This window comes from Girardinichthys multiradiatus, chromosome 6, assembly GCF_021462225.1.
Source record: "Girardinichthys multiradiatus isolate DD_20200921_A chromosome 6, DD_fGirMul_XY1, whole genome shotgun sequence".
In the NCBI taxonomy this organism is placed as follows: Eukaryota; Metazoa; Chordata; class Actinopteri; order Cyprinodontiformes; family Goodeidae; genus Girardinichthys; species Girardinichthys multiradiatus.
In genome coordinates this window covers 13,206,457-13,340,567 of record NC_061799.1, presented here as the reverse complement: position 1 = coordinate 13,340,567, position 134,111 = coordinate 13,206,457, and the positions used below count along the sequence as shown (strand labels likewise).

The 134,111-nt window shown below is 40.3% G+C and overlaps 5 protein-coding genes across 8 annotated transcripts; 2 read left to right on the top strand and 3 right to left on the bottom strand.

Moving 5' to 3' along the window:
* Positions 1 to 41,393: 41,393 nt before the first annotated feature.
* pigr (polymeric immunoglobulin receptor) lies at positions 41,394 to 51,942 on the bottom strand. Its single transcript, XM_047369422.1, has 8 exons — positions 51,789 to 51,942; positions 50,850 to 51,194; positions 46,699 to 46,780; positions 46,289 to 46,515; positions 43,052 to 43,130; positions 42,816 to 42,964; positions 42,099 to 42,148; positions 41,394 to 41,989 (listed from the first exon to the last, which is right to left on the bottom strand). The coding sequence occupies exons 1-8, from the start codon at positions 51,835 to 51,837 to the stop codon at positions 41,906 to 41,908; spliced, it is 1,065 nt and encodes a 354-aa protein (XP_047225378.1). The 5' UTR covers positions 51,838 to 51,942; the 3' UTR covers positions 41,394 to 41,905.
* A 4,183-nt stretch (positions 51,943 to 56,125) lies between these two features.
* Positions 56,126 to 61,302, bottom strand: dad1 (defender against cell death 1). The gene is made up of 3 exons (XM_047367520.1): positions 60,993 to 61,302; positions 56,806 to 56,975; positions 56,126 to 56,340 (listed from the first exon to the last, which is right to left on the bottom strand). The coding sequence occupies exons 1-2, from the start codon at positions 61,201 to 61,203 to the stop codon at positions 56,845 to 56,847; spliced, it is 342 nt and encodes a 113-aa protein (XP_047223476.1). The 5' UTR covers positions 61,204 to 61,302; the 3' UTR covers positions 56,126 to 56,340; positions 56,806 to 56,844.
* Positions 61,303 to 62,609: 1,307 nt separating this feature from the next.
* Positions 62,610 to 69,775, top strand: abhd4 (abhydrolase domain containing 4, N-acyl phospholipase B). 4 transcript variants are annotated; one of them, XM_047367204.1, is made up of 10 exons: positions 62,679 to 62,780; positions 63,336 to 63,360; positions 63,462 to 63,482; positions 64,672 to 64,757; positions 64,855 to 64,959; positions 65,086 to 65,374; positions 68,017 to 68,204; positions 68,275 to 68,386; positions 68,502 to 68,688; positions 69,195 to 69,775. In XM_047367204.1, the coding sequence occupies exons 4-10, from the start codon at positions 64,718 to 64,720 to the stop codon at positions 69,282 to 69,284; spliced, it is 1,011 nt and encodes a 336-aa protein (XP_047223160.1). In that variant the 5' UTR covers positions 62,679 to 62,780; positions 63,336 to 63,360; positions 63,462 to 63,482; positions 64,672 to 64,717; the 3' UTR covers positions 69,285 to 69,775. The 4 variants fall into 4 exon arrangements, with proteins under 4 accessions (XP_047223156.1, XP_047223158.1, XP_047223159.1 ...); XM_047367200.1 differs by lacking the exon at positions 63,336 to 63,360 and having other exon boundaries at positions 62,610 to 62,780; XM_047367202.1 differs by lacking the exons at positions 63,336 to 63,360; positions 63,462 to 63,482 and having other exon boundaries at positions 62,610 to 62,780.
* Positions 69,776 to 77,728: 7,953 nt separating this feature from the next.
* On the bottom strand, positions 77,729 to 98,909 carry tgm1l1 (transglutaminase 1 like 1). The gene is made up of 14 exons (XM_047369217.1): positions 98,664 to 98,909; positions 95,587 to 95,885; positions 95,296 to 95,487; positions 90,359 to 90,610; positions 86,821 to 86,939; positions 85,391 to 85,498; positions 85,129 to 85,306; positions 84,397 to 84,535; positions 82,494 to 82,686; positions 82,047 to 82,200; positions 81,438 to 81,722; positions 79,667 to 79,827; positions 79,408 to 79,544; positions 77,729 to 79,313 (listed from the first exon to the last, which is right to left on the bottom strand). The coding sequence occupies exons 2-14, from the start codon at positions 95,882 to 95,884 to the stop codon at positions 79,169 to 79,171; spliced, it is 2,361 nt and encodes a 786-aa protein (XP_047225173.1). The 5' UTR covers position 95,885; positions 98,664 to 98,909; the 3' UTR covers positions 77,729 to 79,168.
* Positions 98,910 to 119,162: 20,253 nt separating this feature from the next.
* Positions 119,163 to 127,765, top strand: LOC124870683 (nucleolar protein 9). The gene is made up of 12 exons (XM_047369506.1): positions 119,163 to 119,261; positions 119,690 to 119,976; positions 120,888 to 121,124; positions 121,372 to 121,578; positions 123,665 to 123,772; positions 125,378 to 125,519; positions 125,611 to 125,803; positions 125,875 to 126,015; positions 126,122 to 126,241; positions 127,046 to 127,258; positions 127,341 to 127,446; positions 127,535 to 127,765. The coding sequence occupies exons 2-12, from the start codon at positions 119,742 to 119,744 to the stop codon at positions 127,687 to 127,689; spliced, it is 1,857 nt and encodes a 618-aa protein (XP_047225462.1). The 5' UTR covers positions 119,163 to 119,261; positions 119,690 to 119,741; the 3' UTR covers positions 127,690 to 127,765.
* The last annotated feature ends 6,346 nt before the right edge of the window (positions 127,766 to 134,111 follow it).

Sequence of the window (134,111 nt, the reverse complement as noted above, 5' to 3'; positions counted from 1 at the left end):
GTTGCCTGTCTGAACATGCAGGACTGAAACTGTGGTTTCTGCTCTGCAGAGACATACTATGGTTATGTCCCAATTTAGGGACTGTATCCTTCGAAGGACCCGGTCTATGTGGACTGGGTCCTTCGTCAACCGCTAAAACCACGGAGGCCGGAGGTGAGCAGCTGCAAATTGAGACAGTCTAGCCTCACCACCGGGAAGGCCGGCGAGGCAAGCCGGCAGCTACTACGGCTGAAGCGGAAAACTCTGAAGACGTCGGAGCACATTTAAAATTAAGCAATGTCTAGATAAATCAAGTAGATATTTCACGTCTACATAGTTATATTCCCGCACTAAAAACACTGTAGAAGTTCATTTGTGTCACAGAAAGTGTAATTTTTCACAATTTAGTCACAGCTCTTGCCGCTGTGATCCACCATGGCTGCCCCTGCTTGACCAATCTGCTTCGACCAGCAATGAATCATGGGAAATGATGGACCTCGAAGGATACTCACGACTCATACTTCCAATCGGCCAAAAGAAGGACACATTTGTCGGCCGCATTTGAAGGAGTCTCGGAAAGATTCATGAATTGGGGCAGCCTTTGTCGCCGCGCTGTGACATAATCGGCTTACAAATACGGCCTTCCAAGGATCCAGCCCCTGAATTGGGACATACCCTATTAGATATTGTTGGGATAATAAGACAGTACTTGGGACAATAAGACAGTACTTTGGGAGTTGGTCATCACTGTGTGTGTCTGATCAGAATCCAGGTTTGAATAGAGCTATTGGCCAATAGTTTACACCTATTGAATAGGTATTAATATACAAGAGGCTGGCGCTGCAGATCTGTACCCAGCGAATGTTATGTCTGGAAACCTCTTGATTTTAATGGACCCAAGAAGAGAAATGGGCAATAACTTGATTTGGATCATGCCACAAACATGATTTTTATTTGCAAGTGAGCACAACTCTATACACATTACAATTTACCAAAAAGTCAATGTCACAGTGCCACACCATCATCCTCTTCTGTGTGTTCTTCTGTGTTGTGTTTTTGGTGCTGGACAGAACTCTGTGGAGTTGTTCACGGCCGATAAAACGGGGATCCTGTGACTGCTGGTTCTTTTTCCTGAAGCAGGGTCTTGGACCGTGGTCATGAAAGTGTCTGATGTCAGTCAACGTGGCTTTGCAAATTCCGAACAGGGGAAACAAAGTAAATATTTCTCTCAGCTTTTAATATTTGACTGGTCAGGTCTACATGAACTTGACCACTTAGCTGAAAATGCAGTTATTGTCAATATGATGCATCATAATAGTTTGTCAAGTTGTCAAACTCACCCCATGAGAAACTGAATTCCTACAGACTTCCATGGCTCCGATCAAATACATTGGCGTGTTTTCTTCTCGTTGGTGTCTTCTTGGTGGATGTTGTCATCACTGAAGTTTCTACTGTTCGCTGATTTGCTTTAAGATGTCCGATGATTCTCATGTTCTGCCACTCGCTTTCTGCTGCTAAAGAATCCATCCGTATTTTGTACAAGAGCTCTGGAGAAAGTTTGCATCTACAGGACTGTGTCCCAAGTGAAGAATTATCCTACTCCGTGGTTATCTGGAAAAGTGGTGGGTGCCTTCCAAACAGTCATACTACTTTGCGCATGAATTTATGGGCGGACACCAGGCGGTTCAAGCGATACGAGCAGCTGTGCCCAATTCACCCAAAACTGGAATGTATAAATGCAAGGTGTGCAGTGACATGTCTACGCAGAGTTTTCTACATCTGAATTTTGTGGTGCGCTGCAAGTTTCAGAATTTCTTCCTGCCGCCAACTTTTAGTATGAAAGCTGCGCAGTCTTTTGTACATGATGCCTCAGGGATCTCATTTTGAAAACATTGCGTTTCGTGCGTGTGGAGCACTGTGCGTTCAAGCGTTTGATGTGCGTTTCGCTCGTCCAAATTGGCAAACTTCAGAGAAGCTCAGCTTTGTAACATAGTGACATATTTTATCATGGGACGGAAGGATCATTTTACAATGTACTAATCATAAATCAGCCTGAAGGCTGAAAAAAAAGGACACATCAGCTTCCTGCATTACACACAGATGGAGCACTGTATTTAATAACATCTTAAACCAGCCTATGACACGTAAAATCAGCTATTCAGATGCGCAAACATTTCCCTCAAAACACACAAAACAATACCACCAAGGCCATGAAACAGCATGTTTGGTTCTGACATTTATTGACGGTCCTTAACCGCGAACCAGCATCTGCAGGAGAAGGGAGCAGGCAGAGAGCAGCTGTCTGTAATCAGACTGTCTGCCTTGGATCAAACTAACTTTAACGCGGTCAAAGGTCCGCAGTTATGCACTTTAAAGTCCGTGTCCTTATTATTGCCATGGCTGAGACAAAACCTTCCTCATAAAATTGAAACTTCTTCAGGCAAACTCTGGAGCTTCACCAATCCAAACAGCAGCATCTCTCCTCGCTGCTTCTCCTGCCACCCCCACCTGGGTGGAGCCGCAGTGCCTAAAACGACCCAGTGGAAAAGAGGCATTATTGTTGCGGTTTGTGCCCATCCTGTCATTATTCTGCAAATAAGGTCAAGCCACTCTCTCGATTGCATCTACCATTGTACACAAGAGACCAGCAAAGGAAAATAACCAAGGGTAGCTCCATCCAATGCGTGTCTGTCCTCACTTTGCTCAGATGCGCCTCTTGAGCATTTTTGATGTGCATCTAGAGCATCTGACTTCAAAGTGCACAAGTGTCCAACTTGAGGCGTTGGACGGCTTTTTGATGCTCAAATCGCGTCCGGTATGAACGCACCGTAAAAGTGCATGTACTGACCTATACATACGTGCAGACCTATAAAACCATGCGCCCAATAGGCAAGCAATTTTCCCTTTATAAATTACAGCTGCATCTTAACGTTTGTGTACAAGGTTCCGCCTCATGTTCTGCCCTCTACACGCCTACATTCAAACATAAATGTTCAATGTCGATGCGTATTTAAATGAGCCAGCGGATCAATTTTATTTCATGGTTAACAATGGCTACCAAAGAGATAGAAGCAAAGAAACGCAATTTGACAGAGGCAGAAATCGAGGTGTCGGTAAATGAGGAGGAGAGTCGAACAAATATCTTGTCTGCACACTGTAGGGAAATCTGATGTATGGACTGGTCATATTAACAATGCCATCCAGGATGGCAGGTAATACTCCGTTTAGCGCTGGCTGTGATATCACAGACCTATGGATAATTTCACAGAATTTTGTTGTTTCTAAAAGTGACTTCGGGCAGAGAGTCAATTCATTGTTCATTATGTAAAACACATACCTATCAGCTGATTTGCGCTGGTTAGAGCCAATTGCCAGGAATGCCAGAGTGCATATCACATGTAATTGAACAAGGATGGCGTGGTCATTCTCAATAGTGGACCCAGTTCAGCACATAGATCCAAGAGGAATGTTCTAGGGAGTCTAAAAACTTTTTAACCAATTTGAATAAATAATTGATTCTGACTGCACTGTTCGATAGTTAAGATTAATTGGAATCTATGTACTTGACTTGAAATCTGTATGATTCTATTGAATTGACTTAGCCCATTTTAAAGTTCGCCACCTTTCACACAATGCAACAGGAAACAACACTTGCCAATTATTTTTACCTCTGCCTTCCTCCCTCCCTGTTGGAAGGGGGAGTCAGGTTTAGCCTCAGTTATAGTTGAGGTGCAAACACACCCTCCATTTCTGCTACCTGTGCAACCCCTTCTCTTTTCCAATGGTTATAACCAGTCTGACAGAGAGAGGAACCCCCAATCCTTGTAGTTTTTAGCATAACAATGGCCACCAGTGGGCTCTACATTCAATTCAATTCAAAGATACTTTATGGATCCCCGAGTGGAAATTAGAATTCCAGTACAACCCATCCAAACATACATCATGACCCAAGACAAGGGGGGGACGGGTCACCAAGGCTTTGCTGCCCACTCACAGGCGCTGCCCTTGCTAGATGAGAAAAGAGGCCACATTAGGTAAGTAGAGGAAAAGAAATCATATTTCACACTTTATCCTTAGCAGGATACAGTTTGAGATTGCAAAAAACCTCAGCACAAAGAATCAACAAGTTTACAAAACAACATCATGCCAGGAATGGTGAAGGTGGTGTGAGGAGTGCATATGTTTATCTTGAGCATGTGTGTGTATGCAAGTGAGTCTGTGCAAGTAAGTCCATGAAGCACTGTCACAGAGGCCATTGTCCTTGATGGTACGTTGGAATGTTCATCAACCGGCCACAAAGTTCTAAGCAGGTCCACAGATGTCCTCAGGGAAGGGAGGGGGCAGAGGGAGCAGAGCGTCATGTTTACATAACTTCCAGGAGAGGTTGAAGACAGCCAGCCATCAAGGCCGTGCAGGGGAGCCATATTCAGAAAAACAACAATTATTTGGGTTAGGCTGACTCTTAATTTTCCGTCAGCCTTGAGAGTCTCGCTGGTGCTTCTCAAAGGCGAATCCAAACAGCCAAATTCCTGGTCTTTCGCCAGATCCGAGCGAACAACTTTCTCCAAGATTTATCCCATTTCACCCCTGAGTCCAGGAACCGCAACCTGCTTGTGATCCCGTGTAAGGATCACATCCAGTCTGCAATTCAGCTCACGTAACAATTCAGCTCATGTAACAATAGACAAACATGGACAAACTTTATCAGTTTATAATTTTACTTAGTACCCCTACACATAGCCCATTCTAAAATGGCCAAACTCTATTACTCAGTAGTTTATTCTAACCACCCTAACAACCCCGCACCATTCCAAACCCTTTGTGAAGTGCCTTGAGATGGCATGTGCTGTGAATTGGCGCTATATAAATAAAACTGAATTGAATTGAATTAAATTGGCATATTAGCCAGTCATCATCATGAGACAGGAACTCTTGGTGATCCCTGAAAATGTGTTTCCTACTAATTCAACCATTTACAAGGTCTTCCCGAAGTGCCAATCCATTCATCATGCAGCATTACCCAAGTGTGTCACCACAGTTTTTAAATGTTTACAGCAATCAGTGTTATTGCTTCACACCTTGTCACAATCTGTGTATTAATCTGTGGTACACATCACGCTAGTGAAGTTGACCGGCAAAAAAAGAAAATCTTGATCAAATAAGAATTTATTTCGCAGGGTGCTAGAAATTTGCTTTTATGGACAACACTTACAAATTTTGTTTTTTCTAACACAAAAAATATACCTTGGGACATCCTGTAATCTCATTTGAAAATCAGTTTCCTTAAAATAAAACTACAGAAAAATAAAATCAATATAGGACACCTTAGGAGAAAAAAACCAAAATCCCACACAAAAAGATGTGACAATCTGAAAACCCATCACAACATCGCTTTATCACGGCTTGCATGCATCCATGTCTCTGGCACAATGGCTGTGAATGCTCCTATTCAGGTCATCCATGAAGGATATGGATTTCTTTTGTGTGCTATAATATAATTTTCATTCTGTGTTATTACTCGTCGTGACCATAGCCCAAGTTACAATGGTTATCATGGGCACAATATATTTGATACTTGTAAGCCAGCAGACTAATTCTGTTGTCACAGACTGGATTTGTCTCTGTGTCAGACTCAGAGTGGGTGGACAGAAAGACAGTGCTAACAACAAAAATGTACAACAATACTACAGTTAAAATGTTGTCGAACTTTTTTATGGTTTTCTGTTTTTCTTTTTTCCCCTCGAGCAAGTAATGATGCAGCAATTACACAACATGTAGTTTGGAAATTAACGTTTTCCACATGCTAAAGACATCTTGATTAAGTAACACAGAGTATTATTAATCTTTTCCAAAATCAAGTGGAATTTTGTCAGAAGGCTTGCATTTTGAGTGTGTGGGAGCCATATCGAAAGCACATTATAAAGCTTTTAAAACTCCATACATTTGATAAGACTGAAGATATATCTTTTTTATGGTAAAGGACAGCTTTGAACTTCAAAGTATCAGTCTTTGAATACATTTTTAAAGAGCGGGTGTAAGGACACCGAACATTTTAGCATCATGATATACTATCTGAAAGCCTTTATCACTGTAGGAGGTTTCTACCTATTCGAATTTGATTTCTCCTTTTTTTATCTAAGGCTGCCCATGATCCCATCAATTACTGTGCGCAGTGAGGATGCAACAAAGCTGGAAGAATACACAGTTCACGTACAGATGCTGCTCTCATTTTTTCCTCCTTTCTGCTTTCTTTCAAGTATCGGTTCTCATTTTTTATAAACTTGGTGCAACGTAAGAGAATGAATTTTTGTATGAGGTCAAATGTGAGATATCTCACAGTGAATTATTGATGCAGTACAGCTTGGTCTCAACAACATATTTCCTCAGAGAGGAATTTGTACACAATTTATTTTATGGTTTTATCTGTGATGACATGTTGGACTTAGTTTGAAAGTGTCTCAATTAGATTTGGCACCATGATTTTATAAAATCTAATCCTATTTACCTTTAATTAAAAACATCAACTACTGATAGGTTGTGTGTACGTTTTATATACACACAGGTTTCAATATTTGAAACAGCAGCGTTTGACTACACAGTTCTCAGATGAAAAGCCAGTTTAGTTTGAATGTCAAACGCTAAGCAAGGTTATTTTTATTCATGGCATGAATAAACTGCATCTCACCCTGGAAAATAGAAAAGGAAAAAAATCCATCACTGCTACATTTTTTAAACATCTGTCAAAATGACAACAGAAATAAAAAATAAAACTCCGAAAAAGAAGAAGAATGGCCCACCGCATCACAAATTCTATAGGACTATAATTCAGCAGAAAGAAAACATATTGATGAATTGCGCTATAGCCAAAATGTCTCACTTGATATATATATATACAAATAGCTTTCATCTCTATCACTCATGCTTTCGCTTCTAATGAACACGCAGCTGCAGGGCTTCTGTGTAAAATAGTTCTTAAGAAGAACAATAGTAAGTCTTTAGAAATAGTAGTTTCATACATTAAATTAGATAAAGCGTAACAAAAGGCCTCATATCAAAATAATTACAGGAAGGCTTTGCAGATGTTGCAGCCAGTTTTGGCCAATATTTCTAGCTAGAAGTTTACATACACTTTTCATCAGCATGCATGCTAAATTATTTAGGCTTTTTTATGATCTAAACTAACCATTTTTTCCTGGGTGGACTGAAAATACAAGATACAATTTTAATGGTTTTTTTAAACAAAAATTGGGTGTAGCTTAACACTTAAAATATATTGTGAATCGTCTCTAATCCCCACAGGTTCACAATTATACATATAGGTTCAAATACATATAAACATTCTCAATATCATTCTGTTAAATGTCCCTTACCAACCTGCACCTTGACCCCAACAAGCTTCCAGCAGATATCTGGCTGATTGTTTAACCATTGTTCTTGGCAGAATTATTAGAGTTCATTTAAATTGCTTTTACCTGCATGCTGCACAAGGGCAAAGTTCTTAGCACTGTTGTCTTGAAACAAAAAGGTTGTGTGTTCAAATCCTGACCTGGGGTTCTCTCTGTACATGCACTGATTTTCTCAGACAGTCCAAAACACAACTGAAAGTCCAAAACACAACTGAAAGGTTTACTGACCACACTGAATTACCCTTAGGCCTATGTGTGTGTGCGCGTGTGTGTATGTGTACGCATGGTTGTTCGTTCAGTGTGTTTCTGTGTTGCTCTGTGATAGACTGTGATAGACTAGCCACCTAGAGATGAGGAATGTTGAAGGTAGGGGTGATAGATAAGAGGTAGGAGTGGTTGGGTAAGGATAAAGGATAAACATTTGAGAGTGAGGGAAGATAAAGTTGAAGGAATATGACAAACAATGCTGAACAGGAGAGCTGAGCATTAACAGAGTGCTGGGTATTTAGATAGGTGGTTGAAGCATGGGTTTGCTTCCAAACCTAAGGTAAAACACTACCTTTATAGCCGTTAGTTACTCTTTGTGATGGATGTGTGGTGTCTGATCCTGAACCATAAAATTGTTTTGATGAACATGTGATGTACTTCTAAAATACAGAAGCAAACTCTTGTCAGTTTAACTGACTGTATCTTACAATATTAAATGAGTGTACAACTAAAAGACTATTTATTATAAAATGCTATATACGTGCACATGATTTATAAGTTATAAACTTATAAATCAGTGCAATTTTGTGCCTACCTGCAGAACTGTCCCCATTAGAAAGTCTGACTGTATTTGCAGACATGCAAATGAATCCTGAACCGAAGCTCACATGCTGTGGGTGATCCAGTCATAAGTGTACAAAACTGAGAGCAGGTGTGAATCATGCAGAAGCAGCGCAGTTGCCACCTGGATGTTTTCTCGCTTTCTCTTTTTAGGAAGAAAATCAGTGTGAAAATTAGGCACAGCTGCCAGCTAATTTGAAATGATGCAGCAGCAATCTGAAAGATTATTTGAAATGAACAAGTTTTGGGGCAGAAGGTTTTCCTGAACTGGACCACCAAGGCTCTTGCTAATAAAATAAAAAAAGAAAGTAAATGAGATCAATAGGAAGGAAATGAGGACCTGCTCGAGAGCCACTAGAATAGAAGAAGTTGAAAACTTTAGTTTTTCTTTGTCTCTATCAGCAGTTACACTGACAGTGAACTATGAAAGATCACACCACTTTCTTATAGAAATGTTTGTTGCCATATGTTTTGACACATTTCATTTCCACCTGGGAACCCTTAGAGCTGTCCACTTCTAATTATGTCCCGCAAGACCAATACAGGTCCTTCTCAAAATATTAGCATATTGTGATAAAGTTCATTATTTTCCATAATGTCATGATGAAAATTTAACATTCATATATTTTAGATTCATTGCACACTAACTGAAATATTTTTGCAAAAATGACTGCTTCAATGCGGCGTGGCATGGAGGCAATCAGCCTGTGGCACTGCTGAGGTCTTATGGAGGCCCAGGATGCTTCGATAGCGGCCTTTAGCTCATCCAGAGTGTTGGGTCTTGAGTCTCTCAACGTTCTCTTCACAATATCCCACAGATTCTCTCTGGGGTTCAGGTCAGGAGAGTTGGCAGTCCAATTGAGCACAGTGATACCATGGTCAGTAAACCATTTACCAGTGGTTTTGGCACTGTGAGCAGGTGCCAGGTCGTGCTGAAAAATGAAATCTTCATCTCCATAAAGCTTTTCAGCAGATGGAAGCATGAAGTGCTCCAAAATCTCCTGATAGCTAGCTGCATTGACCCTGCCCTTGATAAAACACAGTGGACCAAAACCAGCAGCTGACACGGCACCCCAGACCATAACTGACTGTGGGTACTTGACACTGGACTTCTGGCATTTTGGCATTTCCTTCTCCCCAGTCTTCCTCCAGACTCTGGCACCTTGATTTCCGAATGACATGCAGAATTTGCTTTCATCCGAGAAAAGTACTTTGGACCACTGAGCAACAGTCCAGTGCTGCTTCTCTGGTAGCCCAGGTCAGGCGCTTCTGCTGCTGTTTCTGGTTCAAAAGTGGCTTGACCTGGGGAATGCGGCACCTGTAGCCCATTTCCTGCACACGCCTGTGCACGGTGGCTCTGGATGTTTCTACTCCAGACTCAGTCCACTGCTTCTGCAGGTCCCCCAAGGTCTGGAATCCGCCCTTCTCCACAATCTTCCTCAGGGTCCGGTCACCTCTTCTCGTTGAGCAGCGTTTTCTGCCACACATTTTCCTTCCCACTGAGGTGCCTTGATACAGCACTCTGGGAACAGCCTATTCGTTCAGAAATTTATTTCTGTGTCTTACCCTCTTGCTTGAGGGTGTCAATAGTGGCCTTCTGGACAGCAGTCAGGTCGGCAGTCTTACCCATGATTGGGGTTTTGAGTGATGAACCAGGCTGGGAGTTTTAAAGGCCTCAGGAATCTTTTGCAGGTGTTTAGAGTTAACTCGTTGATTCAGATGATTAGGTTCATAGCTCGTTTAGAGACCCTTTTAATGATATGCTAATTTTGTGAGATAGGAATTTGGGGTTTTCATGAGCTGTATGCCAAAATCACCCTTATTAAGACAATAAAAGACCTGAAATATTTCAGTTAGTGTGCAATGAATCTAAAATATATGAATGTTAAATTTTCATCATGACATTATGGAAAATAATGAACTTTATCAAATATGCTAATATTTTGAGAAGGACCTGTACCTGAATCAGTCTCACAGTGAAAGTGCTTTGAGAAGCTTCGATCATGGTTGTGTGAATACATGAACAGAAAATTGTGGACCAAGTACACACAAACACAGATACATGCAAAAGTAACTATCGAGAACTTCGAGTGAGCTGCACAGAGGAATTGTTCCTGTCGTATTTTGTGTTGCAGCATGAAGGTTCTGGGTTTGAATTCCTGCCTTGGTTCTTTTTGTCTGGAGTTTCTTCTTCCCCATGTATGCGTGGGTTCTATTAGGATACCCTTGCTTTCTCCCATAACATGACTGTTGGGTTAATTGGTCTAGCTAAATTTCTTTTAGGTATTAGCATGTGTGTGCATGATTGTTTGTCATGTGTGTCTCTGTTGTCCTGTGATGGACTGGTGACCCTTCCAGTGTGTACCCCACCTCTTGCCTAACGACCGCTGGAGACAGGAACCAGCCCCCCTCAACAACTCTACAAGGAAAAGTGGGCATGTATGGATTGATGGATAGATCTTCAAGTGGTTTTGATCAGGGGTCAAGCCCTTCTCAGCAATTATAACTCTGGACATGTTCCCCCTGCCCCCTCAACCCTTCAAACATTTATCTCTCCTGCCAGTCGACTGTCTGGATCCCACCCAGTAAAACAGAGTAGATATGGTCCATGGAAATGTAGGAGCAACAGGAGACATCAAGCATGAAGCAGAGAAACTGACCAAAGGGCAATACAATGGAAGGAACTAGTGAAGAACAAAGAGAACGGGTGAATATATATGTATATACTGAGGCAGGGTTAGAGAAATGACAGGCAAACCAGATGAGCTAATCATACGAATGACTTGCAGCTGAAGCAGGGAGCAGACAGAGGTTATGAAAGACAAATGCAACCAAAAGAAGAAAAAAAAACATAATAAATATGGAACAAACTAAGACATAATGCACAAGCAATAAGGAATCAACATCTAACCAATACCACATAAGTGAACTGAATAAGGCATGACCTCACAGGAAAATGACAAAGATGAAAACACAGATCAAAACATAAACACCAGTGGATCGTGAGATTGCCATCTAGGCCCCTCCCCTTTAAGGGTGAATCCAAGACGCCTTTAATGAATCCATGAAAATCAAAACAAAAAACCACCCAAAATAGTAAGGGCTAGGGGGCTTTGGAATAAGGGCTTGAAACAAAACGGCAACAAAAAACTGGGTTCAGGAGGGTCACAGTATTCAGGTGGTCGTCCAGAAGAGGCACAGAGGTCTGGAGGACGGAAGCAACGGCGCAGGGACCTTTGAGCACAGTAACAGTGGTGCAAGAACCTTGGAGGCCGCCAGAAGCTGAAAAGAAGCCCTGGAGGCCAGCCAGGGGGCTGGAATGACTCTCGGAAAACATTGTGTGGAGGTCGACATGGGGGACCAAGAGGACCCACAGAGAACCATTTCTGGAGGCCAACTGGGAGGCGTGCATGTCCCTAGGCTGGAAGACAGGGGAAACTCAACAAGGATCCAGTCCAGTTGACTGGATCACAGGACACTGAAACCCAGGGTGGAGCTTGTGAGACTGGAACCCAGGGTGAAGTTTTGGAGACTGGATCCCTGGGTGAAGCTCTGGAGAGCTGCGTGAAAGCTGGAATAACCCATGACTGAGCTCTGGATCAGAAACACAAGGGTGTACACCTGGACACCCTCAGGATCAAGAACAGGAGACAGTTCATCTTTGGACCCCTTGGAGAACTCAGGCACAGTAACGTGAGGCTGCTTGTCCTAGAACCCCTGAAGACCAGAGAAAGTGAGGCTGGAGCAAAGTGAAGATCGATGAACAGGAGCTGCAGATGAAGAAGAAGATAACAGAGCTGGAGATGAAGATGGCGAGGATGAACAGGAAGTGCAGTTGGTGATGAAGATGATTAAAACCGAGCAGGAAATGTCTAGGTTAGAGAACGCTGAGGAGAAGCCCGGACCTTGATGCTCTGAGACGACGCGGAGTGGGCTCTTAGGCAGACTGCTGATAGGTGCTGGAGACTCTTCAGACGAAGCCGGGAATGTTGAACGCTGAGCCAACCTTTCCTGAAATGGAGTGGATATGGAGTGGATGTCCTTGTCCTGTGACACCATCTGCAACAAGAGGTTGGTGTAGTGGCAGGCAGGCAGGAGACTTTAGTCACACCCTTCAGGACATTGGAGGAGGGGTCAGCCAGACCAGGGATTGTTGGGCTGGACCACTGTGTCACAAAAGACTTTCACAGTCTCCTTTTGTGTCTCGTAAGTCTGAAAAAAGCTCTGCTGAGTCAAACTGGCTGGTTCCTTCTGCAATGTTTTGATTAATGATGACTCGAATGCAGAGCAAACTTGAAATAAGGATGAGACTTTTTTAATAGAAAGAAATTAAGAGAACTTAAAGAAACTGGAAACATGGAGATATCAAGCATGGAGCAGAGAAAGAACTGAAGGGCAGTACAATGGAAGGAACCAGTGAAGAACAAAGAGAACCGGTGAGTTAATATATACTGAGGCAGGGGTAGAGAATTGAGAGGCAAACCAGATGAGCTAATCAGAGAAATGACTTGCAGCTGAAGCAGGGAGCAGGCAGAGCAATCAGAACAAACTAAGATATAAAGCACAAGGAATAAGAAAACAAAATTTAAACAATAACACAGAAGGAAACTGAATAAAGCATGACCTAACCAGAAAATGACCAAAATGAGAACACAGATGAAAATCAAAATATAAACACCAGTGGATCGAGACAGAGATTGTATTTTCAAGTTTTTGTTCTTGTACTTGATACTTGCTATGCTCATATAACTTTCTTATGGAAATACACTCCCCGGCCACTTTATTAGGTAAACCTTGCTAGTACTGGGTTGGACCCCGTTTTGCCTTCAGACCTGCCTTAATCCTCCGTGGCATAGATTCAACAAGATACTGAAAACATTCCTCAGAGAGTTTGGTTCATATTGACATGATAGCATCACACAGATGCTGCAGATTTGTCGGCTGCACATCCATGATGCAAATCTCCCGTTCCACCACATCCCAAAGGTGCTCTAATGGATTGAGATCTGGTTACTGTGGAGGCTATTTGAGTACAGTGAAATCATTGTCATGTTCATGAAACCAGTGTGAGATGATTCGTGCTTTATGACATGGTGCTTTTGTTATGATTCTGGCCCGTCTGCCTGCTCTGCTCTCACTCATGCAATCAACTCATCTGCTTCACCTATCTGCTGCTGCGCTGCTGCGCAATCACTGTCATGCCACACACCTGTGGAGCTGCAGTTATATAAAGCCCTCTGACAGGCAGACGGTGCCAGATTTTCGGAAACATTTGTGAGTAGTTATCCAGCGTTCCTTCCTGACTGATCTCGTTCTCTGACCTTGCCTTGCCTCACGGATTTTGTCTTCCTGCCTGCCCCTTGTCTGACGGATTGGATTTCTGGATTTTGACTCTGTTTTCTGCCTCTGGTTTCATGCCTTTGCCTGCCCCTTGTCTGACGCCTCTAGCCCTGGAACTCGACTCTGTTTCTGTCCCTGGATTCACGCCCCAGCCTAACCACTGGTTTATTCAGCCTGAGCCCGCCTGGCTCTCAAGTCTGCCTGGAATTATTGTCAAGAGGACAATCGCAGCTCTCTGTGTCACAGCTTCAGCTGATTACCCTGAGGATTTGGATCAGTCGGCAATCCGACTACAGTCTGTTGGATTCTTCCTCATTAACTGTCTGGATCACATCCTCTTCTCGATTCTACGCCTCATCCCCAGACTGGGAAGGTTAGTGGCTTTATCTAACTCTTTGCAAGTCCTGAATTTTATTCAGCCACTAACTCGTCTCTCTGTCCTCAGTGATTCGTGGAAGCTGGCTGCTGCTCTCCTGTTTTCTGATCCTGAGTTACTGAATAAACCTTTTAACTTTTCACTTTGTGTTTGGCTGAATTTGGGTTCTCTGTCTCAGGCCGTGATAGCGTTATCCTGCTGGAAGTAACCATCAGAAGATGGGTACACTATGGTCATAAAGGGATGGACATGGTCAGCAACAATATTCAGGTAGGCTGTGGCATTGACAAAAAGCTCAGTTGGTACTAAGGGACACAAAGTGTGCCAAGAAAATATCCCCCACACTATTACACCACCACCACCAGCCTGAACCGTTGATACAAGGCAAGGATGGATCCATGCTTTCATGTTGTTGATGGTGTGGTCTTCTGCTGCTGTAGCCCATCCGCCTCAAAGTTCGACATGTGCGTTCAGAGATGCTTTTCTGCATGCCTTGGTTGTAACGAGTGGTTATTTGAGTTACTGTTGCCTTTCTATCAGCTCAAACCAGTCTGGCCATTCTCATCTGACCTCTGGCATCAACAAGGCATTTGCGCCCACAGAACCGCCGCTCACTGGATATTTTCTCTTTTTCGGACCATTCTCTGTAAACCCTAGAGATGGTAGTGCGTGAAAATCCCAGTAGATCAGCAGTTCCCGAAATACTCAGACCAGCCTGTCTGGCACCAACAAGCATGCCACGTTCAAATCACTTAAATCACCTTTCTTCCCCATTCTGATACTTTTGAACTGCAGCAGGTCGTCTTGACCATGTCTACATGCCTAAATGCATTGAGTTGCTGCCATGTGATTGGCTGATTAGAAATTCGCTTTAACGAGCAGTTGTACAGGTGTACCTAATAAAGTGGCCGGTGAGTGTATGTGTACAATACAAAAGTGCAGAAAAAAAAGTAAAATTTATTTTTTATATCACCACTCCAAAGAGAATGTATAGAATGTAGAGTCCCTACAAAAACAGGTTGCCTTTTCTGCCTTTTGATTTATTAAGTGTAGAACAGCATGTATTACCGTGGAGAAAGCATTGTCTAACAGTGACCTATCTCTTAAGTGTTCCAGTAAAATATCATTAGCCCCTTTTCCACTGAAAACCCTGGGATTTAAACCCCCAGGATTTATCTTACCTGGGTATAATGAATCCTGGGGATTTAGGTGCCCTCTGTTTCCATTGCTCAGAAAGGCTACAGACCATTTATTAAAATCAGCCTAATGATGTTGTGAGGGACCGGGTCCCCCTGTACTAGTTGTACTAGTCCTCAGAAGCCCAAACGAGAGACACCAGGCCATCCCCCAGTGAGCCCACCACCTGCAGGGTGAACCATGAGTAGCCAGTTCTAAAAAGGATCAGGCAGCAGTCGAAGGCAGAGACCTCAAGGACCCATTCTTTGGATGCTTAAAATTTTTTTTTATTATTCATTTATTTAATAAAAAAAAAAAATCAGTCCGGAAGTACAGGGCACTGATACATTGATTGTAGACAGTGGAGTAGACAATGGCAGGACACAAGGGTAAGAGGATCACGGAGCTTTTGAAAAACTGCATCCAAAACTGGAATTGTGCTCTGTCTTCCTGTCTGCAGTAAACTAGGAAAAATGAAAAACAATAGAGTTCACACTTCACTTAGGTATACATGAAAAACCAGACTTGGGAAATTTGTATTTTTACATACAAGGGAAAGTGAAAGAGCTCATTAAAGGGTACTCATATTATATTATAAAATATTCTTCTTACAGAAGTGTGGTGAAACAGTTTATACTTAGTTCTTAAATTAACTTAAAATGTTGAAGATTTCCAGCTAAATATATTACATTTTACATTCTGGTACTTGTAGTAATTTACCACATACCTGCTAAAACACTTTATATTCACTTTCAGCTGCCACAAACAGATAACAGGCAGTGGGAAATCCCAGAGTGCTGGACTGAGATCAGGCAGCGGTTAGTTGGGAATTCCCAGTCGAACTGCCAGGCTAGTAGTGTTGCCAGATTGGGCAGATTTTCGCCCAAATGGGCTTCTTTTAAACACGTTGGGCTGGAAAAAATAGCTTTGTGTTGGTTGCTAAAACCTGGATAGTTTTTACAACATTTGGCAGGTTTTCCAATAGTATTTATAGAGAAATGCTGGCAAAATAGTTGTCATTGTGTTAGAAAAGTAAGAACTTATACATTTCAATAAAATGTTGCATCCTTGCACTATAATTAGTTTGAAATGTAGAGAATCTTTCAAACTAGACATCCTTAATTAGTGATAATCATTAATCAAGTGTCAATGTGAAATAATATTGCTCACTGTCATTGCTCAACTAAACAGCACTGAAGTTATTTGGCCTGAAGGCCTTGCTGTTAAGCTATATTTTGGACCACTTGTTTTCTGAATATTGGACCATTTGCACGTTGCTGGACGCCACTATGCCTTTCCAACGTCATCGGCCATTTTGTACCGCAGGATAGTCTGTCCTACAAAACCCAGCGGCCACTGCGGCTGATATGACGGGGCCTTCCCAGGTCTGACATCACAGGAGGGAATATAGGAAGCTGAACGTTTGAAAGAAGCGCTTTCACGTTGGATTCCGGACCAACATCTGTAGCATCTCTCTCTGGAGAAGAAGAGGTCCCACGTGGATTCTTCATTTATTCTCCTTCGTTGGCCAACGAAAAATTCATGAAAGAGGTTTCTGGAATAAGAAGGTCAGAAATTTCACTTTGCCGATTGCAGACGTGAGTTTAACACGTCACCAAAAAACCACGGAGTTTCAAGGAGACGCAACTTTCCCTCCTTGTTTGGTTCTAGTCGACTATTGACGGTCCGTCATAATTTTTCTACCTTTCTGCCACGGAGGCCTCCAAGGAAGAAAATGGACTGCTTGGTTGAGTGTCCAAGGACGTGTGGAACTCTTCAACCCCTTTCTCTCTCTCACTCGCTGCCCCAGAAGGAAGACTTCAACAAGTAAAATCCACTTTTTATTTTTATTTCTTTATTAGGAATAGCTTGGGCAGGGTAGAGAAGATTTAGTGCGATGTAGAATCGCCACTTATTGTCTAATGTGTTCTGAATTGTATGTGCATGCCATTGTTCTTTTGAAACGTGATTACCATTGTTTTCTGAGGCCGCCGAGTCTCGCAAGATTGTGGTTTCACCGTGTGAACACCTGAGAGCAGGTGCGCTGTGAAACTGGACTGCTATAATAACCTTATGATGAAAATCAACCATTTTCTTTGTCTTCAACTTTACTGCTTACTGGCTTGTCGCCAAAAGTTTTATTATCCTTCGTCCTCGGGGTTTACAACCTTGCTGGGGGGGGAGGTTTATGACTGCCTGCATCTCACTGAGCTACACTTTCTGGCGGGCTGCGCTACCAAAGCTTCGTTCAACACCATATTCCCTTGTCATATTATCACTTTTGCTTTATTTTGTTTAGTTAGATATTTTACCCTTTTGTGTAGAACTTTGCGTGTTTGAGTAGGTGAAGATTATTGGATCAAAGAGTTGATTGTATCAGGCTGATTGGCTTAATAAATTTTCACGTAGATAAAGAGAAGGCATTTTGTGTTTATTTTGTGCAAGATCGATTTGTCAGTCAAAATAAGGTTAAAGTTCCCCACGTTTCGGCAGAAACGGTTGATTAAACAGTGACATTTAATAATTATAATTATCAAAGGCTTGAGCCATAATTACAACACCAGAAGACAACTCTGGTTTCGATTCATAAATAAGGATTTTATTTAAGAAATAAATTTTGTCAAATTATGATTTTTAATTATAATTCTTGATAAATATTGATTTATCAATAATCATAATTCCAACATATAGCTCTGTCTAAATTCAGGGACTGCATCCTTCGGACTAGACGAGGAGAGAAAGCATCATGCTGAGGGGGAAAATACAAACACAATAGACAGAAAGGAATGGAATGCTGATCAAAAGCTAAAATTGTGGATTGCTCCTGTTACAGAGGATGACTCAAAAGCTTACTGCAAGTATTGTAATACAGAAATCTGAGCGCCACTTCATGATGATCCTGCCTCTCAACTTCATGAGAGGCAGGAGGCAAGAGAAGACGCTGACGTTATCTGTTCGCCACTTCTCCTCCTCGCATATTGTTTTAGAGTGTTGAGGGCATTCTGACGGATTAGCTGGGCACTTATGACAATTTGTGCATTTGCATCCTACATTTGGTAAGAGTTTCTGCTTACTGTTTCTTTGACGAGGCGGCTCAGCAATGTATCCGATCCATTACTAACGGCGTAGGCCTCAGTGTCCATCCCCCGGCTGGCTGAACCTACGTCCATACTCTCTGCCGGGCTTTTTAACCATACGAGCAGACAGAGATTTAAAGAGGAGCGGCAAATGTAAAGGAGGTGGACAGATGGTGTAATCTAGGACATGTAACTGTGAAGTGTCATCTCTGCAGTCCAGATATTGAACTCTTGGCAGTACGTTTTCGTCCATATTATTTACCCAGAGTTCACCAGTGTTATTTTGGCAACAGTTTACGTTCCACCTTTAGCTGTTGCCGACACTGCATGTGATGCCATCAGCTCAGTTGTTGCTAAGCTACAGACACAAAACCCCAATGCTTTTGTGGCAATTTCTGGTGATTTTAACCATGCCTCACTCTGTGCTACACTTTCAACGTTTCAACAGTTTGTCAACTGCTCTACCAGAGAAAACAAAACATTGGATTTGTTTTATGCAAATGTCAAGGACTCTTACATCTCAAAGCAAGACCTCCTCTAGGCAAATCAGACCACAATCTTGTTTTTCTGTACTCGAAATATAAGCCCCTTGTTCAGAGGACACCTGTAATAAAGAGGACTGTGAGAAAATGGTCACAGGAAGCTGAAGAAGCTCTGCAAGGTTGCTTTGAGCGTACAGACTGGGACGCACTGTGCCAGCCACATGGAGAGAACATCAATGCCATGACTGAGTGTGTAACTGACTACATACACTTCTGTGTGGATAACATCATCCCCACCAGAACCGTGATATGCTTCCCCAATAACAAACCTGGGATCACCAGTGACCTGAAGGACCTGCTTAACAAGAAAAAAAGAGCCTTCAGAGAGGGAGACAGAGAATTATTGAGTATACAGAAGCAATTTAAAGTCAAGATAAGAGACAGCAAGGAGGTGTACAAGAAGAAGCTGGAGAGCAAGCTCCAGCAAAACAATATCAGAGATGTGTGGACAGGGATGAAGAAGATCACAGGCTTCAAGCAGAAGGATGATCAGACCGATGGAGGTCTGGACAGAGCCAATAAACTAAACACATTCTTCAATAGGTTCAGTTCAGAAACAAGCTTCGCATCCTCCTCTCCTGCTCACAGCCAAAGAGACATTCCACCCTCCTTTGACCCACAGGACCCACAGCTGTCCAGTAACACCTCACATTTTTTATCTTCCACCTCAGCCCTAGACCCTTCTTCTTCTACATGCTTGCCTTCAACCATATCAGAAGATGATGATGCTTCCTTTGCTTCCCGCTTCCACCTGTGTGTCTCAAGAAGTCAAGAGAAGATGCAACTGGAGAGACTAAATTGGAATAAGGCTGCAGGTCCAGATGGTGTCAGCCCTAGAGTCCTGAAGGTCTGTGCAGAGCAGCTCTGTGGGATTCTGCAGCACCTCTTCAACCTTAGCCTGGCCCAGAAGAAGGTTCCGGTGTTGTGGAAGACCTCCTGTCTTGTTCCGGTACCAAAGAAAACTCACCCATCAGTCCTCAATGACTATAGACCTGTTGCCCTGACATCCCACATCATGAAGGTCCTAGAGAGACTCCTGTTGGCCCACCTGAGTAAGCAAACAGTAAACCGTCAAGACCCCTTCAGTCTGCTTATCGCTGTGGAGTTGGAGTTGAAGATGCCATCATACACCTGCTTCAACAAACCCACTGTCATCTGGACAAAGCCAGCAGCACTGTGAGGATCATGTTCTTTGATTTATCCGTGCATTTAACACAATCCAACCTGATTTGCTTTGTCAGAAACTCCAGAAGACTCAGGTGGAGGCCTCAACAATCTCCTGGATCAAAGACTACCTGACAAACAGACCACAATTTGTGAGACTGAAGGGTTGTGAGTCTAACCAGGTAGTCAGCAGCACAGGAGCACCACAGGGGACTGTACTCTCACCATGCCTCTTTACTCTGTACACCTCAGACTTCCAGTACAAGACAGACTCCTGTCATCTGCAGAAATACTCGGATGATTCTGCAGTCGTGGGGTGGATCAGAGATGGACAAGAAGTTGAGTACAGGAAGGCGGTGGACCGCTTTGTGACATGGTGTGGAAGCAATCATCTCATCTTGAACGTGACTAAAACAAAGGAGATGGTTGTAGATTTTAAGAGAAACAGGAATAAGTCAAAAACTATTTCCATCATGGGAGAAGAGGTGGAGGTGGTGAAGGAGTATATATACCTCGGTGTTCACCTGGACAACAGACTAGAGTGGAGATGCAACTGTGAAGCCATCTACAAGAAGGGACAGAGCAGACTGTACTTCTTGAGGAAGCTTAGGTCCTTTGGTGTTTGCAGCAAGATGCAGCATATCTTCTATAAGTCTGTTGTGGAGAGTGTGATCTCTTCTGCCATCATCTGCTGGGGAAGTAGCATCAGAGCCAGGGACTTAAAAAAGATCAACAAGCTGATAAAAAAGGCTGGCTCTGTTCTGGGGACTCCTCTGGAACCTCTGGAGATCATTGTGCAGAGAAGGATTCTTCATAAAATGAAGAACATTATGGAAAACCCCGAGCATCCTCTTCATAAGACTGTCCTACAACAACAGAGTGTCTTCAGTCAGAGGCTTCTTCAGATCTGCTGTAAGACGGAGCGCTACAGGAGATCCTTCCTGCCCACAGTCATCAGCATCTACAACGGCTCTTTGAAGAAACCCTCATAATGAGCTACAACAACATTTAATTTCCCTTTGGGATTAATAAAGTATTTTTGAATTTTTGAATTTTGAATTTTGAATGTTCTTACTAACACAAACCATCTTGCTGAATGCCTAGCCATGGTTAGCTTCCCAGTTGCTGAGCCTAAATAGATATGTTCCTCCTCCATCTATTGCAACTATAAGGCAATCTGGTATATTGCGCTGGCCACGATACATCCATAGACGCCTCAAAAAGAAGATTGTTTATGCCCAGCACAGTGTATCAACAGTCCCATCCAACTGAGGAGCAATGTAACCATCTTATTAACTTTTTTAGAGTAAAAGTTAGCAAGATCCGCTCCTCCTTAACAAGTTCCTCTCCTGTGTCTCCCCTTGCCTTGGAACCTTCATCTGGGACTCTCCCATCCTCATCCCAGTGTTCACTGAGCCAACCACATTGAGAACATCCTGCAGTCAATGAAAGCTTAATCTTAGACCCCATTCCAATGGCTTTGTTGAAATTGCTGACTTCCATTGTTAGTCCAATTATCACCCCCTTTGTTAATCTATCTCTTCAATCTGCGTGAGTTCCAACTGTGCTGAAAACAGCCATCATCTGCCCAGTACTCAAAATGCCTAGTCTGGATCCAGATGATCTTGCAAACTATAGCCCTATTTCCAACCTTGCTTTTTTGCCCAAGGTCCTCAAGAAAGTTATTTCCTCCCAGCTGCAACTCCATCTAAAGAACAACAACTTATTTGAAAAGTTCCAGGCAGATTTTCGTTTCAGGACACAGCACAGAAACAGATTTGCTTAGTGTGACAAATTACTTGTTGATGGCAGCTGATGTTGGGTCACCATTTCTCCTCATTCTCCTCGATCTCTCAGCTGCTTTTGACACAGTAGACCATACTGTCCTCCTGGACCACCTCCATGACACTGCCTCTCTGATAGAACCAAATATGTTTTGTTGGAATCATGTAAGCCCATACCCCTCCCTGTTATGTGTGGTGTCCCGCAAGGATCAGTCGTGGGTCCCCTGTTTTTTGTCAACTACATGCTTCCACTCAGTTGTGTCATCATCAGACACAATCTGTCATTCCACTGCTATGCTGATGACACACAACTACACATCAGAACTGCTCCCATCCCCTCCATAGCCCTGTTATGTGCTGCTGCTTCTTTTGAGGAGATTAAGGACTGGATGAACAGCAACTTTCTTCAACTCAACAGTAGTATGACTGAGGCACTACTTGTTGGCACAACTCACCAGATTACCAACACCTCAATATCCCAGCTCTCCTTTGACAGCTGTTGGAATTATGATTATTGATTAAATAATATTTATCAAGAATTATAATTAACAATCATAATTTGACTAAATTAATTTCTTAACTAAAATCCTCATTTATGAATCGAAGACCAGGGATGTCTTCTGGTGTTGTAATTGTGGCTCAACGCCTTTGACAATCACAACCGTTAAATACTCGGTACTAATTGATAACCATTACCAGAAATGTCACTGTTTAATCAACCGTTTCTACCGAAACGTGGGAACTTTTAACCTTATTTTGTCTGACGAATCACTCTTGCACAAAATAAACACAAAACGCCTTCTCTTTTTCTATGTGAATATTTATTAAATCACAGCCTGATACAATCCGCTCTTCCGATTTAATAATCTTCACCTACTCAAACATGCAAAGTTCTACACAAAAAGGGGGTAAAATACCTAACTAAACAAAATAAAGCGAAACAGCAGTGTATGGAATCAACCAGCAGTTATGGCCAAAGTGATAATATGACAAGAAAATATGGTGCTGAACGAAGCTTTGGGGGAAGCTTTTGGGAACGCAGCCTGCCAGAAAGTGTAGCTCAGTGAAATGCATAAAACATCCCCCAGCTCTGGGTGGGGGTGAGCACACAAAAAGTTATAAAACTTTTGGCGGCAAGCTAGTAAGCAGTAAAGTTGAAGACAAAGAAAATGCTGAATTTCCCCATGAGGTTATTATAACAGTTCAGATTCACAGCACACCTGCGCGCAGGTGTTTGCACAGTAAAGACACACTTGCGAGACACGGCGGTCTCCGAAAGTACCAGCAAGTTTCAAAACAGTGGCATGCACATACAATTCAGAACACATTAGACGCTAAATGGTGACTCTAATCGCACTAAAAATCTCCTCTACTTGCCCAGACTATTTCTAAGAAAGAAATAAAAATAAAAGGGTGGATTTTACTTGTTGATGTCTCCCTTCTGGGGCGGCGAGTGAGAGAAAAAAAAAAAAAGGGGGGGGGGGGGGGGGGGGGAAATGACTGACTGACTACTTATTTTACTCTAGGGTTGTTTGGTTCTTGTTTTAATTGTAGCACTCTGAGATTCTTTGGAATGAAAAGTGCATTATAAATAAAATGTATTATTATTATTATTATTTGAAAGAACATGGCTCCACAAAAAACATAGATCTTGTTGTGCTCCAATGGGCAAGTCTTTTGCAGTCCTAATGGCATCTGGTGCTGGTCAGAAAATAATCAAGAACCAAAACGCCATAAACTGAGAATTGCAATGTATGTCGCTTGTTAATGCCAACAATAACTTGTCGATGTGAAGGTGCGACAGTGGCATAATTGGAAAAGCAATCTTTGTGTGTTGGTTATTTGTTTGATTTCCCACTTTTAGGGGAATCTACCCATGTAAACCTTTGTTCTTTGTTGTATTGCATTGGGTGCTAATGACGTGTTCTTTATTATGCTTATAATAATTTTTATTGAGGTGGCCGGGATTTATGTTGCATTTCGGTTGGAAACTCTCAGTCAGATCTTGCAACTCTGCTGGCTAGCTGAGCTTACCTTAGCAGCCAGACCAGCCTGTAAGTGGAGCTCTGCTGCTCCAAAAATTCCAAAAGAACATTTCAATGTAGGCTCATTCTTGATAACCTGACTGCACAGATTAGGTTTTAAGGTGTTTTTTCTCAATTATGAACATTCAAAACATTCAAAATCTACTTTTTGTGACAAATTAATGGAATAAAATGTAAAATGTGTATACTCACAGCCACTATTACTGCAGCTGCTGGTATATTGCTCTGCTGCACACAACCCACCACTTTAACAATCGTGGGGAAATCTGGAAAGACCTTACTCAGGCCAGGACCTTTTACCCGTGAAAGTAAGGCCCTGGGAAAGTGAGACTACCCAGGCAAACATTGTTTTGCTTGGAAAAGGGACTATTTTGTTTCAAATATCAGTGACTTTGTAAGTCTGCTATGTTAAGTAGATTGTAAACAGAACATTTTATTTCATGTTGTAAAAAAACAGAGGTAGTATTATTCGTTTACAGTTTATTGATTAGTATAGACAATCATGCATTGCTGTCAGTCTGTCTGGTCTCAATAAGTATCAATTAGGATACAGAATAAATAATGATGTACACTGATTCATTTCTAGGTGAGCAGCATTTTTCACTGTAAAGGTTTCCAGTCTCACATTTTATTTTTCATACGGAGATACAGAAAACTGCCGTTGCCTTTGTGACCCTGATGTAAATGATACTCCAGCACCAGCACGTGTCCTTCATCCCTAAGCGTCACGGTGGCTGCATCCTTCCCATCATCTTACAGCAGACGAATGTCACATAGAGAAATGTGAGCGGCTGAAGGAGATTGCAAACCTTGACTGTGCTTCAGATAACTTCTAAATATGGAGTCGCTGTAGACTGAACAGCCATAATGCTTTTTTTTTCGAGCACTCAGCTTTTTGAGTTATACTACCAGTATGGTTTACAACACGTTTTCTATCACAGTAAATTTACAAAAAGTAAGACAAGTGTTATTTTGAGTATAATTACTGCCATCAAAATATATTCATATTAGTTAGTCTATCTTTAATGTGACAAAGTATAATCATAGCCAGCAGTTTTGAGACTAAATTAAAATGAAATTGAATGCAAAGTGAAAGTAAGTTTATAAAACTTACATATTAGCCCTTAATTGACCTGTTCGCAGCATAATACGTATTAGCCTAGGGGAGAAGGATATAGTTGTTTTGAAAGAGAATGTAGCTTGAAATCATTTATCTTTTGTCAACTATGGTTACTTCTAATGAAACACATGCTCTCATCATTCCTTTAGACAAAAGGGTTTCATAGACAATGATGCTGCCTCAGATTTCGGTCAAAGTAACTATTTGTTGAAGTTTCAATGGCTTTAATCAGATAGTCAAGCTGCTGCAAATAAAGCTTTAGGTAGCACAAGAAGTGTGCCAATCTCACAAGATGGGTGGCAGAATATATGCAAAAATAAAAATGTAAAACAAAAAGAAACAAGAAACTTGCTTAAACAAAGTCCACAGTACAAAATGAGACAATGGCAGAAAGAAGAACAAACCAACCCATAGGAACTTTTCAAAAGATCCAGGAGCAATTTTTTGAAAAACATTGCAGAATAGCCTACATTTGTTACAGGGTAAAAGTGCTAACTAGGTGGCTCAGGGGTGAAAACATTTACATTTTTGTGTCCAAGGCCAAAAACTCCCTAGATAACAATCGCATCGGGAACTAGTAATCAAGAGTCAAAAACTGAGGGAACCACAAAAAAAGATTTTGACAACCTTAACCTGGAAACCATTTGGTTTGACTGTTAAAGTGGACATAATAGAAGGAGCAAAGGCAGCCAAAGCTTTTAAGAGACGCTGATGAGAATTTAATTTGGGGGCTCTTTTCAAATAAAGCCTACCAGCCACCACAGTGCAACCAACCACACTTTCTATATGTTATGTTTTTTATTTTGCACTTATCATATACACTCACTGGCCACTTTAATAGGTACACCTTGCTAGTATCAGGTTTGACCCCCTTTTGCCTTCAGAACTGCCTTAATCATTCGTGCCATAGATTCAACAAGGTACTGGAAACATTCCTCAGATAGTTTGGTCCATATTGACATCACACAGATGCTACAGATTTATCGGCTGTACATCCATGATGCGAATCTCCCGTTCCACCACATCCCAGAAGTGCTCTATTGGACTGAGATCTGGTGACTGTGGAGGCCATTTGAGTACAGTCAACTCAATGTCAAGTGGAAGAAACCAGTCTGAGATGATTCGTGCTTTATGCTGGAAGTAACCATCAGAAGATGGGTACACTGTGGTCATAAAGGGATGGACATGGTCAGCAACAATACTCAGATAGGCTTTGGCGTTGACACAATACTCAACTGGTACTAAGAGGCCCAAAGTGTGCCAAGAAAATATCCCCCACACCATTACACCACCACCAGCCTGAACCATTCACACAAGGCAGGATGGATCCATGCTTTCATGTTGTTGACGCCAAATTCTGACATTACCATCCGAATGTGGCAGCAGAAAGTGAGACTCATCAGACCAGGCAATGTTTTTCCAGTCTTCTGTTGTCTAATTTTGGTGAGCCTGTGTGAACTGTAGTCTCAGTTTCCTGTTCTTAGCTGACAGGAGTGGCACCTGGTGTGGTCTTCTGCTTCTGTAGCCCATCTGCCTCAAGGTTCGATGTGTTGTGCGTTCAGAGAGGCTCTTCTGCATGCCTTGGTTGTAACAAGTGGTTATCTGAGTTACTGTCACCTTTCTATCAGCTCGAACCAGTCTGGCCATTCTCCTCTGACCTCTGAAATCAACAAGACATTTGCGCCCACAGAACTGCAGCTCAATGGATATTTTCTCTTTTCGGACCATTCTCTGTAAACCCTAGAGATGATGGTGCGTGAAAATCCCAGTAGATCAGCAGTTTCTGAAATACTCAGACCAGCCCTTCTGGCACCAACAAGCATGCCACGTGTTGGGACCCACAGCCATGGTTACAACGTGAAAGGCCAGTACAGACTTTCCTGGAACTTTCAAAATACATTGCATTAACCTACTTCCGGCACAGCCAGGAAACGGGGTAACTGCGGACTTCCTGTGACATCACTGTCCAAATAAATGCACCGCTCTTGCTACATCCTGCTTCTTCCATCCGGACTCTGTGCGAGGCTGGCCAGTGAGACAGCACGCTAATGTCTCTTTGCTTGCAAACAGACATAAACTCTTCAAACTGGATCCAAGGGTGTCATAAGATCACGCGATCATATGAACAAGTTAAGTACTGACGAATTACTGTTGAAAGAATCCGGTATTCATTCATAAAAGGGAGATTAAGGTATAAGCATTGCTTTACTTTCTCTCTGAGGCCTGCAGAAGCAAACTGTGTACCAGAGTTCCCTGCAGAGACGCTGTCTCTATGAAGCAGAGTGGAGCGGTTTTTCCCCGGTCTGAGAGGACGACAACAGGAGCCGCATCCCGTGGTAACGTGCAGTGTGGTCAGCGGACAGAACAAGCCATCTTCCAGCCACTGCTCCAGAGGTTAGCTGGAAGCTAACCCTTGTTCACAGAGCGGCTGCACCTTCAACCCCCCCACAGCTACGGAGGTTAGCTGAAAGCTAACCGTTTGTTGACTGTGGACGTATCTTCAAACTTCATTGTCGCCCGGACAACTCCTCGACACGTTCATAAGAGGTTAGGTTTGGGCAGAATAATAGAGAAGGATTTAGATTGAAATAATCTAAATGTTTTTCATTTTATGAAGTTTTGTTTGGGTTGAGCTCAGCTATCTTGGTGCTAGCAGACCTATCTGCAGCACACGTGTTCAGTTTTGTGTTCTTTGTTTGTATGTTTTTAAAGTTAAGACAAACTTTACTTGAAGGGTGATTTTAAACAGAAGATTGATCATAACGCACCGTCTGCGCTTATGCATTTTAACCCTTTTATTGACGGTATTTTAAAAGTGTGTGTTTGATTCTGATGCTAAGCTATAAGCTTCTTTTGTTAGCTTCAACTGCTAACAGGTAAGAACACGTGCTTGCTGCCAAATAATATTTACCCAGAAAGGTTTAGTTTTCAATCCTGTAAATAATGTGTCCCTAACATCTTTTACTAAATTTGATAACTAAGTGAACACCATTCAGCCCCATTTCTCCAGAAAGATTTGGCTCTTTTCCAAAATACGTCCTTAAATGTTTTACCATTCCCTTAATATTTCTTTAAATATTATTGTAATAAATGAAGGCAGCTAATGAGACCCCGGTGAGAATTAGTCATCCAGAAGGTTGGTTTTATTCAACAGATCATTCTTAAAACATTTTATTAAAATAATATTTTATCTGATCTTGCATTGTAAATGGTTGTCTTCAGGTATGCTGATTATTGCCTAAGTTGGTTCCAAGACTAACTTAACTTCATTTCCAGATTCTTCAAGATAATCCTTGGTTCTCAAACAAACATTGTATGGTAATGTTGCATCACTCTTTTGGTCATGGTTTTCAATCTTTGATCAACTTGTTTATATTGTACATAGCCCATTAGTCTTCGTTATTCTTTAATTCTGCTTGGTAGTTTAGTTGGATTGTTTTAGCATAGTAAAGAGTTTGTTGATTGAAATATGTTTGACTTTGACTTGACTTATTTTTGTTAATAAATTCTTGTATTTTAAGAAATTGTGTGAATTTATTCCTCGTGTTTGCAGAGTTTATGCTGTTCAGTAATGTCAGAGCTCGTCTCACACCTTTCTATTTTGTCTTAATACCATCGCCTTACTAGGCTGGTATTCACAGGACAACCCTTAACAGACCAAAATATTATTTGATAAAATATTAAAATATTAATATTAAATATTCTCAGATTCATAATCACAACACACGTTCAAAGTCACTTAAATCCCCTTTCCTCCTCATTCTGATGCTCGTTTTGACCTGCAGTAGATCATCTTGACCATGTGTACATGCCTAAATGCATTGAGTTGCTGCCATGTGATTGGCTCATTAGATATTTGCGTTAACGAGCAATTGGACAGGTGTACCTAATAAAGTTGGCTGTGAGTGTACATTTTGTATTCTACATTTAGTGATCCTCTGTAACTCTGTGAGATACATCCTTTTTCTGGATAGATAGTGACTTGGTTCAACCACCTTGTCTATGGAAGAAATTTCAGGGTTTTTAGGTTTATTTACGTAACAATCCAAGCTGATGCTCAAAGTGATCAAAGTGGAAAGTCAAGGACCCCTACAGGAGGAAATGGAAACCAACACAGAAGTTAATTATAAATGTAACGCTAAATTAATGTTCTCCATAACACAACAAAATAAATAAATAAATATATATATATATATATATATATATGCAGAGTGTGTGTGTGTGTGAATTCATTCAGACTGGCCAATTAATGCAGACTCATCCTATTAATTATAAAGTACAGTAGGTAAAAACTCTGGCTAAGACTATTAGGAGAGCATGCACATAAAGCCCATTGATATTCCTTATTCTCTTTGACTGTTTTAGAATATTGAGTCCACAGACTGCTAGATGTTAGCAAAACTAACTCAAAAAGTGGGATTTAATGTAAACACCCCTTTCAATCTGCTGTGCTATAAAATCAAATACACCATCATCTAACTCCCCCAGGGTAGCTTCAAGCTAGCAGAGATTTTGATGTGTTTTAATAAATTACATCAGGCTTGCTTAGATTTGTGTCACCCAATCAACACCCCAATGCTGTCTAGTTAGACCACTGTCGGAAGTGCAGGTTATCTGAAACAACGCTGACAGTGAAAATCCTGCAATGCAATCTGTCTTCAGTTGCTAATAAACAACGCCATTAAGCTGCCATCTGCAAATTCAACAAAAATGCAATTGCTGCACGTGCCTGTAAATCCAAAGCTGTTTATCAAGTGGACTTGTCAAAAGGGGTAAAAAAAGAAAAACATGCCAGCACTAAATTTTAGATGACCAGAGATGCCTGAAAAGGAAAAGCGAGACACAAGTGCTGCAGGGAATGCCGAGTACCAGACAACATTAGGATCCTGCTGAGTCAGAGCTATGCTCATGGGAAGTCGGTACTGAAGATTCTTCGAGCTGTAACAAAAGCCTCAGTCATCATTATCAGTGTTCAAATGATTAAACTTACCTTAATGTTCCCATATGTCTCAGAGCGGGTCAGAATTAAGTCATTGCTCCAATAAACAGTGAGTGGCAACTGGTACCAGACAAGCCTAAAATAGTTATTGATTGCTTTAAGTGCTTTTGTTTTCTTCAGCATCACCTCTCTTGCAAAGAAAGGTAATTCTTATTTTGAAACTCAGTGTATGATTTGCTGCATTTTAGGACAACTACACATTTAACAAAGATCAGTAAATGTTTTTCTCATTCATTGCTGTAATTAAACGGATGATTAGAGGCATCATCAGGCATAAGAGTTCATTATAACTACAAACGTATTACGAATCAGAAAAAGGCGGAACCAAGATTCAGCCAGACAGTACTGAAAGTTTAAAAGGTTTATTCAGCCACAGGAAAACGTCACACAGGTAACACTCCTCACATCTTCCGGGAATCACTGAGACAGAAAGAGGGATTAGTGACTTGTAGTTTCTCCAGATATTGCAGGGATCAGAAAAGTCACTAACCTGCTTTTGTCTTGAGTAGAACTTGAAACCCAGAGGGGAAACCTCAGTGGGCGGCAGGCGGTGATCTCCACAGCACAGGTAAGAAGTGACTCCAGGCTGAATAATCCGAGGGCTAGGCTGGCTCAATAATCCAAGGACAGAAACAGGGCCAATGATCGGAACAAGAGGCGTCAGGCAAGGGGCAGGCAGAGGCATAAACCAGATGCAGGAAACAGGGCCAAAACCAAAATCCAAACAGTCCGACAGGGAGCAGGCAGAGAGGCAAAAATCCGAAAGGCAAGGCAAGGTCAAGAACAATGATCAGACAGGAAGGAACGCTGGATATCTACTCACACGGTGGCTTTTAAAAATCTGGCACCGTCTGCTTGTCAGAGTCAGTATATATCAGGGAAGACACAGGTGCTTGGCATTCCACAGATTGCACTACACTGCAGCAGCCACCAGGTGCATCTAACCTGCTGATTGCAGCCAGGGAGACAGGATAGAGCAGACGTGCCAGAATCATAACAAAACGTCAATGTATTTTATTAGAATTTTGTACAAAAAAATAAATTAGGAGACCTGTGCTGCATGTCTTCCCCCACTCATTATCCCATTTTCTGTCTGACTACTTTTAAATAACAAAAAACACTAGTAAAAAGGCCACTCTAGCTGAAAAAAAGTCTTCAAAAATAGTGTGGTGTTCCTTTGTATTCAGCCTCCTTCGCTCTGACACCCTTAAATGAAATGCAGTGCATCTATGTCAATACAATCCACATTTGTGATTTAATCTCATTATAAATACAAGTGTTTTGTGAAGGTCTCAGTATTTTAGAGAACATTAATGAACAAATAGCAACTTTAAAACAGGAATAAACCTAAAAACAAATGTTCCACATTATGAACTTCACATGGAACTCTTTGTGCATCACACTGAAAAAACCATTTCATTGTAGAAACATGGTGGTGGCAGCATTATGCCGTTGGGATGGCTTTCTTCACCAAGAACAGGAAAGTTGGTCAGACTTGATGGGAAGATGAAGGGAGATAAATATGGGGAAAGGCAGGAAGAGAATCTGCCAGAGACTTCTTAAGACTTGGGACCAACAGGACAACTCCAATAAATATATAGCCAGATCTACAGTGGTTTATTTTAGTGGTGTAAAAAGTCAGTCCTAAAGAGCTGGTGTCCTGCATGTTTTGGGTGTTGTTCAACTGAATTGCTCTTAATGAGTGCTTAATTAGTAGTCCTCTGCAGACCTTGATGACATACTGCGGAGGTATATCAGTCATTTGAATCAGATGTCATGGAGCATCGGATGTCATGGAGCAGGGACCAATCCAAAATATACAGGACACCAGCCCTCAAAGACTGGAGATGGACACTTCTGGTGTCCATGTTCTAACCATATTCTTGTGTTAGAATGGGTCCTGTCAAACTTCAGACCTAAATACAATTGAGAATCTGTAGCAAAACCGATGTTCAGACAGTCTACATCTAATACGAGCTTGAGCTATTTTGCGAAGAGGAATGGCCAAACATTATGTCTCTAAATGTGCGAAGCGGATAAAGACATACCTCACAGTACTTTTGGCTGTAATTCCTGTGATAGGTGGAATACAAATGCGCAGAACACCTGTCAGTATTTTATTTGTAGAAAATGCTGAAAATAATGAATTTCTTGTCTTTCAATTTACATTTATGCACCACTTTGTTTTGATTTATCACATCAAATCCCCCCAAAATTAATTGTAGTTTGTGACTGTAATGTCTCCGACACTTAAACATTCATTGTTTCTATCCTGGAGTCTCTTTTATTGGACAATGTAACTGCAAATTCATTAATAATGCGTGTGTGTGTGTGTGTGTGTGTGTGTGTGTGTGTGTGTGTGTGTGTGTGTGTGTGTGTGTGTGTGTGTGTGCCTTTAAGCACATCCAATTAAATTAAATCCAGTCTGTATTGAAAAGCTGTCCAACTGGATACAACTTCCAGACTAAATGAGTAGGTCAAATGGCACAAAAGAACCCTGTTTCCACAATCTAATTTCTGCTCCATATTTAATAAATAACGTGAAGTAAAAAATGTGAGGGTTAAACAAGTCACCTTCCATGATATGGCCAATTTAATTGCTGGCTTACTGCTGCACCACAAAACCAGGGCTGTTTAATGCTGAAACAGGCAAATGAGGGACAATTTAAAAAAAACAATTTCAAAACGTATCATCGGTGCTTTCGTCTGTGGGAGATAGGCTTTGCTGAAAAAAGAGCCAAAATGTGATTCTTTTCAGGGACCCATAGCCTTTAGGGCTGACTCTGCAGATTATATTTTATTCTACAAAAACAATTTTCCACAAACTTTTTGTGATTAAAAGTTTCAAAGCAATAACTATTCAATCATATGATTTACTGTACTTTGTCAGCATTTCATTTTCCTCTTTTTTCTCTCTGGAAGGCAGAGATAGTCAGCATCATATTCACGCAGGGCCTTCTGTCAACACGTGGGCCCATTGTTATCAATGTGCATTTTCTGCAGATGATGCGAACACAATGTTTCTTGACCCAGTTAGGGCACATTGCAAAGGACAGTGCAACACGCCAGCAATGACATTTAAAATCACAATCCTCATTTTGGAAGGATTTGAACCATGACACAGCCCCCATAAGTAAATAGTTAAAACATTATCTTCTCCTATGGCTTTTTCCCTGCTTCACAAATGAGCAGCTCCACTTCACAACCATTTTTGTGTAGATTAGAGGTCAGAGGAATGCAAAATAAATCCATGCTATTAAGCAGTCATGTGGGCATTTCTGTCACAATTCTAATAAATGTTGATGCAAAGAAAATCACCATAGTGACTCTGAATTATGATTCTAAACATCTGCATATGTGTGGGCACTGGAATATGAATAAACATAAAGGTCTCTCTGTTTGTTGTTCCCTATACCTTTTTACTTGGTGTCAGTGTGATGTGAGACAAGTTCCCTGGTTTCATTCTTGTCAACAGCCAAAGCTAATTGAAAAATTTGCTTTTGTTTTACATTATGCTTGTGAGTGAGTGAGATGGGATATTATTCTAATTTAAGAGAGACAAGAAAGTCAAGTAGCAGAACTTCACAGCCTATAACAGATATCTAATGAACCATTTTTATAAAATGGCCATTTCTATTCTCCTTTTTTTTCTATGTGGTTTTCCTCCCAAGCTCAAGCATGGGCTTTATTATGCAAGCAATACTAGATAACCAATTACATTTTGCACTTTGATAATACCTGTGCAAAACAGAAACATTTTAATAATAAGGAGGGTTCCAATTTGCATGTAACAACAGTTGATGGCATTATAATGGAAACAACTAAGTATTTTTAACGTTCCGGTCTTTCTCATTTCTACTCACTGAGGAAATCAGTTTCACAATTAATTAACGGTAAGGAGCACATGGCCAAGAGGTCTCAGGCCAAATACAAAAACTACAACACCAATACAAGTGGCATTTATATTGGTGTTGTGGCATTTGTATTTGTGTTGTGGATTTTGTATATAGTATGTGGCTTTGTATTGGTGCAGTGGCATTTGTATTCTGTTGTGGCTTTTGTATTGGTGTTGTGGCTTTGGTATTAGTGTAGTGGCGTTTGTATTGGTGTTGTGGCTTTTGCATTGGCATTGTGATTTTTGTATTAGTGTTGTGGCTTTGTATTGGTGTGACTTGTATACAGTATGTGTCGTGGCTTTGGATTGCTGTAGTGGCGCTTGTATTCTGTTGTGGCTTTTGTACTGCCGTGTTCTGACTTTGTATTGGTGTTGTGACTTTTGTATTTGTGTTGTTGTTTTTGTATTGGTGTTGTGACTTTTGTATTGGTGTTGTGACTTTTGTATTGGTGTTGTGACTTTGTATTTGTGTTGTGGCTTTTGTATTAGTGTAGTGACTTTTGTATTGGTGTTGTGGCTTTTGTATTTGTGTTGTGGCTTTTTTATTATTGTAGTGGCATTTGTAGTGGAGTTCAGATTTGCAGCACTACAGCAGGATAAGCCTTTGCATTTCAGTTTCAGCCTTGGTTGAATTTTGTTTTTAGTGCAAAAATACCATTGACAAATGGTGACATTTGATCTTTTCGCCTCTTGCTACTTAAAAAAGACAGCATTCCAGATTTGTGCAATATTCAGGTTAAACTGCATGAAACAAGAGAGATCTAGGTGTGTTATTTGTGCAAATGATCATCAAATAATAATCCACACAATTTTATTTAGTTTCTTTTGGAGTTTTTTAGAATCTTTAACAGCAGAGATTTTTAAGAAACATTGAGAAGCTGTGTGGGAGCCAAAGTCTTATACAAGGCTTTGCCAAAGTATTGACACCCTTTAACTATCCAACATTTTTTAAGTTACATCCACAAACTTCATTGTGTTTTTTGAAAATTTTGTGTGACAGCCCAATGTGAAGTAAAACATAAGTGTGAAATAAAAAAGTATGCATGTTTTGTTTTGTTGTTTTGTGAATAATAAATAAATGCTTTTTTTGTTTGTTTTTTATTTAAAAAATAAAAATAATAAATAAATCTAAAAAGTATGTTGTGCATTTGTATTAGCCACGCCTTTACTCTAATACCCCTATATAAAATCCTGAGCAACCATTTTTGTATTTGGGAAAAAAACATTCTGCCTGTGTGTAGTACATCATCATTCAAAAAAAAGCAGCCGAGAGGCTATCGGTAGCTCTAAAGAAGCTGCACAGGTCCACAGTTTAGATGGGAGAATCTGTTGACATGACAACTGTTAGTTGTGCACTCCACAAATCTGGCCTTAAATAGAAAAGTAGGAGGAAAAAGCCATGAGGGGACAACAGCAACATGTGGAAGAATGTGTTTCAATCAGATAAAACCAAAATGAATCTGTGGTGGAAAACTAAAACTGCACATCAGTCTGAACACACCATGCCCACTGTGAAATGTGGTGTTGGACTGGCATGCACAAAAATAGCAGAGGGTTGATTGTTGAGTATGTATGCTAGTCCAATGTTGGCCGTCATTCTAATAATAACAAAGCAGGAAACAGTATTTATCCTTCAGCTTGGACTTTCGAATTTCAAAATGATGCCCCTTTTTTCATTGGACCATTATAGAAAACAAGTAGAAATGTATTGATTGTTGCTGTCTGCAAACAACAAGTTTCAAGAAAATGCCTTCCGGAATGAAATGTATAATGTATGTAGGCATAAGCCCAACGTGGAATAGTTTCAGAAAGAGAATGAAAACCAAACTTGAGTGTTTGAATATTAAGCTGTTAGAATGCTGTAGTTTGCTTCACAGAGCCCTGTGGGGAGAAGCAACAGCCTACTGCTTTTCTGCGCTTTATGTGCCGTTTGAATAGGAAAACAAAGCAACGCTCCTTTGTGCATGAATAGACACACAACGTCAACAATGCATAATGGAAAGAACGCATTTCATGCAGCGTTGACCTCCATCTAGTGGCAGAACTGCTTCAGCTTGAAAGGCATCAAGATTAATGATGGAGCCTCTATAACGCTGAGGAGGGGAGACTACAATAGAGAGAGAAAGAGAGGATAGTAGAATCCAAATTATAATAGACATATATACGCTCAGAATGTAACGGTATGATTCATTGAACATTCGAAGAAAGCAGTGAAAGCTAAATTGTGATACTGTAATGAGCAGTACAATAATTAATTGAATTTAATTGAAAATGACAAATCCTATTACAAACTACCACGCATTTAATGACTCTGGAGAGAATGTATGATTAATGTGAAATCACAAAAGGAATTATTTTCCAAGTTTGCAATGTATGATGTAATTACAATCCCAAACAGCCACTGAAAATGAAATGTTTAACTGAAATTGAGGCAAATGGACAAACTGTACAAAATAACATGGAGTTCCCATTTCAGGGGTGAGTCAGATTTAACTTTTCAGTCACATTAACCGAACCTTGTCATTCTAGTTAAAAACCGTCTGTTTTTCCAAATATTATAGCAAAATCACTCCCAAATTCAGAGTGAGAGATAGTTACCTAACTTGGCATTTATAATATTCAATGGAAAATGTTTGCAAAATTTCCTCTGAGGCTTATTTGTTGAATCTCACAGGATCCCTCAGGTGACTGCAGCAGCAAAATGCCTGGGAAAGCTTTGTTCTGAATGTTTTTACCAATGCACAGGGGCTCTGCATAAATAACTAGGTTCTGTTGTCTGTTGTTCTCATTGAACATTGCCAGCAGGAATTTCTAGTTTTGGCTAAAACAGCAAATTATTAACAAACAAAACTCTCAAAATACAAAAAAAGGCTCAGAACAAATTCCAAAGGAAATACATGGACAACAGTAGACATTGGTGTGCATATACATGACCTTGCAAGACTTCACATACCTTAAACTTGATTCATAGTTTTCCACTTTTTTTACAAATCAAAATGTAAAACCTGTGGTGTGCATTGTTCAGCCTCCTAAATAGGCCAAGGGGCACAATAGAAAGGTCAGGGAGAAAGTTAGGGAGAAAGTTGTGGAGAAAGTTAAAATCAGGATTAGGTTGTAAAACAATATCTGAATCTTCGAACATCTGAGCACAGTTCAGTCTGTAATCTGAAAATGAAAAGCAGATGGAACAACTGCAAACACAAGGAGAGCCTTAATCAGAAAGGTCTAAGAGGCCCTGGTAACTCTGGAGGACCAGCAGAGATTCACAGATCAGCTTAGGCTGGCACTCCACAAATGGAGTTTAAACACAAATTCAACATGGAAGACTGACCATCACCTCCACCTTCGTCTAATTACTCCTCCATGCGGCTCTGCTCAACCAATCAGCGTCAAGTCCGCATTTCTCCCCGGCCAATCATCCTTCAAGGCTCCGCTTTAAAAGATCTTCATCCATGGAACCCTCCGTTCTTCAGCTGAACTTTGACCCTCCTCCACCCCATCTCCACCATTTGGCTTCCAAACTCCTTCCAAATCTCCTCAGGCCTCCACTCCACCACCAGGATCAGACTTTTCTAAACTTTTCTAATTGCATTCCTGTCTTCTCTTTGTGAGTCTTTCCAGGTTGAAATGTTATTAAACAGCTATGTGTCCTGAAAGGAGGTACTCTGGTCACTCCAAAATTAAACATTTTGGTCTACATGCAATCACAATGTGTGGAGGAAAACTAACTGCACAACATTGTGAACACTTCATACCCTTGAACTATGGTAGTGTCAGCACCATGATGTGGGGATGCCTCTGTTTAGCAGGGACATGGAATTTGGTTAGAATTCATTTAAAAATGAATGGAGCTATATACAGGGTTATTCTAGAAGAAAACCTGTTAAAGGCTGCAAAAGATTTGACACTTGACCCAAAGTTCACCTTTCAGCAGGATAGTGACGTTACACACACAGGAAAGCAAGAACCGATAGTTTGTGTCATACCTTTGTCATGTGTTAGGATGGCCTAGTCAAAGTCCAGAACTAAAGATCTGTGGTAAGACTAGAAAATTGATGTTCATAGATAATTTTAATTCAATCTGACTAAGATTGAGCTATTTTTGCAAAGCCCAAGTTGGTAGAGCTGGTTCTACTAAGTACGGGCTCAGGAGGCCTGAATGCAAATATATGTAAAATGTTTTCGATTTTGTTTTTAAGAATGTTTGAAAACCATGTATCCTTTTCCTTTCACATTACATTTAGGAACTACTTAAATGTTGGTCTATCACAGAGAAGGATTAAATGTATAAATACGTTTGCAATATCCTGTTCAGGCACAATTAAGCAACATTTATTTTTTGATTTTGTTCCTATTTCAAAGGTGAGCTAAATATTGATTTAAGTTATTCAGGATTGAATGAAGCCTGAACTCAGCAGCTCTTTTGGCAACCGAATTAGCCTCTTCAACTTATTATTTCAACATGTTTGTGTTTCATGCTATGAACAAGCCACTCCAAGCATGGAAAGGATGCTGCTTTCTTGGTAACAAGAAGACAAAATGATCTTATGTAAACCCCTCTGATTTTAAATAATATTTCTTTTGGGTTTCTGTTCAGCAGCAACAGTGGACAAACTTCCTCCTGTGAAGATCCAAACTAAACGCTGCATATGACCATTGGTCATAGCCTAAGGATTTATTGATTCCTGAGCCTCAGAACTGGTGTTATTTGATCATTTAATTAAGAAGCAATAACCACAAAAAGATAAATTCCCACAACATTGAAAAGGAGTCATTGCAGTGTTTATAGGTTTATTGTTTATTTTCATTTTTGTTTCTGTCTTTTAAAATATTATTATCACCTTCCTTGATTCAATAAGTGAGTAGAACTGAATGACATAAAGAGTGTAACAACAAATATGCTCATTTTTATTTTGCAAAGTATATATCTTGTAGGTAAAAGCTCTAAAACATCAACTGCCTGCTGATCAGTGATGCTGCTTACATAATCATAGGGCTGTATGGAGTACAAAAACATATTCAAAAACATTCTGTTGATGAGGTGTCCATATATGTACTCTAAACAAACTTCACAATAATATCAAATGAGACCAACTTAGGTGGAGAGCTGCAGAGCTGTGTAGAGCTGACAGTACAACTGTGCATCCTGCATGCACATCCTCATTAAATAAAATCTTACACACTCTAGGTTGTCTCCCTAATACAAAACAATTTCTGTGTCATGGACTAGACCAACTCTTGCTACTCTGGGTATGCCCATTTTTGCTTTTAGCAGTATAATGAAGTCAGCATGGGGGCTCTGATCAATTTGTAGACAACAATATTCAGTGCAAGTTTCAAATAATTTGTTGGACAGTTGCTTCTGTGCAGGATCTCATTTGCAAAGGTTTGGCAGCACTGACCCTTGTTGTTAAGAAGGACTACAGGTCCTTCTCAAAATATTAGCATATTGTGATAAAGTTCATTATTTTCTATAATGTAATGATGAAAATTTAACATTCATATATTTTAGATTCATTGCACACTAACTGAAATATTTCAGGTCTTTTATTGTCTTAATACGGATGATTTTGGCATACAGCTCATGAAAACCCAAAATTCCTATCTCAAAACATTAGCATATTTCATCTGACCAATAAAAGAAAAGTGTTTTTAATACAAAAAACGTCAACCTTCAAATAATCATGTACAGTTATGCACTCAATACTTGGTCGGGAATAATTTTGCAGAAATGACTGCTTCAATGCGGCGTGGCATGGAGGCAATCAGCCTGTGGCACTGCTGAGGTCTTATGGAGGCCCAGGATGCTTCGATAGCGGCCTTTAGCTCATCCAGAGTGTTGGGTCTTGAGTCTCTCAACGTTCTCTTCACAATATCCCACAGATTCTCTATGGGGTTCAGGTCAGGAGAGTTGGCAGGCCAATTGAGCACAGTGATACCATGGTCAGTAAACCATTTACCAGTGGTTTTGGCACTGTGAGCAGGTGCCAGGTCGTGCTGAAAACTGAAATCTTCATCTCCATAAAGCTTTTCAGCAGATGGAAGCATGAAGTGCTCCAAAATCTCCTGATAGCTAGCTGCATTGACCCTGCCCTTGATAAAACACAGTGGACCAACACCAGCAGCTGACACGGCACCCCAGACCATCACTGACTGTGGGTACTTGACACTGGACTTCTGGCATTTTGGCATTTCCTTCTCCCCAGTCTTCCTCCAGACTCTGGCACCTTGATTTCCGAATGACATGCAAAATTTGCTTTCATCCGAAAAAAGTACTTTGGACCACTGAGCAACAGTCCAGTGCTGCTTCTCTGTAGCCCAGGTCAGGCGCTTCTGCCGCTGTTTCTGGTTCAAAACTGGCTTGACCTGGGGAATGCGGCACCTGTAGCCTGTTTCCTGCACACGCCTGTGCACGGTGGCTCTGGATGTTTCTACTCCAGACTCAATCCACTGCTTCCGCAGGTCCCCCAAGGTCTGGAATCAGCCCTTCTCCACAATCTTCCTCAGGGTCCGGTCACCTCTTCTCGTTGTGCAGCGTTTTCTGCCACACTTTTTCCTTCCCACAGACTTCCCACTGAGGTGCCTTGATACAGCACTCTGGGAACAGCCTATTCGTTCAGAAATGTCTTTCTGTGTCTTACCCTCTTGCTTGAGGGTGTCAATAGTGGCCTTCTGGACAGCAGTCAGGTCGGCAGTCTTACCCATGATTGGGGTTTTGAGTGATGAACCAGGCTGGGAGTTTTAAAGGCCTCAGGAATCTTTTGCAGGTGTTTAGAGTTAACACGTTGATTCAGATGATTAGGTTCATAGCTCGTTTAGAGACCCTTTTAATGATATGCTAATTTTGTGAGATAGGAATTTTGGGTTTACATGAGCTGTATGCCAAAATCATCCGTATTAAGACAATAAAAGACCTGAAATATTTCAGTTAGTGTGCAATGAATCTAAAATATATGAATGTTAAATTTTCATCCTGACATTATGGAAAATAATTAACTTTATCACAATATGCTAATATTTTGAGAAGGACCTGTATATTTCATAAGATAATTTATAAAAAACAACCAGTTTCTTTTTGTTGCCTACAACAAGCTCGTGGCATAATTCTAATTAAATATTTAAACACATTTCATATTGGAAATGGTAACGCTTATTTAAATTGTTTGGGCACCTGGTGTGTTGAGGGTTATGGTTCAGGCTTTGAGGAAGCCATTCTAGGAGCTAAATATAAGCCTCTTAAAGTATTGCAAACCCAGTTTCATCATTTGTTTGGGATCTTTTTTCTGCTTAAAGAGAATCTGGTCCAAACCTTTAGCTTAGATTGGACATAATCGGCAAGGAAAGATAACTGCTTAGACTTATAAGGGTGCCAATAAGCTGAACTGAAATTTGGAGCTTCGTTTAAGCCAACAATTTGTCTTACCCCTGGCAAATTTCGGTTTAAAGAAATCATTTAATTTTACAAACACGTTTTTCTTTGACTGGAAGTAATTTTAACGTTTTTGAGACAGAGTTCTGAAATGAACCCATAGCTGAATCTGAGATGGGAGCTAAAGATTAAGGTGATGGCAAGGATGCTTTCTAACCTCAAAAACTTCACCACTAAAAATAAATCCTCCAAAAAGCAGTTGACACATGCAAAACAATGCTCAGATATTATAATACTTTTTCTATATGCCTTTATGCCAAAAAACATTTTTACATTGTTTATTAGGTTTGCCATTTTAATCACAAAACTTCCCTTAAATAAGCAAAGAATGTGAATAAAATAACAGAGCAATAGTTCAAGGAAAATGAATTTCCAGAATACATACACATACATTTGAGAGATAATTGTATTTTAGTAGAGTACTTCTTTGAGTGTAAAAAAAGAATTAGACCAAAACATTACATTTTAATTCAAAAAACACAATGCATGCATACATCATCTCTCTGTTTTGAATTACAACACTGTGAGATGTGTCTCTTCTGACATTCCCCTCTGTCAGGATTGCAAATTGGAAAATATGTCTCATGAAAAGCAACATATAAAGCAAGTTGTTTGAATGTGTGTTGTGGCATGCAGTATAAAAAAAAACAAAACACTATTATCTGCTCAGAGTGCAAGCTCTGAGCAGTAGAGTGAAAAACAAATTACATTCAGTTAGTGAAAGTAAACATTGCAGACTCTGATCTCAGTAAATTTGCACATCCTGGGAATCCTTGTTAAGAAAAAGCACTGCAGCATTTTGGAATTCACTTGCATCTTTTGAGTAGCCCTGTAGGAGACATTAACCAGTAATACTGTTATTACAAAGGAATATTCCTTAATATTTATGTACAACAGTCTACCTTCAGGAGGGAGAACCTTCTGTAAAGTGGGCTTACACTGAATTTAGCTTTCATCTCCTCAACTTCTCTTGCAACTCGTTCTCTCTCTAGAAATGGAAAGTGAGAATATTTAGGCTGCAAAAAATAATTACCAATTTACGGACTTTTCTTTTTTTACTGAATTTGATCAAATTATTCCATATTACCGCACAAATATAACATTCAAGGAAATGAGTCGCCTTACTGTGTCACAGTGTGGGTTTTTGGTTTGGTATTTGTTTACGTTTAGTCAGGTATTTTGCTGTTTTAAGTATGGTTAGTTTTGAGTCATCGTTTCTGGTGTTTTTTCCAGGTTTTGTTCTGTTAACTGTGTTATTAGTTGTTTTCTTAGATTAGTTATCTTCCTGTGTTATGGTCCCTTGGGTTGGTTTACTGTTTCTCTGGTCGGGCTCCTCATGTTCTCGTTTCTCACTATGTGGTTCACCTGCCCCTCTGTCTTCCCGCACGCCTGTTCCACACCTTTGTCTGTTTTCCCTGATTACCTGCCTTATTGTTTCATGTCCACCTTCGTCTGTATTTAAGTTTGTCTTTGTCCTTTGTTCCACGCGGTGTCGTTAGTCGTCTTTTGTCTGTCTGTTCTTGCCACCTTAAGGTTTATACTGCGATCCAGAAATCAGGACTGTGTATTCATGAACTCTGTTACCTGGATTTCCTGTTAAGCCTGCATTGGCATCTGTAAGTTGGCTCTCCTCATTAAAACAGTGATTATCTCACCAACTATCTCCACTTGTCTTGCACCTCTGGTCCACTCATCAAATGGCATCCTTAACATACTGTTCAGCTTTGAGAACTTTATAGCCAATATGGCCACGATCATCAGGACAATGATGGATGAACCGACCACCACAGGTGCCAACATGGGACTAAAATACAGATACAAAGTCTGTTGAGGAAGTCCAAATGTATCTATACTGAAGGCACAGCACATACATGTGATACCTGACGTTTACCTGTGGCTGCTCCAGGACTCCCAGGTGATGGGTTTGGTTGGGGGCAGGTTATGGAAGGACTGGCTTGTAAAGGGTGCAACTGTAAGAGACAATATGGCATAAGATGCTGTATTGTATGGAAATATTAGAGGTAAGAAAAAGTAAGAACTGAAGGAGTATGGCAAGCACATGATAGTTTGTTGCACAATTAAAAACTCAATTTATGGCATCAATATTCTTGACAGGTGAGATGAAAAAATCCAAACACTCCTGAAACAGGAGCCCCTGCTGTACAACAGGAATACATATTGATCCTAAAAGCAGTTTTGTTTGTGTTTTAATAGCTACAAAATGGATCTAAGTGACAATTAGAAAAATTAGAAAAGGCTCCAGTGAAATATTTTTCTTTCATTATTATGATTTTAACAGATATCAGTGTCATTAAAAAATATCAGATGGCAAACATATATGTCGATGAAACCTCAATGTAGAAATATTTCAAATTTCAGTCTATAAACCAGTCAGTTGGTTCTTTATAGCTAAAAACTTACTTAGGACCTGTACATCATGCATACATGTTTTGCATGCATTAGGTTGTAGCACATTTAAACTGTATTATCATAATTAAATTGACCTTGAAAAAAATATATATCCACAAATGGAAAAAAAAAGAAATGTGCATTGATTGCTGTAATAATGACACAAGAAAACATCAACAAAATGTTAGGACACATTTTTTATTCAGTTGCTTTTGGAAGTCAAAGCTCGGATCTAGGAATGATGCCATAACTGAGTTGAACATGCTATGTTTGCAAGGTCAAATACTGGCGTGATATACTAAGGTTTGTTGCTCTAAAAACTGTAACGGTGTATATTTCTTAATTTCATGTGTTTAAAAGAAAAATGTTCAAAATAGAGATTGTACTTCTGATTTAGGGTTATACAAACCAGTTGAAGTCCTAATAAATTTAAAATATGTTTACACCTGCAACCTTTATACCTTCTATACCTTCTATGTGCATGGCAGTCATGTTGGATACTAAATATCAGAGATGGGACAAACTCACTACTTCCCAAGTCACAAGCAAGTCTCAAGTTTTTTTGTCAAGTCACAAGTCAAGACTAACAAGTCCCAAGTCAAGTCCAAGTCTTATGGTTTACATTTCGAGTAATTAACAAGCAATAAAAAACAATCCTTGAAACACTATGCACACAAAAAAAACTAAAAAAGTTGTAGTTTAAATGTCACAAAGCATCCAAACAAAATGTTTCTATAAATGTTTAACTTCTTTCTTCAAGCCTTTTAGCCCTGTAATGGACTGGCAACTTGTTCAGGGTTTACTCTACCTTTTGCTTGTTGGCCTCTGGGATACGTTCCCTTACCCAACTGCCTTACAAGACCCTAAGCATGATGTAGCAAAAGAAAATAAATGGATGGATGAAGGCAATCTTAAAACAACCTCTAAATGCCAATAAAAAAGCATAATTTCCATGGTAGAGTCATAATTCTAAACACCATTAATTAGCTAGAGAATCAAGAAAATTCTTTCCCAGTGTTCCTTATTAGTCTTTTACTTTTATGAAACGTATAATCAATTTATTTATAGCACTATTCTATAAAATTGCCAACACAAAAGAAAAACATACCTTAGTATTGCTAGAAAGTAAGAGAAAAGCCATACAAAGTCAACATGAACAAAAAAATAAACGAGAGATGAGAGAGAGAGAGAGAGAGAGAGAGAGAGAAGTTCTGAAATGTAGGTCTACTCTGTTTACTACTCTAATTACATTTTTTTTCTCAGGTTGGAATTCTAAATTCAAGGGCTTTTATTGTTATATTTCTGACTGTTAACTTGGAAAAAAATACTTCTGAGAACAAGAACATGCATTATCTTTGCACTAGAAAGTCTGAGTCATATGGATGGACATAAAGAAAAAACGTTTCCTGGAGTTGGATTTCCGACTGCAAAAATCAGAGGTTGCCCAGTAACCCAGAGTTCAGTATCCAGTATGGCTCCTGCATATACCTGCATATATAAAATGTAGTGTAGTCGGCATTAACTATTTATTAGCACTTCTGAGGGGATGTTTCTCTGTCAACCAGTACACACACTACTGTAAATTATGAACTTTTTCCTTCAGTGTTTGAACACATAAAATAGACAGAAATAAATGTTCAACTTGTATTTGGAATAGCAGTTATCGCCACAAAAATGAGCCAATTCTGCTGACTTTTGGACCTTTATGTAAAACCATTTCTCCTCAAGTGTAATGTTCTTAGTCTGCCTGAGTGGCTGAGAGAGACCTGCTAGCTTGGCTGGCTCATCCTTACACTCTCCACGTTCTCTTGTAAAATTGTGTCTGTAACTCTGCAGCAGATCTGCTTTTTTCTCATTTTCAGCTATTATACTAAAATACAATACTACAGAAAATGCATATTATTTAAGATTTGAAAATCTACGTATATCCCATAACAATGCTAGCTCCACTACTTCACTTTTCCGACTACCACATGATGCCAACTTTAACAACTCAATGACCTAAATGGATTCCCTGGTTGAGAAAACTGTTCAACTTTGACCAATGCAAAGTCTGAATTAAACACAACAGGAAAGAAATCGGATTTTCTTTCATTCAGCAGCAAGTATTCCCATGACAATATAAAGGCCTCAGGGTAGATTGTTATTGAGCTTTTCTTTATTCTGGTAAAGAGTGTGTTTGCTATGCTGCAAGCTGTAAACTCTTAAAATCATCAATTGGGCTTTTTGATCTTCCAGTTAAGTTCACTTTCAGTTCTGTCTTTCAAGATACTATTGCTCTTTTGTGACAGGCAGTGATCTTTCCAAGTTTGTACACTCAATATTTACTTGATGAGATTTTTCTTGGAAGAGTACTGTAACCATGACTTCTTTGTTATTAATTGCTTACTTTAATAATTTAGAGTGAGAACATATGCACTCCAAACATTTCTAGATTTTTAGTTGTAAAAAATTTTTTTCGTTTTTCTTTTTTATTTATGTCGCAGTTGTGTGGTACTTTGTGTTTGTCTGTAGCATAAAATCGCAATGAGATAGTAGAGAGAGAGTGAAGTTTACAGTTGTATTTATGGCAAAATGTGAAAAAGTTTAAGGGGTATGGAAAATTTTGTAAGGCACTCCGACAAAACGCTGTCTAGTGCACTTATAATTTATCATTTGCATTAAATGCTGAGATTTTCAAGAAAACTACACAGAAAACTACATCTCTTTGTCTACCTACTGGTTGTGGGTTGGGGTGTGACCTGCAGGAGCACAGATATCTTCTGCTGCCCTGCAGAACACCAGTACCAAGCTGTATCTTGTATCTGCAGCTTCTTAAAGGTTACAGTGAAAGCCCCAGTTCTGTCATCTCTGATGGCCACGGAGGAATCGTTGTAACTCCCATCAGAACCTGTCGACAGGCAGCTTCTCCAGTCACCACTCCGACACCATTTCTTCTCACTTTTTCTGTTGGCAGGGAGACACAGGGGAGTCACTGAAAGCTGATTTTCTACCAGTATCTTAACATGAATGAGAAATTTTTGGTTGTCAAATGTGACTGAAAATGTTATCAGCAGTGCTTTAACAGTTGCTCTATTGGTTTAATGTAACATCAGCCCAATATTATTATGAACAAAAAAAGTAAATTGCCTGTATCTCTCACTGTAGAGGCATTCAATTGTGACAGAACTTCCCTCTTCTCCACTCATCTTGTTGTTCACAACTAACATACCTGCAAAAATCATCAGGACAATGCATTGTTAATGCAAACGCATCTCAATAAGTTAGAATATCATCGAAAAGGTGGTTTATTTCAGTGATTCAATTCAAAAAAGTCAAACTCATATAGATTCATTACACGCAGAGTGTCTCCTTATATTATATTTCATGTTTATTTCTGTTAATGTTGATGATTATGGCTTACAGCTAATGAAAACCCAAAATTATGTCACCAGTATATTCGGAGTATTACATGAGACCAATAAAAACAAATTGTATAAACAGAATAAAAATGGCCTACTGAGAGGTATGTTTATTGATGTACAGTATTGCCACTCAAAACTTGGTCAGGGCCACTTTTCCATGAATTACTGCGTTAGTGTGGCATGGCATGGAGAGGTGATCAGTAGATGAGATGCCTTCATATCAAGGACTGGGGAAACTTCACTCTAAATTTCAAGCAATGTAAATTCTATGTCTCCCCACTCTTCTTCCGGACTCTGGGACCTTGATTTCCAGATGAAATGCAACATTCATTTCCACCAGATAAGAGAACTTTGGAGCACTGAGCAACAGTCCAGTCCTTTTCCTCAGGTTGGGTACGATACGTCTTATTGGTTTATGAGCTGCCTAACCCCTTGCTACCTAAATTTATTTAAAGTTATATAAATAAAATCTGTATTTTTTTAGCTTTGAAGCTGAGTCTAATTGAAATGGGCAATTTCAATATAGCACATACAATAGATATACATTTATTTATTTGTAAATGTAATTATCAAATGTAGGCATAACTGGACACGAATACAAATGCAGAATGGCAGCAAAGTGTTTCTAATTGGATTCCTGATATGTGTAGAATATGCATCAACCAGCATTCCTGAAATACACATATCCCTTTGGCTACATTAAGACGTGAAGCGTGGGCTTTGCTTCACAATCCTCTTAAGATTTACCTCTGTTAGGGTTTTAATATGCTCTCATGCAGCATATAAATGGAAAGTTTTATAGTAGCAATTGTTTTTTGTTGCTCCCCTCTTTGTGGAGGGTGTCAGTGACCGTGGACTGGACCACTGTAAAGTCAGCAATGTTCCTCATGGTTGTGTTTACCATAACATGTCTGTTTATCAACAATTACTTCATACATTTTTTTTCGGTAGCTTTATGTAATGTGCTGCACAACTGAATTTTGGCTTTTCATTAGCTGTAAGTCTTAATCATTAAAATTAAGACAAATGTCCGCTTGTTATGTATAATTATTGATGTAATTTTTATATCTATATATACAGGGGTTAGACAATGAAACTGAAACACCTGTCATTTTAGTGTGGGAGGTTTCATGGCTAAATTGGACCAGCCTGGTAGCCAGTCTTCATTGATTGCACATTGCACCAGTAAGAGCAGAGTGTGAAGGTTCAATTAGCAGGGTAAGAGCACAGTTTTGCTCAAAATATTGAAATGCACACAACATTATGGGTGACATACCAGAGTTCAAAAGAGGACAAATTGTTGGTGCACGTCTTGCTGGCGCATTTGTGACCAAGACAGCAAGTCTTTGTGATGTATCAAGAGCCACGGTATCCAGGGTAATGTCAGCATACCACCAAGAAGGACGAACCACATCCAACAGGATTAACTGTGGACGCAAGAGGAAGCTGTCTGAAAGGGATGTTCGGGTGCTAACCCGGATTGTATCCAAAAAACATAAAACCACGGCTGCCCAAATCATGGCAGAATTAAATGTGCACCTCAACTCTCCTGTTTCCACCAGAACTGTCCGTCGGGAGCTCCACAGGGTCAATATACACGGCCGGGCTGCTATTGCCAAACCTTTGGTCACTCATGCCAATGCCAAATGTCGGTTTCAATGGTGCAAGGAGGGCAAATCTTGGGCTGCGGACAATGTGAAACATGTATTGTTCTCTGATGAGTCCATCTTTACTGTTTTCCCCACATCCAGGAGAGTTACGGTGTGGAGAAGCCCCAAAGAAGCATACGACCCAGACTGTTGCATGCCCAGAGTGAAGCATGAGGGTGGATCAGTGATGATTTGGGCTGCCATATCATGGCATTCCCTTGGCCCAATACTTGTGCTAGATGGGCGCGTCACTGCCAAGGACTACCAAACCATTCTTGAGGACCATGTGCATCCAATGGTTCAAACATTGTATCCTGAAGGCTGTGCACCAATACACACAGCAAGACTGGTGAAAGATTGGTTTGATGAACATGAAAGTGAAGTTGAACATCTCCCATGGCCTGCACAGTCACCAGATCTAAATATTATTGAGCCACTTTGGGGTGTTTTGGAGGAGCAAGTCAGGAAACATTTTCCTCCACCAGTATCACGTAGTGACCTGGCCACTATCCTGCAAGAAGAATGGCTTAAAATCCCTCTGACCACTGTGCAGGACTTGTATATGTCATTCCCAAGACGAATTGACGCTGTATTGGCCGCAAAAGGAGGCCCTACACCATACTAATAAGTTATTGTGGTCTAAAACCAGGTGTTTCAGTTTCATTGTCCAACCCCATATATATATATATACAGTGGGGATAACAAGTACTCGACACACTGCCAAAGCATGTAGGAGTTTTTAATTTTTATCATAGGTACTCTTCAACTGTGAGTGACGGAATCTAAAACAAAAATCCAGAACAGTAATTAATTTGCATTTTATTGCATGACATAAGTATTTGATTACCTAACAACCAGTAAGTATCCTGGCTCTCGCAGTCCTGATAGTTCTTCTTTAAGCAGCCCTGTACTCCACTCATTACCTAAATTAACGGCACCTGTTTGAACTCGTTATTTGTATAAAAGACACCCGTCAACTCAATCAAACAAACTCCAACCTCTCCACAATGGAGTAGACCAGAGAGCTGTGTAAGGACATCAGGGAAAAAATAGTAGACCTGCACAAGGCTAGGATGGCCTACAGGAAAATAGCCAAGCAGCTTGGTGAGAAGGCAGCAAGTTTTGGCACAAAATGGAAGAAGTTTAGATGACGCTCAATCTCCCTCGGTCTGGGGCTCCATGCAAGATCTCACTTCGTGAGGCATCAATGATCATGAGGGAGGTGAGGGATCAGCCTAGAACTACACGGCAGGACCTAATCAATGACCTAAAGAGAGCTGGGACAACAGTCTCAAAGAAGAACATTAGCAACACACTACTCCTCCATGGATTAAAATCCTGCAGCGCACGCAAGGTCCCCCTGCCAGTGCATGTCCAGGCCTGTCTGAAGTTTGCCAACGACCATTTGGATGATCCAGAGGAGGAATGGGAGAAGGTCATGTGGTCTGATGAGGCAAAAATACAGCTTTTTGGTCTAAACTTCACTCGCTGTGTTTGGAGGGAGAAGAAATATGAGTACAACCCCAAGAGCACTATCTCTACCATGAAGCATGGAGGTGGAAACATAATTCGTCATGGCTGGGTCTTCCGGCCTGACAACAACCTGGAGCAAAGGGCAACTAAGGAGTGGCTCCGTAAAAGCATCTCAAGGTTCTGGAGTGTCCTACCCAGTGTCCAGACCTGAACCCAATCGAAAATCTTTGGAAAGAGCTGAAAGTCCGTATTGCCCAGCGACAGCCCCGAAACCTGAAGAATCTGAAGAAGATCTGTATGGATGAGTGGTCCAAAATCCCTCTTGCAGTGTGAGCAAACCTCGTCAAGAACTACAGGAAACATCTAATATCTGTAATTGCAAACAAAGGTTTCTGTACCAAATATTAAGTTTAGTTTTTTCTGATGTATCAAATTCATGTCCTCCAATAAAAAAATGAATTACTTAAAAATCACACAATGTAATTTTCTGGATTTTTGTTTTAGATTCAGTCAATCACAGTTGAAGAGTACCTATGATAAAAATGAAAGACTTTTACATGCTTTGCAAATGGCAAAACCTGCAAAATCAGCAGTGTATCAAATACTTGTTCTCCCCACTATATATACAGTATGAATTTCACTTTTTGAATTAAATTACTAAAGTAAATTAACAAAATTATTACATTCTAATTTACTGTATTTTAAAACACATTTCAGGATGTGATCACTGGTTGAAAATCTTTTCATTACTCACCATGAATGACTTTAATGTTTGTAAAGCTGGTGTCATCAGCGTTCCACATACCACCTATCTGCACACCACACATGTACCACCCTGATTCCCCCTCCTTCATGTCGTTCATGGTCACAGTGAACACCAGCTGGACCGGGTCATCAAAGATGTTCACTTTCTGATCAGCTGTAGTTATCAGGTGGCGGTCATCAGTCCAAGCCAGAATGGTACAGAACTCCTTTGTCCTCCCCTGGCACCAGTATTTTACATAGCTGGCATACTGGGGCTCGTAGTGACAGGGGATTGAGAGAGACCCCCCCTCCAGGACTGTAAACTCTTCCTCCGTAGTAACCTTGCAGAGGAAGACTGACAGAAAGTGGAGATGAAGAATGCTGAAACTAAGTTTAATCTTCAGAAAGGGTCCAGCTGGAACAGAACAGTTATTTCTTGAGGCCATTTTGATCTGCGCTGCAGAACAGGGAAAGTGACCTTGACCATATTTGTTAGTACGGTTTCCTTTGTGGCATGGGAGGATTTGTTCCTTTTTTTTAACTTCCCTTTACTTGTTATTCTGAAATCGGATTATGCTTCCTATAATTCAAAGGATTTTAAAGGCCTGACAAAAAAAAAACCTCAAACATACTATTGCCTGCAGACAAACAGTATGATAGCTTGCAAGACTAAAAAAACACTAAATTTCTCATTGCCTCTAGCAGAAAACAGCAGCTTCAACAACTTTCAAGTCAGTTTCCTCCAAATGATTAATGCAGAAATGGAATAAAATGATAAAGTGGAGCGAAGCACAAAGGGTATCTTATGACAAACAATTAGTATTAGCTAAGCGCACAGTAACAAAGTGGGGAGGCAACAATGGAGGCTTTAATAATCCTTTGTGTTAAACTCCATCAACAGCTACAAATGTTTGTTTTTTTGTGCAGTTTCTGACCTTAGCACTCATACCTGGAATCCATGGTAACAGAAGGAGGGTGATCGTGGACAGTCGCAACATGTTTTGACTTCACGTTAGGAGTTTATTAGGTAGATTCACCACCCAGCACAAACACTCTGGGTTCTCCAATGTCAACTTCCCCTCAGTCATGTGACCAAAAGCTGGATCCAGATGTTCCAGATGTTAACCATCTGAGTGCCAGAGGGACAAAAGGAAATGTGTAGTTGCAGTGAAAGAGAAGTAGGTGAGAAGTAGTTAGGGGAAGGCAACAACATGTTAAAGTCACATAAGTAAATTCGCTGTAGAACCTCTTCTGGTCGCTCACGTCTTGGAATTTCTGAAATGCTTTATTTTGAAATGACAGACGGAACCATGGATTACATCATAGCAGTACCTCATTCCAGCAAGTCAATTATTTCTTCTACCCGGACTTACATTTCGATTATCCTAGTGGCGATGGGTGGATAGGTGTTACAGTGGTTAACTAAAACATGTGGCCTGATATGTCCTCAAGTCTTTACCCAAAGGTGTGCAGTTTAATTAGCATGCCTTTTGGTTTCCTGCGTACAGCTGAAACCAGATATTTCCATTCACTGTATAAAAAAAAAAAATTACATTTTATTGAGATTTTTTCAGCACTAGTGGCCTTTATTTTTTGACAGTAGGCAGACAGGAAAGACAGGTAGAGAGAGGGGAAGAATTCAGTTTACTTACATTTCCTTAGAATTTGGTAGGATTCCCTTTGACTTGGCTGTAATATTTTAGGTGACCCTCCTCAGGCTTCTCATGATAGTTTGTTGGATATTTCTCCTGACAGTGAGGTTTGTAGGCCACCTTGCTCACACATACCTTTTCTGCTCTGCCCACAGATGTTCTATCGGACTGAGATAAAGTCTTTATGATGGCTACTCCAAAACATTGACTTTGTTGTCCTTATGCCACTTTGTCACTAATTTGACAATATGCTATAGGTCATTGTTAATTTTGAAGACCCATTTGTGTCCAGCTTTCAACTTCATGAACTGATGTCTTGAGATAAGGCTGTTCTTCCTCATATTCATAGTTTGTGAAGTGTACCAGTTCCCCTGGCAGCAGCAACACACCCACAGTAAATGCTGCTAGCATCCCATTAATTACCCATTCAAATGTAATGATTGTCATTATGGCCAAACACTTCCATTTTAATTTTTTCCAACCACAAGACATGGCTCCAAAAATAATTGGTCCATGCGTGCATAATCTTCATCTATTATAAAATAAGGTAAAGTAACATGCAAGGCAAAGATACAATGTAACTGTTTTTCAGTGTAAAAAATTACATAACTTTTTTATTTACAATGTTTCCGTACCTTGGAAATTCAATTTAATATCAAAGAACGATTCAGGGCCAAGTATCAGACTGGAGGGTTTCCAGCGTTATCGATTAAAATGTGTAGGAGACAGTGTTTTTATAACATGGTGCCCAACAATACATAAAAGCAATGTGAATAACTGGCTAAATTCCACTTTCTGCAGATTGAGGGCCAAATCCATAAGAGCTTACAGTGAAACTCAGGGTTATTTGAATTAGCTTGTTTTGATCAAAGTTTAGGAATTATTTACAAACTTAAAAGAATCTTTTTGCAACTTCATACTTAATTTAATGTATGATAGGTGTGATAGAACGAATACAGGTACATCTAAAAAAAATTGAGTTTTGTGAAAAAGTGTCAAGGGTTTGGGGTCACCCATTTCAGAAGGTGAAACTCGATTTATAGATTTATTGAACACAATGAAATATTTCAAGCCTTTTTTTTTCTGATAATTTTGATGATTATGGCTTACAGATGACAAATATCTAAAATAAATTTAAAAAAAGATATTTCAACAGAAATACTTCTGAGGTGTAGTAGTACTGTTCATTTCTTTACACTCAATACTTGGTTGGGCCTCCTTTTGCATTAATAACTGAATCTGTGACATGGCATGGATGCAGTCAGCCGTTGATTCTGCTGAGGTGTAATGGAAACCCTGATTTTTCATAACGGCCTTCAGGTCATCTTCCTCTGACAGTAACCCATAGATTCTCTAAAGAGTTTAGGTCAGGCCAGATGCCTGGCAGTAACACCACGGTCATTGAACCAGCTTTTGGTAACGTGGAGTGTGTCCTAGTGGAAAATTAAATCAGCCTCTCCATAAAGCTTCTTAGCAAAAGGAATCATGAAGTGCTCTAAAATGTCCTGGTGGATGGCTGTGTTGACTGTGGATTTTAGAAAACACAGTGGACCAACACCAAAAGATTAACTGTCACTCCAGTCTGGTGGCTTGACACAAGGAATGCATTATTTGTAGCCCATGTATTGGATCAAGTCAGCAGTCTTTCCCTCGATTATGTAGCGTACTGACCCGAACCGGGTCAGGCTCAGGAAACCTTTGCAGGTGAGTTAATTAACTGATTACGGTGTGTTTCTGGTTTTTAACTTTAAATTGTCTGAGATACTATTTTGGGTTTTCATAATCTGTAATCCATAAAAAGGTCAAAATGACTAGAAAGAAAAGCTTGAAATACTTCACTATGTGTTATAAATCTATTTAATATGTAAGTTTCACAATGAGGGACAAAAAAATACGGAACTTTTTCATGATTCTTTTTTTACATGTACCTTTATGTATCCACTCCAATCCAAACTTTTGTATATTTATTGAGTGGGGAGACCACAGGCAGTATGGCCCCGTTCACACTGCAGGCAAATGTGGCCCAAATCTGATTTTTTTGGGGGTCAAGTGACCAGGTCAGACTTTTTAGAACAAGTGGGAACGCTCATATCAGGCCCATATCTGACTTTTTCAAGTCACATCTGAGCCACATCTATATGTGGTCCTGTCTCTGACTCATATCTGATTTTTTGGAATGTGACTCCAGTTGGAACGACCAAGGCAGATTAGATGTGACTTTGACATCACTTTCCATCCCATTCGTCACAATTTTGCCCCGCCCCGTAGGAAAAGGTAGCAGTTAGAAAAACAGACGGGGGGCTAAAATAGTACTGCACAGTGGAGAGATAGAAAGATGTTAGAGCTCGTTAATAAATAGATAAATCTTTATTGAAGCCTAATTGAAAGGCTCATAGGAACCGTCTGGATGTGGGACGTAGCTTGTATTGTTAAATAGGCCCTTCAAACAGAGGACTTTAAAATGCTATCGAGGTTATCGAGCATGTGATGATCTGCCCCTGCTGCAGTCGAAACGTTGGTTTACATCAAGTTTTCTGCCTGTGGAGTTGAGAGGAGATGCGCTGACATATATGATTATAAGTTGCCCTCGACGTGATAAATTCTGAATAAACTGGGTCTCTGTAAAGTTAACATCCCTGCTCCACCATTGCTGGCTGTGTCTCTGCATCCATACAGTTAGTTGTGCTGAATTGTCAGTAAAATCTCCCTAAAACAGAACAAAGAGTTTCACTCTCCTTTTATTCACGTGTTTCCCACAGAGCCGCTGACAATAAATGGCTTCTGTTGTGCACTTATATGGTGTTACCGTAACACTTATTTCTCTGTGTTTACCGTTGTGCTGCGCTTGATGACGTACTTATTGTTCTTATGCGCATGCTGGTGAGTTTGGCGCCGCAACATTTTCAAAGTAATGTGAACGAACACACACAAAAAAAAAAAAAAAAAAGATTCCTGAAAAAAAATCTGATTTGAGCATTAAGACCTGCAGTGTGAACGTATCCTAATTGTTTTAAATAACCACATCAGTGGGACATGTCACCAACTGTATTCTCTGTCCTACCATCAAAAACATAGATGTATGAAGTACGCTAACCTCTACAGCATGTTTAACTGGACCGGTGTTATTTGGTCAAATGAGACCAACATTAAAGTTGTCAGCAACAATAGAACAAAGTCTGTGACCTTTCCAAGAAAGTTTTTAAGGGACTGTCAAAATTCAGAATAGCCAAATCAACACAGAACCAGTTCATTAGACACAAAAATCAACCTTCTTCCGTGGTCACCTCAGACCTAATTACTTTAGAAAACCTGTGTGGTCAGGACTCTGGGCGACCAATGGCTGAAGATCCCTCTTTCTGTATCCTCCAACTGTCCTATTGGCAAGAGTGTATGAAAGGTACCACTCACTGGGCCACAAGGCACTTCGTCAAAAACAATTATTTCTTGACGGGGTATTTTTTATGCGCTAAATAAATGTACTCAAAGACTGGAGATACCCCTCTGCATACATACACATAGAATATAATTTTAGCTACACTTCTGTCATTACCACTTTGTCACATCTAGATTGCTATTAATTTCCACTTTTTTAACTTATACTGACAAGAAGACATTTTAATTAAAGAAGCCATGCCACAATTTCTTCTGTTTTATTTCTGTCAGTGCAAAAAGGGAATGCTCTACAAATGTCAACATAACAAATTAATAATTTCATCAAGAAAATTGTACTGCATCAAATGTAAGACATTGCATCTCATTCAGTGTTGACGCTGGGAGGTTGTTGTCCAGATCAGACCCTGAAGAGCTGATGTACTATATATCGTCTGAGAAGAAATTCGATGACGTGTTCTGTGGGGAGGAAGAGGGAGAGAGACGTTGGCGCTCGAGTTAGCCGACATAGAGACAAAAACAGCGGCTTGGCTATTTTTGCTGCTGGCAAGTTTAAAATACAATATCAACTTTTTTATCCAAGTAATGCACAGTAACTGTTTCTCTGACAGTGGAGTGATAAATTGGCAATGATTGTTAAAATGACCATGCCTGAGGGACAAGGCTTGCTTCTGTTTCTCTGTTATATAGAGACTACAATGATATCCACACATCAGATTTATGAGTCACTATCATGTTGAGTAACAACATCTAATGAGATTCTGAAATCAGCTATTTATTATTATTGTCGATTGATGCCGTTGTCCGAAGTGTTTAAGGTGCTGAGACCAAACACATTTGAGGAAACTTGCAATTATAAGACAGACGTGTTGAAAACTGTGATAAATCATGCTTCAGCTTTCGAAATGTGTGTAAAATCAACACCTTCAGGAAGGGGCACTGTGAATTAGATTCTCATTCACTTCAGCCGATGAAGTTCATCACGACGAGATGCAAAACGGTGTGAGCGAACAGGAAGTCAGCGAAGGCCCGCTCTGGAGAAATGGACAGGAAGTCCCCTTTGTTCTGAGGGTTGATCTGAATACGCAGACACACTGGGGGAAAATAAAACACAAAAAACAAATTGATATCGGTTTCTTCTTCATTACACCAAATGCAGACGATTTCACCTCACAATTAATTTCTAGATAATTTTACCAGTTTACCTTTGCAGATATTAGTTTAACAATTCAACAGCTGTTGTAGATCAGTTTAAAGCATTTCACAACTTGAAAAAGTTAGTAACTGTTTCCATCAGAATAAAAAGTGATTGGGAAATCAGCAACTATTTCCAGCTGTCTTGTTCTCTTAAAGATACAGTAACTTTGACTAGCAACAGTGGTCCTGTTTCTGCTGTCCATCTCAAGCGAGCTTGGGTTTGTGACAAAACTCTTCACCACCAGCTGCAGATTCACTACAGGTTCTTTGATTCTCGGTGGATTCCCAGACAACAGAAAGCTGATTCTTGTAGCAAGTTTAATTAAACTCTAAATTAGTATCCATTCTGCAGGCCAGAACGGAGACACACATGGGAAATGTTGCTAACTTGTGTCAAGGACCACTTCAGAAGCAGCCTGGTCAGTCAGCACGTTGGGAAGCAATAGCGCATGAACCTGGACAGGTACAGGCTGTAATGACATATCTTACAATTTTAGCACAGTGCAAAGGTATAGGGTATATTTCTTTAGAATTTACTAAGTCTCCTACAGCCAGCGGTGGAAGACACTGAGCTCACCAAAACAATATAAAAATAAATAAATAAATACACCATGTGAAGGATGAACTCTCACACATGGCTTCACTGATGAAATCTGCATTGACCCAGACAGGGTCGAGCACATAAAAAAAGAGACATCACTGCACTAATGCCTGTCTGCTGAAACAAGTGCATCACAACAGCTTCATGGTCCAGCTGTGCATAAGTGCAGAGAAGAACAGGCAGCCTTCTTCTTGTTAAAAAATAAATAAATAAAAAATGTGCCAGTGCCGAATCAGAGGCTGTGAAAATAGATTCTGAGCTGAAAACCTACCTGCTGACCCCTGAAGCAGACCCAGAACACGACCCACTACAGTGGGGGAAGCACCACAAACCAAAGTTCCCAAGGTTCAGTAAACTGGCAAAGAAATACTTGTTACTTGCCACAAGACATGCCTGAAGCCAAAAGCAGTAGCCAGGCTTGTCTTCCTTGCCAAAAATGTGGGAAAGGAAAAACAAAAGGTAGCATGAATACACCAATGATTTAGCCAACTTTGCAAGGAATGTATGTTTTTCTTGAAATACATGTTAGGTCTAATATAAGTCTGCTTTGTATTATATCAGTTCAAAAAAGCAGAAATGTTTTTGGTAGTAGCATGCAATGTTGAATTTATGTTTAAGAAAATATACTGTCCAAATAACAAAAAAAATAAAAGAGAAACTTCACACTCGGCTGCGAACCGCCAGCGCATGCTGTAGGTCTTGGCTAGAGGGGGCCAGCAGGACCACATCATCTGCAAAAAGAAGAGACGAAATCCACTGGTCCCCAAACCAGAACCCCTCCGGTCCTTGGCTGCGCCTAGAAATCCTGTCAATAAAAATTATGAACAGAACCGTTGACAAAGGACAGCCCTGCTGGAGTCCTCTTCAGGTTGGAGGGGAGTTCCTGCCTCAAGTGGAGGAGTTTAAGTATCTCGGGGTCTTGTTCACGAGTGAGGGAAGAATGGAGCGGGAGATCGACAAACGGATCGGTGCGGCTGCCGCAGTAATGGGGGCGCTGTGCTGGTCCGTTGTAGTGAAGAAAGAACTGAGCTGAAAAGCGAAGCTCTCGATTTACCGGTTGGTCTACGTTCCTACCCTCACCTATGGCCATGAACTTTGGGTCATGACCGAAAGAACGAGATCCCGGATACAAGCGGCTGAAATGAGCTTCCTCCGTAGGGTGGCCGAGCACTCCCTTAGAGATAGGGTGAGGAGCTCGGAGTAGAGCCGCTGCTCCTCCACATCGAGAGGAGCCAGTTGAGGTGGCTCGGGCAACTATACCGGATGTCTCCTGGACGCCTTCCTCGGGAGGTGTTCCAGGCACGTCCCACCGGGAGGAGGCCCAGGGGACGGCCCAGGACACGCTGGAGGGACTATGTCTCTCAGCTGGCCTGGGAACGCCTTGGGCTCCTCCTGGAGGAACTGATGGACGTCTGGGTGTCTCTGCTGAGTCTGCTGCCCCCACAACCTGATCCCGGATAAGCGGAAGACGACGAGTATGAGTAAAAGATAAACTTTTTTACACTAAGAGAAGGAACTTTCCTTTATTCATTTTTTTCCTCCAAAGTTAGTTTGAAGATATGCAAGTGAAGTGAAGCCTGTTTTTGGATGTATACTGAGAAACTAGAACCATTATGTAAATACCACTAGCTGCAAATGTTAAATGTGCTATATTTTTTATTGTGTACAATGGTAGGGCTTGCCATCATGTTTCACAGCTTGTATTTAGTTGCACTTTGAATTCAGATCAACTCCCAGAAGAGATTATTGCAATAAATGTTTTTTTAAAGGTAATTTCTGCCATTTGTAATTTGTTTTTATGAAATGAAAGAAGGAATAAAATAAAAATCACAGATTTTATTTTTAAGCCATATCGTCCAGTCCTACTGTACATAGGACCACAATAACCCGTAGACTTTACTTGGTGATAAAAACAAGAATATGTGTCAAGTTTGAGATGGGTGACTCCACAAATGTATGGAGAAAGGTGCTCTGGTCAGATAAGACTAACAAATGTAACTTCCTAGCAATGAAGAATACACCATGTCTGGCGCAAACCCAACACACCCCTTCACCATAATGAAAAATGGTGGTGGTGGCAGCATCACGCTGTGGGGATATTTTTCAGCAGCAAGCACTGGAAAACTTATGTTAGTCGAGGAAAAGAAGGATGGTTCTAAATGCAGGGATAATCTTCAGCAAAACCTGTGTCAGTCTGCATGTGAACTGCGACTGGAATGGAGGTTCACCTTTCAGCAGGACCATGACCTGGAGCATGCTGCTAAAGCAACACCCGAGTGGCTTAAGGGGAAACATTCAAATGTGTTGGAATGGCCTAGTCAAAATCCAGACTTCAATCCAACTGAGTAAGACTGCAGTAAGACTTGAAGATCACTGTTCACAAGCGAAAAACATCCAACATGAAGGAGCTGGAGCAGTTTTTCCTGCTCTATGAGGAAGGGGCAAAAATCCCATTGGCAAAATGTCACAAGATTTGAGTACCGTATTGCACCGACTACGCCAAAACAAATTCCTTGTATGTCCAAAAACGTACTTGGCAATAAAGCTTTTCTGATTCTGAAGATCATAACGCCTTGTCCAAAGGGACTGATAATTGCAGCAAACATGACTCTACAAAATACTAGCTTTAGAGGGGAGTGGGTGGGTGGGTTGGGGGCTGAACAGTTATGCATGCCCAAAAAATAAAACCTTTCTTAAAGTTGTAGGCATGTTCTGTAAATAAAATAGTACAAATTTTCAAACAATCAATGTCAATTCCAGGCTGAGGCAAAAGAAAATATGAAAAATGCTAAGGAGGGGAGCAGAGGGGGGTACCTTAGGAATAATCATAATCTTTATGTCTAACGTTGATGAAGCTTAAAGTCAAATAGGTCCGCTAATTAGCTAAACAAGTAATGCAACTTTTCACAGCCCTATGAAAAATGAAATACACTGTATGTAGGACATACAACGCAAAGTATTAGCAACATTTGTCACAAAGATGAACGTTGCGATGCAAACTGACACTGGTTAGGTGTAAAGTACTACGTTGACCATTTAGATGCACTTTTTTAAACATATACATCAGACTCCAACGGTACAATGGGGTGTATCTAAATGTGAATGGTTGTAGGCGTAAATGTATCTTTATCTCTTTAAAATGCCTCAAATACAAAAAAAAAAAAAAACATGCGGCTGTTTGTTTCAGCTCTATTAGCCAGTTAGCCCGAACAGAGGCCACAGAGCTCCAACCTGACTGGAAGCGGTTAACTTAAAGTTTTCTATACTCAGTGGACAGATTACTTCACAAAAAACAAGTTGCAGAATTAACTACCTCCAAGAATAAAAGAGCCCACGCTGGAGATGAAGCCCGACAAAAAGCTGTTGAATGGAAAGGTACCAACGAGGAGACAGTAGAGAAACTGCATCGCTCCGGTTAGCAGGATATAGAGCAGATAAGCGTCCACCACTTTCAGCTTATTAGGCGTCGTGGTGGTGTACTCCTCCAGAAACCGGGAAATAACAGACACGACTGAGTTCGACATGATTCTTCGATTTAAAAAGATGCTGAAGGGGGTTAGAACGGCTTCTCTTCTTCACTTCTATCAGTGACGTGTCCTCACCAACCGGAAGCGGCCTCTGTGTTACAATAAATATATTCCGAGTAGCTCGGAATGACGGGCAAGGAGCGTTTTTACGATTGTCCAACTAGTACGTCAACGTAACCGCCGTATTGTGAGTGGCAGTTTTGTTGATGCGTAGGTGTATTTTTGTTTCAATGGCTTATAAATAATAAAATAAAATATGTCATTCAAAACTTTACACTTCACATTATCACGTGGTTTTAAATATCAGGTAAAGACCTTCATATCTTAAAGTGTTCACATTCTGAACTAGATAAAACTGTCAAAGTCTGGGTTCAGCCCTTAATCCTAGCAGAGGGGAAGCATAATCTCTCTTATTTGTTTAATAATAATAACAAGAAGAAGAAGAAGGAGACGAATTAATAATAAGTATATCTCCTAATAATGTGAATATATAAATACGTTAAACAAATTCTATAAGTAGAAGTGATTCTTGTAATTAATTTTTATTTATTTGTATAATCATCATTTATTTATTTTCTGAAAAATAATACAATGAACAGTTAAGATCTAAAATGGTTTTCAGTTTTGGCAAAAACAAAAGAGCAAACCTAAATTCAGTTTAGTTATTAAGTACGTTAAACTGAATTTAACTAAGGGTCTTGGTGGATTTTTAGAGGTAGCCTAAGGTACGTTTAAATGAATTTTAACCACATTGTGTTTCGTCGTGGATATACTTTTTATTTTGATTTACAGCCTCTGTGGTCACAACTATCAGTATAAAAATTAACACATTTTTATCATCACATGTTTCTATTTTCAGAAATCCCACTTTTCATGTGAGCTTGCATTAGTTTCTAAGGCGAACTTGCCACTCACAATTTACGCGCTGACGTATCCTCTCTACGGGGTGATGAAGCCAATTATGCGTCTTCTACGTCTTCTACGTATTTATTGTTCGACGTAGAGCGGAGAGGTGAAAATAGAAGAAAGATGTTCTGCTCCAATAAAAATTCAACAAGAATTTAGTTGATTTACTTTTTTTAACGCTTTAAATTAGCTAATATAAATACGATCTTTCCTCTGGTATATATTTTATATAAATACATATCTGACACCCACAACTGCAAATTATAATTTAAAACGTGTTATAAAATGTTTGTTTTTTTTACATTGTTTTTATTTTCTCACTTCATGTCACCATGTGCGTTATTGATAAGTAAAAACATTGAAAACTGTGTGATTTATTCCATTTCTGTTTAATCTAAGAGGTCTTCACGAATTGACACGAATAAATACGAGACAGAATATAATTATTTGCGTGTGCAGATTAATGTTCAAGAGACGATCTTTGTACCCGGTCAGATGACGTGAGAATTCACTGGTTACAAAACATATATGTAAAGGCAAACAAGCAGACAGGACTTAATGTAATTTAAGAGAAGACGTGTGATAATTCACCTGTGACTTCGTTTGATCTGAATGTAACAGCCAATGGATCCTGCTCCAGCTCCCATGCAGAACGATTGTGAGTCAGAGTGAGTAACTTCGGGTACCTTTAACAGTACCTCTCCGCTTCTTACGTCATTCTTCACATTAGGTAAACTTCTGAAAAATTGATTTGTCAAAGCGGCTGTTGATGTCACGAAGGAATCTAAATTAAAGAGAGGTGTGCCATGGTGGTAGGAAGTGTTTCACAGTGTGGATTCAAAACTTTGGCTTTCCATGGGTTATTTACTGTATGTATGTATTACATAAGCTGAAAACTTAATTTAGCTATACTGCCTGATGTTACTTAGATGTTATATAAAGGTTGCAGCAAATATAAACTGATGTCAAGGTTATGATGAGTAACCAGGACCCTACGTGGGTGGTATTCGATTATTAATTGTGGTTAAAAGGTACTGTCCAAGCAAACACGCCTTTAGATGTTGCAGCTGGGTGAATAAAGGGGAGCAGAGGTTAGTGACACTAATCTCCAGTGACTGCATTGTTTATTTGCCTTGGATTTCCTCCTGCATTATCAGATGTTATATCTAGCATTCTCTGTTTATCGCCTTTACCCTTTTTTCCCCAATTTTCTATCTTCACAGCAGAAATTATGAAAGTGAAATAAAGGTAAAGATGTATGTAGATATGCTGACCCATTTATCCACCAGGTTTATCAGGCTGATAACTGAGCTCACTTTAGTTCAATTTAATCACTCTTTTTGTTTCAGTTTGGAAAATAAAACAAGCAGGTGAGATGCTTAGTGTACTGCCTTGTTATAACATACTAATAATTAGTAACAGACTTTTGGGATATGCACAGTGCCTTTGGTAAAGCATTTAAACCCTTTAAACGTTTTCACCATGCATATATTTTTTGTGCTTTATGTGAAAGATTAACACAAAGTAATGTATAGTTATGTAGTGGAAGGAAAATATATATGATTTTCAGCAATTCTTCCAAAGAAAAATAAAACCTTGTCTAACTCCATGATCAGGTCTGCCTCTAATAGGTTTTCTTCCTACATTGCCCAGTATTTATCTCGTTGCATCTTCTGACTGGCATCCCTGTCCCGTCTGAAGAAAAACCTCCCCACTGTATGCTACCACCTTGTTTCACAATGGGAATGGCTTGTTTAGGGTGTACATGTTAGTTTTCCACCACACCTTATAGGACCTACAAGTTTTGGTCTTGTGTTTTTAGAGCACCCTCTCCCATATGTTTGCTGTGTTCCCTACAGGGCCTATGGCAAACCGCAAAGGGGACTTCTCGTAGCTTTCTTTCTTCTCATAGCTCTTATTAGCAATCTTCTGCAAGTTTCGTGGAGTGGACAATTAATAGTTGTCCTTTGGACACAGTCGTGCAACTAAGCCATGTACAGTATCTCTGCAACTCCTCCAAAGCCTTTTATTCAGCTGTCAGAGTAATGGGGCAATAAATAGAAACCCAGGCCTCATTTTTCAGATTTATATTTTGTAGAATATTTTGAAGGCAATTAATCCATTGACTTCCACCTTTAAAATTGTTAGTTTGTGTCAGTCTATCATATAAAATCTCAATAAAATACATCGGAACTGGAAACCATGAAAAAGTATGAACAAGGTCAAGGCGTATGAAGACTTTAGCAAAGCCATTCATTCATTACTTTTTCATTGCAAGGGGTGTGTGACTTAACGTGATTTACAGCATGATAGCTTTGAAATGTGACTCTTAGTTGTTAGTGTCTCTCTCTCTCTTTCTTTCTCTCTCTCTCTCTGAGTGTGTGTGTGTGTGTGTGTGCACACTATGCAAATAATGATAGCATTAGCTAAACTGGCTCTAACCCCGGACTTGTGCCAGAAGCATTGATATTACGCATTCAGCATGTGCTAAACACTTCCTGCGCTATCAACAATTTCTTCATTCTTTAGATGCCTCTCATTCCACTTTACTTTGAATAGGTCAAGTTCAGTCTGGAGCTGGTGGCCCTCCTGGTGTCCAACCTCCATGTCCCTGTTGAAGACTACAGAGTCTAAGATTCTTGCCTGTAAGACTGTGTTGACGGACAGTATGCTGGCTGATTATGTAACCACAGAGTGTTGATTAGAAAATGTAGTTTACTGCTGCATTCCTGCTCTCAACAGGTGTTAAGAATGATTTATGGGCCAGGTTTGTGACCCTCCCAAACCAGGACCGAATATGGACTCTCTCTCTGACCAACAAGAGGACTCCCAAATCTGCAGAACAAGGTATTGAGCTCTTGCATAGTTTTTGCAGGAAGGAAATAGGTGTGAAAGCGAGTTTACAGTTTAGAGTTTACATTAAAAGACAGCTATCAGGAGATTGATGTCTTCCTGTTCCTGTTTTTCCCCCAGCACCTAAGACTCCCCTGGTGATGGTTCATGGCTTTGGAGGAGGGGTTGGGCTGTGGATTAGGAACCTAGATGCACTGAGTCGCTCACGGACCGTCTACGCCTTTGACCTTTTGGGCTTTGGCAGGAGTTCGAGGCCTAACTTCCCCTCAGATGCTGCTAAGGCAGAGGAGCAGTTTGTAAACTCCATTGAACAGTGGAGGCAGGCAGTTGGTCTGGATAATATGATCCTGTTGGGGCACAGTTTGGGGGGCTATCTGGCTACCTCGTACGCAATTCAGCACCCTTCCAGGTATTTTCTTGAGATTCAGTTCACAGACAAATGTAAACTACCTTTAATTAAAGTATATTTATAGTTGGGAAAATAATCATTGTCTGGCACAATTATTGGTACCCCTTCCAGTCAATATCTTGGATGACCACGACTCACTATGGAAGAAGCGACATAGAAATTGACTGACTGACTGACAAAATATACATTATATTTACTGCTTGCAATAAACAAATCAAACAGCTTGAATAGTTCAGTACAACTGCTATTACACAAAATGTAACTTAATAACTAGTGTACCTAGTAGAGCATCCTTTATTGTTACATCCTGCTGCAAACATGACTCATAGCTAGACAGAAGAGTTTCTGAGGAATCTTAGTCCATTCTTCATGGGTAAAATTCATTAATATTCATGGGTTAGCATACTGTAAACTCGAGAATATTGGGAACACCAGATATACACTGCCTGGACAAAAAAAAAAAGTTGTCACCCGGATTTAACTAAGCAAATAGGTACGAGCCTCCCATTGGATAATTACTGCATGGGCGATTATGTTTCAGCTGGCAACAAGTTATTTAACCCCAACTGGTGCAAGAGTTGCTTCTCATTTCTTAAACCAACATGTCAAAAGACACATCCAGTGGTTGTGAAAAAGATCTGGTCTGTCTGTTTCAGAAGGGTCAAATCATTGGCATGAATCAAGCAGAGAAAACATCTAAGGAGATTGCAGAAACTACCAAAATTAGGTTAAGAATTGTCCAACGCATTATTAAAAACTGGAAGGACAGTGGGGACCCATCGTCTTTGAGGAAGAAATGTAGCCAGAAAAAAATCCTGAACGATCGTGATCAGCGATCACTTAAACATTTGGTGAAATCAAATCGAAGAAAAACAACAGTAGAACTTCGGGCTATGTTTAATAGTGAAAGTAAGAGCATTTCCACACGCACAATGCGAAAGGAACTCAAGGGATTGGGACTGAACAGCTGTGTAGCCTTAAGAAAACCACTAATCAGTGAGGCTAACTGGAAAAAAAGGCTTAAATCTGCTAGGGAGCATAAAGATCGGACTCTGGAGAAATGGAATAAGGTCATATGGTCTGATGAGTCCAGATTTACCCTGTTCCAGAGTGATGGGCGCATCAGGGTAAGAAGAGAGGCAGGTGAAGTGATGCACCCATCATGCCTAGTGCCTACTGTACAAGCCTGTGGTGGCAGTGCTATGATCTGGGGTTGCTGCAGTTGGTCCGGTCTGGGTTCAGCAACAGTATGTGTTCAAAGAATGAGGTCAGCTGACTACCTGAATATACTGTATGACCAGGGTATTCCATCAATGGATTTTTTCTTCCCTGATGGCACGGGCATATTCCAAGATGACAATACCAGGACTCATCGGGCTCGAATTGTGAAAGAGTGGTTTAGGGAGCTTCAGACATCATTCTCACACATGGATTTGCCACCACAGAGTCCAGACCTTAACCCCACTGAGAATCTTTGGGATTTGCTGGAGCAGGCTTTGCACAGCGGTCAGACTCTACCATCATCAATGCAAGATATTGGTGAAAAAGTAATGCAACACTGGGTGGAAATAAATCTTGTGGCATTGCAGAAGCTTATCGAAACAATGCCACACGAATGCGTGCCGTAATCAAAGCTAAATGGGGTCCAATGAAATATTAGAGTGTGTGACCTTTTTTTTGGTGGTGACTTTTTTTTTTGGCCAAACAGTGCATATTTTATAGAGTTTAAGTCAGGTGATTGAGGTGGCCCCCCCTAGTATCTTCCTGGACTTCTTCTGAAACCAAGCCTTGGTGGACTTTAATACATGCTTGGGAAAATGTCCTGTTTGAAGGTCCAGTTATGCTAAAGATTCTGCTTCCACACAGATGGCATGACATTTTCTCTCAGGATTTCCTGGTATGCGATTGAATCCTTCTTGCCCTCTACACCCTGCAGGTTTGATTTGCCAGAAGAAGCAAAGCAGCCCCAGAGCCATGCCTCACTGTAGACATGGTGTTTTTTTCAGCTTATGCTTTATTCTTCTCCCTCCAGACCTACCGCTGATCCATAGATCTGAAAAGTTCCAGTTTCTTTAAAGCATAGAATCCCTAAGCCTCATGTAGTTTTGAGCAAATTTGAACTGACATTTCTTGTACTTTTGGGTCATTGGTGATGTATATGTTGGAGGTCAAGTATGGAGGCCATTATGCGTTCAATATTAGCCTTACTATGGAAAGAAAAACCTCAGTGGCTCGGCCACCAAGCAACCAAGACAGCTTGAGTGCATTTTAGTAACATTATTATGTAAAAGTGGCTTTTGTTTTTAATTGTATCTTCCAGCTCTTATTTCAGGTAACCAGTGGTTTGATAGTAGTAGACGTATAAATACATTTATACTTCTACATAAAATCTCAATGTCGCTTTAAAATTGTATCGTTACTTATTTTAAGGTTGTTTTTTTTTTTTTTCACATTTTAGAAGTCCATCCATATTGGAAAATACCGAGATCTCCTTAACAAAATTATTACAGGGAAAATTGCCCTTTTAATACTTGGCACCATCTAGTGGCCATTCAAAGTAATGCATTAAGATCCACTAACCTTTTCTGCTTACAGTCTGATTATACCAGATAAATAATGTCATTATTTTAATCTCTTTGCAGAGTGTCGCACCTTATCTTGGTTGACCCCTGGGGCTTCCCTGAGCAACCCAAACCAGATACCCAGCAGAGTCAGGGTCACGGAGCTGAGGTGGTTAAGAGGCCCTCCCCTCCTCGATGGGTAAAAGCCATTGCAGCGGTTGTTTCCCTATTCAACCCGCTAGCTGTTATCAGAGCTGCAGGCCCATGGGGTAAGCATGTGGAAATGTGTTTTTGCTCCTGCTCTGTGTCCACCATCATCTCACCTTTTGTTTCATTCAGGTCCAGGCTTGGTGAACAGATTCCGCCCGGATTTCAAAAGGAAATTTGAGGATCTTTTTGATGACGACACCATGACACAGTACATTTACCACTGTAATGCACAGACGCCAAGGTCTGGTCAAACAAAATCCCTAATTCCCATTTCTGAATTTTTAAAAGATTTTTAAAAAGAAAGAAATGAATGTCTTACAATGTCACCCTTTTTTATTTCCCTCTGTTTCTTTCAGTGGAGAGGTGGGTTTCCGAGCCATGACAGAAACACTGGGCTGGGCTAAGAGGCCTATGTTGCAGCGCGTGCATTTGCTCCCCCCCTTCATGCCCGTCACCATGGTGTATGGGGCTTGTTCCTGGGTGGAATGCTCATCTGGGGACAGAGCAGCCGAGATTAGGGGCAAGGCCCACACCAGAGTCCTGGTGAGTAGATGCCTAGAGAGCCACAGGCATAGTCAATATACTGGATATTGGGCCTTCTAAAATTATTTATACCTATTGGAAGTTTGCGTGCTACAACCCAAAACGTCAATGTTGTTTTTTGGGATTTTATTTAATAAACCAACAGAGAATAGTGTATAATATCGAAAAAAGATTAGAAACAGTTTAAATAAAATAAATATCAAATAAAAATCATGCCACACTTTAATTTAAACATCATGTATGGCTTTGACTTAACAGTTATTTACGGTTTTGTGTTGGTCTATCACCTAAAATCCTTATAAAATATATTGAAGTTTGAGGTTATGACAGAATGGGAAAAGTTCAAACTGCATTAATACTTTTGCTCTGCACTTTGCTACATCATTCTAAAGCTAAAACTGTAAAATTCAGACCTAAAATTATGTCTTCTTGTACAACCTTCTTCATTTTAAGACCTTAGCGGGACTGTAACTAGCTGTGTATTTCTGTTGTATTCCCCTCTGCAGCTGATAAAGGAGGCCTCACACCATGTGTACGCTGATCAACCAGACGACTTCAACAGGGTGGTGGAAAACATATGTAAATCTGTAGACTGACGCCATGTGTGTGAACGAGCAAGTTCTGTGCTGTATCTGCACACGTCATCATGACGGATTCAGCCCTGCAGCCTGAGCATGTGAAGTTCTCTGAATTGTTCTGGTTTGAGGCATTTGTAGATAGATCATTAGTCTGAATGTAATTCTTCTATCTTTTTTTATTGCCATAAATTTTTATTTTGCACATATTTGATGGACGGTTTATTTTGTATGATTACATGTGTATTTATTACATGATTTACTTGTTAAGTTTTTCATCCAGGTGTTGTAACGATGAATTTTTGGTTAACACAAAGAGACACAGATTCATATCTTAGGATGCTCATGTTTTATTCATTTCTGGGCAGCCAGATGGCTATTGACTTACCCTTTATCATGTGCCTGACAAGGTAATCTTTCTTTGCCTTCTGTTTCTCTTATTTCTTTTTCACCTTATCACATAGGAGTGTTTTATACCCTAAAAACTAATAAAAAACATCCCTAACCAGCAATCAGTAATGTACTTCACTGCCCTACCAGTAGAGGTCAGTAATCAATGTTTATGTAAATAGTGGGATCTAATAAATCTGTTTCTTTAGCAATATGAATAAAAACTAACACCTTGTCTTAGAAGAAATATGTGCTCGCAACTTACAATATTCACCTTCCAGCAGGACGACATACAGGCAGGGCTATGATGAGGTGGCTTAGATCAAAGCATATTCATGTGTGAGAAAGGCCCAGTCAAAGTCCAGACCTACACTCACCGGCCACTTTATTAGGTACAACTGTCCAACTGCTTATTATGCAAATTCCTTATCAACCTATCACATGGCAGCAAGTAAATGCATTTAGGCATGTAGACATGGTCAAGACGATCTCCTGCTGATCAAACCAAGCATCAGAATGGGGAAGAAAGGTGATTTAAGTGACTTTGAACATGGCTTGGTTGTTGGTGCCAGGCGGGCTGGTCTGAGTATTTCAGAAATTGCTGATTTACTGGGATTTTAATGCATTACCATCTCTAGGGTTTACAGAGAATGATCTGAAAAAGAGAAAATATCCAGTGAGCGGCAGTTCGGGGCGCAAATGCCTTGTTGATGCCAGAGGTCAGAGGAGAATGGCTAGACTGGTTCGAGCTGATAGAAAGACAACAGTAACTCAAATAACCACTTGTTACAACTAAGGCATGCAGAAGAGCATCTCTGAACGCACAACACGTCGAACCTTGAGGCGGATGGGCTACAGCAGCAGAAGACCACACCGGGTGCCACTCCTGTCAGCTAAGAACAGGAAACTGAGGCTATAATTCGTGCAGGCTCTCCAAAATTGGACAATAGAAGATTTGAAAAACGTTGCCTGGTCTGATGAGTCTCAATTTCTGCTGCGACATTCGGATGGTAGGGTCAGAATTTGGCATCAACAACATAAAAGCATGGATCCATCCTGCCTTGCTTCAACAGTTCAGGCTGGTGGTGGTGGTGTAATGGTGTGGGGGATATTTTCTTGGCACACTTTGGGCCCCTTGGTACCAATTGAGCATCGTGTCAACGCCACAGCCTACCTGAGTATTGTTGCTGACCATGTCCATCCCTTTATGACCACAGTGTACCCATCTTCTGATGGTTACTTCCAGCAGGATAACACGCCATGTCATAAAGCACGAATCATCTCAGACTGGTTTCTTGAAACATGACAATGAGTTCACTGGACTCAAATGGCCTCCACAGTCACCAGATCTCAATCTAAGGCTGTATTCACACCTGTCACTTTTGCGCAGGTGTGAATACACTCGAGCGAACCCTGGTCCAGACCAAACAACCGGACCGAGACCCACTTTTTGAGGTGGTCTCGGTCCACTTTCAAACGGACTGGTGCGGTTCGCTTATGGTCTGAATACAAACCGGCCCCGATCCGAACCAACTACAAAAAGCGTACGTCTCTTTGGACATAAAAAGCCATCGTAGCCGGTATCAAAGGTGTGTTGTAAGGTAATTATACCTGATAAACTGTGTTGCTTAGCAACTACCAGCTTGTTGTGGGACAAGGCACGTAGAGAACGTCGGCGTTCAGCACGTATTCTCCAACGGGGTTCCAAAATTGTAAATGGAACGTCTCAATGTCTGTGTTGAATGAGCTGCTCTTCACCCTCACAATAATATTGCAGCTGTAATAACGGCACAAATATGTAGAACAGAGGTGCTGCACGCAGCACGTCTACAACTGTTTTCCTCAATTTATGGGTCTGTGCTCTGTCCCGCCCCCATCATTTCTGTCCAATGGGAACAATGATCGTCACCCGCGTGTTATGGCTTGCGAGATATAGGACCCCAGAATGCAGACTAGAAGGCAGCATGTCGGTAAGTAAAAAAGGTTTAATAACAAAAACTCCCTCACAGCAGGAGGCAGGAATAAAACAACAAACGGGCAGGCGAGACAGGCATGGCATGATCAAAAAACAAGACTTGGTTTGAGAAATGTTTGCAATGAATGACAGAACTGGTGTATATTTATGGAGTGTGACCAGGTGAAACAAGAAGACAGATTAATAGGTGCAGGTGATCCGAATTAACAGACCAAAACGTGGCTGGAGCAAAACAGAGACTCTTGAACACAAACTAATAGAAACTAGAAAAACATGAAGCAAAAGCATAACCAGATCCGAAAACCAAACTTGACAAAACATGAACAAGATGACAAAACTAAAGCATGACCAGGAAAATAAACAGAAACATGATTCAAAGCTTGAACTGTGAGTAAGACCAACAAAAACCCAAAACCAAAAACCAAACAACCCCAAATCATAACACCGCGTGGCTTTGTTTACAAGTAATAGTTCGCTTGCAAAAAGTACAATGTGAAAACAAACCGCACCAAATGAAAAAAATAAAGTTTGCTTTTGGTCCGGACCAAACAAGCAGACCAAAGGACTTTCCTGGTGTGAATACACCCTAATAGAGCACCTTTGGGATATGGTGGAATGGGATATTCGCATCATGGATGTGCAGCTGACAAATCTGCAGCATCTGTGTGATGCTATCATGTCAATATGGACCAAACTCTCTGAGGAATGTTTCCAGTACCTTTTTGAATCTATGCCACGAAGGATTAAGGCAGTTCTGAAGGCAAAAGGGGGTCAAACCCGGTACTTGCAAGGTGTACATAGGTGTACATTTTAAGTGGCCGGTGAGTGTATACTCAAACGAGAATCTGTGGAAGGACTTGGAATTTGATGACACCATGAATCCAATTTGACTGAGCTCTAGATGTTTCTACAAAGTATTGACTCTAGGGGGCAAAATACAAAGGCAACACTTTTAAGATTTTTTTTTTTTATCTGCCGTTTCAAAGAAAACACCGATCTCAAGTTCAAAGGAAGATAGCTCAGTGTCCTTCTGTTTTCAGCTTTGTATGGAGGTCCATCTGCAGGGCCTGATCCCAGGACCCCAGGGACCTGTCAGTAACATACTGATGCGCTAGTCAACTGATGTAGCCTGGTACCTGCCCTAGGGAGAGGTGTCTCCCTTTTGCTCCTCATTTCCCCTTTAAAATTATTTTCCTTGTCACCACTCATTGTTTTTTGTCTGACTTGTTACTCAAGTCACCAGGTGTTCCTCATTCATGGATAATCAACAGGGTGAAGTAAAATGGGAAGGACTTGCCTTTCAAATTAATTGCAAATAAAACCAGATAAAACACAAACATGCATCAGGTACACAGTTTCCCCCCTATTAAATGTACAGTGCATTTCAATAATCTAAATGTGATTGTACAAAAGCTTGACTATTTTCAGTTCAGGACATGACACATTGTAGCCTCCTTTTGCAATATTTCTGAGATGGCCAGTCCATGGCAGGGTAACACAGAGACACACATGACAAACGACCATGCACACACTACTACCTAAGGGTAATTTTGATTAACCAGTTAACCTAACATGCACAGGGATAACATGTAATCATTCAGAAAGACTCCAGGCTGCTATTTGAAACCAGAGCTATTATCTGACAGCTGCAAAGCAGTACTGTGTGATACCCAGCAAGCTCTCAGAGTTTGTTTTGATCAGCCTCTCCTCATTTGCCATAAGCAGTCACAGACAACAACCTTCCTCAGCACCCAAAGACAGCATGTTTGCTTGAGGCCTCGTTTTGTGTCCATGCTTCCTACTGCACTGTTGTGTCCAAGATGCACCAGCAGAGAAATACCTTCAGCTCAATTAGCTTTCCTGTCTGCCAGTAAGAATCTATCACTTATCTTCATTAAGTTTGGTGCAGAGGTGGAGTAAGGTTAGAGGAAGAACCATTAAAACTTGACATAAGTCAGAATCAATATCATCAAAACCGCGAGAGAGGACTTTTGACCAATTGACAACTGTCCTTTAAGGATTCTCATGATCATTTCAATTATTCCTTAAACCAACTCAAGGTATTTGAAAACTGGCCTTTAGAGCCATTTAAATGCATGATGTAAAAACAAGGAATAATTATATTATAAAACTCAAATAGTATCAAGAAAAGCATGTTAAAGTAGGTACACTGAAAAAAAGAGGAAAAAAAAACATTTAATACTTATATTTCACCACTCTGATTTCACTCAGGGTATTGATACTGTAATAACGGGCAGAAGGACGGTTATTAAGCAAGCAACATCATCAAAATAAGCTACATTTCATTTGGTCTATCTTAGTAATATGAATATATTCCATTTCACTTTGTCCAGCTCATGGCTGCAGAAAAAAATCTTTAGTTAGTCAGCCAAAGGTATACCATGTGCACATCTTCAGTCTATTACAGCACAGATATACATGACAATTCACACACACAGAGATACTGCTAATATTAATTTGGGAGCTACTTCACCTAAAATTCTTAGCAAAAGTATTTTCTTATGCTTTTATGTGACGTACCAGCTTGATGTAGTGAATAATAATGAGTAGAAAGAAAAGTGATATATTATTTTGAAACATTTTTACAGATAAAAATCTGAAGTGTAGTGTTTATTTGTAATCTGCTGCCTTTAGTCAAAACTTTGCAGAACTGTGTATCTCCATCCATCTTCCATCAACCCTGACCATCTTTTCTGTCTATAATAAAGAAAAGCATCCCCACAGCATAATGTATCAAAAAACCTCAGTTTTGGTCTCCAAACCTAAGATGTTTAAGTTTAGGATAAAATTTTATAATCTAGCCTAGCTATAACCTATCCAAATTCTCTAACCTGTCTCCTGTATTCCTTAGTCATCATGATGCTTTTTGTTAACTAATGTCCTCTAACAAACAGACGAGGCCTTCACTGATTAGGTGGATTCATACTGAGATTAGTTTACACACAAGTGGACTCTAATTACTATTTAGGTGAGGTCAAAAGAACTGGATTTTATTTAGGTGTGTCAGATTACAGTGAAGGAGATACAAATTCAAATCACATTTCAAGTTTAAATTTGTCCTTAAAAAACTTAAGGAAACACTTTAGTCTTCTAGACCTAAGTTAAATAAAGTAAACATAAAGTAAAAATGAAGTTATCACAATAGCACTGTATTATTTCTAGGATAATTGTAAGTTCTTTATAGAACAGCTTTGTCACTGATACATTGTTGGTGTGCTTATTTCTTAATAGCCTCATATGTAAAAATGGTAATGATAAAGGCTCATTGTGTTAAATGAGTGCATAGAAGTAAGGGTGAAGCATTCCTGATTACATCAGTCTTTATGAATGATGAAATACATTTAGGGTGTGCCTCCTGCCTCAACTTGCACAGAAAACATACTCACTGCTGAGTAACCCTTTCATTATGCGGTATTTGTTCAACCTGTGACAAAAAAATAAATGAACCAAAGAAATCAGAGTTGTTAATGCAGAAATGTGTCATAGGTTTTCCATGAGAAGCTTGGTTTACATCATTCCAACCTCCATAGTCTTGTCTAAAACGCAATAATGCTTTATGGGCCTGTTGGGCCCCGTGATGTTACAGTATGGGCAAAAAACGGCATGTTTCAACATGGCGGTCTCTACCACACGGCTGTCCAGGAGACCAGACAGAGAGGCACAACGCGTGAATGTTTCCTTGCTGATGAGCAGACATGTCTCTTCAACTTCCAGCCAAAAGTGACTACGTTCACACCAATCATATTCAACAAAGTTAAGTAACTATATGCTGTTCAAAAACAATCAGCATTCATTCATAAGGGAAGTAATTAGACAAGGCGTGGCTTGCCTTTCCTTTGAGGCCTGCAGAGAAGCTCCCAAGAGACTTCTTGAAGTGAAGTGGTTTTCCCTGGCCTGAAAGAGGATCACGGGACTTGAACACCACATGCCCTTCTGTGTGCACGTCCAGGTAATGAGAGCTATAGCCACTAGATTTTAGGGCATTTTACCCAATCAGTACACTGCAAGGGGAGACACAACCAGAAGATCATTTTTCAGATTTTATTGTCAAAAATACAAGTGCATTGAGTTGAATGTCAACCAAACTTTATTTGTTACACTGGGTGTGACACGAACAGGATGGCATGAGCAAGGACTTTCTGTAATTCCCTTAAGATTAGGGACCTTCTGGTTTTGTCTGCCCTTTCAGTGTACTGATTGGGTAAATTGCCCTAAAATCTAGTGACTGAGGACTAATAAGACAGCCCCTTGATGATAAAAAAAAGGCATAAAATGCCGTCACAAGTTATTTACGCCACCACGCATTTTTTACACGAGATTAACAATGTGTTTACGCATAAAAAAACGGTGCATCCATTTTTTTACGGATTAGAACAGCACGTTAATATACGGATGATTTTTTACCCTTTTGGCCTGCCATACACTAAAGTAGCCGCAATGTGCCTTCGTCGTATCGTTTGGCCAGGCGGGCTTCATAGCCGAGCCACCCCACAGCTACTGAGAGTTGCTCCAACGCTACTGACCAGACAGCTTCGCTTCCGTCAACTCGTCGCCCAGGAAACCTTTTCTTCAGCGCGGTTCACGTAAGAGGTTGGGCAAAGATAATTAGTTTAGGATGAAATAATCTGAATAATGTTTATTCCATGACATTTGCTTTTTGTTTGTGTTGAAAAACAACACATCTATCTAAGTGCTAGCAGACTACCTGCTCAGCTAATGATGTGTTCTGTGTTGTTTTTTTTTTTTTAAGACAGCCTTTATTTAAATGGTGGTTTTTAAACATACATCACCCATAACGTGTATGCAGTTTGATCTTTGTATGAATGGTATTTTAAAGGTACAAATGACCTTAAATGAGTGGTAGCAAGCTATGTTTCCTCTGTTAGCTAATGGCTAGCACCAGTCAAGTTAGGTGTAACAGGTGACTTTGTCGTCAGTAGGTGAGGGCCAGTTAAGCATTATCAAGAAAGATTGTTAGTTTCCAATCTAGGAATATAATATTTCCCTAAATATTATTTTACTAAATGTAATAGCTAATTAAACAGCAGTTAAGAATCATTTATCCAGAAAGGTTTGGTTCTATTTTAAAATATTATCCCCTAAATATCATTTTAATATTTCCATAATTATATCTCCTTAAATGTTATTGCACTGAATGACAGCTAAACATTGAGGATTAGACATCCAGAAGGTTGGTTTTATTCAGCAAATCAGTCTTTGAAAAATTATTTTATTAAAATAATGATTTATCTGATGTTGCAGTGTGATTGGTGGTTTGAAGGTAGACAATTATTGCCCAAGTTAGTTCCAGGACTAACTTAACCTCATTTCAAGATTCCTCAAGATGGTTCTCAAATGTAAATAACACTGAATGGTAATGTTGCATCACTCTATTGCTCATGGTTTTAACCATCTTTGATTCAACTGTTCATATTGTGTATATAGTCCTTGGTCTTCCTTATTCTTTCATGTTGCTTGGTAGTTTTAGGTAAATTGTTCTAGTATAGTAAAGAGTTTGTTGATTGAAATAAGTTTCACTTTCAGGTGACTTATGTATTTCTCAATACATTCTTGGATGGGCTGCATGGTGGGGCAGTTGGTAGCACTGTTGCCTTGCAGCAAGAAGGCCCTGGGGTCTTTCTGCATAAAGTTTGCATGCGTGGGTTCTCACCGGGTACTCTGGCTTCCTCCCATAGTCCAAAGACATGCCTGTCTGTGAATGAGTGTGTGCATGGTTGTTTGTGTGTTGCCCTGCGATGGACTGGTGACCTGTCCAGGGTGTACCCTGCCTCCTGCCCAAAGACTGCTGAAGATAGGCACCAGCTTCCCTGCCACCATGGAAGAAGCAGTAGAAAATGACTGAAATTCTTGCATTTTAAGAAACTGTGTGAATTTATTCCATGTATGTCCATTTGCAGTACAGTAATGCCAGAGCTTGGCTCACCCCTTTCACTATTGTCCTAATACCACTGCCTTATTGGGCTGGTTTTCATAGGACAACACTTAACAGACTGAGTTATTATTTAATAATATATTAATATTAAATAATATAATCATAATAATAATAATCACAACAGGACTGTTTTAGTTAACTTTATTATTGTCACAACAAAAATGACACAAAAACATTCCAGGTAGATAAGGTAGATAAATAATATGGGTATAGTTTTCTTCACATTGTACACTGAGTGCTGTAGTTCAAGAGGCCAGAACAGGAAAACGTTTTGAGGAATCCTGAGCAGATTTCTTTTTTCAAATCTTACACAGGATCCATTTCTTGCACTTTAAACAAAAAAACATCCTCACATAAATAGCGAAATAAAAATCAACATAGCAGAACTAATATGTCCTGACTGTAAAATGTTTCTGCACAAGATTCATTGTTTGTACAAATATTTTGTGCTCAAATTGTCCTGGGATAATGGAACTGACACTATTTGATTTTCTCATTTTTTTCAACTGTTTTTGTTTTTAAATTCCCTTTAAAACTGATTCTTGCTGTTATGTGCAACCGTACACTGACACAGGGGTGACCTGCTTATAATTTGGTATGTGTAAATTGGCAATAAGGACTGTTTGGCTGCGCCTTCCAGATATTTATTAGGTGGCCAATCAGAAGTATTTTAGCTGCACCTGACTGAACCTGACTGCGGTAAATCTGACTGTAGAGATAACGTTTCCTGCCTAATGAGAACCATATTCTCCTATGCTTCTGTTGCTGAAGTCCCTGTTTGAATAAGCAAGTTATCCGCAATGTGTGATAAAGATGTGAGCGTTATTGTAACCAGATGATGGAGAAACAAACAGTAAATACAGAATAAGTTCTTTATGGGGACTTTTTTTGGCAATTTAGCAGTCAAACAAAGGTTATCTCTGGCACTGATTTTTAACTTTTTTTTTAATGAAAAAGAGGCAGCATAAAAGAAGAATTCAACAAAAGACCTTCATTTTTCCTCATTCGATGAAGGGATTTGGATTTTTTTAATATTTTAGTGTTTTTACAGGGTTTGGGCAGACATAGCTAAAGAGAATATTAGCAGTTTTCAACAAAAAAAAACAACTAATAATTTCAATAGGTTCCTTTCTAAACCATATACAGGTCTCTCCCTTCATTTGAGCCACGGAAAGTTCATTTTGTCAATAATTTTCACATTCTAAATGAACAGTACACAAAAACATTATTTACATAACCACAACGTGGCCTAACAGTGAACCTTTACATGATTTTGTTCAGTGTTTTACATTTAACTACTGTTAGAATAGGTTTATACATTTAATACTTGTTAATTAAAGCCTCTTCGTTGCTGTGCATGTATTCAATGCCTTCTCCATGAATCACCAGAGCACACAAGAAGTGTTAAGTTTATAATAGATAAATAAAAAAATAATAATAATGATAATGCTACAGTGGTTAATCATCATTTCATAGATCAGAATATTTAGTGGCAGTAGAAAATAAATAGGACTGCTTTGGGGACAGAAATTTAGAAATTAGGTATTTTTGTAGAATTAGAAGAGCTCATTGTTCGCTAACTATGATGTCGGCCACTCCGTGCACTTGTGTTAGCTGTTTACAATCAAGTGATGCCACCAGTTTCCTGAGTCCAGGTTGGGTGGGGATGAAGTGCTCCGTTAGTGTTACTGTCGCTTTGGCACCAACATCACTGAGACAGGCGGGGAGAAATCAAACGTTAGTCTCAAAAGGAAAAAGAATGAGGAAAATTAAATGATGTAGAAAAAATATCAAAGTCCTCTTACCCTACAACCACTTCATGGCCCTTTTGAAGGCCCAGGCCCTCCACCCTGAACGCAACATTCTTCAGTACACGTGGCAGTGGGTTGGTGAAGGTAATCTTGGCTGACATCTCCTTACCCACCACAGCTTCACCCAGAGGCTGAATAAAATAAAAAAGATGTGGAACTTTATCAAGAAAAATAAACTGAATTGAAACATATACAGAATTTGTCTTGTTATGCATGATTTAAAAAGAAATTTTGATGCTAATTTAAATCCTACCATAATCTGGAGGTCAGGTGTACGAAGCCTGAAGGTTGTCTGGTTTGCCAACACTTGCTTGGTTTCACTGACTCTTCCAGAGAGTGTCAGCATCAGAGCAGCCTGGTCCACCAACTGGTTTTGGTACTGCTGGTAGGGCAAGACCCAATCTATAGTCTTCTCTGTGTACAGAGGGAAAGATGCATTTTTATTATGGAATGCTACCAAATATCAAAACCTACATTTTTGGAAAAACAGTTGGCCTCTTTTGCAGTCAGTTGCTGTAAAGATTTATAAAATTCTCTGTAAACCAGACATTAAGACACAACCAGGCAATATCTGCAGCTATAATTTAAAATCAGCACAGTGTATTAGCCTCTAGCTGTGTCTGTAAAATGAGCCAGATCAACTATGAAACAAGACCTGACTGATTCTACAGCCTATAAAATGTTATAAGCAATGAAAAGCAGTTTCTTGATTGATGCCATTTTTTTCAGCTGCAACCTTATATCTGGTATCGAGAGTTTTTTTTAGCAGCCAGGGTTAGCTACTTGAACTAACTCTAGACAGGAAATTGCGTCACAAGGTACTACAAGCTTATATTAACATTTTCTTAATCGTGCAGTAAGCTATGCAGTTGTCTGACTGATAACTAACTTGCATACATACATTCATCGCTCACACACATCATACATACCATAGACCACAAAACCGACTGACCTTCACAACCATATGACAGAACCTTTCATTTTAGTTTAATTTACCATCATAACACCCTTGACCCATTCTTTTGTCTGTTCTTGAAAGTTGACTCAGGCCTGCATAGTACTTGGATGGGAGAACATCAGGGAATAGCTCCCCATTTTTTATTATGCTACAAAGTGTTGCAAAACCCAGTTTATACCACACCATAAAATCTTGAACGAGCACCAGAATGTTATGACTCAGCTCAAAAGAAAACAACTGAGAAAAACGCTAAGAAAAATCATGTGCTTATAAAATTGCCCCTTTAACCATATCATTCCTTGATCCTTTCATACCTGACTTTTTGGGGTACAAAAGGGTACGTGGGTATAAAATCCTTTGTTTATAGATATGAAATGGAAATAGGAAGGGGCAAATCAGCAATGCTTGAGAAAGTTAACGGGTAAGAACTGGTGAACTACCCTGAGCCGATCCCCAGGTGTCCCATACTGCACTGAGAAAAGTGCAAAATGCCTAACCTAGCCACAAGAAATCCGGCAGTGGCATATAAAAAAAACATTATTCTTGATATTGTCTTAACTGTATTTTCATTTCCCTAAGCCCCCAAGGCCTATTTTATATCAACTTATCAATCCACGAGCGGCATAAAGAACACATCTTTATGCCTACTGTTTAGTTGAAGTTCTTAATAAGGAGTGGGGGAGTGACTATAACCTGTCCGGGGATAGACAGGATTACAGAACAAGTGTGACGTAGTGATAAGATACAGGAATGTGATACAATGCAGCAGCACAGTCCAGGAGAAAGACACCAGATGCTCCTCCTGTATTATCTGAGGAATACATTTATCAGCAAAGGGGTTTCATGGTTGGGTATTTATTTCGAAATGATGATGTAAAATGTGCTTAAATGATCCTCTGTTCACGAATGTCCTACCTTCCTAGGTTCATACTGACAATAAGCTTCATTTAGGCCAAAGCAGTAAGAATGAACCAATTTTAAAGCTCTATGTATATTTGAAAAAATCTGAAACATTAATTTGTGCCACTTTTTAACCAACAACATAAAAAAACTTTAAAAATCAAACCTTCATTGGGCAAAAGGTCCACAGGGATATTATCCTTCTTGATAGCATTCTTTAGCACGCCGGTATAGTACATGACGGCCACCTGGCTGTGTAGAGTTGTCTGGCGGGGCTGAGAGCTCTGGTTTTTCACCACAATGCTCAGCTTGGCGTCACTGCCCATCCTAGGCCCCTCGCCATCTATCTTCACCTCCACCTTCACATCCTCAGCTGCAGGAGCCGAGTAGATGTCTGGCTTGCTTCCATACCGACAAGCTGTCTCCACAGCAATGCGCTCCTCTTCAGAGTCTGCCCAGGAAGTAAATATAGAGGTAAGTGAACATTCTTTTGCCTGAGGATTCAAGATTTATGTAAAGCTACACCAGAAATGTCACACCCTTTTTTGTCAGATAAGACAAACAGAGATACACATTTTATTATTTTAAAACACAAATGAGAAGTTGTGTAGTTTGGTAGGAATCTGTAAAGAGTAAGACAATCTGTTGAAAATAATAGTAATGATAAATCATCCCATTTCAAAGTAGCAAAATATAAACAATTATTATGTCCGGCGATAGGGCATAAATCTAATTTAAACTTGCAGTAGTTGAAGTAAAACATGCTTCTCAGTACCTTCTGGATGTTTGTACAGGTGCGTGATGTCTGCACGCTCATCAGAGCCCACTGCCTTGGTGCTAATGCAGTGCCCAATAGCTTTCTTTTCACTGTAGACCTGACAGAAAGTACTGTCAAGTTTCCTCTGCCAGTAGATTTTATCACTGTTGACCTGAGAAGCAAATACCAAGAAGGATTATCAACTTTAAAGACTGATGATCAAGCTGAACTCACAGATAACAGTTTATTGATTAATTGTCTAATGCTTGAAGTATCTAGATATTATTATCTATGATGCAAAAACTCAATTAGATATTCCCTAAATAATCTAAAGGAGATGTTGACTCCTTACAAACCTCAACTAAATATTGGCTCTAAAACTGAAATAGCAAGATTCTCCAGGGAAAAAGATTATCTCTGAAAATCCTTCAAACCTTCAGCTTATAATGAAAAAACTACACTTACCTCAGCAAAGACGAAAGGCGTGTCGTGTTTTAGGTAGACATGACCGGAGCGGATGGCATTGACAGAGGCTGGGCCACAACGGAAGGTGCCCTGACTTGTCTCTTGGGGAGTAGAATCAACAGCCTGCCAGCCTCCATGGCCAGGGGGAAGGTCTGGTCTGGCCATCCAGCAATCATTCCATACATGGAAATTCCTACAGGTAGAAAGGTTTTTCAGTCTGAGAAAGTCCACTCATCTACATCTTTTTTATTTGAAAGAAAATATTGACTCCGATCTCGTATTTGCTCCTTCAGTATGAAATGGCAGCATTGCTATATATAAAGTCTAAAAACCTGAAGAAACAGCTGGATTGGCAAACTACTTTTTACACCTTTAGTTAGTTTGTCAGGACTTAAATGGTTGTTTTATACAGGGAATGTGGAACAGGAGGTTTATTACAGAAAAAATAATTATATTTTGATGTAGCAACTAGGCAAATCACAACTAGTACCTGTTTAATCATTCGAGATGAAGGGAAACATTTTAAAAGTATGACTTTTTTAAACCACAATTGTTTTTTAAAGCTGAAAATAATGTCAAAACAAATGTTTCTCACACATAAAGCCTTTGTAACCACACTGTATAAAACAGTACTTCAATATATGGATGCTTTATCCAGAAGTGCAGAGCATGACTGCCAATTGTTGCAAACAAAAAAATGAATAGTTCTCTTGGCAAAAGAAAATCATTTAAATGGGATTATGTTGAATCAATATCTGGTTGCTTTCTGGCAATGCAGAAAAGGACGGAGTAACCAATCTTACTTTCTCCATAGATCCTCTGTGTAGGAAATAAATGGGGATTTCTCCTTAACTTACACCAAACGTTTTTTCCCCAAGCATTTTTAAACATCTGGATTCTTAGCTTTAAGGCACCAGTTACCTAGGGGAGATGTCAAAATGGCCTGAGTGGGTTTGTTTTCTACCAGACTACCCAGAGGAGAACACAGTACAATTGGTGCAATTGTAACCTCAGACGACTAGCTGAACCAGCAACCAGATCTTCAAGGTAAGTAAAATGATATGAAAATGTGTTTACTGTGGTTTTTGGTTTTTATCAGTTGGACTCACAGATTGCGATACTAAGTTAAATCAATAACTTATTTCTCTAAATGTTTCCTCACATACTCCCCAACCAGCACATGTATAACATTAGCTTGAAGTAAGTCTTTTAGTGCCAAACTACAAAATGATATGAAAAAGCTAAATGTACAAGACAGTCTCCGAGTCCCCAACACATGTCATCTCAAGGCACTTTTTGAGTTTGAGTGACAAGTCAGATGGTGTGGAGTGATGTCTAGAAAAGCGGGACTTTTAGCCATTTCCATTCACTGCCACTATGTTGTGTACAATCTCTACATATATCATAAAAATAAAGCATTCAGATGACAGATGTGCCAGAATTATTTGTGTTTCGAATTAGAATTTTGTCAAAAGGGGTCGTTCCCCTCTGTTAAATTATATGCCCTCATAGAGAGCTTTTAAATCCCAGAGTAAAGTACCAGTCTGCTGGATCTCCAAGCTACTCCTTTGCAGACATTTCTCCTGACTTCTTCCTAATTACTGAACAATGCATACGTATTTTTTTTATAGCATCAATTTAAGATCGAGATTCTCTTTCATTACTTTGTTCTTGAGTGGCCACTGTGCTTTTCACTGTGTTTGAAGTTCTATATTTAACATACTCACTCTTCTGCAGCTATTGGACTATCTTGTTTTCTGATTATTTTATTTACAAAATTTACACAAAGCAGCTGCAAGTAGACAAAGCATGTGACTTCTCTAAGATGTGCTTTTGGAGTGGACGTAAATTTAAAAGTGTGTGAATGTATGATGCCCTCGCAATGTAAAGTTAGTTTTCTTACCAGACAGAGTCATTGTTAAGGAAGTCAATCGGCTGCATGTTCTCATCAAAGTACACATCTGTAGTGAGGGACACATCAGTGTCATGCGCAGACTGGAAGTTGGTCACACTGCGGGCAGGTATGCCAAGGCAGCGCAGCACTGAAAACAAGGAAAGACAGACAATGTTTTAAAATTACATTTCTAAGTAAACATAAAGACTGATCTAATCTTAATATACCGATTGTAATGCTGCATGTATACATTTCACAGAGTGAACTTTTTTACTCTGGCTGAAAGCAACACATGTAGCTCAGTTTGTGACAAAAGTAGCAGGTATGAGGGGAATGCCACTGCAATGAATTTAGTTTATACATGAGCTATGGCTTGCTATCAGGGGCATGTGCTAAAGTCAGCGAGCTATCATGTGAGGTTCCCTGACTACACACACTGAGATATTGTTCTGTTACAGAGTTACAGAAAGAGCTGAATGAAAAGGTCAGAAAAATGTTTGGATTCTTATTCAAGCTGACTTTTAAAATGATGGATTCCAGGGAACACTGCTAGGTAACACCTCTAGATTCTTCACATGCTAACACTCCAAATAAACATTCACCGTACACTCCTTACAGATGGTATCAAACAGCTTTAACCTCCTGCTGTGGTTCAAACCCTCCCTATAAATGCCCTCTCCTTGCTCTCACACACAAACACACCCACAAGTACAGATTCTGTGTTTAGCAGCTGTTGCTCACCTGTTGTAGTGACCCCAGAGAAGACCCAACACTGCCCATATTTCACAGGTATTGCATTGGAAGAGTGGTATTTCCTCAGGATCTCCACACTGCTGCTCCACGCTGCAGGACACACGCCATCAGAGTATTTTCCTGACCAGTTCCCGACCAGGACTCCATAGTCATCGGGAGCATTTATCTGAAAACATTATTTTATTTGCACTTTTCCCATTTATTTAACTTATTTTTTATGTGTTTGTGTATACTGTTTGCATTTGCTCACCATGGCAGATATAACTCTGACCACATTGACCGGATCCCCTCGGCCAGAAGGAGACATGCCACTCTTCTCCAAGATGAACAGGCATGCTTCCAGGATTCCCTCATGAAACTAGTAACAAGGAATATTGTTTGTACTGAAAGGCTCATCAGACAGTGAAAAAAACACTAGCTTTAGAAATAAAATGCTCTGTAAAACGTTACAAAAGTATCACTGTAGCAAGTTTAACAAGAGAAACATGCTGTGAAACAATACTTTATAGTTTTCAACCAATTTGAGCAATCAATGCTGTTCACAACGAAGTCCTTATCCCATTGGTAATACGACTTGTATTGCCTGCATGCAAAGTGATATGTTAAAACTAAAACTTCAATGTGAGGTTGTAATATATTATTATGTGTTTTATTAGGATTTAATGTGACAGACCATCACAATTTAGTGCAGAATTGTAAAGTGGAGGGAAAGGAAGCACTGTTTTTCAAAATCATTACATGCAAATATTTGAAAAGTGTGGCATGCACTTGCATTGATCCCCCTCTGATATGATGAAATAAAATTCACGCAAAGGAGGCAGCACAAAGCTGTGGGAATCCACTTGAAAATTTGTGGCAGGATTTGAAAATTGTTTTCAGTGATGCTCTCCATCCATCATTTTAGTAAAATGCGGTTTGAAAAAGTGGTGACTTCATGGAATTAACTACACACTTTTCCAAATTCTATTTGTTAAAAAAAAGAAATGTGCATGCTTTTTCCTCCACAAATCATGTACTACTTTGTGTTGATCTATTACATATAAATCCAATAAAATCTATTGAACACAAGTACGCTCAGTAGAAGGAAACAAGCGCACCCCAACTAAGCCTGTGACCTAGCAGTTGCACGCTGTCATTGTATTGGCTGATATGGTTGCTAAGAGATGATAGACTTTAATCAGAGAAAGAGCAAAAATAATTTGTGAGCAGGGAAGAAACTTGAGAGCGCAGTTTTGATCCGAACAGAGAGCCAGTTTGTGCGCTTGGAGGATGAAACAAGCAGGAGGAGAAATTATCTATGCAAGATGCATTAGATCAGAGTGCAGAAACAAGGATTTGAGAGAGAACAGAGTATATTTGAAAGAAAGCAGAAGTTTTGAGTGCAGACATTACTATGTTTGAGTACAAGCAGAATGAAATCCTGCTCTCAAATTGAAAATATGTGCTCTTGATTCTTGGCAGTAATTTTCCCCATATTATTTTCCTTTTTTTTTTTTTTTAGCTCCAATCAAATTGCAAAATAGAAATACTTTAACTGAAGTAGTTTTAATGCTATTTGCTCATACACCATCCTGTTACAGTGATACTTATCAGGTTCTGACAAATGCATAGCTTGCTCTGCTTTGAGTGGCTACAGGGCCCTGGAAAATACAGCACTTTACAGTCGTATCTAGTCCATACCTGCCCAAAGTTCCATGTGCGAGCACCGATTTGCTTCTCTGTGCCGTAGTAAATCCTGCCAGTGTCATTCAGCACATACTCCTTCCTTTGCTCTTCGTCATCCAGAAACACATTATCCTCTAGAAAAACACATGAGATATGATACTATATTTGTCAATGTTTGGACATAAGACTTCTGGAAAAGTTGCTGGCAGTCAGTTTAAACCAAAATTTGTGATTTCTGTTAATCCAGGAGATTAGATTTGAGCCTTGGCCTTATGGAAATAACCTCAAATTTCAGTTTTATCAACCAGTGACTAAACCACTTAAGAATGTGACTTTTTTTCCTCCCATGTTATTGGACCAAGTCCCTAAGATCAGGAAATTGCTTAGAAACACAATGAATTCATGAACCTTGCATTGGGGCCCTCAGTGGTTTATGGGAAACAGTCTGTTTGGAGAGAAATCAGTACTCCAGACCTGGGTGTTGGCCACTTCACATGAACATTTCTTTTTCCATCTTTTTTTTCTCTCTTGCTATCAGCAGTGTGATTAAACATGGGGAGAAAATGGAGAGTAAAAAACAAAAAGGAAAAGCAGTAAATGTATCAGGGTGTCTGAAATGGGAATCAGAAAAAGCAAGGGGAAGGAAATGGTTAAAAAGTCACGGGAGACAGCTGGGAGAAAAAGAGAAATTATGTTTGGGAGGAAGGGGTGGGGGAGGGAGAGCAAAGAATAACTCAGTGTGTATCGGGACCTTTAAAGGAGAAAGCATGCTGAGGTGAAACTGCAGCATTTGTCAGATCTGACTGTTTCCATTTTCACTTAAAGAAAATTCCCGGAATGTGGGAAGAAACATACAGGAGGATATGAAGGAGGAGGCTCAAAAACAGATTGAAGGGGTCATGGTGTGAGGTTCAGGTCAGCAGATAGCAAGGAAAAGGGAGCTGAACTGGGTTGGAGAGGTGTAGAAAAAGAAGGAAATACACATGGAGGCAGTAAAAAGCCAGAAAGGAAGCAGGTTTTCCCCAGCTGCACAAATCACTCTGAACCTAGCCCTGAGGTATTTTATACAGTAATTGTTGGTTTTGGGTTTTTTATGAGCATGAGGGACAGATTGGATTTAGGAAGAAGAGATTGAAAAGGGGGGGAAGCGGATTGGGCACATCTCCAAAAGAGACAAGAATATGTGCTCCACTGCCCATATTATTCTCTCTTTCAAATATCCTGCATGGATCATTTGCCAAACTCAGCCTAGTAAACTATAAAGCTCATTTCCTTAGGCTTTCTTATCTGAATAAAATAAGAACTGGCGATAAGAAAATAAATGGAATTCTCATTTCCATTGCGACTTATCCCAGAGAGGTTAAGAGTTTTAGAACTATACCTAAAGAGAGATTTAATACCGATAATGCAACACACATGATGCAACTAAAAGGTTTTTATAGCAAAATTTTAAAGACGGGAATCTTACATTCCCATAAGAGGAAATAAAAAAAATCTCAAAAAACTTTTAGAAATGACACTAAATAGCTGGGGCTGCACGGTGGCGCAGTTGGTAGCACTGTTGCCTTGCAGCAAGAAGGTCCTGGGTTCAATTCCCAACCAGGGGTCTTTCTGCATGGAGTTTGCATGTTCTCCCCGTGCATGCGTGGGTTCTCACCGGGTACTCTGGCTTCCTCCCACAGTCTAAAGACATGCCTGTTAGGTTAATTGGTCACTCTAAATTGCCCTTAGGTGTGTGCATGGTTGTTTGTGTGTTGCCCTGCGATGGACTGGCGACCTGTCCAGGGTGTACCCTGCCTCTCGCCCATAGACTGCTGGAGATAGGCACCAGCTCTCCCATGACCCACTATGGAATAAGCGGTAGAAAATGACTGACTGACTAAATAGCTGTGATCTGTAGGCAGCTGCATAAGATCTGTCAAATGCTTCTATAAGTCATAACTGCAAGTCAGAACTCCACATGGAATAAACCAACAGAGATTTTGCATAATGCCTTGCAAAAGTGTTTACAACTCAAACTTTCTTTTCACATTTTGTGATGTTTCAGCCACAAACCTCAATGCATTGTTTTTGAATTATATGTGATAGCCCAACACATAGCAGCAAATAATTATGAAAAAAATATACAAGTGATCTAATTTTTTTTCTAAATTTAAATCTGAAAACTGTGGTCTTGCAGTTGTATTCAGACCTCAAACTCAATACTTACCTTTCATTGTAATGACATCTTTCTGAATTAGATTTAGATCTGGACTTCTAATATGTTCTAATACGTTGACATGCTTTGATTTAATCCATTTCACCGTAGCTCCCACTGTATGTTTTGGGTTATTTTTTTTATGGAAGGTGGACCTCCATTCAAGTCTCAAGTCTTTTGCATCAAATTTGACCAGCTTCTCTCCCTGCTGAATAAAACCCTTACCAAAGCATCATCAGTGTTAGTTTTCCACCACACATAACATTTGTATGTAGGCTAAAAGGATTTGGTTCAACGTGACCAGAGCACCTTCGTCTTCATGTTTGTTCTGTCCCCCACATACCCAGTGGAATGCTGCAAATAGGACTACAAATGGCTTTTTTTTTTTATAATGGCTTTCAATAATGCACATTACCCTGAACACACCATTCCCACAGTAAAACACATTGATGGCATCATCATGCTGTGGGAAAGCAGCGGAGACTGGGAAGCTAGTCAGAGTTGATGGAAAGATCCAGCTGTGGTTCACCTTCCAGCAGTATAACAGCCAAACATACAGCCAGAGATACAATGGAACAGTTTGAAACAAAGTAAATGAGGTGCTGTTTTGTGTTGGTCACATAAAATCCATAATAAATCACATAGAAGTTTGTGGCTGTAACATGGCAAAGTGGGGAAAAAAAGTTTAAAGGGTGTGACAACTTTTGTGAAGCGCTTAAAATTATGGTCTGTACTAGATGAAAAGCATGTTTGCTAAAGTTGTTCCATTTACATATCAAATGAATTGCACTTGTTTAAAGTTATGTGCTGAAAGTGAAAGTGTAAATAATTTGGTAATTTGCCTGTTTAGATGTTTTACAGCAGTACAGTTTCAGGGCAACAGTAGAAGCATGATGGTATGTGTAAATTAGGCATTTTAAGGTCCATTTCCCCCAAAAAACAAACAGTTTTGATCTCTAATGTAGCTGAGAGCTGTGCTTGAGAGGGCCAACCAAACATTTGGAATCACAGCCAGGGGAGTTACATAACTCACATTCTTACTCACAGTCATGCTGCTGCTGCTGCTTGATGGACAGCAACACATTTTTGGATTCTCCTAACCTTTCTCACTCATGTGAAACATGATATCAGTACTCCTTTCAGAGGTTAAAGGTTTAAACAGTCATCTGTTTTCTTCAGGTATTTGCTGTCAGACTGATTAAAATGTACTTGTAGGACTGTAGCAATGCTACAGTAACAAAGTTGTTCCAAAAAATTATAGACATACATACACTACTAGTCAAAAGCTTGGACACACTGCCCAAGCTTACATTCATGTAAACCCTTTTGCTGTCTTCCTCCCCACTCCCAGCTTACCTTCACACCATGGATTGTAGAGCATGATGATATTCTCGCTGGAGTTGTAAAATGTTGGCTCCTCATCCTTCGCAGATTGCGTCGTGACAGTGAGCCCATATAGACCAATCACCGCGTCAGCCGGGGAGTTTACGGACAGCCTGATCTTGTTGCAGGTCTGCTCTGTGATCTTGGCCTCCCAGCGCTCATCTTCCAGACTGTCAACGAGTGGAATGATGACATGGGTCCCTTTAGAGACAATGGGCAAGGAACCTACGAAACACAAGACAGATTATATTTTGAAAATAGTTCCATTTGTTCTGATTGTTTACAACTCCTTAGACCTTACAGTGTTGGCCACATTTATTGACAACCATGGTGTCATGATCTTCTGATGATGATTATGTGCATATCCTTGTTATCGTATAGGTTATAGGTTGTTTTTTCCTTACTTCATTCTCTTGTGTTTTATTTTAGTGTTCTTTATACATCTAGAGTTTTTTTCCTGTTAGATTCTTAGCTGGGTTTCTTGGTTTTCTGTTCAACATTTTAATGTGGTCCTAATGAAAAGTATGTTTAATACCTGCTTAAACATTATTATTTTCAAAAGGTACTTTTAATCTGACAAATGAGCCTCATATGAACGGATATTCAAATTTATTGAAAATGACTGTGGGTAGCTTCTAATGGTTGCGTAGTGACGTAGTGATCCCAAGATGACATTCTGTTGCAGGTCTCTAACAGTGAATTTTTGAGATTTTCTTTTACCTTCCTTACCATCCCTCTAACTGTGCGTGGCAGCAAGGTAAACAAAGGTCCTTGTCCAGCCTAGTGGCCTAGTAGTTAAAAGATATAGACACCCCTGTCATGTCATATTCTTGGATTCATCTAAATTTTTGTGATTATGTCACTGGGATAAAATAATTATTTATTACAACACTTTTTACACATTTTTATAAGAGATGCCAACAAATTTATCCATGTCTGAATGTGAACAATGTTTATTAATTAAATGAAGATGTATGTAAGAAGGACCTGCTTAACAAGAAAAAAAGAGCCTTCAGAGAGGGAGACAGAAAATTATTGAGGAGTTTACAGAAGCAACTTAAAGTCAAGATAAGAGACAGCAAGGAGGAGTACAAGAAGAAGCTGGAGAGCAAGCTCCAGCAAAACAATATCAGAGATGTGTGGACAGGGATGAAGAAGATCACAGGCTTCAAGCAGAAGGATGATCAGACCGATGGAGGTCTGGACAGAGCCAATAAACTAAACACATTCTTCAATAGGTTCAGTTCAGAAACAAGCTTCGCATCCTCCTCTCCTGCTCACAGCCAAAGAGACATTCCACCCTCCTTTGACCCACAGGACCCACAGCTGTCCAGTAACACCTCACATTTTTTATCTTCCACCTCAGCCCTAGACCCTTCTGCTTCTACATGTTTGCCTTCAACCATATCAGAAGATGATGATGCTTCCTTTGCTTCCCGCTTCCACCTGTGTGTCTCAAGAAGTCAAGTGAAGATGCAACTGGAGAGACTAAATTGGAATAAGGCTGCAGGTCCAGATGGTGTCAGCCCTAGAGTCCTGAAGGTCTGTGCAGAGCAGCTCTGTGGGATTCTGCAGCACCTCTTCAACCTTAGCCTGGCCCAGAAGAAGGTTCCGGTGTTGTGGAAGACCTCCTGTCTTGTTCCGGTACCAAAGAAAACTCACCCATCAGTCCTCAATGACTATAGACCTGTTGCCCTGACATCCCACATCATGAAGGTCCTAGAGAGACTCCTGTTGGCCCACCTGAGTAAGCAAACAGTAAACCATCAGGACCCCCTTCAGTTTGCTTATCGCTGTGGAGTTGGAGTTGAAGATGCCATCATACACCTGCTTCAACAAAGCCACTGTCATCTGGACAAAGCCAGCAGCACTGTGAGGATCATGTTCTTTGATTTCTCCAGTGCATTTAACACAATCCAACCTGATTTGCTTTGTCAGAAACTCCAGAAGACTCAGGTGGAGGCCTCAACAATCTCCTGAATCAAAGACTACCTGACAAACAGACCACAGTTTGTGAGACTGAAGGGTTGTGAGTCTAACCAGGTAGTCAGCAGCACAGGAGCACCACAGGGGACTGTACTCTCACCATTCGTTTTCACTCTGTACACCTCAGACTTCCAGTACAAGACAGACTCCTGTCATCTGCAGAAATACTCGGATGATTCTGCAGTCGTGGGGTGGATCAGAGATGGACAAGAAGCTGAGTACAGGAAGGTGGTGGACCGCTTTGTGGCATGGTGTGGAAACAATCATCTCATTTTGAACGTGACTAAAACAAAGGAGATGATTGTAGATTTTAAGAGAAACAGGAATAAGTCAAAAACTATTTCTATCATGGGAGAAGAAGTGGAGGTGGTGGAGGAGTATAAATACCTCAGTGTTCACCTGGACAACAGACTAGAGTGAAGATGCAACTGTGAAGCCATCTACAAGAAGGGACAGAGCAGACTGTACTTCTTGAGGAAGCTTAGGTCCTCTGGTGTTTGCAGCAAGATGCTGCATATTTTCTATAAGTCTGTTGTGGAGAGTGTGATCTCTTCTACCATCATCTGCTGGGGAAGCAGCATCAGAGCCAGGGACTTAAAAAAGCTCAACAAGCTGATAAAAAAAGGCTGGCTCTGTTCTGGGGACTCCTCTGGAACCTCTGGAGATCATTGTGGAAAGACGGATTCTTCATAAATTGAAGAACATTATGGAGAACCCTGAGCATCCTCTTTATGAGACTGTCCTACAGCAACAGGGTGTCTTCAGTCAGAGGCTTCTTCAGATCTGCTGTAAGACGGAGCGCTACAGGAGATCCTTCCTGCCCACAGCCATCAGCATCTACAACGGCTCTTTGAAGAAACCCTCATAATGAGCTACAACAATATTTAATTTCCCTTTGGGATTAATAAAGTATTTTTGAATTGAATTGAATGCATGTTTGTATGTTTTAACATATTTTCTTGCAGAGATTGATATCATCCTAATAGCTTGTGTTCTGAAATAGTACATACCATTTTCAGTTCTGTTGTAAACTACCACATATGGAAAGAATCCCATTCTTTCCTTTTCACTTTGCTAAATTTTGCTCAGACTAATTCAACTCAAGATTCTTCCTTATCGTTTTGTGAAATCAAATTAAATGTTTGTAGCACAGAGGTGATAGTTACAACCTTCAGCTGAAAACAGTCTGGACTATATCTGTAATAGTAAGGGAGTCTTGGTAGATGAGCAAACTCTAAACCACATGTGCATCCCAGCCTCCCCCAGCTATGCAAATTTTATTTCACAGTAAACAATGCTTTAAGACTGGAAATCCTCCAAAACATTTTTTTTTTTTACATTTGGAAATCGTACACATCTGTTGGTGTTTAACAGCTGTTTTAAAAGATTTTTTATATGGCCTCATATTCTTTAATCACCTTACAGGCCCATTAGCTTGACTAAAAAGCTCTGAATGCTTCTTACTGAAGCATGCATTCTGTGGAACCCAGCTGGAGGACATATTCCGACTGCTGCATTAAGTTTATCGTGAAGCCATTGTTCCCCATCTGACTTCTTGCCATTCTCCTTCTTCCCAATGAATATTTATTCAGAAGGAAATCTAAAAGAAAACATTGTCTCTTATCTAAAGAAACAACTTCATCTACAAAATAAAATCATCTTCGGTCCAGCTGCCAAATTTAGAAACTAGAACCGAGTCAAGGATTTGATGTAAAAACATCCTCTGCAAAAGCAGTTGAGGAAATAATAGTGATCTAAGCAGTGGTTGACAGCAAATAAGTACTGCACTGTGATGTAATGGTTATTTATTCCCAAGTGTGTACTATGAGGATGGTAAATTCCAGTGGGGGGTGTCTGGTATCCTGAGGTCTGGAAACTGTTAACTCTGAGGAATGGCTGGGTGGAATCCAAATCCTGTGAGGCAGCTATGGTTAAACTGCAGCTCAATATGAATATGGTAGATATACAAAGTGAAGGCATTAGACATATGTTGGACTGTCAAGGGTCACTTACATTGTAGTTTCACATGCAGTTAATATTAGTCACAAAGGCAATACAACTGGACAGTAGTGGTAGACCAATGGTCTGTTGTGGTTTTTAGCTTTTTGTTTTTTTAGCATTAATTTTCCACAAGGTTGTGTGCTCATTCCCCTGCTTTTCACATGGCTGTACATGCACACATGAGGAAAGCTGCTCAATAAATTTTGCAGATGCTAGCACAGCAGGGTGACCCATTTGGGGAAGTGATAATAATAATGTGAAGAGAGAGTGATCAAACACCTCGAAGGCTGGTGCAGGGACAACACGATGTCCCCACGTTGGTTGGTTACCAACATGGACAATATAAAGGAGATGATCATCAACTTCCAGAGATCAAGACCTGAGCACACACCCCTCAACATCAACAGCCATGCAGTAGAGAGAATTATAGAATTACATTTGTTGGAGTGCAAAGACCCTGGAGCAGATTGGCAAAAACCTGAAACAAATATCCCTTTCTAGCAACTTCCACACAAAACTTTACAGAACTCTGGTTGACAGTGTGTTGATAAATTGCCACTCAGCATAGTACTCCAGCTGCATTATGGCAGTGAAAGGAAAATGAGAAGGACCATTGAACTGTCTCTACCCTCTTCCCAGGATCTGCTTCAGAGCTTTTTGAGGGGTTTAAAATATTTTCAAAGAATCCTTTCAACCTTTCACTGAACTGCAGCCATCAGGCAAACAACACCGGAACATCAAAAGCAGAACCAACAGACTGCTGCACAGCTTTCTGCCACAAAATTCTGACGCACCGTTTTGAACTTGACCTCCCCCGCATGTCTATAAGTTTCAGTAAACCTACAAAAAATAGGACTTGCTTCAGACTGCTATCTTAGAAATTCCACTACAGTAATATTTCTTTATTTTTTTTTTTTAATTACCTGTTTTCAGCTCCAAGCGCATCTTATCCATGTCAGTACTGAAGGGCCTGTTGAACTCTATCTCCATCTGGAACGTCTGTCCTCTGCGGATGATCAGCTTGTCCCCATGGTACAGATCGGTGTGATGCTCCACTCTGTTCTGACCAGTCTTGGAGCTCAGAAGGTCCACCATGCACACTGACAGCTTGACTTCTGAGAGACAATAGATGGATTAGAGCTTGAAACATTCAACTGATTCAATTCTGACTTTGTATGGTTTATTTAGAATGCAGAACTAAACTTTAATTCTACCTTCGGTTTCCTTCATTTCTCCATTCTCAGGCTTTGACTTGTCAGGCTCAGGTGTCGAGACCACAGCAGGGGCTGGGGGCTTGGTGAACTCCACCTTATCTGTGACATCATAAGATGCACTGTTTTGATGCTTACAGCAGCATGGACAGATCTTCCTGAACCAGCGACGGCACGCTCCCTCCTCCTGCTTCTTCCCCCCTTCACTCTGAATGGTAAGCTCCACCTTGGTGGGCGCTGCCGCTCCGGGGAAACGCCCAACTTCAGACGGGTTTCGAATGGTCAAACGCTCACCTGGCATTCTAAAGATGCATAAATAAAACATTGGGTTATTTATTTTCGGGAACAAAGTTTGCAAATGTTTACATGCCTTGAATGATTACAAGAAGTACAAAAGTAACATAACACATAGCTACAACCAATGCTTGGCGGCAAATGTGGCTTAGCTCATTTAATAAACAGGAGCCAATTTCCTCAAAATGTAGAAATCTTATTTAACCATGTCTTTTCAAAAGGAAATCTTTAACAGACTTGCTAACAAAACTGCAAAAACAAATAGACAAAAGAGTTAAGAGTGGGGTCATTTTGTTTCAGTACATTTCATTCCACCTCAACACTTTGTGTGATTAATCAAACACTCTCTTTATCTTCACATCATGAAAAGGTCAAATAACTTTTCTTCATGTTTTCCCCCAATTACTTCAAATCTAAACTAGACTTTCCCAAAGCATTAGGAGACATTTCACAGACCTTGTTGGGTATACTCCCTGTGTGATCTAACATAACTCTTACAAGCAGCTGGATTCCATTTGCTGCACCCAGCCTGCACATAAACATAAACTGCAGAATAATGTAGTTAATGAGATCCCAGTGGGGTTTTTTTTGTGTGCACGTATGATAGGTCTACTGCTGGTTAACCTTCTTTATGAGAACGTTTATCTTGCTGTCACAACCCAGAAACGGAGCCCTAATTAAAGAGGTTAGAATTATGGTTAAAAAAAAGGGCAACATCTTTTAATTTCTACATTTTAGAAGGTAATAAAAACCATCTGGAATTTACTAAGTAGTTAAATTATTTAAATCTAATGTCAAGTGAATGCAAAGAGAAGATTCAAAAGCATAATTTATCAGTAAAGAAAACCTAAGGCAATTTGCAGAAGCTATGGATGAAATGTTCATTTCTGCTTTCAGAAGATTTAAGAGGGATTGAGCCTAGTGCTTTTAGTTAAAACTATGTGGGCCTGTATTAACAGAAAGCCAATCCGTCACCATTGTTATGTTCACCGCTTTTTCTCCGAGATGGACAATATTAGACATACTCTATACTGCTTGGGTTTATAGCAAGTACTAAAGTTTTTTTAGAACTTTGCAGGCCTTACTTCGTTTCTGCAACAACTACTTTTCACATTACAATATGCATAAACAACATACATTTCTTTTTGAAGAATAGTGCTTCACAAATTCAACTGCAACACCTAACTCACAGCGGAATATTTAAAGCTAAATCTAAAGCCTAATGTTTCATGCATGCTAATCACTCACAAATATGCTAGCATAAATGTAACTTTTAGCTTTGGTGACATTTAAACTTCCCCGGTCTGTCGTGTGTATACAATGGATTTGACTGTTAAAGAGAAATATGGTCTTTAATTACATTTTTATTATGATCGAAAGATCCCCTTAATTCATTAAGTACTGCTTCACTTTTCGTGCATTTATAAAAAATCCTCAAAACCAGGAAACCTAAAGTTAGTATTTTACAGACGATGTGTGATTTTCTGAGATGCCTCTTGTGAAAATAATAACCTTTCCTCATATGTTATCATATAAAAGATTTTTGAGATGCCTAACATCTGATGAGAGGCTAGTTTGGCATACCTCCAGGTATTCACACAACCTGTAGTTCAACAGACAAATTCAAGGAAAGCCTTCGGTTAAATGTCAGGGCTTTCATATTGATTTTTATGATTAAATATTGGTATTGAGGGTTTTTTAAATGCAAATCATGTCCAACAGACTTTACAGGCTGATTTGGGAAAAGGTAGTGATAGTAAAGTTATGTATACGTCAAAGAGTAGCGCACAGTTGATGAGGTGGTCAGGAGGGACACTTCAGTGTACCGAGCCTTCAGAACCCATGTTCAAAAAGAAAGCATGCGTGTATCATCTGTGTTTTCTGAGAGAGGTAATCAGTGCAGTAATGACAAATGACTGGGCCTGTTTGATTGGTGATGTGAGTCGTATGCGCAAAACATCTCTCGGTACTGATGTGTCTAAAAGCTTTTCAAAACTTCAATAAATTCCTATTTATGCAATACTGACTTTATGGCTCTCAACCTCTTTATGACAAGTATATACATGTCTATGTAGATAGATAGATAGATAGATAGATAGATAGATAGATAGATAGATAGATAGATAGATAGATAGATAGATAGATAGATAGATAGATAGATAGATAGATAGATAGATAGATAGATAGATAGATAGATAGATAGATAGATAGATACTGTGCATATGCTACGCTGATGTTAAAATCATGGCAATGCTTGCAAGAAAGCAAATTCTAAGCCAAAAACAAAACAAAAAAGGAATCCCTGATGATAATTACAGTAAAAATGTTACTATCCACTATCCACAGACTATCATGATTATGTTGTAAGGTATACCAATGAAACTATTATTTTTTTTATACTATTTAGTTTTTTCTTCCAGACATTTGCCCTGAAATGTATATATGCTGAATTCAATACAGGCTACACACAAAGTAGAGTGTCTATGAGAAAAAAAAAAGAATTAGAAGCAGCTGCTGGCTGGCTACAGCCCAACAGGCTGAAGTTGGGACAACTAATCCAATGACGTTTTAAGTGAATTTAGGAAATGAAGACAGCAGAAAACTGCATAAGTAGTCTGAATAGATTAAGAACCTCCAAATGCATTTGGGATCATGTGAGGTTACTAACTAGGTTTATACAATAATACAGACTAGAGGTTAAAGATGAACAGAAAGAAAGTTCGTGCAGACATAAAACAGAATCAGAAAAAAAACCTAACTAAATAAGAGTTTTTCAAGAAACTGACCTGGTTGGATTCTTCTTCGGATCAGCGGTGAAACTTCTTGTTCCTCCTGTGTAACAGGCGCTCACTTAGGGTTCGGGTTATTGAAAACTTCTGTCGTGACGTCGCCGCTCTTAGTGTTGAACTTTTACGCTTGTCCAAGAAGGATCTGCTCGGTACTTAAAGCAGATTCACACCCCTCTGCCTGACGGCTGAGCCCCACCCTGAGCTGAAGTTACCCCACTCCCAAGCTCACTGGACCGTTTGATAAGCAGTGCGTCAAAGAGGGCGAGCGTGTGTGTTGTGACTGATGTGTGTGTGGGTGTGGGTGTGAAATAGGGAGCTTTGTTATGCAATACGTTTATTATAAAAAGGAATGAGGGAAAACTTGAGAACGGAAAAATAAGATGATTTGTTGGATTAAATAAAACTGTTGGATTTGGATGACCGCTCAATATTTAGAACCCAAGGTTAAGCAAATCCGTTACGTTAAATTTCAGTGGAATCCCCTGGTTACAAGAAAAAATTCTAATTTGTCTTTCACTTCTTCTTTCTTGGTTAGCCAACACAAGAACTTTCAACCAAAAACCCGTCATGACCCCTGATCTATTTAAAGTTGTCCACAGTGGCGGTTTTTGACATTAACATCACGGCTCTGTGAGGTGCATTTTCTAATTTCTAATTCAAAAAAACTCAATATTTGAATGATCAAATTTGAATTGCATTAGTCTACACTGAACGGGTATTCTTTAAAGGACTATTTGAGATTTATGAAACCTTCAATGTATTTATCTTAAAGCATTTTCAATGCTTTCAGGGCACCTGAGCATGAGACAAACATCAAAACAACAACAGGTTCTGTTTAGATTTTATGCTAGACGATTAATCCAGTTGAGTTATTTTACACACACACACACACACACACACACACACACACACACACACACACACACACACACACATATATACAGTACAGACCAAAGGTTTGGACACACCTTCTCATTCAAAGAGTTTTCTTTATTTTCATGACTATGAATATTGTAGCTTCACACTGAAGGCATCAAAACTATGAATTAACACATGTGGAATTATATACTGAACAAAAAAGTGTGAAACAACTGAAAATATGTCTTATATTCTAGGTTCTTCAAAGTAGCCACCTTTTGCTTTGATTACTGCTCCGCACACTCTTGGCATTCTGTTGATGGGCTTCAAGAGGTAGTCACCTGAAATGGTATTCCAACATTCTTGAAGGAGTTCCCAGAGATACTTAGCACTTGTTGGCCCTTTTGCCTTCACTCTGCGGTCCAGCTCACCCCAAACCATCTCAATTGGGTTCAGGTCCGGTGACTGTGGAGGCCAGGTCATCTGGCGCAGCACCCCATCACTCTCCTTCTTGGTCAAATAGCCCTTACACAGCCTGGAGGTGTGTTTGGGGTCATTGTCCTGTTGAAAAATAAATGATGGTCCAACTAAACGCAAACCGGATGGAATAGCATGGCGCTGCAAGATGCTGTGGTAGCCATGCTGGTTCAGTATGCCTTCAATTTTGAATAAATCCCCAACAGTGTCACCAGCAAAGAACCCCCACACCATCACACCTCCTCCTCCATGCTTCACGGTGGGAACCAGGCATGTAGAGTCCATCTGTTCACCTCTTCTGCGCCACACAAAGACACGGTGGTTGGAACCAAAGATCTCAAACCTGGACTCATCAGACCAAAGGACAGATTTCCACAGGTCTAATGTCCATTCCTTGTGTTCTTTAGCCCAAACAAGTCTCTTCTGCTTGTTGCCTGTCCTCAGCAGTGGTTTTCTAGCATTCACACAATCTCCTCTTAACAGATGTTCTAGAGATGTGTCTGCTGCTAGAAATCTGTGTGGCATTGACCTGTTTTCTAATCTGAGCTGCTGTTAACCTGCAATTTCTGAGGCTGGTGACTTGGATGAACTTATCGTCCACAGCAGAGGTGACTCTTGGTCTTCCTTTCCTGGGGCGGTCCTCATGTGAGCCAGTTTCTTTGTAGCGCTTGATGGTTTTTGCGACTGCACTTGGGGACACTTTCAAAGTTTTCCCAATTGTTCGGACTGACTGACCTTCATTTCTTAAAGTAATGATGGTCACTCGTTTTTCTTCACTTAGCTGCTTTTCTTTGCCATAATACAAATTCAGTGTATTCAGGAGGACTATCAGCTGTGTACTGTATCCACCCCCTGCACACACAACTGATGGTCCCAACCCCATTTATATGGCTTGAAATCTCACTTATTAAACCTGACAGGGCACACCTGTGAAGTGAAAAGCATTTCAAGTGACTACCTCTTGAAGCTCATCAACAGAATGCCAAGAGTGTGCGGAGCAGTAATCAAAGCAAAAGGTGGCTACTTTGAAGAACCTAGAATATAAGACATATTTTCAATTGTTTCACACTTTTTTGTTCAGTATATAATTCCACATGTGTTAATTCATAGTTTTGATGCCTTCAGTGTGAAGCTACAATATTCATAGTCATGAAAATAAAGAACACTCTTTGAATGAGAAGGTGTGTCCAAACTTTTGGTGTGTACTGTATATATAGCAAGCAATTGGCAAAGGAAAACTTCCTCACAATGGAGGACATATTAGGGTTCAAGATTACCTATGTGTTATGATTTGGGGTTGTTTGGTTTTTGGTTGCGGGTTTTTCCTCATATGTTTCTCACAGTTAAGGTTTTGAATCATGCTTCTGTTTATTATTTTCCTGGTCATGCTTTAGTTTTTGTCTTCTAGTTCATGTTTTGTCAAGTGAGGTTTTTGGATCTGGTTATGCTTTAGTTTCATGTTTTTCTAGTTATGTTTCTATTAGTTTGTATCCTTGAATTTCCGTTTTGCTCCAGTCACGTTGTGTTCTGTCCTGTCTGTGAATTAACTTTATTCGGTTCACCTGCACTAAGCAAATCAGTCCCCTCGTTTCACCTGGTTCTTGCTCCATATATACACCTCTGTTCTGTTTCATTTATTAAATCAGTTTATTAACCTACCATCATGCTGCCTGCTCTTCTGCATTCCGGGGTCCTCCGTTACACCGCACCTGACACTATGAGTTATGCACAACTAATACTGAAGTATTAAAGCACCTTCATATAATAATTTATAATTAATTTTATGTGAAAATAACAAATATGAAGATTGATTTTTTTTTTAACCAGGGACAGACTGTACAAGCCCCAGCATGCACGTTTTTGATATGTGTTTTTTTTAATGAATCTCTGTGAGAATTTTATTAGAATGAAAAATTCACATCTCAAACCAAACTTATCTTTACATGCTAATTGCTAAACAGCCTATTGGGTTTTATTAACATTAATGCTCATGGAAATCAGCCTTACTCTTTCCAAAGTAAAAAAAAAAGAAATTTTGCCAACTAAATAATAAAGATCAACTTAAAATAGATTGCTGTCTCTACAATATAAAAATAGGTAAACAAGCATAGTGCCTTTTTTGTGTTTTGTTACATTAACTAGTATATAAAGAAAAGCTTCATTTCAGTTAAAAGCACTAGTTAAACTGTTTTTAGTTGTTTCTGAAAAAAATCATTCCTATAATTTAGCAGGTGTGCCATACTTGATTTTCCTATCTACTTTTATATGACTCAGTGCTGTGACATCAAGAGCTTCGCAACATTACAATTGTGTAAGGAATTACAGTATGTGTGCATGTGTGTGTCTTCTCTGTTTTGTCAATTGCAGTGTTTATTCACAGTTTACTTTGCACAAGCTGATTCATGCACTGCTGCTGCTGTTGCTCTGGAGATGAATACAAACGAAAGAAACCAACAGGAGCTTTGCGAGTGTACAAATGCTTGGGGCCTGGGTATCTGCTAACAATGTCCTGTGTTTGTGATTTAAAAAAAACAACCACCGTATAACATTCCATTCAGGCAAAAAAAATTTCCATTTATTTATTTATTTTTTCCTGAAAGGCCAAGAAGAGGATAGTTATTTAAATATCTCAAAAGTTTGGCATGCGTTTGTATTAAGTCCTCTGACTTAATAAATTGCACAATAACACTACAGTTTACAGTGTGGAATGTCTCTACTAGCTTTGCACATTAGGAGACTGAAATCTTTGCTTATTCTTTTTTGCAAAACAGCTCATAGTCCCTCAGATTGGATAAGGATGTGTCTGTGAAGACACTTTTCTTTTTTAAAGATATTTAGTACCATTTATTCACAGTAATCAGACAGGAAATGGTCAGAGAATGAAGCGAGGAAGTCAAATGCCAAAGGTTTCAAGGTCAGGAACTGAAATCCTAGTTGGCTGCATTAAGGACTGATAGCCTTGGTACATGGAGTGCACACTCTACCTCTACGCCATGCACAGAGATATACATTTTTAAGTCTTGATAAAAATTCCCATCTGGATTTAGATCTAGTGTTCTAACACATAAATAAGCTTACATCTTAACCATTTGTACCTCTATGAGTATGTTTAGGGTCATTATCCTGCTATAAGGTGAAGCCTCTATCACCTATCCAGGATTAAAGGACTGATGTCTCAGCAGGACCTTGAAAAACTAATTTATGTGTTCATCTTTTGTAGAATTAATTACTGCAATGGTGTCTTCACAGGTCTGCCTAAAAAGTCTATCAGACAGCTGCAGTTAATCCAGAACGCTGCTGCTCGCGTCCTCACTAGAACTAAGAAAGTGGAGCACATCCCCCTGATTCTAAAGTCCCTACACTGGCTCCCTGTAGCTCAGAGAATAGACTTTAAAATACTTCTATTAGTCTATAAATCATTGAATGGCTCAGCACCAAAATACATTACAGACTTGTCAGTGGATCAACCACCCAGACAGACCTCTCAGGTCTTCTGGCTCAAATCTACTCTGCAGAACCAGAACCAAACATGGAGAAGCAGCTTTTAGTTCTTATGCTACACTAATCTGGAATAAACTGCCAGAAAACTGTAATAGCGCTGAAACCCTAAGTTACTTTAAATCAAGATTAAAAACTTATTTGTTTAGATTGGCCTTTGAATGTGTTATCGAAACATTATTAGTTAAGTTTTCTGTCCACCTCTGCTTTCATTTTCTTATCCATCATTCTATTCTCTTTATTTCTTTAATTACCTCTGTTGTTTGATTTTCTGTATCATTGTAATGTTTTTCCTTATGTATAGCGCCCTTGAATGCCTTGTTGCTGAAAAGCGCTATATAAATAAACTTGACTTGACTCTATCAGGTTGTCTTATGTATTTAGTTGCATTTTTGATGTCATCAAACCTGACACACTTCTCCATCCCTACTAAAGAAAAGCATCTCCCCAGCATAATGTTACCACCACTGTGTGCTACCATGGGAGTGGTGTGTTCAGGGTGATATACAGTGTAAGTTTGCCTGAATGCAGGCCAAAATGTTCAAATAGTTGTCCTTTCCAGTACTTCACCCAACTGAGCTGTGGGTGTCTCTAGCCACTCCAGAATTACAATGGGCTTCTTAGCTGTGTTTGTGATTATTGCCCCTCTTGCCAGCCATGCCTTGGTTGGTTTGCAGTTGCCTGGGACAGCCTGGGACATAGTTTTATAACCTAACCCTTCTTTAAGCCGTTCCATGACTTTATTCATAGTTTATCTTGCTTTTGATGATGCTGTTTGTTCCTTTTCCCCCACACCCCCCCCCTGTTTTTGCTGACAGGACACCCGTAACTTGTAACTCTATGCGTTACATTAACGTTCAGCATGGACTCCAGCTTTACTTGCACTGCCATACTTGCACAATGATCACCTGCACTGTTGTATTGCTCTTGCATCTTATACTGCTCTATATTTACTCTCACTCACTTAAAACTGTGCACATATATTTATATTATATTGTAGATATGTTTATACTGTTTAATTTGTATTGTATTGCACCGACTACGCCAAAACAAATTCCTTGTATGTCCAAAAACGTACTTGGCAATAAAGCTTTTCTGATTCTGATTCTGATTCTGATTCACTATTGTTTTCTATTAATCCTCTGAGGCCTTTATAGAAAAGCTGTATTTATACTGAAATTCAGTTCTACACAGGGGGGAATATTAAGTAATCATGGAAATAGTTTACTAATAAGCCAATCAGATGCACTGGATTTCATTTAGGTGCATTGAGTGAATCCAAATCCACACTACATGTTTTAGATTTTTATTTGTAATACTTTGGTTTCGTCTATCACATTCAATTCCTCCCAAAAATATTAGGGTTTGTGCTTGTAATGGTGGAATGAGAAAACATTCAAGGGGTGTAAATACCTTTGCCAGACATAAGATCATAAATGCATTCATGCTCCAAGAGGGAACTCGTTCTCAACGATGGCCATTTTAAAATATGCATTGCAGCTCCTTGAGGCGTTGACATAAGCTGCATAAACAGTTCTCTTTGAAGCTTCAAGTGAACAGCAGCACAAGCAGAAACAGCACAAATGTGCTTAAGTTCCCTCCCCTCAGCGTGTTTTCTTCCCTATCTTATACTGTACAATATTGTGTTGGGACCCACAGCCATGGATTTCAACATTAAACTCCGGTACGGACTTTTCTGGAACTTTCAAAATAAATTGCATTATCCTACTTCCGGCACAATTTAGGAATTGGGGGTAACAGTGGACTTCCCATGATGCCACTGCCCGCATAAAACCCCCACCTCTCCAACAAGCCGACCTCTTCCAAGCCGGTGCTCATCGGGATAGGAGGGAGACAAAGCGCGCTGATGTCTCTTTGCTGGCAAACAGACATAAACTCCAGCTAGATCCAAGGATGTCATACGATCATCGATCATATGCAAAGTTAAGTACGAATGAAATACTGTCTGTGTATGCTGTGTTTTCATTCATGAACGGGGAAATTAAGGTGTAAGAGTTGCTTACTTTTTCTCTGAGGCCTGCAGAAGCCAATTGTCCCAGAGAAGTTCCCTACAGAGAAGCGGTCTCTATGAAGCCGAGCGGAGCGGTCTCCCAGTCTGGAAGGAAGACAGCAGAGACCCCATCACCGTGTTAACGCGCAGTGTGGTTGGCGGACACAACGAGCCGTTTTTCATCCACAGCTGGAGGTTAGCGGGAAGCTAACCCTTTGTTCACAGAGCACCTTCAACCCCCAAAGCTAAGGAGGTTAGCTGTAGCTAACCATTGTTCACTGTGGATACCTTCTTCAAACTTCATCGTCGCTTGGACAACATTCCTCACCACAGTTCATGAGGTTAGGTGTTTTGGGCAGAACAATAATAGAAAGATTTAGATTGAAATGATCTAAACGTTTTTCATTTTATGAAGTTTGGTTTGTTTGTGTTGAACTCAGCTATCTTGGTGCTAGCAGGCTATCTGCAGCACACGAGCTCAGGTTGTGTTCTTTGTTTGTATGTTTTTAAAGTTAAGACAAACTTTACTTGAAGGGTGATGTTAAACAGAAGATTGATCATAACGCGCCGTCCATGCTTATGCATGTTAACCTTTTTATTGACCCTGGTATTTTAAAGGTATGTGTGGTAAAGAATATTTAACAGAAAGGTTGGTAGTTTCAAGCTAGTGAATAATAGTCCCTAAACATTATTTCACTAAATCTGATAACTAAGTAAACATCATTAAGCCCCATTTCTCCAGAAAGATTTGGCTCTTTCCAAAATATTCCCTTAATAATATTTCTTCAAATATTATTTCAATAAGTAAAGGCAGCTAATGAGACACTGTTGAGAATGAGTCATCCAGAAGGTTGGTTTTATTTAGCGGATCATTATTTAAAACATTATTTTATTAAAATAATATTTTATCTAATCTTGCATTGTGAAGGGTTGTCTAAACGTTGCTGATTTTTGCTTATGTTTGTTCCAAGACTAACTTAACTTCATTTCCAGATCCTTCAAGATAATCCTTGGTTCTCAACCATAAATATTGCATGGTAATGTTGCATCACTCTTTTGGTCATGGTTCTCAATCATCTTTAATCAACTTGTTTATATTGTACATAGCCCATTAGTCTTCCCTATTCTTTAATTCTGCTTGGTAGTTTAGTTGGATTGTTTTAGCATAGTAAAGAGTTTGTTGATTGAAATATGTTTGACTTTGAGTTGACTTATTTTTATCAATAAATTCTTGTATTTTAAGAAATTATGTGAATTCATTCCATATATGTGCAGAGTTTATGCTGTTCAATAATGTCAGAGCTCATCTCACACCTTTCTATTTTGTCCTAATACCATCGCCTTACTGGGCTGGTATTCACAGGACAACCCTTAACAGACCAAAATATTATTTGATAAAATATTAATATTAAATATTAAATAATATTCTCAGATTAATAATCACAACAATTGATATTTATACCACTGTCTTGTCAACAAGATTGATGGTGCTTTACGTTGATGCCTTGTGTTGACACAATGGAACCAATCCTTTTTTTTGTTTTGAAGTGTAGTCTGCCTCCTCCCTTGCGCTTCTTTCTCACATCCTCTCATCGTCTTTTCCCTTTTGGTCTTCCGTGGGTTTACCCACAGCTGGCTTCCTGTAAGATGCATTGCTGCCACACACCCATCCTCAAAGAAATTACAGCCTTTAACATTGTGAACAAAGTCATGAGAGCGGTGTATGTTAAATTGACGTGGTGAATTTGCTTTCTTAGTTGATGCTGGTATTCTCTAGTTAGCGCTGTGGTCCATATCAGAGAATGCATGTGAGAAAATGGAAAGGATGACTCACAAATCTTTATTTTGATGTGGGTAAATACCACAGAAGAAGCGCCAAAAGACATCAGGTACACAAAGACTGTTTTTTTGGGGGTTTTTTTTTCAAACCACAAAATGAGCTTTGGTTCATTTGTGGGATCAAATTCCAGTTCAGTCAGTTTTACACAATTAAAAGCAAAAAAAAAAAAAAAAAGAGTACAGTCTATTTCCTGCCTTCACAGAACACCTATATTTATAGCCTCCTAAGATCAAATTAAATAGATAGACCCTATTTACATATTGACTTCTTAAGGCAATTGGTTGTACTGGTTCAGAGTAAAGGGTAAACACAAAGGCATGCCATGCTATAAATGCTTTTTTATTTGTGAAATATTTTGAAAATCATGTATAATTTTCCCTTTAGTTAGCAATTATGCCATATTTTGTGTTGATCTACCACATGAACTGCCTTTAAAATATATTGAAGTTTGAGGTTGTAACATGACAAAATGTAGAAAAGTTTAAGGGGTATAAATGCTTAAGTCAATATTGCTGTGGGTTTTGGCCTGTGAGGTTATTACTACAGGATCACAGAAGGGAAGGGAAATTAACCCTGAGGAGTTGTTGAGATGTTTCATCACAAACATCATCAGAGCTGCATTGAAAGAGCAGGTATTGCTTCATGAGAACCATTCAGTATTCCTTCTGAATCATTTTGTATGATTTTTTTTATTCAGTCTAATGTAAATATTTGTTTGAATTTCCATGATAAATTTTAACATCTTCCAGTGGCTTTCTTGTGATTCATTTTACTTTACATCCAAACACTGGCAATAGGTAAGAATTACTTACTATTAAGTGGAAGCGTGCTATTGCAATCATCATGTAGTGAAAAACGTCATTATTGCACCATGTGGGTCATGTCCTAACAGAGAACTTTGGATTCTCAATTTGTAAGAGGTCTGCTGCCTCCATAGGTTTTATTGCTTCATTGTCAGAAACATACTTCTGAGTTTAACCATATTGGGAAAAAAACAGACCGTGAAATAAAAAATGGTATTAAGGTATAACCATGTCTGTTCAAACACATTTGTCCAAAACAATAAAATACCTACAAAATGAAAAAGATAAATAAATAAAAAATAGCAATGATAATGAGCAGCATAATCTGAAAGAAGATTGACTGAGCCACTATGAGCCATTCATTTCACCATGAAATAAAATGTCGTTGTCGTCTTCCGCTTTATCCGGGACCGGGTCGCGGGGGCAGCAGACTCAGCAGAGACACCCAGACGTCCCTCTCTCCAGACACCTCCTCCAGCTCCTCTGGGGGTAGCCCAGGGCGTTCCCAGGCCTGCCAAGAGACATAGTCCCTCCAGCGTGTCCTGGGCCGTCTCCTGGGCCTCCTCCCGGTGGGACGTGCCTGGAACACCTCCGAGGAAGGCATCCAGGAGGCATCCGGTATAGATGCCCGAGCCACCTCAACTGGCTCCTCTCGATGTGGAGGAGCACCAGCTCTACTAGGAGCCCCTCCCGGATGGCCAAGCTCCTCACCCTATCTCTAAGGGAGTACCTTACGGAGGAAGCTCATTTCAGCCTCTTGTATCCGGGATCTTGTTCTTTCGGTCATGACCCAAAGTTCGTAGACCGACCTGTAAATCGAGAGCTTCACTTTTCGGCTCAGCTCTCTCTTCAGCACAACGGACTGGCACAGCCCCCCCACCCCCCACCCCCCACTGAGTCAGCGGTACCAATCCGTCTGTCGATCTCCTGCTCCATTCTTCCCCCACTCGTGAACAAGACCCAAAGATACTTTAACTCCTCCACTTGAGGCAGGAACTCCCCTTCAACCTGAAGAGGACAAGCCACCCTTTTCTGGTCGAGTACCATGGCCTCGGACTTGGAGGAGCTGATCTTCATCTCAGCCGCTTCACACTCGGCTGCGAACCGCCACAGCGCATGCTGTAGGTCTTGGCTAGAGGGGGCCAGCAGGACCACGTCATCTGCAAAAAGAAGAGACGAAATCCTCTGGTCCCCAAACCAGATCCCCTCCGGCCCTTCGCTACAGCTAGAAATCCTGTCCATAAAAGTTATGAACAGGACCGGTGACAAAGGGCCGCCCCGCCGGAGTCCAACATGCACCGGGAACAGGTCCGAGACTGGATGGCCCCTAATAAAGGGCCCCCGATTCCATACTCCTGGAGGACCCCCACAGGACAACACGAGGGACACAGTCGAATGCTTTCTCTAGGCCCACAAAACACATGTGGACTGGTTGAGCAAACTCCCATGAACCCTCGAGTACCCTATAGAGGGTATAGAGCTGGTCCAGTGTTCCACGACCAGGACAAAAACCACACTGTTCCTCCTGAAGCGGTTCGAGGTTCGACTATCGGCCGGACTCTCCTCTCCAATACCCTGACATAGGCCTTACCAGGTAGGCTGAGGAGTGTGATCCCCCTGTAGTTGGAACACACCCTCCTTCTTTTGAAGGGGGACCACCACCCCAGTCTGCCAGTCCAGAGGCACTGTCCCCGACCGCCACACTATGTTGAAGAGGTGTGTCAACCATGACAGCCCCACAACATCCAAAGAGTTGAGGTACTCAGAGCGGATCTCATCCACCCCCGAAGCCCTGCCACCGTGGAGCTTTTTATGCTATAAATCAGAAAAAGGCGGACCCAAGATTCAGCCAGACACAGTACTGAAAGTTTAAAAGGTTTATTCAGCCACAGGAAAACGTCACACAGGTAACACTCCTCACAGCTTCCAGGAATCACTGAGGCAGAAAGAGGGATTAGTGACTTGTAGTCTCTCCAGATTTTGCAGGGATCAAAAAAGCCACTAACCTGCTTTTGTCTTGAGTGGAACTTGAAACCCAGAGGGGAAACCTCAATGGGCAGCAGGCAGTGATCTCCACAGTACAGGTAAGAAGTGACTCCAGGCTGAATAATCCGAGTGAAAAGTTCCTTTAACCTTTTGAAGTCCTTCTCTGCATCCTTATTCCACACAAATTTAACCTTGGAAGAGATAAGAGCGTTTAGGGGAGTAGCAACCAGGCTGTAATTTCTAATAAACCTATAGAAGTTTGCGAAGCCCAGAAATCTTTGAAGCTGCTTGCGATCAGTTGGAACAGGCCATTCCAATACGGCCTTAACCTTGGAGGGGTCGACAAGCACTTGATCTGGGGAAATGATGAAGCCCAAAAAGGAAGTGGTAGTTATGTGGAACTCACGTTTCTCTGCCTTGACGAACAACTGGTTTTGGAGAAGACGCAGGAGAACAGCTCTGACATGTTTTCTGTGGGTTTCCAGATCTTGAGAATAAATCAGTATGTCATCAAGATAAACAAATACGAATTGACCCACCATGTCTCTTAGAACGTCATTGACCAATGACTGAAAAACTGCAGGAGCATTAGTGAGTCCAAATGGCATGACCTTGTATTCATAATGGCCCGTAGGCGTGTTGAAAGCCGTTTTCCACTCATCTCCTTCTCTGATTCGGACCAGATGATATGCATTCCTTAGATCCAGCTTAGAAAATATCTTGGCTCCCTGGATCTTATCAAAAGCTGTGTTCATGATTGGTAAGGGATATCTATTTTTAACTGTTATCTCATTAAGGCTTCTATAATCAATGCATGGTCTCAATGAACCATCCTTCTTCCCAACAAAAAAGAAACCAGCACCTGCAGGAGGAAGAGGGTTGAATGTGCCCTGCCTTTAATGCCTCATCAATATAGCTCTTCATGGCCCTGTGCTCTGGACCAGACAATGAATAGGTTCTGCCTTTAGGGGGTGATGTGCCAGGAAGCAAATCAATAGCTCAATTATATGGTCTATAGGGTGGCAGAGCTGTGGCCTTGATTTTATTAAATACTTCCTTTAAATCATGGTATTCTTGCGGTACCTTGGATAAATCCGGATAGGTCTCCTCAACCTCATTCTCCACACTGACCTCCGTAGCAGCAGACAAAAGACAGTCAGCGGAACATGACTCAGACCAACCCAGAACTTCTTTTTTCTTCCAGTCGATGTGAGGGTTGTGTTTCTGCAACCAGGAGGCCCCTAGGACTACAGGAAGTTCAGGTGAATTAATGATCATGAAAGTTACTTTTTCTTGATGATTACCTCCAACTGTTAAGGTAATCTCCTACGTGCTAAGATGTGAATTGTTCATGCTGTGACCATCCAAACCTAGCACGTTTCTTGTGTCAGCTGACGGAATAAGATTTATGCCATTCTTATTTGCAAATGTTTCGTCCATGAATTCAGTATCAGCTCCTGAATCAATAAACACGGCCCCCTGGAGAGACAAAGAAGAGGTTTGAAAATGGGCAGGAAACAAAAAGGAAGAGGCAGATAGTTGACTTCGGCTCAGTAGAGACCTCCCTTCCTCTGCTGAGCATGTCCTTTTAGTGGACACCTGAGTGCTAAATGTCCCTTCTCTCCACAATAAAAACAGAGCTTGAATCTTCTCCAACGATCTTTCTCCTCAGGGGTAATCTTGGTTCTGCCCAATTGCATGGGCTCACAAGTATCATTTTCCTCAGTGAGAGGTGACCGACTCCTTCTCTCATACTGTTGTGCAGAAACCTGAGTTAATGATGAGCGACCCTTCTCATGGCGCTTCTCCTTCCTTCTCTCTGCCAGCCGAATATCAATGCGAGCAGCCAAATCCTTGAATTGTTTCAGGGAAGAAGGATAGTCACGGGTCGCTAGCTCATCCTTGATGTCTTCGTTTAATCCTTTCATGAATGCATCCATTTGTGCTGCCTCATTCCAACGGCTCTCTGCAGCCAACAAATGAAAGTCAATTATATAGGTCGAGACAGGCTGATCACCCTGTTTGAGGGACAATAATCCTCTTGCGGCCTCACGACTTGGAATGACCGGGTCAAAAACTCAAATGAGTTCCTTGGAAAAAGTTTCATAAAGATTACAAGATGCAGACCTGTTATACATTCAGCAGTTCCCCACTGTTTTGCCTTTCCTGCCAGCAGAGATATAACAAATGCCACCTTGGAACGTACAGTGGGAAAGGATGACGGCTGAAGCTGAAAATGAATTTCACATTGAGTTAGAAAAGCTCGACATTGGTCTGAGTCTCCCCTGAACATCTCAGGCGGAGAGAGGCGTGGTTCCCTTACCTCTGCTGTTGTCGTGTCACTTGGGCATGGTTTCTTTGTGACGGTGGCGGCTCGAAGACAAGATTGCCAGAACGTAATGTGGAAATGATTTCCTCCATGCCGGAACCCAACCAGGAAAGGGTCTCATCAACGTGGGTACGCCACTGTGCTGGCGATGGGTCCATTTTTGGCCAGATTTTTCTGCTATGAATCAGAAAAAGGCAGACCCAACATTCAGCCAGACACAGTACTGAAAGTTTAAAAGGTTTATTCAGCCACAGGAAAACATCACACAGGTAACACTCCTCACAGCTTCCAGGAATTACTGGGGCAGAAAGAGGGATTAGTGACTTGTAGTCTCTCCAGATTTTGCAGGGATCAAAAAAGCCACTAACCTGCTTTTGTCTTGAGTGGAACTTGAAACCCAGAGGGGAAACCTCAGTGGGCAGCAGGCAGTGATCTCCACAGCACAGGTAAGAAGTGACTCCAGGCTGAATAATCCGAGGGCTAGGCTGGCTCAATAATCCAAGGACAGAAACAGGGTCAACGATCGGAACAAGAGGCGTCAGGCAAGGGGAAGGCAGAGGCATAAACCAGATGCAGGAAACAAGGTCGACAACTAGAATCCAAATAGTCCGACAGGGAGCAGGCCGAGGCATAAATCCAAAAGGCAAGGCAAGGTCAAGAACAATGATCAGACAGGAAGGAACGCTGGATATCTACTCAAACGATGGCTTTCAAAAATCTGGCACCGTCTGCTTGTCAGAGTCAGTATATATCAGGGAAGACCCAGGTGCTTGGCATGCCACCAGGTGCATCTAATCTGCTGATTGCAGCCAGGGAGACAGGGTAGAGCAGACGTGCCAGAATCGTAACATTTTAACCACCTCAGTGACTTCAGCCTGGGTGATGAAAGAGTATAACCCCGAGTCCCCAGCCTCTGTTTCCACCAGGGAATGCACTATGGCAGGATTGAGGAGATTGCCGATGTACTCCTTCCACCGCCCGACAACGTCCCCAGTCGAGGTCAGCAGCCTCTCACCCCCACTGTAAACAGTGTTGGCGAAGCACTGCTTCCCCCTCCTGAGGCGCCGGACAGTTTGCCAGAATTTCTTCGAGGCCAACCGGTAGTTGTTCTCCATGGCCTCCCCGAACTCCTCCCAGGCCCAAGTTTTTGCCTCTGCCACAGCCCAGGCTGCGGCACGCTTGGCCTCATGGTACCCGTCAGCCGCCTCAGGAGTCCCACAAGCCAACCACAGCTGATAGGACTCCTTCTTCAGCTTGAAAGTGTACCTTACTGCCGATGTCCACCACCGGGTTCGGGGATTGCTGCTGCAACAGGAACCGCAGACCTTACGGCCACAACTACGACAATAGATCAACTTATGAGCCACTCATGAGCCACTCATTTCACCATGAAATAAAATGTTTACAAGTATATTTTTTCCTAACCTCTGTGGTATAAAAGTCTTTATTTTAATAACAGTTGGAAAGTGGTTTGCTACTGAAATAAACCTAGTACACTCAGCAAAGTTGCCATTTTTTATTGCTAATGAAAGTATAAGCTGTTTTATTTTAAAACTATGGTGTGATTACATGCTAGGTTAAAAATGAGTTCTGGGTCTTTGCTCTTTCTCTTTCTTCTGCTGCTTTTTTCAGGGTGTGATTGATTGGTTGATTGACTAAGTCAACTACATTCGCATTCATATCCACATCTCATTGTACTGTCTAGTGACGACAGAATGAAAAGCAATCACTGGTCATAATGAGGCAACAGACAACACTGTTTATAGTGGGGGCGGGAGACAGCTGACCTCGACTGAGGACATTATCAGGTAGTGGAAGGAGTACTTCGAGGATCTCCTCAATCCTGCCATCACGCATTCCGTGGTGGGAACAGAGCCTGGGGACTCGGGGTTGGACTCTTTCATCACCCAGGCTGAAGTCACCGAGGTGGTTAAAAAGCTCCGCGGTGGCAAGGCTTCGGGGGTGGATGAGATCCGCCCTGAGTACCTCAAGTCTTTGGATGTTGTAGGGCTGTCATGGTTGACACGCCTCTTCAACATTGCATGGCGGTCAGGGACAGTGCCTCTGGACTGGCAGACTGGGGTGGTGGTCCCCCTTCATAAGAAGGAGGGTGTGTTCATACTACAGGGGGATCACACTCCTCAGCCTCCCTGGTAAGGCCTATGCCAGGGTATTGGAGAGGAGAGTCCGACCGATAGTCGAACCTCGGCTTCAGGAGGAGCAGTGTGGTTTTCGTCCCGGCCGTGGAACACTGGACATGCTCTATACCCTGTACAGGGTGCTCGAGGGTTCATGGGAGTTTGCCCAACCAGTTCACATGTGTTTTGTGGACCTGGAGAAGGCATTCGACTGTGTCCCTCGTGATGCCTTGTGGGGGGTGCTCCAGGTGTATGGAATCGGGGGCCCTTTATTAGGGGCCATCCGGTCCCTTTACGAGAGGAGCAGGAGTTTGGTCCGCACTGACTCGGACCTGTTCCCGGTGCATGTTGGACTCCGGCAGGGCTGCCCTTTGTCACCAGTCCTGTTCATAACTTTTATGGACAGGATTTCTAGATGCAGCCAAGGGCCGGAGGGGGTCTGGTTTGGGGACCAGTGGATTTCGTCTCTTCTTTTTGTGGATGACGTGGTCCTGCTGGCCCCCTCTAGCCAAGACCTACAGCATGCGCTGTGGCGGTTCGCAGCCGAGTGTGAAGCGGCTGGGATGAGGATCAGCTCCTCCAAGTCCGAGGCCATGGTACTCGACTGGAAAAGGGTGGCTTGTCCTCTTCAGGTTGGAGGGGAGTTCCTGCCCCAAGTGGAGGAGTTTAAGTATCTCGGGGTCTTGTTCACGAGTGAGGGAAGAATGGAGCAGGAGATCGACAGACGGATTGGTGCGGCTGCCACAGTAATGGGGGCGCTGTGCCGGCCCGTTGTGGTGAAGAGAGAGCTGAGCCAAAAAGCAAAGCTCTCAATTTACCGGTCGGTCTACGTTCCTACCCTCACCTATGGCCATGACCGAAAGAACGAGATCCCGGATACAAGCGGCTGAAATGAGCTTCCTCCGTAGGGTGGCCGGGCACTCCCTTAGAGATAGGGTGAGGAACTCGGCCATCCGGGAGGGGCTCGGAATAGAGCCGCTGCTCCTCCACATCGAGAGGAGCCAGTTGAGGTGGCTCGGGCATCTATACCGCATGCTTCCTGGACGCCTTCCTCGAGAGGTGTTCCAGGCACGTCCCACCGGGAGGAGGCCCAGGGGACGGCCCAGGGCACGCTGGAGGGACTATGTCTCTTGGCTGGCCTGGGAACGCCTTGGGCTCCACCCTGGAGAAACTGGAGGAGGTGTCTGGAGAGAGGGACGTCTGGGTGTCTCTGCTGAGTCTGCTGCCCCTGCAACCCGGTCCCGGATAAGCGGAAGACGACGAGTACGAGTACCAGGAAAGTTGCTATACTGCCCTCTGATGGTTTAATGTAGAGGCACAATGTGATTGTATTTCATTTGCATTGTTTTTTTTTTTTTCTTGCACAATTTAGTTTAATTTAAAAACATCAGTGCATTTTTTATTTCAGTCTTCTATATCCTCCATAATTAATTTCCCTAATCATATCTGGTCATATTTTTTAGCTGTCATCTTAAATCATCCTTAGGTCCTAATGAGATTCTTCCAACCTCTTTGTTTTTAAAAGCCTTTGACCTGACTGGCCCTAGTGTTGTTTTTGCTGCAGAGTCTGGAGAATGAACCACCCTTGTTTTTTTTATTTTTTATTTTACCTCTGCATTTGATACTGTTGACCACAGCACTTGATAAATAGGCAGCAAGACCAGGTGGGGATTTGGGGTGCTCCTTCACATTTTATTTTTCAAAACAGAACCTTCATTACTCTTCCTCAGCAGATCATGTAAGATTCAGCAGGTCTTTCATGTGGAACCCCCCCTCCTGAAAATTTGGCTTTAGGACCAGTCCTGTTTCTGGTTTTTGTACACCCTCTTGGTCAGATTATAAACACATTTAACAAAATCTATTTTAGACTCTACATTCAGTCAATTACATAGATTTTTAAACAGTACTTGTCAGATTATAAAAATGGCGACATGACATTTACTGTCAGTCAAATTGAATAGATAGAAGGTCTGATCATTGCCCCTGAGAGCATGACTTCACAAATAAGACAACAAACTGGTCATTTAGATTCAGCTGTCCAGTCTGAATCTGACAATATTACAGTTGCTTGCAAAAATGCCCACACTAGTGTTAAAATGTTTTTATGAGGTTTTTATGATAAAACAAAACATATCTGTTAAAAGGAAACTAATAAAAACCATGAAAGTTGTAATACCCTGAATTGACAGGTCTGCACACCTTGACACTTAAACATGTTGTATTCAATTTTTGATTCATTTTCCACATTCAGTCTTCTTTGGCAGGAGTCAATCAACAGAATACATCTTATTTAAGAAGGTTTTGTTCGCACTCTGCCTTGGAAAAGTTATCCAACTCTATCAGATGGTGTGGACATCTCTTGTCCACATCCTTCTTCAGACAACTCTACAGATTTTATGGCAAATATAGCTCTGAACTCTTGCATTCAAAAATTATTTTTGTCATTCTTTTGTTGATTTGTTAAGTATGCCTGGACTCACCCTGCTGCTAAACAATGAAATCATTTTATATTGTTAGCTTTCTTGCAGACACCTGAAGTTTTTGTCTCAAAGGGGTCAGAGCTGACTGGCATTTGGAACTGCTCATATTTCATCCACTCTGAAAAAATGTAAACCCAGACAGGGTGGACTGGGACAATAATCCAAGCCGAGAATTTGATACCATCCCAGCAGGCCACCGCCAGCGAATTAAGGCAAACCATCGAGACTGAATTGAATTGAGCACACTTTAAATGCACGACATCTGCACATGTCATCAACTGAAAAACTACTAAATAAATGTTTCTGCTGTGGTGCAATATTATGTACTCAAATCACATAAACTGAAATTATGTTCACCTACATTATGCTATGTATAAACCCTTTTATACTCACTAATATGACAATCAATTATGGTATCATACAACAAATGATTTGGAATTAATTGTTGACTTGTCTGATTTAGGTGGTATTGAAAAATAAACCAAAATCCTTTGAGTGAGGGTGGAAAAAATAATCAAATGACTTTCATGTCAATCGCAGTACTTGTCTTTCCCCATCTCTCTCTCTCACTCAGTAGTGCTGGCTGCTTTGCAAAATATAACTAACATTTTAAATAATCTATACTTGTAAAGTTAGTTGTATACAAATCGTCCTAAGTGAGGCACAATGTATTCTAAAAGCTGAGCCTGCAGGTGTGTTAAATAAATTTTAAATAAAAGAAAAGATTTCAAAATGTATACAATTTATTAGTGGAGTTTATGAAGGGAACACTAAAGCTGAATTTGTAGACATTTTAGCATTAAACAAATATTTTTTACAGATCCTTTTTGTTAACCATATTTAAAAAATTTGCAGTACCTTAAAATGTTTTACTAAATCAGTTTTGACCCCATTGGTTCTTCAAAGTGGAAGTACCCTCCATTAACTGTTGCTCTCGCTTCATTTATCTGGCGCGCAAATGCATGTGTCTCTCTGTTATGTCAGACTGCGCGACCCGAACCATTGGTCCTGCCCCTAAGCGATTGCAGAGCAGGCTGGGCCAGGCCACTGGCCCCCAGTCCACCCCTCATCCCAGATCATGATGCTGCCTCCACCACATTTCCCTGTGGGTACACTATTGTGTCATTTTTGTAAAATTCTGTAGGTGGAGAGTCACGCAAATCTCACCAATGTCATTACTCTGTCAGGTACATACCTTTAATTTGGGCTTAAGTGAGAACCCTACAGTATCAATTTCAGATATACAAACTTGGAAACTTGCTAGACCAGCAACAGACTTTAATGCATCATTCAAACTTAAACATAAACCTTATTCAAAACCAGTATGGGTTATAATGGAACACTGATCAACATGAGTTTGAAAATCTTTCATTTATATCTAAAGATCCTGAAACAGAACAACACTGGAGCAGCTTTCTTAGTTACTCAGTTGAATATAGCATATAAGAACAAAACATAGGAACTGATAATTAGATCTAAACAGCAGTGCTTGTAGCAATATTGTCAGCACTACAGTAACATAATGCTAACAATAGAACAATGTAACACTAGCTTCTGACAGCTTTTCAGCTTTCCGAAGACTAGGATTGCAAAAATCCTTATGCATACAGGATACTTTATGGAACATATTTTAAATACTCTTGTAACTACACAATAATTGTTTGAGAGAGAACATAGAAGATAAATACTGAAGCAGAAGTCAAGACCCATATCAATGACGTTCACAAGAAGTGGCAGAAAAACCGGAATGAAAATGGGTTGCAACTTTATACAATTCTAAATGTAAATAAAAGTCAAGTTTGGTAATCAGAAATAGGAAAATTTTCTTTTTTGACATAATCAGAAAATGCAGGAACAAACAACAAACTTTTGTAAAGTAAACAAACGTCAAATGGAAATCTTCTGATACTACAGTTACAGCTGAAGCAGTAATATGTCATGTGAATGTAGCAGCTAAAGCATATAAAGAGTTGACACAGAACAGATGACGAAACAAAAGCTTTGAATTGTTGGGGGTAATTTTATTCAATTTATTTTTCACCTGTTTATTTACGATTCATCACTCCAGTCCTGTAGGTGGCAGTAATGGACCTATGTGCTGCTTTCCAACCGGACAAAAATAAATTCTATAGTAGAAGAAGAAAGGGAAGGAAGAGTCGCTCACAGGTCTCACACGTGAGTTACTATTTTGTAGTTTTCCCGTAAATTTAACGTTTAGTTTGCAGAAATAAATATGCTTTTCGTCGGACACGAATCTCGTGTTCGTTCTGGTTCTCTTGTTCGGTTTTGTTGGAGCGGGCTAGCAAGAACTGCTCAAAGTGCTGTTTGTTTTTTAGCTGAACTCTCATGTTCTGTAAGGGAATTTAATTTGTTTTAGACTTATTAAACATGTAAAGAATTGCAAATTCAGATAAAACCTATAGTATTCTGTAGAGGATAAATTCGGCATGCAGACTATAAAACCAGAAAATAAACAAAATGTTTTTCTAGAACCTAAAAACACTTTCACAACTAAAGTCACTGGGCTTCCCCTAGTTAGAACAGCGCGCCTGATAGGTTTTTCCCCCCTAATTTTGATGAGAACTTATCTCCATTTCAAACAGAGATTCAGACTGAACATCTGATCCATTATCTGCGGGTATTGAGATCCTTGCCATGGTGGCTAAAGTTGGAGGAGATGAGCTACAGAAAGAAGGAGCAAGGAAGAGAAGGCACCCCGCTGAAGATGGAGGAAAAGAAGACTGGAAGAAGAAGAGAGGTGAACAAGAAAAAGGACGAGCAATGGCTCAGGGAGATGGTGGCAGAAAGCGACTGGATGCTCTGAGTGTTGGCTACTTCCGCCGCGTCGGGGAAAGACTGAGTGAAGGCTTTGAAGAAGATGAGGAGAGAGGTGAGGTGGATTGATTCTCTGGGGCGGCAAGTGGTTAGAAGTGCAACAAAAGGTCACTTCCCTCTGTAACTGAACATCAACAGTGCATATGGAGAAAATATTCACACAGCTGCTACACTTCCTTTTCCTCATTAAAGCTTATAATCATGGGCTCGAGAGCTTAAGATTTAGATGTTATTAGTTACCGTAGAAATATTGAAAATATATCTAAGATAAGCCCCTGATGGTCTAACATGTTGGTGTTTTCTAACCTCTTTTTAAGAAACCAAATTCAGGAAGAGATTAGGTGAATGTAAATAAAGCTGAGATCATGCTGAAACACGATTGGCTCAGAATGCAAGGCGCTGAGCATCTGGATCAAATGAGGGACTTTAGGAATGGAATCTGCAGCTGGACTCTTAGTGGAGAAAAACATCTGCTCCCTGATTGTTTTTTTTGTTTTTTTAATTTAGTGATAGTGAATCATTTGTCACAGGGTAGGTCATTTCAAACTGCTGTCTAATTAGTTTGTGTTGCGATTTAATTGTACAGAACATGTCAGATTAAAGGTGAGAAAAGTTCTAAAATGATTCTTCATAGCCTCCATTTTTTCAGTCCCATAAACATGGGATTTTAAATGGGATGTGCACAAGTTTTAGAGCCAGTGTAACTATCAAGTGTATTTAGCTTGGATAAAATAAGCTAACCTAACTTTAACTTTAGAGTCACAGTGGGAGGATTTTAAGCTCTTACTTCTGTGAAGCTTTTGTTTTTAACATTTTGAATTTGCATATCTAGGCAGATTTTTGCCCGAAAACCAAAACCTTCTCAACACTGAATGTTTTTCTTGTGCAGATTTCTCAGTGCCATTGCTGTGTGCTTTTACAAATGTCTCAGAATAAACAGCATGTTTATATAAATATATCTTCCAGAGATGTTTGTGGAGAACGTCCTCGCTGAGGTGAAAGATAAAGCCAGCCTGGTAGCGACAGACCGGACAGGGAGCATCACTCTGCAGCGGCTGCTTCCTCTGGCGAGCCCAGAGCAAGTTGGGGAGGTGCTGGCTGAACTGGGTGGAGAACAGGGGGCAAGATTTAAAGAGGTTTCTTGCGACCGGTGTGGAGGTCATGTTGTGGAGAGCGTGCTCAGACAAATGTCCAGGTGGGAGGGTGAGTGTGAATGAAATGTGTTAATTTGCTTAGTTTTTAAACATTTCTTCTTCATTTAGTTTTCATAACCAAAGTAACAGCATACAACCGAATGGGAGAGCGTTTTTCCTTGGATCTACTACACATAAGTGTGAAATATGGGAAAAGCCGAAGATAGTTTTACTACTAATATTTTCTTATTTCGTCTGTTTTTACATGAATAAGGACAAGTATGTCTATGTTTACATGTTCTGAATGTTTGTTTTAGAGTTCTCACCGAAGGATCCATCCTCTGAAGAAGATGATGAGGTGGAAAGCACTGGGACGTTGGAGACCCAGCTGTTGTCCTTAAGTCAGGTGGTGAGAAACAACAGCGCAGAGTTCATCAGACACGTTCACGGCTCGCATGTGGTCCGCACACTTTTACATGTGCTGGGGGGCTGCCTTGGACCTCCCCGCACAGAGGCCCGTCCAGGTAAACACACAGACACACCCAGAGGCACTCGATGAGAGATGATTAGAATTCAGAAATGAAGATAAGAATTCTGTGGCCAATTCCAAATGTCCGATTTTCTTGCATCTTTGTCCTGCTAAAAACTGATTCCAGATTTAAAAGCTATAGTATAAATAGATATAATTATGTTTTTTTAGCCTTCAGGCCATGAGCAGGCTTTTTTTAATATCAGATCAGGGCCATAAGTAATGTAGTGTCACTGTGTGAAAAAACGGTTGCTTTAAAACAGACAAAACAAATAGAGCATTATTATGAATTAGACATTTTCTGCTGACTTTAGCCTTCAGCTGCTTGCATCACTAAAACAGCATTCTGTGTGTGTAATCCTTACCTTATAGCTCTGTGCTTCCTATGACTTTATGTTGAACACCTCACTGATACTAATAATAGTTAACTTTGAAATTTTTTTGCTTAGTAACTGCGTCCACTGATTGTTTCGAAGAAGGTCGGCCACCGTTCTGTTGTAAAATGGTAGTTTTTACTCTCTTTCCTCCCTGTGCACCCCTGGGTCCGTTGCTCTCCAGTTCTGAGACCCAACCAGTAAAACCAGCAAAGTATTTACCTTGTGAAATAATTATAAATGGTTAAGTATAAAATCAAGATTTAATGCCAAAATGATTAGTGTACAGAGTAAACAATTGAACAGATACAGAGTGACGTTCACCTTCGGTACCGGGCCCCCCTCAGCCCCTCTTAGGGATGAACTGAGAGGAGCAAAGAATGAAGCGTGATTCCTGCTTTTATCTACGCCTGTTCTTAACCCTCCTAAAGGTTGTCATCCTCTTCTATCAGTTTATCTTTGACTACGTGTTGCGTCTTATGTGAAATCAACAGTTATGTTGTGTAAGCTGTAGCAGTGAGCGGTGCGGCAGATAAGCAACAAGGGCAGATATATTTAATTGGGGCAGCAAAGAGATGATTAAAAAAGTCCACAGAATCATACATCCATAACAGTTCATTGTTGAGGGGTAGACGACCTCTCATGGAATATGTGGACAGGTGATCAGGACTCCTTCATTCTGACATGTGGACTATAATGTGCTAAATGAATAAAAGTAAAGTGTACACACATCCAAATAATGTAATGTATTATGCTATTGACAATATTTGGTTAGTTTTTTGCCATTCTTTCATCCCAGTTCTACAAATCAAGCTGAAAATCCACACATTTTGCTCACCTGCTTATTTCTCAGTGCATCTCTAATTCTAATAATGGCTTTTTGTATCCTTGCTTATTGTGTTTCTAATTCGACAAGGACAAATAAAAAATAAAAAGATGTCCATGGTCGTTTAGTAAAGTGAAACAGACAGATTTAATAATTGGACGTCCAAATTAGGACATAAGACGGGTTTAAATCCAAAGTTGTGTTGACTGTGGAAGTAAAAAGCCAGCAGGATGAGTCGGCTTGCATGTGACCGGCAGCACAGTCATACGGCAGAAATACTAAAATGCCTCAGCAAGGAATCGTGTTTAAAAAAAATTAAAGACACTCACCCAAAATGGAGAACATTTTTCCTATTATCTCAGTCTTTGTGTGCTTGTTCTCCAGGTGCACTCTAGAAGTTCATGCATCCCTGCGTGGGTTAAACCCCGTCAATTACTCAACAAGACCTTGTTCTGTGCAGAGAACAAGCATCTTTATTTTCATGCTGATTCCTTTCCACTGGTTTGTTTCCTGCCAGGGATAACGACGTCTCTGGGATGTTGAAGTCATGCACAATAAATAAATCTGTCTGTAATGTATGTTTTTCAATTTAAATTGGAGGAGTTTTGATGCAAATTGCAGCAATTGCTTGATGGAGGGTTTAACCCACAAGCAAAATGAGGAAAAACTGATCGACTGACGAAGAGAAAACCAGTTTTCATCTCATCTTTAATGTAGTAACATTTTCCTTTTCTTCTACAGATTAGAGAAATGGAATTAAGCTTTTGATCATTTTTAATATATTTTGTAAGGCTGTCGGGGCCTCAGTACCCTGAGGTATGTTCGTTTTAACTTTTGTATTCACGTCTCCGTTTCTCTCTTGATGTTCTGGTTTGAACTAGGTTCAAAAGAGCACAGAGTGACCCCTGCGCTGACAGACTTTGAGATTCCCACCTCATTCTGGTACGAGCTGAAGAGCCTCACCGAGACCTTGATGGAAAATATTAATCGTAAGCTGCCTTTCATCAGACCATCAGAGTTCATCTCTGTCCTTGCCATTTTTTATTTTATTTTACTGGATTATGGATATGTCAATTCTTTCTTTGTACTCTATCACAAAAAGAAAATTCTAGGACGGAGGAATAGAAGATTTCATATCTATTGCCAAATATTGACTGAGCACATTTTTCTGTTGTACTGAAGCTGTTTTGGTGAAGATCAGATTCAAAGGAAGCGATGAAACCATTTGCTTTCTATTAGTTTTCTTCATGAATCCTTACACACATACAATCAATGCATTTTCATTAGTAAAACAAGTTCAAGTCATAACCCTCAGGGAAAAATGCACATGCAGGGGGTTTCATGCTGCCTTTAACTAAATCCTTACTGTCAGAAAGAACTATCGTATAAAGTACTGCTGGTGTTGAGTGTGGCGTTTTTACTGCAACTCTGTATTGCTTTTAAATGGCCAGCAGCACTTTTCATGCCTTCCAAATAGTCTGTAGTTGGTGGCAGTAATACATCTGCAAGTACTAATGGGTAATGTTAAGGTTACAATTGCAGAGGCTACCTACACAGCTGCTGTGTAGGTAGCCTCTGGTAGCCTTTGTGTGTTTTTTCTTTACTCAGTGTGCAGGTAAGTATTCAAACTTTTTGAACTTTTTCACATTGTGTCACAGTGCACACAAACTCTTATGTATTTAATGGAGATTTCATGTTATCGATCAACAAAAAGTATTGCATAATTGTGAAATGACAGGAAAAGGATGCAATGTTTTAAAAAATTTTTAGAAGTTAAAATCTACAAAGTGTGGCATGTTTTTTTTCAGGGCTCTGAATCAGTATTTTGGGTTATGTCTCCATCAGCTTTGCACATCTAGATTTCATTTTCAGTTTGCCTTTGAAAAAATAGCTCAGGCTCACTTGGATTGAGTCATAATGTCAGTGAACATCATTTTTCAATTCTTGCCACACATTCTCAATTGCATTTAAGTTTTGACTTTGACTAGACCATTCTAACACATCAATATGCTTTGATCTAAACCATTTCATGCTAATATGTATAGGGATTCTGTCTTGTTGGAAGGTGAACCTCCACCACAGTCTCAAGTCCCTTGTGGCCTCAAGTTTTGTCCAGGATCGGTTAGCCTTTATCTCCATCTATCTTCCCATCAAGTCTGACCAGTTTCTATGAACCTCCTTAAAAAAAAAAAAAGAATCCCCACAGCATGATGCTGCCACCACCGTTTCATAGTGGGATGGTGGGTTTAGGGCAACGTGCAGTGTTCTGATTTGCATGTAGGGCACAAAGTTCAATCATGTTCTCATCTAACCAGAGCAACGTCTTCCACGTGATTTATCAATGGGATGGCTTTCTTCTTGAAGCTAAATACAATTGTATTCCACGCTTCACGTCATTTTTCTTCCACTTTACAATTATGCACTTATTTTATGTTTTCTATTGCATAAAATCCTGATAATATGCATTGAGCTTTGTGGCTGTAATGTTGTAACGTGTAAAAAAGTCCTGGGGGTGTAGTGCTTTGGCACGGCCCTACACTGCAGAGGTTCTTTGATTTCTCTGTGTTTTTAAAGGCACCTTTGTTTTTCTTCAGTGAGTGTTACAGATGGTGCTGCCAGCGCAGTTTTTCAGACCATGCTGACTGTGTGTCACAGAAAACGGCCGAAACTCTGCAAGCAGCTCTTGAAACGCACCATGGAGTACCTGACCAGCCGCAGCTCTGCCCCTGGAATCAGGTTAAAGACGTTTTTCCCAAAGCTTCTTAGAGAAGCTTATTGTAGAAGTGCTATAATGATGGATACTATTGTATTTTCTTTTCTCCTATAGTCCACTGCTTGTCTTCCTGAAGGACCAGACCACCAGTCGCCTCATAGACACAATCATTCAGCTAGGCCATAAATCTCTTCTCCGTGACCTTTACAAGAACCACCTGAAGGGCAATTTGGTTGACCTTGCCCTCCACCCCATTGCCAACTTCCCCATCCAGAGGCTGACAGCAGCCTCGGCCAAGTACAAACTGGTAGGTGATGTGTTGTTAATGAGCACGGAGCACTACTTGGAATTATCTTGATTCTTTTCCAATTTCTGCAGTTCCTGAGGTTGTTTGACGAGCTGGTCGAGGGTGTGGAGTCTGTCTTGGCCGCTGGTCACATGGGTGTGATCGTCCAGTTAGCAGAAAGCTGCGCAGAAAGTGGAGAGAAGCAGGACAAGATGATGCGATGCCTTCTGAATGTAAGTCTCAAAAGGTTTATCCTGTTAAAAACACAACGGGGCTCCTTGTTTTCCACAGCAGCTGTGTTTTCATGACTTGATGTTAGTTCTTTGCTGTTCTTCTCAGTCTTTCCATTGCGCTGAGCCTGGCTCCCGACACGTCTGCTGCCTGCCGCTCTTCATGTCTTTGCTCACCTATGAGGTGTATTACCAGTCTGATGCAACAGAGGGCAGCACACAGAAAGAGGTCAACTGCAAACTCTTTAAATTACTTCTTTGTTTATTTCTTTAGCTTACAGTCTTTAATTCCTCCGAGAATTCTGTGTTCACTTTTTACATTTCAGCACCATTTCTTAAAAGTGAAGTTGTTGAATTAGTTAAAAACATTACCAATATATTTTGTTTCCCTTAGATTTATAATATAATTTTAAACAAACTAACTTGCTTAGCTCTTTTCCCATTAAATGCAGTTACATCATTTCCACAACAAAATGCAGTGGTGTTTTCTGCAAACAGCATAAATTAAAAAGTTTTCAAGTAGTGCTGATATACAAATGAAACAACACTGATGCTAGTAGTGAACCTTGAGGAACCCCATAGTATAAGGCTTTTACTAACTGAAGTCTGATTCCCCAGTTAATTTAACAAAGACGCTCTGAGACATTATTGTTGTAGTTTCTTGGTTTAATATGTTATAATCAGTTATTTAATGAACATATTCAATTGAAGACAACATATTTTTTCCAAGATTCTCTCACTGGTTTTACAGTGTGTTGTTACAGAGGCTTCCAGCCTCCTGCTTTATATATTTGTCGGACTTCACCAACCTTCATTTTATCAGGCAATATACCTATTTAAAGATAGCGATGATGTATTTTTCTATTGTGTCATCTACAGATTAGTGTTTTTTTTTTATTCTTGGATGAATGTACAACATTTAAGAGTTCCTCTTAAAACTTTGAACTTCAGGTGACACATTTTAGCTTGCGTGATTCTCCAGTTCTGTCTCAAATTGGATGAATTGGTTTTTCTCGACACTTGTTGTTTGTAGGTTCCGCTGACCTCCATCTGTTACCACGGTTCCCGACTGGTCCAAGCGCTGGCCAAGTTTAAGGAGCGCTCTCACCTCCTCAGCAGCCTGCGCACTCTGAGCCCCGCAGACCTCCTCACTATGGCCTCCGACCCCTCCGGCAGCCACGTCTTGCAGGCTCTCATCACCACATCCGGTGACAAAGGCAGGGGCAAGATCCTCAAGAGGCTGGAGGTACATGTTCATGGGCTTTACAAGTTTTAGTTATTCCTGGAGTTAAAAAATGTAACGCATGAAACACTGTTTGTCCTCCCAGGGCCAGTATGTGCAAATGGCTTGCTCCAAGTTGGGCAGTCGAGTACTTGAAGCCGTGTGGAACAGTGCTTCAGTCAGCCAGAGGCAAAGCATCGCACAGGAGCTCGGTAAAGCTGATTGTTATGCTCTCCGTTTTATTTTTCTTGCTCACTTCTTCACTTATGCTTCTCTTTCCTTTCTGCTGTTCCCTTCCAGTTTCCAGTGAAAGTAAGCTGAGGTCAGATCAGTTTGCTCGACACGTTTGGGCAAAGTTTGCCCTCTCCCACTTTGTACACAGGAGAGCCCACTGGCAGGAAATCCAGACAGGAGAGTGCAAGAAACGGAAGCTTTTCAGTGACCTTCTTGAATAAATAACTTTAGATTATTGAAATTGCTTTGTGGTTTGTTTTCTTTTTTTTGCTTGATTAATAAAAATGTGTTACTTTGGACTCGTTACTGATTTTAGATGTTAAATTCTTACAATTCAATGCAGGAAGAGATATGGCCTGTAAGGGGCACTAGAGGTGCATGAATTCTGAGGTTGTCCAGCTCAGAAATGTGGAACATAAGTTCCTGAAGTAGACCCAAGCACACACAGTATAAAGTTGTTTTTCACACTGGGTAAATGCCAGTGACACTTGATACCCATTGGTGCAAAAAATACATAAAAAAATTCTAACAAGGCATTTTAACAACCAATAGAAGCATAATTATGAATGAATATAAGTGAACACTTTGCAGGATTATTGTCTGATTCTAGTGGTAATTTGTGAAGCCCCATCTTATTGTCACTGTGTATTGTACAGTGCTTTGCAAAATGTTGATTATATTTTGTTGCATTTGTATCAGGATCTTATGTGATATCAACACAACATAGGAAAATCTGAGAAGTGTGATGTGTGTGATTTGTATTCATCCCCCTGAGTCAATGCTTTGTACACACCCTTCACTGCAGTTACAGCTAAGTCTGATGTGGTACCACTCTACCTGCATGCACATCTGACTGGAATTGTTGCAGATTCTTTTTGTCAAATAATTCAGGATCCATCCAGTTGGTTGTAAACATCAATTTTCAAGTCTTGCAACAGATTCCTATTTGGATTAAAGCCTGGCCTTTTACTGGACAATTTTAACAGTCTCAGTCTTTTTTACAGGTTTTCTTCAATGATTGTCCTGTAGTAAACATACCACTTTACATTTAAGTGAAATTGTTTGGTTTTGTATCGTTTAGAGCAATGAGAAAAATTTTTTTTGTCTCATTTAGAGCACTATTTTCCAATTGTTTGCTCCGACCCTCTACCCGACTTGTTGAAAACTGCAAACATGATTTCTTTCCACTCTGAAAAGCCACATTTGTTGAGTATATGACTGAAAGTCCTCTTTTTGACAGGTTCTCCAACCTGGGGATCTCTGCAGCTCCTCCAAAAGTTACCAACTCTTGGCTGCTTTTTTTGTTTAAAGCTCTTGCTGCTTGACATGTAGGTTTATGTGGAGATCCACCAACTATGCTCTGAGAGAAATTCAGAGCTTGGTATATTGTATTGTTAAACTTCTCATGCTCTATAATTATTCCTTTTCATTTTACTTATTTGTATAGCCCTTTAAAACAGCTGGCTAGGCAACCAAAGTGCTTAACACTACATACATAAAAGGAAAACAACCAACAACAGGAATAGCAATAAAACTAGAATGCTAGAATAAAATGCCACCAAACTACTGGATATTAAAAGCCTTTCTGAATAAAAAAGTTAGAGATAGAGTTTAAGGTCCGGAGGGAGTTGGTTCCACAGTCCAGAAGCCGCTACTGAGAATGCCCGGTCATCTCAATTTACATACTCCTTGGAACACTCAATAAAAACTGGGATAAAGACCACAGGGATTTACCACACACACGACACATCAAATTTGAGTAAGATGGGGCCAAACCATTTAAAGCCTTAAATACAAACAGTAGAAGCTTAAAATCTTTTCTAAAAAGGACAGGAAACCAGTGTAAAGATAAAGCAGGAGTTATGTGTACTCGTCTGGTGGTAACCGTTGCAGATGACAGTGACACCAACAAAAAGAGCATTACAGTGGTCAGTTCTTGAGCTGATTAAAGAGTGTATAGCTTTCTCAACAAGTGGTTTAAACAAGGCTTAACTTTAGCTGAAGGACATAAATAATAAAAGCTCGACTTGACTACTGAATCAATACTATTTCATTTAATTGTACTTTGTTGTTATGGTGTTGTTATGCCCTGTGATGGACTGGTGACCTGTCCAGGGTGTACCCTGCCTCTCGCCCATAGACTTGCTGGAGATAGGCACCAGCTCCCCCGTGACCCACTATGGAATAAGCGGTAGAAAATGACTGACTGACTGTTGTTATGGTATATTTTTAATATTTGCCACGGTGCTCTATTTTTATCATAATATTCCTACACAACTTGTTTTTGTTTTTAAACACATTTCCAAATTTATTTATGTTGGCTGTATGTATGTCTATGTGTAGCACTTTACCACCAAACCAAATTCCTCATACATGTGTAACACTACTTGGCAATAAAGTTTTTTCTGATTCTGAATTTGCTTATAAAACATAAAATCCTTATCAAAAATCACTATTTTACAGCTTTACTGAAATTAATATTCAGAGCACTGTCGGTGGTGACATTACTACCAAATAAAATCTCAGTTTTTTGCTTATTTAAAAATAAGATGTTTTCGCTCAACCACTGTTTAACTGCATAAATGTAATCAAGAAGGGAGTGATGTGGGTTACTGTCACTTGGTTTTAAGGACAGATATATCTGGATGTCATCTGCATAACAATGAAAGGACAGATGGTGCCACCTAATACCTGCTCCGAGTGGCAATAAATAGAGGGAGAAGAGGGGGCCTAGGATGGAGCCCTGTGGCACCCCACAGGACATGAGCACTGGAGGAAGCCAAGTCATTTATAATAACTGTGAAGGATCTGCCAGTAAGACAAAATGTAAACCACTTTAGAGCTGACCCATGGATACTGACATAGTGGTTTAGGCGAGACAAGAAGAAGTGATCTAAAGTATCAAAAGCTGCTGTGAGGTGCAGCAGCACCAGAACAACTGGGCACCTTTCATAGGGCAGACTCTGTGCTATGTCGTGATCTAAAACCAAACTGGAATTTCTCAAAGATCTCATTTTCTTCTAAAAATGATTTTAGCTGGGTAAAAAAAAAAACCTTAGATAAGAAGGGCACGTGGGAGACTGGCCTAAAATTAGATCAAATCAGGGGGTCAAGGTGAGGTTTCTTAAGAAAGAGCCATACAACAGCATGTTTGAAGGCCGTTGGTGCAATCCCTGAAATTAGACAAGAGTGAAAAAAGACAAAACAACTAGACTTCTAATATTAGTAACTTCTTCAACAACTTTGTAAAATCAAGAGGGCAATTTGTGGTCCTTATGCGTTGCTCAGTTAAGAAAAATACCGATTCGAACTGAATACAGCAGAAACACTGTTTTTCTGTCTTTTTAGTTATGAATCTAATTTTCGTATCGTAGTATATGTTTTCAGGAAACTGCGTTGTGTGTGCGTTCATTTTATAACATCTGTACTAATCTTCTGATGGCATTCTGTTATTCTGCGAAGTTCATTGTCATCCCTCCAACTTTTGATCTGTTCTAAAATCCAGATTAGTGGGCTTAAAGGACAGAACTGCATGATGATTCCAGCCTTTGATGAGGTTGCATCCTGTGTCTGCAGCATGCCATAACAATCACCTGGCCCTTAGCTTAGCTTTGCATTCTTGCTTTGACTAAACTAAGTTTAACTACACATGCCTCCCATGCGTAGGTGATATTCTGACTGGTTTAGGTTCCTCTGTGCTACCCTTTGCTGTTTGTTTATTATAACTTTGTGCACGTGCAGTCGCCTCTGTGCACCCATTAGAGGAACCAGAGGAATAATGAGCTTTGGGCCACAATGAGCCATGGCTCCTTAAAAACAGAATCAGATGGATCCCCCTGAGATTCTCAGTTGCTTTTCCTTCTAGGGTCACACAGTGTACAGCCACATCTGCTTTCTTCACAAACTCCACTCTATCATCAGTATTACCTCCCTCCCTCCACCCACAGGGATAAAACATGCATCTCATTAGTTATGCACAGTGCTCACTGAAAATAAGCTTTCTTTAGTGGAAACTGAAGAGAAACTTCAACAGGCTTCCAGTGGTACTCAGTGGGTGGTTTGAGTCTTCTGAGCACCCCTTGCTTGCATGAAGTGTTCTTTTTGCCCAAGAACCACAGAAATGCCCACTGAATGAGTCAGCGCCAGGGAAACACAAAGGGGGAGGATATCTGTCACAGTTTGAGATGCTGATAGGGTGTCACAGAAACAAATTCTGTCATATTGTCCCCCATTCCCTCCTCTTTCCCTCCTGTGGGCGTCAGTGGAGTTGTCACATGGCTGCTGTTGTCTGACAGTTTTTTGACCTGTTTAAATGTGACAAAAACCTTTGTTTCATTTTCCCTTCTAACAGAGTCACAGTATGACCTTTCATTGCACCGAAGACAAGGAGTTATCCTCCGTTTGACCCTAACGCTGTCAATCTGCTTGTGTAGTGAGGAGGGACAAAAAGTGAAATCACACCTAAAAAACTCTTCCTTCTGAATATCAACATAAATGTAGGACATTTCAGATGCCAAAGGACTTACTGTCTCCTTGACAACAGTCTCCAAGCAACCATTACTCCTCAAAGCATTTTTTCAACGTCTTCTCTGTCTGATTCGCTCCCTCTCTTCAACCCCTCTGCTTCTTTGCCAGTTTGACTTCCTCTCAAGAGTTCTTCAGTGCATCCACTCCAGATAGTTATCGCCCCAGCATCAGAACCTGAGAACTGCTCAAGTCTGATGGGATCTCATGATTGATTGCAAAGCTCTAACTTGCACCTCTCTACACATAAGGAGTAAATGTGTAGCCTGACAGGGATCATTTATCTTATTATTTGCAATAATATATATTTTTAGTACTTTTGGTAACTCTAAATGAGGAATGTTTATGCTGCCTTTGAAGGGGAATCAAATCTCACTGCAAGTATAGCGGCAGCACACATTTCATCCTCTGAACCTAAGTGTTGATTTTGTAAAAAAGGACAAGGTTTTAGTAGGAATCTGAATCTTAAACCACTAATCCATTGGAATAAGTTTAATTTTGGAGCCATTTCAGATAAACAAACACGGCAAAGTTATTTTTAGCTGCACTGTGCTCTTTCCTCAGAGGTAGAAACACCAAATATCACAGCAGTGATTTGTCTTTAAACGCAGACAGTGGACCATACTGATTTAAGCTAAAAACAATTCCTGAACTCTTCTAAAAGTTATACTCTTTTATGCACTGTTTTTGATTGAAAGAGCTTAAACAATCCATTTCTTCACGAGCAAACAAGACCCGGTGTGACTGTGCTGCATAATTGTTAAATGGAAAACAATAAATTGTTCAAGCGGAAGATGACGAGTACGAGTACAATAAATTATTTTCAAGGTGTTTAACAAATAAAAATGTGGCATCCATTAAAACCACTCTCTGCTTTACAGCTGCAAAGTCATTTGGGGTAAATCTCTACCAGCTTGTGCATCTAAAAACTTGTAACTAGATCTAGAAGGTCTCAACACTTTTGTTGCCTCTAAAGGTTTTCTTGGATTTCTCTGGATTTAGCTCCATCCATCGTTCCATCAGCTCTGACCAGCTTCCTCCTTGGTCTTCATGATGCTGTTTGCCCATTCATGATCTCTAATTAACCTCTGAGACCTTCACAACTTAGCTGTTCTTCACTGCGACTGAACTGTTTTTTTAATTAGGTTACTTCTGAAGGCAACTGATTGCACTGGATTTAATTTGGGGTCCCAGAGTAAAGGGTGTTGAATACAATGCCACTCTACAAATGCATGCCGCATTTTCAAACTTCCATTTGTAAAAACAAAAACAAAAAATTAAAACATGTATTATTTCCCCTCACTTCACAATTATGAATTTTCAGAATAACATACATTGAGGTTTGTAGCTATAATGTGGCAATATGTGTAATGTGCCAGTACTTTGGTGCCTCACTGTCCGATTCCATTGCTTTGCATGAGTGCTTGTGTGTGTTTCCTTAATCTAGCTCTGGGACTGTCATACTAAAAAAGGCACACACGTGTAGCAATTATATTAATACCTCACTCCCAGCATTTATTGCAGTGTAAGTAAGTATTTAAAACATCTGTTAAAATTATTCCTAATTTTTCTTCTAGTATGAAGCTTTACGAAAATAAGCAATTAATGAATGGATCAAGTGAAACTTCATGGACAAGCTTGATTCTTGCCAGCGTTACAGAATGGAGTTGGTCTGTAAATAATGCACATTGTCGGCATTTTGGGTGATTTAACTAAGAGCCAGAGAAACAAGGAAAAAACAATATTGTGTGTGCAGTAAAGTGAGTAATAACTGTGGATAACTACAAATCCTCTCACATACTCTCTAAGAAAAAAAAGTAAAAGCATATGCTTATCTAGACTCTTCACTTGGATATTTTAAAAGTGACTTTTGTTGGGAGATCATAAGCAGGTAACTGCCTTCAGCAGTTAGATGTCTTTGCAGACATCAGGGGTTGGATGATGTGGCCCTGGTGTCTGGGATCCCAGCTGGTCCCCAAGTTCCAAGGCTGCTGGTGGTGCTTGGCTGGCCCGGGTTCTCCCAGACTACCGCCCTATGGGGACAGCCCCTGGTTTCTTTGGGCATTTCTGGGGGGTCCCCAGCCCTGGTTGCCACTGTAGTGGAGTTGGAGCGAGTAAC

Bases quoted from the DNA above. Each gene is read 5' to 3' on its own strand.
- pigr (XM_047369422.1), bottom strand. From the start codon at position 51,837: ATGTTGCGACTGTCCACGATCACCCTCCTTCTGTTACCATGGATTCCA. The intron at 51,195-51,788 runs GTATGAGTGCTA...ACTTTCTGTCAG, and splicing joins TCTGTTACCATGGATTCCAG to TCTTCCTCTGCAAGGTTACT. The intron at 46,781-50,849 runs GTGAGTAATGAA...TGATTTTTGCAG, and splicing joins AAACATTAAAGTCATTCATG to GTATGTTAGTTGTGAACAAC.
- dad1 (XM_047367520.1), bottom strand. From the start codon at position 61,203: ATGTCGAACTCAGTCGTGTCTGTTATTTCCCGGTTTCTGGAGGAGTAC. The intron at 56,976-60,992 runs GTAGTTAATTCT...ATTTTCCCCCAG, and splicing joins GGGCTCTTTTATTCTTGGAG to TGTGTCTGCGTATTCAGATC.
- abhd4 (XM_047367200.1), top strand. From the start codon at position 62,737: ATGGATCCTGCTCCAGCTCCCATGCAGAACGATTGTGAGTCAGA. The intron at 63,483-64,671 runs GTGAGATGCTTA...TACTTTGAATAG, and splicing joins TTGGAAAATAAAACAAGCAG to GTCAAGTTCAGTCTGGAGCT. The intron at 68,689-69,194 runs GTGAGTAGATGC...TCCCCTCTGCAG, and splicing joins AGGCCCACACCAGAGTCCTG to CTGATAAAGGAGGCCTCACA.
- tgm1l1 (XM_047369217.1), bottom strand. From the start codon at position 95,884: ATGCCAGGTGAGCGTTTGACCATTCGAAACCCGTCTGAAGTTGGGCGT. The intron at 90,611-95,295 runs GTAATTAAAAAA...TGTGTTTCGTAG, and splicing joins GCGCTTGGAGCTGAAAACAG to GTTCCTTGCCCATTGTCTCT. The intron at 79,545-79,666 runs GTAGGATTTAAA...TATTTTATTCAG, and splicing joins CACCTGACCTCCAGATTATG to CCTCTGGGTGAAGCTGTGGT.
- LOC124870683 (XM_047369506.1), top strand. From the start codon at position 119,742: ATGGTGGCTAAAGTTGGAGGAGATGAGCTACAGAAAGAAGGAGCAAGG. The intron at 125,804-125,874 runs GTAGGTGATGTG...CAATTTCTGCAG, and splicing joins CCTCGGCCAAGTACAAACTG to TTCCTGAGGTTGTTTGACGA. The intron at 127,259-127,340 runs GTACATGTTCAT...TTGTCCTCCCAG, and splicing joins AGATCCTCAAGAGGCTGGAG to GGCCAGTATGTGCAAATGGC.